The 101350-nt window shown below is 44.7% G+C and overlaps 1 protein-coding gene across 1 annotated transcript; it reads right to left on the bottom strand.

Moving 5' to 3' along the window:
* Nucleotides 1–12667: 12667 nt before the first annotated feature.
* Nucleotides 12668–66557, bottom strand: EDARADD (EDAR associated via death domain). The gene is made up of 6 exons (XM_069484709.1): nucleotides 66440–66557; nucleotides 57170–57228; nucleotides 53528–53567; nucleotides 45357–45415; nucleotides 21721–21766; nucleotides 12668–13959 (listed from the first exon to the last, which is right to left on the bottom strand). The coding sequence occupies exons 1-6, from the start codon at nucleotides 66468–66470 to the stop codon at nucleotides 13577–13579; spliced, it is 618 nt and encodes a 205-aa protein (XP_069340810.1). The 5' UTR covers nucleotides 66471–66557; the 3' UTR covers nucleotides 12668–13576.
* Nucleotides 66558–101350: the final 34793 nt, after the last annotated feature.

Raw genomic sequence — 101350 nt, 5'->3', positions numbered from 1 at the left:
TACTTGAGCCTGGGGAACCCCAGAGAGACATGTTGTTGTCTTGAAAAAAAAGAAAGAGAGAGAAAATTAGTGAGCGAAGGAAGCCTTCTTTTAAAAAAGAAAAAGTTTTAGAGTTAAAACTCTCAGGTGTAACTATGCTTGTATTAAATGCAGAGCGTATTTTATTGAATTGAAACTAAAGCTGTTCTAACTTTCTGCATCTGTGAATTCTGACTCCCAATGAACTCCAGAGTCCCTTCGAGTTCTGGAATCATGTCCTGCACACCACATGCGTACCACAGTGGCCAGCTTCTACTGGACGGCCGGAGTGTCACCAGCTCTTTGTTTATGCAAACATTGCTTTTGCGATGATGTCACTAATGGCAGTGCATGAAACGGCAGAACAATATTTTCAGTTGGTTAAAAGATTTACTTCATTCCAAGTTCGTTTCTCTTATGTTCCAGCCCAATTTCTTTTAGGGCTTTTTTTTCTGTGGATGTCTAATTTTTTCCGAGTCATAAATACAAAATCTATACAAGAGAAGTTTCCCTTTAGCCTCCATTTCACTGGAACTTCAACTGATTTGACATAAGAGTGAGGGCGAAGGGCTGAAGAGACCTTGTCCGAGTTAGCCGAGAGCTTCCTGGCAGCAGGAATGAACTTTTAAATCTGCACGAATAGGCAAGAAATCATCTTGGTTGGACAACCAAGACTCAGTAGCCCTGTGATCCATGTGTGATCTATATATCATCTCCCTTTTAATCTATAGAACAAATTTATCAACAACTATTGATACACATGGTAAGGTGTTGGTGGCCCAGGTCAGACTGTGATTTAGCTGTTGGGAAAATTGCTGTGAGACCCTTGAGGGTGGAGCTTGTAGTCAAATGAATTGTGAAGAAGTCACCCAGGTTAACACGGGTGTGGAATTTGAGACCGCCAGCTCTTCTCACTTGCAAATCTTCCTTACATGTCATCAAGTATCCAGCCAACATGTACTAACGCACCCATTTTGTAGGTGCTGGAGACAGAGGTGTGCTAAGAAATATAATCACTATGCAGAATCAGAGCCATGCAGTGTGTGAACATTGCCAAAACTTTGGTCCTGAGAACTACCCCTCCTGGTAAAGATTCCGAGATTCACCCTGGCCGTAGGTGAGCAGGGAGCCCGGCTGTTTCTGGGAACAAAGCCACTGGCTTGTTAGGATCTGGAGGAAGGTCTTAAGTCCAGTTTGACCTTCAGCACTTCAGCCAGTTAATGTGTCAGTTTTTACTCTTAATGGTCAGACAATTCAAGATTGTGTGTGTGTGTGTGTGTGTGTGTGTATGCACAAACACATACATCTATACACATACATATATATATATATATATATGCAAGAACAATTATTCAGGGAGCCAGCCCAGTTCTTCAAGGATGAACCCCAAAGATTCGGGAAATGGAAGTGTGCGTGGCTACTAGTTCAGACATTTAAAGCTGGATTCATCTAGAAACTAAATATTGTGAAAGAGGCGAAGGCAATGAACTGTGAAATCTAATAGAATCCCAAATGCCCAAATACCTTCCTGTCGATTGCTGCCACCCCTCAGTGACAAACTCTAGGAGGAAGGGACACGAAGAGTGGTTTTGTCAAACAACCCTTGAGGGTGGGGCCGACTGCCTGCCGGGGTTGGCTCCGGCCAGCAGGATGGAGGGTCCCAGCTGAAGTTCAGACACAAAGAGGACATTCATCCCCGTTCTCTGGGGCTGCGGCCAGAGCAGGGTCCTCCTGTGTGTTAGCGCAGTGGGCACTGGATTTAACGGTTCGGACATTTTCCTGGGTTACCTGTCTGAGTACCACAGAGGTGAAAAGAACTCGGGCTCCCCCAGCCACCTCCCCAGGCCCCACCCCATGAAGTCACACTCTTCTTTCTAGCACACTCCTGCCACCCTGCGGTGGAGTAACATGTTGCTTTGAAAGATAGAAGCTTAAACTCAGCTAATGCTTCAAATCTGTGCGTCATCCCAACTTCCTTGGGGAGTGCTTAGCTTTCAAGTTAAGACACATTTGTTTGCGATCTTAGCCCTTTGGAGGTGTTTAGGTAAAAATTATCATTTTGGATTTTTTTTTAAAGATACTTAATGTCCGTTTCTGCTAGAATCACAAGGCTGCACGGCTCATAAAATTAGTCAAGGGATTCATCCTCTGTAGGTAAACTAGTTGTCCCAAGCTGGTGTGTTTCTGATATCTACACATCGCTTGTTTTTGGTCTATCTTGACATGTCGGCAAGATTATACGATAAATGTGTATGTGTAGTAAAATGATCACCCAGTCCTAGAACAGGGTACTGTGGTTAAGTAGGCTTAACGACTGGGGAGGTATGCATTTAATTCTCTCTCGCAGCAGACCCGGGCTCCAGCCAATCTGTTAGAGAGGATGCCATGTCCAAATATTTCAGATCATTTCTGGCTGTTTATTTTTGTTTAGAATTCTTGGCTTTGCCAGCTGAGCACCCTGCCAAGAAATACAGCAAGCCTCGCAAAATGCCCGGCTCCACCCCACGCACGAGTATGGGCAGAAAGTTCCATGGCTTCCCTAAAAGGCCCTCGATGCCTCCTCCATTCTTATTCGTCTCTGCCAGCCTTGAAGTGTGATGTTTTATTTCATCAGAGGAAGAGTCAGCACCTGGCCTGAGGATCGGCCGGATTTACGTCTTGGTTTCTGTCTGGCTCGTGCCTCCTCCTCCTCCCTTTAATTGGGCCCCACGAGCCTGTGGCCTCTCTGTTCATGAACGTGCTGCTTGCTTACGGAATTTGGTCGCGTGCCACCGATAAAAAGACATCTCACTGCACTTGTACGTTTACTTGGAGGCACACTTCTTGTTCTGCCTGCGAGGCCTGAACGAGCCTTTAGACATTTCTAATCTGGGATAAGCTTCTTGTTTCATTTACGTAGGAAATCAATGGCTGCTTTCTATCGAAAGGGAGTTTTTGTAGTTACTGCTTTGTTTTTAATGAAATCATTTTTTGTGTGCATTTTTAATACAAAGCCAAGGCATACATTCATTATAGAAACAAAATGTAAACAGAAGAAACACTAAAGGGTATCAACAGTCCCTCTTATCCAGGGCAACCACAAAGAATGAACATCTTTATGTCAATAAAAATACTGTCCTCTTTCTGCAACATCATTTCTGACGTGTAGAATTCTATGAATGAACCCAATTTGGGCAGAGTTTTTAGAAAATCATCATCTTTTCTAATAATCTAGGTCTTGTCAATATTTAATCAGAACTTTTCGGTATGGGTGACATAGGATTAATCTAGTTTTAGAAAAATCATGTAACCATGGGAGTAGAGTATGTCAGGGTCCCTAAAAGTGTCCCGAGATATCCTCCGCAAAGATCCCGCACCCCCAGTTGGTGAAGGTCGGGGTGAAAGATATGTGATTGTTGTTTGAAATTTATGTTTCCACGGAAAATTTGTAACTGCATTGTTTAGAAACAACTCCTTTCTTCAAAACAACTGTATCAAATCAAGTAGCCATTTAAGAACTTTTAATATTCCCGACGGTGGAACAAAAGTTTCAGACTACATCCGTGGGCCATTCTAGTTTCTGAAGGTCCCTGTCATTTCAGATGTCTCCTTCCCTCCGTGACTGTTGTGTTGGCATTTTGCTGTTCTGTAAAGCAGCTGGCTAAAGTGACCCCAGGAGACAGGGATGAAAGAGTTCAAGTGTGCATCTGGGAAGTCAGGTGTCGCCTCTGGGGGGAGCCAGGGTGCACGTTCACCTCTTTTTTCCTTCCTCAAAGCCCCAAATCCTGAGCCCGTTTGCTTTGCTTTCCTAAATCTGCCATCTGTGTTGCCGCCCACGGTCCTCAGTGGCACCCCCCCACCCCAGGGCCCCTCGGGCTTTCCCGCCCACCCCACACTCCCACCCACGGCCAGGACAAACACAGGGGTGCTTGTGTCTTTTGTTTCTTCCCTCCTTCCCCCTCTGCCTCCTTTCTTCTCTCTCTCTCTTTTCCCTCCCTCCCCCCTCTTTCCTTCTGATTTTACTGAATTCACGCTATGGAAACAGACAGGGCTTTTGAAAAAATAACAAGCAGAGGTGAAATTATAGACATTCCTGAGATCTTATGATGTCCCAGTGGCCATCATTTCAGAATATGTGTTCTTCATAAACAGTCACCGGACTTCTGGGCTGCCATCCTGGCTCTGCCACCTACTAGCAGCATAATCTTAGGCAAGCAACTTAACCTTTCTGTGCCTCAGTCTTCCCACCTCTAAAGTGGGGATAAGAAGAGTACTTAGCTCATAGGCCAGTGAGGTCTAAATGATTTAACATACGGGACATATGTAAACATGTGCAGGGAAAGAGAGAGCGAGGGTTGATACTTCATGAAGTGTTCCGGGTTCAGACATGTTGACATGCGTTTTTGAGCAGCCTCTTGGTTGGATTGTGAAGGGGAAAACCTGGCCACGTAGGTGAGAAGCTGCTCGATACAGTGTTTAGGGGGAGACACGGGCCGAAGTGGGGATACAGTGCTGGCGTGGGCGGCCCAGGACGGGAGGCCACGCCGTTCTCCCAAGTGGACGCTGGGCATGCTGGGCAGGGGACAGGGCCATGTCGGACTAGTTCCCCAGGGCTCACCCTTCCCCATTATTCGTTGAATGAATGAAGCTTTTGGAAACTTCCCAGTGAATCTGCCCCACGCCGCCATCCGCCATCTTTCTAATTCAATCTGTAAGTGTTAACTTGAACCTCAACACGATCTCCATGGCTACCCGGCGTGTTAAAGCTCAGTTGTCTTTGCCAGGAACAGGTAAAACAATGTCCGTTATGTATTTTCCTGTTGTGTGGCATGTCAAAGAACTTTCTGTTCTCGTGAATGGAAGTCAAAAGAGATTCATGAACAGAATTTTGCTTCTAGCTACCGACAGTGTGTTTGACTTGGACTGAATTTTTGAACTGTTTTTAAATTGAGTTGAAAAAGTTGCAGTTAGGCTACAGTGACAATGAGGCTTCATCACCGTGACTTGAGTAAAGCCATGTATGTTTTCAGGACAGACATACATCATATCCCTGGAAAGAGTAAAAAAAAAAAAGTGTCCTTCACTTATAGGGACAGCTGTGTTACTTGGCTGGGTGGGCAGGTTGGGGAACACGGGAGGTGCGTTGCTGCCCCGATGGCTTTGGCCTCTTCAGTGTCTTGTCCCGTCCTGGGAGAGGAAAGGGCCACAGGGCGGCAGGGTGGGGGGTGGGGGGGTGGCTGGATGGCGGGTGGGGTTGCAGCCAGGCCCCAGCCCTCTGGGAGGAGCAGGATCTCCAGCCCTGGGTCAAGCCAAGAAGAGAGCAGAGGAGAGCAGGGCTCCGGAGGGCTCCGGTCACGTTAGCTGTCACTAGGGCAGCGGAGTGACCAGTGGCCTGGCTGGGCCCACGAGAGCACAGTCCTCACTGGCTGCAACACCTGCTTCTTCCTCGCCTTCCCTGCTTCCTCCTCCCCCCCCCCCCCCCCCCCCGGACCCCTCAGCCAGACTATCGTCTCTGAGCTCAGAGCAGCTGTTTCTACCTCCCTGTCCATTGTGGGGGAAGCTTTGACTTTTTTTTAAGCCTTTGATTTTTTTTAATCAATTGGGATATAATTCACATAACACGAAATTCACCATTTTTTTTTTTTTTTTTTTTTTTTTTTTTTTTTTTTTTTTTGAGACAGAGTCTCACTCTGTTGCCCGGGCTAGAGTGAGTGCCGTGGCTTCAGCCTAGCTCACAGCAACCTCAAACTCCTGGGCTCAAGCGATCCTCCTGCCTCAGCCTCCCGAGTAGCTGGGACTACAGGCATGCGCCACCATGCCCGGCTAATTTTTTGTATATATATATTTTAGTTGTCCATATAATTTCTTTCTATTTTTAGTAGAGACGGGGTCTCACTCTTGCTCAGGCTGGTCTCGAACTCCTGACCTCGAGCGATCCACCCGCCTCGGCCTCCCAGAGTGCTAGGATTACAGGCGTGAGCCACCGCGCCCGGCCGAAATTCACCATTTTAACAATTTTACGTTGTACAGTCCGGTGGCTTTTAGTGTATTCACAGTGTTGTGCAACCATCACCACTACCTGATTCCAGAACATCTTTTGCTTTGATCTCTTAAGCCCAGGAGATGAATGGAAGGGGTTGGACCCCATCAAAACAGATGCACGTTCCCCGTGCGCCAGGGGCACCCCGGTTTGCTAAGCACATCCCCTCACTTCGTAGTTTCTATTTATAACTTTTTTTTCCTCCCCAAGGACCACCACATGGTAAAGAGGTTTCGCTTTGTTGAGAGCCTTTCCCTCATGCATTCATTCATTCCACTTCATTCATTCCCGAGCCTCGGCCTCTCTCCCAGGCCGGGGCGCTGGTTGGTACTGACTCCGCAGAGGTGAATGAGCCAACAGGCCCCATCCTCTCAGCCCAGCAGGGGTGACAACCAGTAATTAAGCCAGTGCGATTGTGGCAAGCGCTGTGGGGGTAGGTCACTGGGAGACAAGGAGGTCTGGGGGTCAGGTGCAAGGTCCCCGAGGAAGTGGCATTGAGGGTGGGAAGGCTAGCTAGCTAGTGGACAACGGTGTCCACCTGTGAGTGTGGCTGGGGCCGGCGAGGGACAGAGGGAGAGAGCGGTGAGGGTCCTCCAACAACACGGAGACCAGCGGGGCACGAGGGCGGCTGCGTGGGTTGGGACGGTGGTGGCCGCGAGGCTGGACAGGAGGGAAGGGATTTAGGAGACGTCTGGGAGGTGGAATAGACAGGGAGGGAGAGGGCGGTCTTACGGAGGACCTGAGTAACTAGGCGGATGGCAAGATGGGGAACTCTGGTGAGAAAGAAGTTGGGAAGGAGAGATCACGGGTTCAGCAGGCTGAGTGTCGGGTGCCTGGGAGGTGTCCTCGTGGAGATGCCAAGTCCACGGTCACACAGGGACGTCCGGCAGCTCAGAGTCCATTGTGGGCTGAGGATCTGAGGCCGGGAGACACAGACATGACAGCGCCCGAATCCCTCTATCGGATTGTTAATTACCTGCCTTTCCTCCTGGCTCAGGGATTCTCAATTTCCTTCTGCCCATTCCTGGCCCACCTGTGCATCGCGAGCTTTGGTGACTTCTCTCATCGTCCCCCGCGGTTCTCCCTGGGCTGTAGGCTCCCTGAGGGTAGGCGTGTGCTGCTCACCTTTGCATCCCGGCACCAGGACCCGTTTTAGAAACCCACTAAGTACCCACTAAGCACGCAAATGGTGGAGGACCGCCCAACAGGACACCTGAGTCAATGGTCGTGTTGGGATCTACAGACGAGCGACAATTAGAATGATTGACATCAGTCTTTAATTTTGTAGCACCCATCATTAGAGTTAAAAATAATCTTTGCGTATTTATAAGGAAAGCAAAAAAATCACAGGCGATCAAGACGAAGGCAGCTTAAAAAGCACGGCACAAGGAAATGCAAACAGCATCGCAAAGATCGGGTAGGTCGAAAGCACCGCCTTCATCGGCTGAAGAAACGTCCTCCACGAAGCTTCGTGCCACAGAGGAACACGGTCACTGGGCTGTCGCGTGACACAGAAGAGCACCGCCCGGCTCAGGAAGTCCTGAGAAGCTATCCACAAGCACATTACGTTTCCGCAAGTGCCGAGAAACTCAGTCATTTCATTGTGATCTCTTCAGGTCACCTGTGGAGTTGATGTCACGGATCCCCAGCTGAACAGGTCACCAGACCCATGGCCCCCCGCAGCCACAGGAAGAAAGAAAACAGGTTCTTCCAGTCTAGGCGGTGAGCGCCCCCAGGTGCGGCATCCACAGCCCTGGGGCACCCGTAGGCCCAGCATGTAGCCGGGCATCTCTGCAACCTGCTCTAAACACAGAAAAAGCAAGACCCAGCCTCATCCACTTACAACCAGGTGCGCAGGGGCTGAAGGTGGAATTTGAACGCCCAGGCAGGACCTCAGAGAACAAAGCGGGAGAGCATTGATCAGTCACCACTTTGGGCGCTGTGTAGATATGTGTGTTTTGTTAGAAGGGTAGAAAAGCAGTTTTATTTTAATATTAGGCCCAACGTGTCATTAAAGATGAAAGACAATCCAACACGAACAGTAAGGCAAAAAGGAAGCCGAGGTTAGCCGGTGGCTTGGAGGGGGAGGCCACAGGCATAGGGGAAGCCTGATTTGAGAAACAGTGAATGGCCCTAAAGCAACACAGCAACAGCATGGGCCCAAGGGAGAGGAAACTCACAAAACAAGGAGGGTAGAAGTGGGAAAAAGTGTTATAAGAAGGACAGTCTTTGCTCAGAACTAAATGAAATCACTCATCTAAAAAGGAAAGGAAGTTGGGAGAAAATTTGCTAGACTTTACTTTTAATATTATACTTAACATATTTTTGGGCTGGGGCGCAGTGGCTCACACCTGTAACCCCAGCACTTTGGGAGGCCGAGGTGGGAGAATCGCTTGAGGTCAGGAGTTCGAGACCAGCTTGAGCAAGAGCAAGACCCCGTCTCTGTCAACAATAGAAAAATTAGCCGGGCATGGTGGCACATGCCTGTAGTGCCACCTACTCAGGGGGCTGAGGCAAGAGGATGGCCTGAGCCCAGGAGTTCGAGGCTGCAGTGAGCTATGATCGTGCTAGTGCACTCCAGCCTGGGCGACAGAAGGAGACTCTGTCTCTACAAAAAAAAAAAAAAAAAGAAAACCACCACCACCAACATATTTTTGTATCGTGTATTACAGAGGAAGGGCAGGGATAGTGCTCTAGGTCGATGTTCGCTATAACTAAGGGACATCAGTCCCTCTGCCGGTTAACTTTACAGCCACTGTTGGTCGGCACCGCCTCCTCCGATGTTAAACGGAAAGGGAAAGAGACCCCAAATCCACAAATGGCTAGTTAACCCTAAATCTACACGGAGGAAAAGGGAAAAGTCCTACTGAGTGTTTAAAAATAATTCCTATTCGATGCTGTGTGTGGAAACAAAATAAAAATACAAATTCCCACAGTATAGAACTGTTACGGGATCTGGGTGGTCACGCATTTGATCTGAATGATGGGGTGACAAATGACAGGGCACATCCACGGCTGGAACCCTCATCTCGAGGATGCTGGCCTCATTCTGCTTATAGTTGCCAATCTGTAAAACCACCGCAGTCTTTCCATCTTTTGACGGGGCTGCTGTAAAGATTCTAACATGCAACCAAGAATTCATAAAAAGGCTGGCAGCCCAGCCAGAGGGGCTGTGTGCACAGCTCGTGGGCTCCACCAGAGGGCGCTGCCACACAAGAATTACTATTAAGGAAAAACCAGGGCGCAGCATCCTTTTGTCTATTACCACAAATTTTCTACGCTGCTGAATAATTATTATTTAGTGCCACAAAAAGAGGTGACTTGAGTTTAATTTTCGAGGATCGGTGGGAAATCCTAGAGCGATGTAAGCCCTAACAGTGTAAAACCTTACAGTTTTAAATACCATGTGCCTTGTTCAGAGACCCCCTGCTCCTGTCTGTCTGTGTCTGTCTGTGTGGGTGCCAGCGGTTTCTAATGCAGCTTTGCCTTCGTTTCCCTGTGCGCAGGAATCTGCTTTTGGAACTGCATAAAATGCATATTACATACAGCCTCAGCAAGCGCCATCACAGATGGCAGTTTTGTTTAAGAGCGTATACCCCGTAATTTAGCTACAGGAATTTAATTATTCTAATAGCAAAAGAACCTCCTTACAAGCAGTTTAGTCTACAGCGTGGCTAACTTAACATGGATCTCTATAGACAGAATTGTGAGCCAAGCTCTTAAGTATTAATGAACTTAAATTTTAACAATTATTTGGTCAATTAGTCATCATGTAACCGTCTTCCTTTCCACTCTCGCCTATGTAAAGTATCAGCACGTTTATGCTATTGTAGTACTTATTTGCTGTAAATCAACTTTGTTTATTTATTTATTTATTTTTGGGACAGAGTCTCGCTCTGTTGCCCGGGCTAGAGTGCCGTGGCATCAGCCCAGCTCACAGCAACCTCAAACTCCTGGGCTCAAGCAATCCTCCTGCCTCAGCCTCCCGAGTAGCTGGGACTACAGGCATGCGCCACCATGCCCGGCTAATTTTTCTATTTTTAGTAGAGACAGGGTCTTGCTCTTGCTGAGGCTGGTCTCGAACTCCTGACCTCAAGTGATCCTCCTGCCTCGAACTCCCAGAGTGCTCGGATTACAGGCGTGAGCCACCATGCCCGGCAGCCCTGTGGCTCTGAGCAGAGCAGGGCTTCCCCTGAGCTGAGGTCTTGTGTGACGACCAGGAAAGGACAGGGGTGGCGGGGCGGGAGGGCAGCGTGGTGGGGGTGAGCGCTGTTTCAGTCCCCTCCTGCCCCAGCATGTCCTTCCTTCCCGCTGGGCCTCTGCCCTTGGTCAGTCTGAGGTGGAGGAGTCTCTGGAAATAAGGGAAACCGTCCCCTCTTCCCTCCACGGGGAGTGGGATGGCTGGAGGCGGGGGCGGAGGTCCCACCTGCTCTTCCTTCTTTTCTGTCTCTGTCTGGGGGAGGTGGAGGCCCAGAGGTAAGAGGAGGAAAGGAAACATTAAGGGGTGTTCCCTGCCACTCTCCTGCCCTTTCCCCTCGACTGCTGCCCCGATGGTGGTCACAGGCTGTGCTGGCTGGTGTTGGTTGAGGTGACACTTGGGTGGAGATGAGAGGAGGAAGGGGCTTTCTGGAGGCACCTGGCCAGGCAGCCGCGCACAGGACATTTGTCAGCCTGGGATCCACTGACACTCCCCGGGGGTGGCAGGACAGAAGGAGTGATGCCTGTCGCACTGCTGAAGGTCTGGTACAACACAACGCTAAATAATCACAGCTGTGTTAGTGTCATTTCCCTAACATGTCAAAAATGAATGCTAAAGTCCAGGTGCAATGGTTAGCACCTGTAATCCTAGCACTTTGGGAGGCCAAGGGGGGAGGATCGCTTGAGGCCAGGAGTTCAAGACCAGCCTGAGCAAGAGAGAGAGAGAGACACCCTGACTTTACAAAAAATAAAACAATTAGCCAGGTGTGGTGGTGCGTGTCTGTAGTCCCAGCTACTGGGGAGGCTGAGGCAGGAGGATTGTTTGAGCCCAGGAGTCTGAGGTTGCAGTGAGCTGTGATGACCACTGCACTCTACCCCTGGTGCGACGGAACAAGATCTTGTCTCAAAAAAAAAAAAAAAACAGAATGCCAAAATCCCTCTTCCATTTTCCCACAGTAAATTCCAGGTTAATAAGTGAGAATGGGCCGGGCGCGGTGGCTCACGCCTGTAATCCTAGCACTCTGGGGGGCCGAGGCAGGTGGATCGCTCAAGGTCAGGAGTTCGAGACCAGCCTGAGCAAGAGCGAGACCCCGTCTCTACTAAAAATAGAAAGAAATTATCTGGCCAACTAAAAATATATATAGAAAAAATTAGCCGGGCATGGTGGCACATGCCTGTAGTCCCAGCTACTCGGGAGGCGGAGGCAGGAGGATCGCTTGAGCCCAGGAGTTTCAGGTTGCTGTGAGCTAGGCTGACGCCACGGCACTCACTCTAGCCCGGGCAACAGAGCGAGACTCTGTCTCAAAAAATAAGTGAGAATGTGTGTCATATGTAGCTTAATGAGAATGCGCTACAACAAATCAGATTCGTAGAAGACTAGGACTCTCCCTAACAATCCCTGTACAGGGCCTGGAACCTGGCTGACAATAAATATTTAACAGTGGCCTAGCTGGACACCAGTCTGCCAAAGAATGTTTTTCCAAATCTCTGCATTTTGTCACTGGCTGTTACTTTCAATATAGCTGGCGAGAAATCGGCCAAGGCAAGAGGAGCTAGATTAGATCAGCACTGACTCAGAAGTGATGAGTGAGTCCCTGCGGTAGATTTTGCTAGTGTAGACTTTACATCCGATGAGGAAGCCGACTCCATGTGTCAGCAACCTCCTGAAAACCACCATGATTGTTAGTGGCAAAAAATGGTTGTTTTAGAAAGTAGCTTTGAGTTCACTCTAATCCTTCTGTTGTACTTAATCAGCGTTATTCATCATTTTTGCTTATTTTCATCAGGGACTTATTATACAGAATCCCCCCAGATTGAACAAAGTGCCTTAATTTTCTAAGCCCGTAGTCAAAATCAAACAGAACTTGTACAGAAATTATCAACTAAGCCAAGGCTTTGCCTTTTATCTCTTTTTTTCCCTAAAAGACCTTTCCAATAACAAACCCTCCCGTCTCCCCTATGTTCCCTTCCCCCATACCATCAAATGAAAACATTAGATAGTCTTTGACACAGATTTTTCATTTGGTTTAAAATTCTTTAAAATTTGGATTTGGGCCGGGCGCGGTGGCTCACGCCTGTAATCCTAGCACTCTGGGAGGCCGAGGTGGGCGGATCGTTTGAGCTCAGGAGTTCGAGACCAGCCTGAGCAAGAGCGAGACCCCGTCTCTACTAAAAATAGAAAGAAATTATATGGACAGCTAAAAATATATAGAGAAAAAATTAGCCGGGCATGGTGGCACATGCCTGTAGTCCCAGCTACTCGGGAGGCTGAGGCAGGAGGATCGCTTGAGCTCAGGAGTTTGAGGTTGCTGTGAGCTAGGCTGATGCCACGGCACTCACTCTAGCCTGGGCAACAGAGTGAGACTCTGTCTCAAAAAAAAACAAAAAAACAATAAAATTTGGATTTGACCCTCTCAGCAACAACAGAACGATTCTTCCTTCTTGGCTAAACTGCTGCGTAGTGTCAAAAAGTTCTGTCGGAAGCTGGGACAGTAGGTGCCGGAGCTGGTACATTTCACCAATGGGCCATGGGATTTGTATTGATTTCTTAACTGAGTTTGATCTCAGGAGTGAAGCACTCTGTACTAAATTGATTTTTTAAAAAGTCCTGGGTAACAAAAGGGCGTTTTGAGTAATTCTCTTGGTCAAACACCACTCCCATGGCCATTATCACCCCACTAGTTCCTGACTCTGTCCTCCCCATAGCCATCCATTTTTGTATTTCTTTTCAAAATACTCGAGCAAATGACATTGTGGGTAGTCCACAGATTATAACAAGGATTTGAATAAAAAAGGCAGCACGTATGTTCTGGAAGGTATTGTCACGTAATACCAGCATCTTATTAATTCACCGAAGCACTTTATCACAAAAAAAGTAACAAACCGACAAAACAGGGTAATTTCTCCTTGTTGTTTCCTTCTACGCCATGGGAATGCCACTGATCACGAAGGATGTGACATAGGACGATGCATGTGTGTCCGGGGCCATGAATGGTCCCAGGTCCGACCGACATCCTCAGCAGGATTCAAGGGAGAGGATAATTTTATTTTGATCATGGCACGAATCTATTCTGATTATAGGCCTCGGCCCCTCTGTGAGCCTACAAAATATTTTTTTTGCCAACTCCAGATTCAAATATTAAATTAAAACAGATGTGCAAAAATAAACAAGTATCCGCCACCAAAACAAACCCGACCCCTCCACAAAACCATCAGCTTTGGGGAAAACCAGTGTCCACCGTTCCACGTCCTCACCCTAAACTCTTAGCACAGATCCCCATTCCTCCTCGACCTGCGGTGGTTTCGATGTCCAGGGAGGCTACAGAAGGAAGGAGCGGAGCTCTAGAAGTGCCTGGGGTGGTCTCCACGCCCCCTCTTGGGCCACTCCTCGTCCACCCACCTGCGCAGAACCTTCTCCACGTCGGCCCTGTGGTACAGCCTGCAGAGCTCCACCAGCTGGCCCACTGTCCGCTGGCTGTTCCGCAGCAGGAACTCCAAGGTGGGGCTCTGCGGCCTCTGCTCCAGGAAACACAGCTCGTCGTAGGCCATGCCCCACTTGCTTGCAAAATTCCTCCAGTTCTTCACCGTGGGGTGACACGGATCCAGCTTTATCCTGATCACATCTAGTAAGTCCTGATCATTGAGCAAGTCACTTATGGTGGGAGCCCGGAGCGAGCAGGAGGAACAGGTGCAGTTTTCTTTGCAAGACTTGTCCTTGCTGACGTCTACAGGAAGAAACAATACGGTGCACACGTCAACGAGAGGCTTAACACACGTGTTCATTTCTCACATCCTTTATTTTCCTGCTGAATTGTCAACGGCGTTCGGTCTGAGTGTAACATAGCCTCTCCTACAGAGGACTTTTTCAGAATCCTCATTTCTAATAACGTGTTATTCTTTACAGCCAAGGACGGGTTGCTTTGCCAGAAGCACTCGCCAGATTTTATAAAGCCAGTTTCCCTTTTTCTGCGAGATTCCCTGTGGCTTACAGTGTGCATTTGGGACACTGCTGGCCAGAATGGGGACCAGAGCTCTGTCTGTGAGCAGATCGCCGGTCCAGCAGGGGTCACAGTCCCCCGTGCACGCGAGTCACCCGCCTACACTTGCAGCACGCACTTTGCAAGTCACCAGTCAGCCCTGACAGCTTCCTAACGCCACACACAGCGTGGCAGGGTGTCAGGGACTGCACAGTGCTTTCAAAGGTCTTTTTAAAACACACACACGCAAAAATGAAAACTGGAATATCCACTCCGTATACATATCTGAACAGGACTGATCCTTGAGAGTGCCAGAAAACGTACTGCTGAAATTTATGGCCACCTTATCATTCCTGGGTGCCTTTATCTGTGCTTTCTTCACCCCCGGGGCTCCCTTTGAAGTGGAGCCAGCACCCTGGGGTGTGTGCCGTGACAGAGAAACATGCAGGGAATGGCAGGCAGGCGTTTCAGCCTGGCCTCCTGGAGAAGAGCACGCTCCCAGCCCAGCCATCCCTCTTGCTGAGTCTTACAGATCCAGGCGTCTTAAGCCTCATTTGCTTACTAGGAGGATGAAGTCAGTAGGGAAGAGGTGTTGGCAAGTCACTTAAAGTATTAAGCGACAACTACACAACACGGCAAATTAAACGGCTTAAATTCTGCAACAACACCGAGTCTCATGAGTCCTCTGAATTTGGATTTTAACAGCCAAAGGCTACTCTAGAGATCACCGGCTTGGAAAATTCTGGGGGAAGTGACGATGACTTTTAGTACCTTGTGATATTACATTGAGTTGTGGCCTTCTCAATTTAGGAAAGGATTTGGACAGAGGGAGTCACTTTGGTGTTCATAAAGTTGAGAACCAGCAAGTTCAAATTAAAAGGTCACAAAACAAGAGCCACGAGAATTATCCTCCTACTCTTTTACCTACTAATGTGACTTCTGGGAATCCGCCTAAGGAGATAATCCAAAAAAAAAAAAAAATATATATATATATATATATATATGAGAATATTTTTATTACAGTGTTTATTTACATTATCAGTTTTTTTTTACAGATAGGGTCTTGCTATATTGCCCAGGCTGGTCTCAAACTTCTATCCTCAAGCAATCCTCCTGTCTCAGCTTCCAAAAGAGCTAGAAGTGCAAGCATGAGCTAGCATGCCAGGTTTCCAGTATCTGTTTTTTAAAAACAAATGCCTAAAGTTAGGGGGACAAGTGAAATAAATTATTATACTACTTGCTGGAATATTATTTAAGTAATTATGAAGACTGCATAGCAACCTAGAAAATGCAATGTTAAGTGAAAAATGCAAGATAGAAAGAATGTATGTATTCTACGATTAGAACCATGTGAAAATGCAAGTTAGTATTACTATGGGGGGAAACAGACAAATAGTAATAGCTACTTATCAATGAAGCATCCTTCCTCTTTTCCAAGTTGTGATTATACTTCTGAGTCTACCCTTTCCTCTCTTCTCCGTGGTGTGTTTCATCAAGTGGCTCCTTTCTTTCCTCTCACCTTCAGCCGCCCATCTGTACTGCTTCCCTCTCCTTTATCTACAAATAGGTATAGGTATCCTCTGTCCTAAAAAATAAGAACCTCAAACTACCCCCTTCTGGTTTTATAACTCACTTGCTGAAGCTACTTTCTCTTTTTCCTCTCTAATTCACCATTCAACTTCTAGAATGAGAATTCAAACCCTGCCGCCTCCATGCCTCACCATGCTCTTCATCTTCATCTTCCTTGGCTTCCAGCAGCATATCTGACCCAGCCCAGTTCCCACCCAACTTTGAGGAGACTGGACCCGGTTCTCTGTACCCCAGCCGCTGGCTGGAGTCCAGTTCTGATTGGGCAGAAAAAGTCCCTCTCCCGGGAGCCCTCTCTCCGATCGCCACATGGCTGGCTTCTTTGCATTGTTCAGGTCTCGGTGCCCCTCTTAGCTAGAGTGGCACCTCCCCCCTGCCAGCCCCAGCCCCAGGCCCCTTGCCTGCTATCCTCGAGGCACCTACCGCCCTATGAAAGTACTTGTTTTGTGTGTATTGTCTGTCTTTCCCAACTGGAATAGAAGCTCCAAGAGGAAAATGACTTTAATCTCTGATGTCACCGCTGTATGCCGGAGACACAACTGGTACTCAAGAAATATCTGTTGAATAAATCAAATGAATGAAGACTGTGATATAAACAAATAGTCAAATTAGAAACCTCTGGGCAGCCCATGAAAAGCTATCTAGAAATTTTCAAACCAACTGACACTTTTTGTTTTTTTGTTTTTTTTTTTTATGAGAGAGGATCTCACTCTGTCACCCAGGCTGGAGTGTGGTGGCGTCATCATAGCTCCCTGCAGCCTTGAACTGCTGGGTGCAAGCGATTCTCCCAACTCAGTCTCTCGAGTAGCTGGGACTTACAGGCATGAGTCACCAAGCTGGGCTAAATTTAAAAATTTTTTAAGAGACGGGGTCTCATACCCCCGGCCTCAAGAGATCCTCGCGCCTCAGCCTCCCAAAGCGCTGGGATTACAGCATGAGCCACCGCACCTGGCCCCAACTGACACTTTTTGTTCAGTGCCAACAGAGCATATACACACAGGGGTGATGAAAGATTCCTGGTTGCTATGGAGAAGGAGTGCGCTGTGTACCGTGGAGATTAACAGCACGAGCTTTCGAGGCGGCCAACCCCTTGCAGATGTGTGACTTGGACAGGTTACTGAGCTTGCTAAGCCCGCATCTCACTCTCCGAACGGGGATAATGACACCTCTCTCACAGAGTGGCTGTGAGGATTAAATGAGATAATCCCTCAGAGCTCCCTCCTAGCACATGGTAAGCAGGCAGCAACGAATGGAATGGCCATGGGTGAGTGTTAATAACCAACAGCCTTTTGAAAAGCAGCAGTTCTCAACCTGGGCAGCCGGATGTAAACCCATCCCCACCTGGGGAGAAATTTGCAAAACCCCGATATCTGGTCCCACCCTCGGAGATCCTTATTATTATTATTATTATTATTTTTGGAGATCCTTATTTAATTAGTCTGGGGTGCAGGCAGGACATGGGGATTTTTTAAAAGCTCCTCCGGGACTTCTAATGTGCAGCCAGGATTGAGAACCACTGCCTGCCTTAAAGACATTCGACGGAATAAGTACTAAGTACTTAGTCGGGACGGCCTGCCAAAGTCAGAGTTTGGAATTACAACCACTTCTCTTTGGGAGACATTGTCTCTGTTGGGTGATTAAGAATTCTCGGATACACCATGTTTCCCTACACTCACAAGCAGATGAGTGGGTTTTGCTACGGGGCATTTTCTCTCCCTCTCTGCTTCCTCTTCATCCTTTCTCACAGATACATTTTTGCGGGGGTAGAGACAGGATCTCACTATGTTGCCCAGGCTGGTCTCGAACTCCTGGCCTCAAGCGATCCTCCGGCCTTGGGTTCCCAAAGTGCTGGGATTACAGGCATGAGCCACAGTACATGGCCAACACCATACATTATAACTGTAAAGAAGAGTTCAGCAATCAAGCATGCTCATTGATGTCATTTCAAACGATTGCAGGCCAGGCGTGGTGGCCCATGCCTGTAATGCTAGCACTTTGGGGAGGCTGAGGTGGGATGATTGCTTGTGGCCAGGAGTTTGAGACCAGCCTGAGTAACATAGCGAGACCCCATCTCTACAAAAAATAGAAAACTTAGCTGGGCGTGGTGGTGCCTGACTATAGTCCCAGCTACCTGAAAGGGTGAGGCAGGAGGATCGCTTGAGCCCAAGCGTTTGAGGTTGCAGTGAGCTTGGATGATGCCACTGCACTCTAGCTACCCCAGGCAACAGAGTCAGACCCTGTCTCAAAGGAAAAAAAAGTAAGAGAGGGCTAATGTCCAGTGGTGCCATGTCTAGCTCTTAAGTATGGGGCTGGCAGGTTATAAAATACCGGTCAATTAACAGTTAATTGTGAACTGGAACAAGATTCAGAATTCACAAAGGTCATGATTAGTTGAGCCTAGAAATGGCTCCAGCCAGGATGTTGGCAGTGGATCACAGGTTGACTTAATGTGTCTCCCTGCAGGGGAGGTGTCCTTTCATCTCGCGCACTCTGGCTTTGGGGGAGCTATTACCATCGGAGTGTTTCCTTCCAGTGTGTTCCAGGACCACAGTTAGCTCTCAGATCATTTACCAGTGTTCCCCCGGATAACGAGGTCTTGAGTTAATTCAAAACAATTAGGGAGTAAACATTTTATATTGGCATCTTTTGAGACAGCACAGTATTGTGGTTCTGAAACAAAATAACATGATGCCAGGTGTCTATACGTTATTAGATTTGAAGCTTGCAAAATACCAACAGGTGTCAAAGTAGAGTCCCATCATGAGTTGTGCTTATTATGGGGATAACTTCATGCTTTTTCTTTTTTTCTGTGTGTGGTTTGCAATGTGGTTGGAAAAAAACATATTGAAAATGTCAGTTACTGGCTTTGATAAACCATTGCCTTGCGACGCACACATGCTCCAGTATTCATCAGAGGTAAGTTAGACGCTAGGAGCTGGAAAGGGATGAAGAATTATTTTTATCTACTAAGAAATTGACCCAAGGGCTTTTGGTGGGCGTTTGATCTCTTAGCCAAAGGGAAAACCAACACGATTTCGTTCTCTCTCTCTGAAACACCCTTTTAAGGAGGAGACATCAAGTTGGCAGCAGCTCTGGGAGTCTAACTGACAAACTGGGTGGGTCCCGGCAAGGAAATCACACTCTGCGCCTCAACGTTGTCATGGAACAAGATTGGAGTGTAGGAGACACATAAATAAAGCAGCAAATGCTCCCATAGGAAAGGACCCAGGTTAAAATTCAGCAAAGGATTTTATGCGAATTTGAATCATGTGGTTCTAAAATGATGTCACCCAAACATATTAACCAAGTGTCACTTCATGGACCTAATCTGAAAAGAGAGAAAATCCTATCTCACTTTCACGTCTATGGGAAAGTTAGATTATTAGGCAAGTGCTGAATTGTGCAACGTCACCAGAAAATCATCCCAGAAACACTTGCAACGGGCTTGACAGTGTCAGGGGACATGTCATACCACTGCCACCAGAAAGGAGTACCGGAACCAGGGTTTTTCTTCAATTCCTTCTTCAGCTTTTAAATATAAGAGTGATGCTTCAGTTTATTGGGCACAGTGGGGAAATAAAAATCTTCCAATTTGGGGAATCTTTTAAAATATATACGTATGTTACTGAGTCTTATTCCTTTAATGCCCAAATGTTTTCATTTTGAAAATTGGTATAAAAACATAGTCAAACTTTAATGTCTCCTTTAACAGGGTAAACTGGGCCAAATCTGTTGTTGTTTTAACCCAGTGACAAAGTCTTTGACTTTCTTGTGCTCTGCCCGGGCACTGACGGATCTATGTTCAGTGACGCCCAGCGGGACCACATTCTGGATTGTGATCTTTCCCTTTCCTTGGTTACAAACTGTCAGCTGTCCTTCCCCACTCCTGTCCAGCGTCCTGTCTCGGCAGTGCCCTCCAGCTTCCCCGTGTGGCTTATTTTAACCAGCCGCAGACTGGATCTCAGCGAAGGTTTCCCAGTGATAAGAATTAAATACAAGCTGGGCTCTGTGTGACCGAGCGCTGTGTCGCCACGTCTCTGTGGTGAAGAGAGAACAGGGCCATCCTGAGCTTTCCATCTGCCCCGTGTTTAGAGAGTGCCTGGTACCTGGTCTGTGCCACATTAGTGTTTTTAAAGGAAACAGAATACAAAAATAGAAAAATTAGCCGGGCGTGGTGGCGTACGCTTATAGTCCCAGCAACTTGGGAGGCTGAGGCAGGAGGATCGCTTGAGCCCAGGAGTTGGAGGCTGCAGTGAGCTATGATGACGCCACTGCACTCCAGCCTGGGCAACAGAGCAAGACCCTGTCTCAAAAAAAAAAAAAAAGGGAAAAGAAAAGAAAAAACTATGTGCTTGTCACAGAGCAAATCTAAAAATTCAGATGAGTACATGGGAAAAAAAAATTCGTGCTCCCACTACCCAGGACCCATCACAATTAACCTTTCAGAAATTTCCTTGCTTATTTCACCACGCATGGTGTGTATCTGCCTACGTCTGATCATTTGTTATATATCCATTGGTATACACAGATCAGATGGGGGAGGGGTTCTGATACCAGGTCATGTTAGAAAATTTAGAGATATAGGATAGTGGAAAGAGAATTAAGATCGTCTCCGTTTGCATGCAAAGACACGTTCCTCTTCCCCACGTCATTCAAGCAGGGACTTCTCCTTTGAGCCTGTGGCCACTGAAGCACGTGTAGAAGAGGGATTCCCGTCAGTCAGGCCCGGCCTCTGGCAGGGGCAGGGTGTGGTCTAAAGAAGTCAAGTCCCCATGGCGTGTCCAGATGGGACCCTGGACATCGCACCTGTCCTGTGAAACCCGGTGGTAAGGTTCCACCTGAAGCTCACCTGGCCCAGTGTCCCCCTTGACTTCTCATATCGCAGCCACGTGGTGGCCAAACTGGAACCAGAACCCCAACTTCTGTCCCCCCCAGGGCTACCCTTTTGCCACAGGGCCTCCTCAGAGAGCCTAGCACACAGTGGGCCCTTAATAAATAAAAGTCTGTTGAATTGAAAAAATTATCACCTAGAATCTCACCCCCAGAGATAACTGCTGCTAACATGTTGGTATATTTTCTAATATCGTGTTTCTAAGAAAAAAAAAACGTTGAGCCCATACTGCATGTTCTGATCTTCCTGACTGATTACGTGGGCTGATTATCATGCCCCGGAGGGTTTCATGGGTCCCTCAACCCCCTTAAGAAAGAAAGAAACAAACAAAACTCTGACAACTCAGATCATTCAATATGTCTTTTAAACGATGTAGAAAATGTTGGTGGGGTTCTGGAGTTTTTACAAATTATTCTTTTGCTAACTTGTCGTAATGCTTCCCTGTGATTAATAAGAAATCTAAACACCGTCAAGGTTTCTGTCTTGTAATAAAAAAAAAAAAAATGGGGAGGGAGGAGAAATAAACTTTAGCGTTTCTTTGGTTAAACACACTCACCAAAAGGAGTGGAGAACACGTGACCGAATGTCAGGCAGGTCCCTTTGGCTTGCAAGCCCCCAAGGGCTTGCAAGGGAGATGGCCCAGCTGACCTTGGCCTGCCTGAGGTCCCAGGGCGGCCCCTCTCTCCCACCAGGCAAGAAACAGCAATGACAAGCTCACCAGGAGAGGAAGGGGCTGCTCAGTCCCGACTGTGGCTCTGGCCTAAAACTGCCCAGTTCGGACCCTTCCGTGCCCCGCACAAGCAAAGGAGGGTGAGCTCGGAGAAAACATTAAATATTCCTTGAAGGCTTCTGTGAAATTTTATAAGCTATAACTTCCCTTGCGGTTTGCCCTGGCGTGAAGTGTGCAAAGTTGCTCTCGTCTGCAATACAGATTTTCAGAGTTAACGATAAACACAGCCTGGAATATTCTCTGTGACGTAGCCACACTAGCTGTCCCTGCAGCCCAGGTATCCTTAGAGTCGATCATTTACCTGAACGGGGATCTCCAGTGCTGTCTGCAAAGCCATTCTCTTCTCCCTAAAAACCAAAAAAGCAACCGTCATTAAAGTTATACCCCAAAATGAATGGAGATAACGATCAACATTCCAACCTAGTTAAATTTCCACCGAAACCCTGGGCGGAGGGTGGATCATAAGGATTGTATTTTAATGGGTGGCGACAGGTGGCTCCTTCTATAATACAAGCCCCCCGAGGGCAGGAGCTTTGTTTACCTGCTCCCCGTGCTGTGTCCCAGTGCCCAGACCTGTGCCTGCCACCCCGCAGACACTCAAGAAATATTTGTGAAATGCACCGGAGTTGCTATTTTAAACAGTGGATCAATGCACGCAGCAATGCACCAGCGTTTTATTTTTATGTTACACTCTGAGTTAGTTTCCTTATTTTATTTCTTACCTGCTCTTCGTTGGGCTTGTTTGTCAGTCTAAGGTACAATTCTTTCTCTTATCTATTATACTTATTTAAGTACATATTGCAAAGCAGCTAAAACTGTGAACAAGTGGTGTCCAAATCTCTGGAGAGATAATCTTGTTTCTGCCCCTCTGACGGGAGTTCTGGTTTTACAACCAAGGCTGTGCTGTGGTATGTGGTGAGAGGGATTCACTCTGATCTTCTTGGAGGGGTGTGTGGGTGTGTGAGAGAGAGAGAGAGACAGTTTTCCATGAAGTCAGCAGAGGACAGCAGTCCCCATACACCTTTGTTTATGTTAAACCCTCTCTTTATACAACTAAAATCTCTCTCATCAGCTAATGTCAGCCCTTCCATCCACGGAGCTGCAGAAGAAACACAAGAGTTGAGTCAAGAGCCTCAGGTCTCGTACCCTCGGGCCCTCCCCGTCCCAGTCTGGCCTGGGGTGGCTCGTTTGTGTTCCCAGAAGGCTGCTGGCCTAGCCTGGCTCAGAGCCCTGTGCTCTCAGATCTCTGAGAGTGTCACCCCTAAAGACATGCTAACTCCACGCTGTTTAGTGCTTTCAGCATTTTCTACCGTCTTTCTCTCTTAACCTTCCAAGAAGCCTTTCTCCTCACCCCAAGCTCTCCAATCCCCAGTCTCAGCAGCGTATATACATTTGCCTAATCCCAAGTCTAACTTTTGTTTCCACACAGGAGCATTGCCATGTGTTCCCGCCTAGATTTTCCCACTAAGTAATCGAAATATGCCTTGCTTCTGGTCGGGTCGCCTTCCTCGCCTCTGTCTTTTTTTTGTTTGAGACAGAGTCTCACCCTGTTGCCTGGGCTAGAGTGAGTGCCATGGCGTCAGCCTAGCTCACAGCAACCTCAAACTCCTGGGCTCAAGCGATCCTCCTGCCTCGGCCTCCCGAGTAGCTGGGACTACAGGCATGTGCCACCATGCCCGGCTAATTTTTTCTATATATTTTTAGCTGTCCATATAATTTCTTTCTATTTTTAGTAGAGACGGGGTCTTGCTCTTGCTCAGGCTGGTCTCGAACTCCTGACCTTGAGCGATCCTCCCACCTCGGCCTCCCAGAGTGCTGGGGTTACAGGCGTGAGCCACCGCACCCGGCCTATGCCACTGTCTTTACTGGAACAAAAATGCAAGCTGCTTACCATGGTTCATATGATTTTTTTTTCATGAAGTTGTACTTTCTTCTCACATTCCCCTAATTCAGTGAGGAGTGTGTATGTACGTGTGTGTGTCAGAGAGAGAGAGAGAGCGTGTATGAGAGTTATAGGAGGTCTCCGAAGGCACAGAAGTCTCTCTCCAGGCAGAGTTTTACTTTCATGAGGCGAAACCCGACGCCCAGGACAGCAGGGCCACCACACGCTGCCGCATGGGTCGTGCGGGGACCTGTCTCTCCGCGCCTGCACAGCCCGGCAGGACCGGGCAGGTGCGCACTTCTTTATCAACACAGTCACGGTTCTGCTCTCCGAGTGGAAACCTGCGCTGAGGCAGCAGAAACAGGAACTTCCAGTAGTGTCGAGATGCACAGATGTTAGAACTTGACGGATGTTTTTTTTTGTGGTATTTGAGGTCCCTGCTGAAACCCAAACTTTTCTGTAAGTAGAAACTCGTGGCATAGCTGACTCGAGTTCTCATACTCTGGAGAAAATGTTACCAAGGTACAAGGTCTGGCCAAAATTATCCTGCAGCAGGGACCATGACTCAGAATCACCTTAAAGGCTGACAAGGACAGAATTTAGAGACATACCTACCATCTGTGTTCTTGGCTCTGATTGGTAGGTTGTGCTACTTTGTACGTTAGTTTTCTAAGAGTGAAATCAGAAAAGACTTATTTTTGTATGTTTTCTGGTCGTACAGAAACCACCCTCGTGCCTTTGCTCAACTCCTGTTTATTGAGCAGTTACTATGTACAAGCCCCCTTATTGGGGCCTGTGTACAAAGATAAAAGGACCTGAGCCCTTGACCTCAAGGTGCTATGCTGGGGACAGGGAGAGCACCCAGATAAGCAAAATGGGAGGCAGAAGAGGGTCAGGTTCAGGTGAAGTCAGAGAGGAGAGGTTTCTTTCGACAAAAAAAGTGAGAGGTGGTTTCTTGGAGACAGAGATGTTTGAGATGGGCCCTGCTGAGTGGGGACTTGGAAGAAAGAGACATTTGGTTTCAAGCAAAGGCAACGAGAGGGACAAGAGAGAGATGGGAAGGGAACAGACTGAGGCTTGTCCCGGGAGCTGGATGTCATTTCACAGACAACAAGGAGTCACCGAGGGACCCTCATCAGAAGCAGGACATCCTCAGGGGTGTCTAGGATCAGGCTGCAGGGTGTGGGACACATGGGGATAAGGGACAGTGTGGAGGCCAGGTGACAGGGACAGGGGAGGCAAGGATTAATGAGACCCCCACGCACTCCGGGGGAGGAGGGGGATGAAGCAAGAGCCATGCAGAGGTGCAATCACTAAGGGTAGAGCAAAAGGAGGTGAAATGAAGAGCAAGTTTTGAAGACGTGATGGCTAAGACAGTGCGGCCAGGCTCCCTCACAGTGACCTTGACATGCCCGTGGGAGTTGAGTTCCCCGGGAGAGACCAGGGCAGGAGATGGAATCATGGATGTGAAAGTGATTCTGGAAGGAATGACCGGCAGTGGAGGCCGAGCTGTGAGGTCGCAGCCAGACCCTGAACGCCCACATTTCGGAGGCGCAGAATGGACAGCAGAGACAGGGGAAGAAAAGCAGGAGGAGGCGACAGCATGAGAAGCTGCGGGAACGTCACGGGCTCTGAGGGCAGAGGCAAGACACGATGTGCTAGGCGGAGAGCAGTTCCGGTGGAGCGGTGGAAGAGACGCCAGCCGCGAGACCCTGGAAATGGCCGGAAAACCTGCATGGGTGCATCGGCCTGCAAGGCCACCCTCCTCGGCCTTTCCTCGGCTTCGTGTCCCTTCTCTGCGAGGCCTCAGCTCAGACATCGCTTCCTCTGGGATGCTCTCTCCAAAGCCCCCCTCCGGGTTCTGTGCCCTGGGTGCCCTCCCGTGCCAGCCCGCTGGGTGCTTGTCCCACGGGTCTGGAATCTCTCTCTGCCGCTCTAGACTGCAGACTGGATGCCAAGGACCTTGTCTACGCCACACCCTGGGGATCAGGACGTGGGAGACAGAGTTAACAGCACATATCTGTGGGAGGAAGGAAGGAAGGAGGGAAGGAAGTAAGTGGGAAGGAAAGAGGACTCGAATCCAGACCAGGGCACGGGCTGCGTTCTTCATGACGTTCTCCGCACCCTGCCATCCTACCCCAAACCCCCTCCTGGCCTCTCCTGGACTCCTGCCTGCTTAGCCTTTGCTAAGTGCCTGGGTGCCCGATTCATCCACCAGCTAGGCCCAGGGCAACCCTTAGTTCTGCATGAACCCCACTCCACGGGGGGTTCCTGGGCCTTGAGGCATGTCCAAGTCTCCCCTGTTCTAAGCCCCCACCCTGCCCCCTCCTCACCCCCCCATTCCCTCCGGGCATCTCAGTGACCGACAGCTGGGCACACACGCCACGTGCCAGGCACGTGGTCCCCGACGGGGTTAGTTCCCCTCATCCTCCAGATGCCGAGGGGCTGAGGACCACCAGGGCACCAATGATGACCCGCTGGAGATTTGTGTTCGGACACCTTGTTTTCATTCAGAGGGAAGTTCCAGCATGAAGTGCTGGTTTTGTAAAAGGGAACAGTTTCTGAGCGAGGTTGGAGAGGTTTGGCCGAAGACAAAGGTATATAAGAAATCAGTTTATAAAAACCGTGCATGCTAAGTGAGTAAAGGAATTAAAAGTTTGGTTTATACAAACTCTTGCAAAACAGAAGGGTGGGAAACTTGGAGCAACTTTTTTTCCCCTAGAGATGGGGTCTCACTATGTTGCTCAGGCCGGTCTCAAACTCCTGGCCTCAAGTGATCCTCCTGCTTCAGCCTCCCAAAGTGCTGGGATTACCAGCATGAGCCACCATGCCTGGACCCATGGAGCAACTTCTAAAGTGGCTTAAAATCCTTCAGTTTAAGAGGGGAAAAGGAACCATGGCATTTTAAGCATGATAATCAGCAGCATCAAGCTGCTATTTTACTATCCTTTCTTTCCTTTTTAAACTTCTACTCCAATTACCATATTTGCCTGAATATAAGTTAGGAAATTTAAAAACTTATCCTTGAGGAAAGAGGCAATTTCCTTAAAATCCAAGTTCTTTTAAATTGTCTCCCTTCATGGGGAACACTTGGATATATCGTTACTTTGAACAACGGAGTTACTGTTTGTGGAAAACACATGTGAACTTTACTAAACTGGAGGAAAAACGAGGCAAAACAACTTAACACAGATTTAGCAATTTTTCCGGGGGGGGTGTGACTTCAAAATAGCAATACAATAAAGTGGTTACCCTGTGGAAATTACAAATACATTCCCCCGGGATAAATTTTTAAAACAAAAGCAAAGCATAATGCTATATAAATGGCTTGGGATAGAATTTCTGGAGACAGCATCACCTGCTGGTTCCAAAGTGCTCTGCTCACGTGCACCATAATGCCTATCAAAAACCAAAACCAAAAGCCAACAAAACCCCAGCAAATAAAATGTGTGGGTGAGGACGTGAAGAAATTGGAAGATGCTGATGGGAATGTAAAATGGTACAGCGACCAACAGATGGTGGTTCCTCAAAATACTAAAAATGGAATTGCCCTATCACCTAACAATTCCACTTCTGAGTATATGCCCAGAAGAATTCAAAGCAGGGTCTTGAAAAGATATTTGCATACCCGTGTTTGCGGCAGCATCATTCACAAAAACTAAAGGGTGGAAACAAGCCCAGTGTCCATCAATGGATGAATGGATTAAAAAAATGTGATATGTACATAAAATGGAATCTTATACAGCCTTGAAGAGAACATGCTACAGCATGAATGAATCTAGAGGACATTATGCTAAGTGACATAAGGCAGGCCCAGGACACATGTTGTTGCCTCCACTCACATGCGGAGCTTAGAGGAGTCAGATTCATAGAAACATGAAGTAGGACGGTGGTTGCCAGGGATTGGGGGAGGGGGAATAGGGAGTTACTGATTGCTCCTTGGATACGGAATTCCAGTTAGGGAAGATGACAAAGTTCTGAAGATGTATATGATGGTGACAGGTGTACAACAATGTCAATGTACTTAATGCCAACGAACTGTATAATTAAAAATTGTTAAAATGGTAATTTTTATGTTATGTGTACTTTACCACGATAAGAAAAAAAGTGCTCTCCCTCTCAAACAACGTGGGCAGTAGGGAAGAGCTCTCCGGAGCTGTGTGCCTGGGTGAAATGATGCCAGCAGTATGCCAGGGACATCAGAAAATGACACTTAGGAAATGGGAGAGGAGAAAAATTCATCATCTGTGATTTGAAATATGTGTGTAAATTAATTTAATAACTTAAATCATATAGGTATGCATTTGGATGGTTTATCTACCTCCCTAAAACCTGATGTTAATATTTCTCAACCCTTGCTGGGAAGAGGTTCTCATTTAATTGGTATGGTGTGGTGCATAGACAGGGTTGATTTTAAATATCTCCCTAGGGAATGTTAAGGTCCCCCGGGGTCGAACACCAATATAAAATTCAAGTAGGCCAAAAAAAAAAAAAAAAAAAAACCCTCATTTTGTAAAATCTCACTATGAATACAAGGGAATTACCTTATATTTGGGGAAAATGTGTTAGCTGCTGCCAAGAATTCTTTGAGCAGAGAGAAAGTTGGCTAAATTACATGAGTTTTGCACTTCGGTTAGTTTGTCCCTGAGAGGTCCCATTTCTGCTCAGGTTGCTGCAAGCTCTGGGTACCAAGGAACAGTCTCCTCTGAAGACCTACACCTGGGACTTCACGCCAGGCTCCAAGCAGGAGAAACCCCAGGGCCCAGAGCACACCCTGGGGAAAGCTCTCAACTCAAGAGCTGAGTGTGTCGTCCACGTGGGGCTGGGCTGATGTGGCCAGGGACGTTGACAGATTGATGGGGAAGTCCTGTCAAATAAAAATCATGGGTGGCCATTGGTTTGGACTGAGCTTCTGCCTGGGCCCAACAGACCAGACCAACATGGAGTCACTCGTGCTAAAGTTCCACTTCACCAATTTGAAACCTAAGCTGTTTACTTATAAGACGTTTTTGACTTACACATTTGAGGTACCAGTTGCTAAGAACTACCAAGACGGATTCAGTATCTGTGCATCTCTTCTGAATACATTTATCAATGATGCACATCTAAATATTAGCACTAGACTATGACTCTCCTGTTGGGTTTTCCTAAAAAGCCAATCTTAGGCCAGGCATGGTGGCTCACACCTGTGATCCTAGTGCTTTGGGAGGCCAAGGAGGGAGGATCACTTGAGGCCAGGAGTTGGAGACCAGCCTGGACAACATAGCAAGACCCTATCTCTGCAAAAAATAAAAAATTAGCTGGGCGTGGTGGTGCACGCCTGCAGTCCTAGCTACTTAGGAGACTGAAGAAAGAGGATCACTTGAGCCCAGGAATTTGAGGTTACAGTGAGCTATTACTGTGCCTCTGCACTCTTTCCAGCTTGGGTGACAGAGAGAGACCAGTTCTCAAAGAAAAAAAAAAGAAAAAGAAAAAGACAAAAGAAAAACCAACCTATGTTCTGCATAATTACTATTACTGTATAACAATTTGCACTTATTTTTACTTTTTATTTGAGTATAATAGTCTTATAGAAAACTGGACATATATCTATTTATTTGAAAGTATACTCTAGGCTGGGCGCGGTGGCTCATGCCTGTAATCCTAGCACTCTGGGAAGCCAAGGCGGGTGGATCATTTGGGCTCAGAAGTTCGAGACCAGCCTGAGCAAGAGCGAGACCCGCATCTCTACTAAAAGAAAAATAGAAAGAAATTATATGAACAACTAAAAATATATAGAGAAAAAATTAGCCGGGCATGGTGGTGCATGCCTGTAGTCCCAGCTACTTGGGAGGCTGAGGCAGGAGGATCGCTTGAGCCCAGGAGTTTGAGGTTGCTGTAAGCTAGGCTGACACCATGGCACTCTAGCCTGGGCAACAGAGCGAGACTCTGTCTCAAAAAAAAAAAAAAAAAAAAAAAAGAAAGTATACTCTACAAACTGGCCTTTAGAAATGTGTTTAGTTCAGGATACATTTATTGACTGCCTCGTCGGTGTAAGAGTCCATTCTAGGCCCTAGAATACAGAAACATAAACCTGTATATATAAACCTCAAGATTATAATCCAGTAATGGAACAAAGACCTGTGTATAAATATTGAAATCACAAGGACGTGCGTGTTAAAAAGGCACAGACGGAATGCCAAGAAAGCACAAAGGTGGGCGAGAATTCGAGTGAGACCCCAGGGGACAGGGAACATTCCATGGAGGATGAAAGAACTCAGTGAGGAAGAGTGAAAACTAGAAATAACGCTACGGGGCTTTGCCAGGATGCAAGCGAACCTGTGGCTTTGCGTACATCTAGGGCTTTCTTCTCTTCAGTGAGTTTTCTATCCAATTATAAAAAAGACCCGCTACTTCTGGGGTTGAAGCGGGGGTCAAAGACGGCAGCAACTGCTCTGTGACTTGGAGGCAGGGCAAGCGCAGGTGTGATTTCAGACCTTGGCTGTGGTTTGGAAGATGAAAGGGAAGGGGTTTCCCCTTTGGGCATGACGCATGGTGCGTTACTGTTGAGAATATCCCAGCATTTCACAGGAGATTATGGTCTGTGCGTGCAAACACAAGCAGACCACGGCGATGGGGATGTTACGGAGAGGCAGGGAGGTTTCGCTGCTGTCAGTTTCATTCACAAATCCCAGGCTGTGCGACACAAGGGACGCGGCAGCGCAGGGTGATCGAAGGCTGCGTGACGAGGAGCCGCATTCCCGAAGGGCTCAGGTCAGCCCACGACGTCCCCGTGGTGGGTAACTGAACCCCAGCTGCAGACAGACGGTTCGGTTTCCAAGTGTTAGTCCACGAAACGCTTCCCGCGCCTAAATACTACCTACAGTTTTGGGTTATTTATTCCAGTAATTCTTTCTTTAATTTGAAAGAATACCCAAAACATACAAAAAGTAAAGATTACTCAAAATCATGCTTTAAAAAAAGAAAAAGCAAAAAGAGATGTGAAAACCATTTTCTCTCGATCCATTATCCCATCTCTCAATCCTGTCTTGCTCCCCCCAAATTGCTAATTATAATCTGGGCACATCCTTCCCCATTTCTTGGTCATGGCCACACCCATAACCTATATATAGAGAGAGTTTTTTAGCCCCAAGTGGGTCTACAACTTGCTTTATCTGTTTAACAATATATCATGGATATTTTTGCAGTGGTCTCTCTTCTTTTTAATAGTTCAATAATATTACACAGTGTCAATGGACCATAATTTTTTTTTTTTTTTTTTTTTTTTTTTTTTTTGAGACAGAGTCTCACTCTGTTGCCCAGGCTAGAGTGAGTGCCGTGGCGTCAGCCTAGCTCACAGCAACCTCAAACTCCTGAGCTCAAGCGATCCTCCTGTCTCAGCCTCCCGAGTAGCTGGGACTACAGGCACGCACCACCATGCCCGGCTAATAATGGACCATAATTTATTTAACTAGTTCCTACAAAGGGGCGTGGTAGTCACCTGCAACATTGCTCTATTTCAAATGCCACACTGTGCATCTCGCCCTCTGTTATGATTTCTGAAGGATCTAGTCCTTACAGCAAGATTGCCAGATCGATGAGTCGTTGATGCCACCAAATAATTTTCCATAAAGTCGTATCAACTTACGCTCTCAGCTGCGTGTGAGGACGGCTGCACCCTGACATCCACACCCGCCAAAAGTGACATTCTAACCCACTTGTGAAATTACAGTCAGCAGAGCACAGAATGGTAACGAGAAGAGAAGCCATTAAGTCAAACAGTTAGAGCTGATGAAATAACTGTCCCGTGGAATTATTAATAAGCAAACTTCTCTTACAGTGAGATTTCCAGATCGATGAGTCGTTGATGCCACCAAATAATTTTCCATAAAGTTGTATCAACTTACACTCTCAACTGTGTGTGAGGACAGCTGTATCCTGACAGCCATACCTGCCAAAAGTGAAATTCTAATCCACTTGTGAAATTACAGTGCTAGAAAATGCTAGAAAGTGCTAGAAAGCAGGCATTTTTCCCCTTTGGCTTACTGCAAGTATTTTATTCTGACCCGGTCTCAAAGCAGAAATAAGTCAATGCCATGGGCATTAATAGATCACATCAAATCAGAACACTACAATTTTTTTCTTTCAAAATTTCATCTCTGGGATACTTCATTATAGAAAAAAAGTACTTGAGGCCCTGAAATGATGACTGAGGCTGGGCAGCATGAATCTGTAGTGGGAACAACAGGAATAACCGTTTACACGTCAGAATTTTCTCTGGCAGTCAAAAACAGAAAATGCACGGCTAGGCGTGGTGCTCACACCTGTAATCCCAGCTCTTTGGGAGGCTGAGTTGGGAAGATCACTTGAGGCCAGGAGTTCAAGACCAGCCTGAGCAACAGAGTGAGACCCAGTCTCTAAAAAAAAAAAAACAGAAAAATTAGCCGGGCGCAGTGGTGCACTCCTGTGGTCCCAGCTACTTGGGAGGCTGAGGCAGGAGGATCACTTGAGCCCAGGAGTTGGAGGTTGCAGTGAGCTATGATGATGCCACGGCACTCTAGCCCGGGCAACAGAGTGAGACCCTGCTCTCTAAAAAAAAAAAGAAAGAAAGAAAGAAAAATTCCTTCTTCCTTCTCTAACTGCCTGGACAGCTGTGTGTCAAGAACACTTCTGTGGGCCATTTCCCGAGGGTGCCACCTGTGTGGACGGGTAGACGGTAGCTGGAAGGTTGAGCTGAATCCATTTCATCACAGTTAAAAATACCAAGTATGTGCTCTAGGGAGAGTTTTACGGTCTTACCCAGTAGCACTGGTTCCTATCGAGGATGAAATAAGGAATTACTAAGCAAACCAGAACTATCTGATCTTCCCTTAGAGAAAAAAGCTAAAGGATTCCCCAGTCTGTTACACAGATCGTGTTGGAGCTCGAAAGCGCGGCTGGCTGCGTAGCCAGAGGGGCAGGCAGGGGCCTGCCAGGCTGACTCCATCTCCAGCGAGCAAGAGCTGCTGGGCCCCTTCCCTGTTGCTACAATGCGCGTAATGACTCGGGTTTGCAGACAGTCCGGAGGGCCAAGGGGATGCGGCTGTCGGATGGGATTGTGCCCACAGCCTCTCAATCTGATTTAAAGAGGGGGGCAGCCCCTTCATCTACCAGTTTTGTTCTAGTAGCTTCTCCCTGTGCTAGTGTGCCAGACCAGTATCATTGAACCGTGGGGTGGGAGGGAGAAAGTAAAATCTCCCTAGATTTAGACAAGGCAAGAGGCCTCGCAGCAAGTGGTAATGCCAGCTGCTACCAATGCACAAATGCTGGGCCTCCGGGCGGCGGGGTGGGGTTGGCAGCAGACCAGGCTCAGGGTCCAGCTCTGCCACTCGTCACCTGCCCCAGGCTCCCTCTTCTGTAAAGCCAGGGGGCTGGACAAACGTGACTTCTAAGGTTTCCTACAGCTTTAAGACACGAAATTGCCAAACCGGACATCTGGACCCCAGGCTCATTTTTTAAATTGTCGAGATTAGTGCCACCGAGTCCAGCCCCTGCTTTAGGACTGCGTGGCACCGAGCTTAGGAGATAAGGCACAACAGACGGGGCTCTGGCCTCTGAGTGGCCGGGCACGCGTGGGAGCTGGGAGGAAGAACAAATCTAAAATAGCCCAAACTTTTTACTCAGGAAATACATTACACCAACATATCCAGACATGGGTTCCTTGGCCTAAGAGACAGAGAAAGGGTTTGGGGGCTCAAAGAGTATTCTCTCTCGTTCTTCCCCAGCAGCTGGGGCTGTCCTCTCTGGCTTGCTCTGACTCAGTGGTGGGGATGGACCCCAGGATCAGGCCCACCCAGGCTGCCCAATTCCACTTCAGCTCAGAGGGCCACACCTGGTAGCAGGTGGGCAAAGCCCGTGTACACGCCAAATGCAGGGTTAACGCACTGAGCGTGCCTGCATTCCTCTACCCAGTGGGTGCTCAGTCTAACCCAGCCTTCCTCGCTCTGGCTGCGCTGGAAAATCCCTGGGACATTTAAGAAATGTCAGTGCTTGCAGCCTGCCCAAGACCACTTCAGCCAGAATCTCTGGGGCCTGGGGCCCAGGCACTGGCATTTTGTAAAAGTTCTCCAAGTGACCCCAACATGCAGGCAGGGTCCAGAGCCACGGGTTTGAGCAGATCGTAGATGGGTACTCATAAGTTTTAGAAAGAAAATTCAGATCTGTTTTCTCTGGGCCACTAATAGCTCCTTCCCATGATTTTTCAAATCTGTCCTTAAGGATTCTCATTCCTGCCTATAATGCTAGTCACAGGGTGGCCACTGAGGCATGCTGGACCCCACCTGTCACTTGGGGCAAACGTCTGAAGCGCTTTCTGTGTGCAGAGGGATGTACCAGGCTTGTGGATTATCCGAAAATGGCTGGGGAGGGGAGAGTGGCGAGATGATATGCAAATGAAGCTAAGGGGTACCTTTGTGACTAATCTCGCCATCACTGCACCTGTACCTTTACGTTAACATACACTGAAGTCATGCACCTATCGACCCTGCAGTGGAATAGGTGAATTTCACCCATGGCCAGACATTTATCTATCCTGCTCAGTGATTTTATTTTGGGGAAGGGAGTGGGGCACGTCAAGGACTTGCCCATCCTGCAAGCACTCTGGGCGTTGGAGCGCTCAACCATCCATCCCAACGTGGGTGGAGCTGCTGAGAGACGGGACAGGCGCAAGGTCGCTGAGCAGGGAGCCTGGAGACAGAGGACCTGGGGTCCCATCTTGGCTCTCCTAGAATATGCACAGATAGCTTAACTCTTCAACTCTTTCTTCCTCTATAAAGTGGAGGTAATACTTTACCGCCCAAGATTGTTGGAGGCATCAAAAATGAGCACCACATTTATGTGACTTATAAATGTATTAAAAACCTTATTAATCACCAGTTGGCCTTTTTCCTACCCCATCTCCACCTCCCTGTGACCTTTTACCAATGGCAAAGATCACTGCAATAGTCTGCTCCTGCTTGCTGCCTACCTCATCCTCAGAGGCAGAAGACAGTCAGTAAAGAATTGCTTATGTGAGTGCGATGCGCTGTCTAGGGGATGGACAGGTTTGAAGCTCTGACTCGGGGGGTGGGAGGGGCGAGGGCAATATACGTAACCTAAACTTTTGTACCCCCACAATATGCTGAAATAATAATAATAATGATAAAGAATTGTTTATGGGCTGACTAATGTAATAACACAAGAAAAAGAATCAAAAGGTGTATCGAAGAAAGAAAGAAAACTGTCATTGCTCACCGATGAGATGATCGTGTATGCAGAAAATCTGAAAAATTCGACAAAAAACTCTTGGAGCTAATAAGGGATTATGGCAGGGCTGCAGGATACAAGATTAATACAAAAAATACAATTGCTTTCCTCTAGACCAGCAATGAGCAAGTAGAATTTGAAATTTAAAACATAATGCCGCTTATATTAACCTCTCCCAAAATGAAATACTTAGGTTGAAATCTAAGAAAATTTGTGCACAATCTATATGAGAAAAACTATAAAACTCTGATGAAAGAAATCCAAGAACTAAATACAAGCACACTTCAGAAATATTGCCAGTTTGGTTCCAGACCACCGTAATAAAGCAAATATCACAACAAAGTATGTCACATGGATTTTTTGGTTTCCCAGTGCATATAGAAGTTATGTTTACACTATGCTGTAGTCTAGTAAGTGCGCAATGGCACTGCGTCTAAAAAAAACCAATGCATATACTTTAATTAAAAAATACTTTATTGCTAAAAAACACTAACAATCATCTGAGCCTTCAGTGAGTTGTAATCTTTTTGCTACAGAAGGGTCTTTTCTTGGTGTTGACGGCTGCTGACTGAGCAAGGTGGTGATTGCTGAAGGCTGGGGTGGTTGTGAAAATTTCTTAAGATAACAGTGAAATTTGCTGCACTGATTGGCTCTTCCTTTCCTAAAGGATTTCTCTGTAGCATACGATGCTGTCTGATAGCGTCTGACCCACAGTAGAACCTCTTTCAAAACCAGAGTCACTCCTCTCAAATCCTTCCACTGCTTTATCGACATCAACTAAGTTCACGTCATATTCTAAATCCTTTGCTCTCATTTCAACAATGTTCACAGCATCTTCACCAGGAGAAGGTTCCACTTTCTTTGCTCATCCACAGTGATGAGCAGCTCGTCACCTGTTCTAGTTTCACCATGAGATTGCAGCAACTCAGACGCATCTCTAGCCTCCACTTCTCACTCTGGTTCTCTTGCTATTTTCCGCATCTCTGCAGCTACTTCTTCCACTGAAGCCTTGAACTCCTTAGGGTCATCCAGGAGGGTTGGACTCTACTTCTTCCAAACTCCTGTTAATGTTGACATTTTGACCTTCCACGAATCACGAATGCTCCTAATGGCATCCGGAATGGTGAATCCTTTCCAGGTTTTCAATTCACTTTGCCCAGATCCATCAGAGGAACCACTACCCACGGCAGCTCTGGCCTCATGAAACATATCTCTTAAACAGCAAGACTTGACAGTCAAAATTATTCCTTGGCCCATGGGCTGCTGTATTAGTCTGTTTTCTGTTTCTTGTAACGGAATACATGAAACTGGGTAATTTATAAAGAAAAGGAATTTATTTCTTACAGTTCTGGAGGCAAAGACGTCCAAGGTCAAGGGGCTGCATCTGGTGAGAGCCTTCTTGCTGGTGGGGACTCCACAGAGTCCCGAGGTGGCGCAGGACATCACGTGGCAAGGGAGGCCGAGCATATTAACATACTAGTTCAGGTCTCTTTCCTGCCTTTTTTTTTTTTATTTTTAAATGTTATTGTTTATTCTTTTCTTCTTGGTACTCACTGGTTATAGCAACTTCCTCTTCTTATAAAGTCACCAGTTCCCTTTCCATGCTAACCCATTAATACATTCATCCATTTAAGAGACAGGGTCTTGCTATGTCACCCAGGCTGGACTGCAGTGGCATGATCACAGGTCACTGAAACCTTGAACTCCTGGGCTCATGTAATCCTCCTGCCTCAGCCTCCCAAGTGGCTAGGACTACAGGTGTGCACCACTATGCCAGGCTAAATTTTTTTTTTCATTTTTCATAGAGATAGGGTATTACTATGTTACCCAGACTGGTCTCAAATTCTTGACCCCAAGTGGTCCTCCTGCCTCAGCCTTCCAAAGCGCTGGAATTACAGGCATGAGCCACCAAGCCCCGATCACCTCGTAAATGCCCCACCTCTTAGTTCTGCCCCATTAGGGATTAAATTTCAACATGAGTTTTGGAAGGGACAAATATTCAAACCATAGCAGCTGCAGAATGGATGTCGTGTTAGCAGGCATGAAAACAACATTAGTCTTCTTGTATCTCTCCGTCAGAGCTCTTGGGTGACCAGGTGCCTTGTCAATGAGCAGTAATATTTTGAAAAATATTGAAAGCTTAAAATATTCAGTAAACCATGCTATAAACAGAGGTGCTGTCATCCAGGCTTTGTTGTTCCATTTACAGAGCGCAGGTAGATACAGCATAATTCTTTAGAGCTCTAGGATTTTCAGAATGGTGAATGAACGCTGGCTTCAGGTTAAAGTCACCAGCTACACTGGCCCCTAACAAGAGAGTGAGTCTGTCCTTTGAAGCTAGGCATTGACTTCTCCTCTCCATCTAGGAAAGTTCTAGATGGCATCTTCTTCCAATAGAGAGCTGTTTCAACTACATTAAAAATCTGTTGTTTAGTGTAGGCACCTTCATCAGTGATTTTAGCTAGATTTGGGTAACTTGCTGTAGCTTCTATATCGGCACTTGCTGCTTCCTTGCACTTTATGTTATGAAGATGACTTCTTTCCTTAAACCTCACGAACCAACCTCTACTAGCTTCAAACTTTTCTTCTGCAGCTTCCTTACCTCTCTCAGCCTCCATAAAATTAAAGAGGGTTAGGGCCTAGCTCTGGATTAGGCTTTGGCTTAAGGAATGTTGCGGCTGGTTTGATCTTCTATCCAGACCAATAAAACTTTCACCAAGTCAGCAATAAGATATGATAAGAATCAGATAAGAGTAATTGCTTTCTTATCATCCACATGTTCCCTGGAGTAGCACTTTTAATTTCCTTCAAGAACTTTTCCTTTGCATTCACAACTTGGCTAACTGGTGCAAGAGACCTGGTTTTCAGCCTATCTTGGCTTTGAACATGCCTTCCTCATTAAGCTTAATTATTTCTGGCTTTTGATTTAAAGTGAGAAACATGTGACTCTTCCTTTCACTTGACTACTTAGAGGCCACCATAGGGTTATTAATGGCCTAATTTCAATATTGTTGCATTGCAGGGCTGGGGAGGCCTGAGGACAGGGAGAGAGACGGGGAGGGGACAGTGCCTGTCGGTGGAGCCAGTCAGAGCACAAACATTTATCAAGTTCCCATCTTATGTGGGTGCGGTTCGCGGCGCCTCAAAACAATTACAATAGTAACATCAAAGATCACTGATCACAGATCACCATAAACAGATATAATAATAATGGGAGAAGTTTGAAATATTGGGAGAATGACCAAAAATGTAACACAGAGACAAAGTAAGCACATGCTGTTGGAAAAATGGCACCAACAGACTTTCTGGATACAAGATTGCCAAAACCTTCAATTTGTAAAAAAAAATGCGTATCTTCAGAGCACAAGAAAGTGACACACAGTAAAATAAGGCATGTCTGCAAATGGACAGACATTCCTTGATCATGGGTAGGAAGGTTCAATGTTGCCAAGATGTCATTTTTTCCCAACTGATCTACAGATGTAAGGCAATCCCAATCAACATCTCAGCAAGTTATTTTGTGGATTTCAACAAACTGAGTCTAAAGTTTATATGGAGAGGCAGAAGACACAGCATTGAAGGAAAAGAACAAAGTCAGAAGACTGATACTACCCAACCTCAAGGCTTACTATAAAGCCATAGTAATCAGAACAGCATGATGTTGGCAAGGAACAAATAGATGAATAAAACAGAGGAGAGAACCCAGAAATAGAACCACATAAATGTAGTCAATTGATTTTTGACAAAGGAACAAAGGCAATTCAGTGGAGAAAAGGTCGTTTTTTTCAACAAATGGTGGTAGAACAATACCACAAAATGAGTCTAGACACACCGCTTATACTCTTCACAAAAATTAACTCAAAATGGATCACAGATGTAAAAGTAAACTGCAAAACCATAAAATTCCTAGACAATAACAAAGGAGAAAATCTAGATGACCTTGGGTTTGGTGATGACTTTTTTGATACAACCCCAAAGTAACCATTCATGAAGGAAAGAATTGACAAGCTGTGCTTCATTAAAATTACATGTTTCTGCTACGTGAAAGACACTGTCAAAAGCATGAAAAGACAAGCCACAGAGTGGGAGACAATATTTGCAAGACATACAGCAGATATATTATCTGCTGTATATTTTACTATATTTTAGACTGTTATCTAAAATATACCAAAAAAACCTCTTAAAACTCAACAATAAGAATACAAACAACTTGATTAAAAAATGGCCAAAGATGTTAAGAAACAACTCACCAAAGATGATACACAAATGGCAAATAAGCTATGAAAAGACATCAGACATCATCAGGGAAATGCAAATTGAAACAACAGTCAGACGCCACTCCCTATCAATTAGCATGGCTAAAATCCAGAACACTGACACCACCAAATGCTGGCGAGGATGCAAAGCAGCAGGAAATCTCGTTCATTGCCCATGGGAATGTAAAATGATACAGCCACTTTGCAAGAGAGTTTGGCGGTTTCTTAGAAACCTAAACATCCTCTTGCCATACAATCCAGCAATTGTGCTCTCTGGGATTTATCCAAAGGAGCTGAAAACTTACAGCCACGCAAAAACCTGCACATGGATGTTTATAGCAGCATTGCTCATAATTGCCAAAACCTGCAAGCAACCAAGGTGTCCTTCAGTGGAGGAATGGATAAATAAACTATGGTATATCCAGACAATGGAACATTATTATTTTCAAAATTTTCATAAAATAATACTTCCTTCAAAAAATTGAGACGGACTCAATTTTTTATTCTATTTTTTCTTATTTGATTTTTTTTCTCCAGCTTTATTAGCCGGAAGGTATGACTGACAAATAAAAATTGCATATATATAGGGTATACAACATGATGTTTTGGTATATGTGTACATTGTGAAATCATATCCCACCACCTCCACAGTTACCATTTTTTTTTTTGTGGTGAAAACCTTTGAGATCTATTCACTTAGCAAATTTCAAATATGCAATACATTTTTTAAAAATTATTATGGGTATATAATAGTTGTATAGATTTTTAGGGTACACGTCATGTTTTGATACAGATGTACAATGTGTATGAATCAAAGCAGGGTAATTGGGGTATCTAACACCTCAGGCATTTATCATTTCTTTGTGTTAGGAATGTTTCAACTCCACTCTTTCAGTTGTTTTAAAGTATACCCTAACTTCTTGTTGATTATAGTCACTTTCTGATGCTATCAAATATTGTTCATTCTATCTAACTACCTAACTATATTTTTGCACCTATTAACCATCTTCATTTTACACCCCACCCCCCACCACCCTTCCCAGTCTCTGGTAACCAACATTCTACTCTGTCTCCATGAGATCAATTGTTTTAATATTTAGCTTCCACATATGAGTAAAAACATGCAAGATTTGTCTTTCTGTTCTTGGCTTATTTCACTTAACATAATGTTCTCCAGTTTTATCCATGTCATTGCAAATGGCAGGATTTTGTTCTTTCTTATGGCTATATAATATTCCGACAATGGAATATTATGAAGCACTAAAAAGAAATGAGTTATTAAACCACGAAAAGACATGCAGAAAACTTAAATGCATATTACTAACTGGAAGAAGCCAATATGAAAGGCTTATGTATTATATAGTATATGATTCCAAATCTGTGACATTCTGGAAAAGGCAAAACGATGAGGAGAGCAAAAGGATCAGTGGTTGCCTGGGGTTGGGGGAGGGAGAGATGAACACACGGAGCACAGAGACTCTGCAAGGCAGTGAAACTAGTCTGTTAGACACTATAAAGGTGGATATATGTGTCATTATACGTTTGTCCTAACCTACAGAATGCACAACACCATGCATATATCTTATCTTCCCTGCCAGGTTGCAAATTTCTTGAGGGAAATCCATGTGCTGTGTGTTCTCCACAAAATTCCTAACTATGTTATTAAGAAATATTTGCTGAGAAAATTAACCCCACCTTCTATAGAGAAAACAAATCCCATTAATTATCCCTTTTCTATGAATCTATCTACTCTTGTAGATTCCTTATCTTTGTATTAGTAAATTCCTTATGTTTCCCTTCCTAAAAAAAAAAGGAAGCTTTTTCTGTACTTTTTAACACCCGCAAATAACAGCTTAATATATCTCTGCAACCTTATGAATGTCTTGAGAGAGCAGCATAAACGTTCTCATACCCTTAACTCTCGCAAGTGGATTTGTGTTCACATGACGGATTCCCTTCCTGAAGGGTCCCAGTGACATATGAATGGACAGATCCAACGGTGTCTCTGTAGTCCTCACCCCAACCACACCGCACCTCCTGAGGGTGGTGACCATTCCTTCCCCGGCACCTCAGGCAATGTCCTCCCTGGCTTTTTTCTCTCTTTATTCATTACATATTTATTGAGACCTACTATGTACCAGTCATTATGAGCAATGACACTATGTACTATGTACCAGACATCATGAGCAAAAAGACACAGGAGTCCCTGCCTTCGGGGGCACAGTCTAACCAGTGGAAGGGACAATGGGACAATGGGACAATCAGCAAACATATAATTAGGAATGAGCACAAGTGCCACGAAGTGTCTTGACCACAGTTGGCTTTCTTCTCCGGCTATCCCTCTGGCTACTTCTGAGCTCTTGTCTTCCTCTGGCCTGCAAAATTAGGTGTTCTTCAAGGTTCCATCTTGGTCCTCCTCTTTGCTTTCCCACAAGGACTGTCTTCCTTGCCAATCTTATCCACTCCTAGGACTTCACCTATAACCTCTTCTCAATGCATGAATCCTAAGCCAATACCTAGTGCTGTGTTTTCTACCACCTACGGGGCATGTCCACAAGCTGTCTCACTGGTACAACAAATCTCACATACCCCAAACTCCACAACCCTTAATCTCCTCTTTCTTAACCAACCAACCAACCAACCAACAAAACTCAATCCTAACAATACACAAATCTGATCATCTTCCTGAATTCTCTACTGATATTGTTAATAGCAACCATCTTCCAGGGACAGGCTTAACACCTAGTCTCATCTTCCTTCTAGTCCCCTTAGGGTACCAGATATGGTCATGGGGCCATCACTTCAGTCCCCCCATTATCTTCTACCAACCCGTGTCTGACATTCAAGGCTCTGGGGTTCTGACCCCAACTTACCTTCCCACCTCAACACCTAAGATCTCCCAGTAAAGTTCACTCTGTCGCAGACTCTGTCTATACCATTCCGTCTATTGGGGGGGCTTTCACCTCGGCCCTCAAACTCACATCCCAGAATCTGATACTGGCTGCACCTGGAATCCCAAGGTTGACGTGAACACCTCGGTTCTCGCCTTCTCGAGATCGACGAATGAAAGTGAGCAACAAAGAATATGTCGCAAGCAGAGAGGGCGTTTGTGGAAGCAAAAGCGCATTCTTGAGGGTTAAGAGGGGGCACATGTCCCAGCGGATCAGGGCCCCAGGGTTTCTGTGTCATCCATCCCTTTTCCTCCTCTCTGGCCTCTCCTCCTTTGTGACATTGTCCTTTCTCCCCTTTTTAAACCAACGGGCAGGCGAGTTTTTCATCTTATATGGATGGTTAGGCCTGGATGTGTCATGGTACCCAAAGCCCACTTTGGCAGAGGGGGCAAGTGGTAATGTCGTATGATGTGCCTTGTGTTGTTCCTGTTGTGTTTCTTGTGACACTTACGGTTATCTTGTTACTGTTACGGTACGTTTCTTACTCAGCATTGTTCACGCTGCCCATTGCATACTCTCTCTGCTCACTTCTTACTACCTACGCCAACAGAATCTACTTCTGTATCAGAGATGCTCATGTCGTGTTGCCCTTGACCGTGACAGCAGCGACCATGGAGCAGACTGTGTAAAACGTTTCTGGGAAGTTAAATAACAAAAGTGGGATATAAAATAATTTGCAGTTTTTACAATTACATGTATGAAAATGTATAAAAGAATGCATCAAAGTGACAAAAACAGTTGCATTAGGGTGGTAGAATTGTGGATGAGTGTTTTCACTGATCTAGAATCGAAATTCTATTTAGTGTGCTTTTTCAAGCAAACTTTTTATTTTAGAATAGTTTTAGATATATAGAAAATTTGAGAAGATAGCATAAAGAATTCCTATATGCCATGCACCCAGTTTCTCTTATTATTATTTTATTTATTTATTTATTTATTTATTTTTGAGACAGAGTCTCACTCTGTTGCCCGGACTAGAGTGCCGTGGCATCAGCCTGGCTCACAGCAACCTCAAACTCTTGGGCTCAAGCAATCCTCCTGCCTCAGCCTCCCGAGTAGCTGGGACTACAGGCACGTGCCACCATGCCCAGCTAATTTTTTCTACATATTTTTAGTTGTTCAGCTAATTTCTTAGTATTTTTAATAGAGACGGAGTCATGCTCTTGCTGAGGCTGGTCTCGAACTCCTGACCTCGAGCAATCCTCCCACCTCGGCCTCCCAGAGTGCTAGGATTACAGGCATGAGCCACCGCGCCGGGCCCCAGTTTCTCTTATTATTAACATACTACATTAGTGTGATAGTTTTGTCACAACTAAATGAGCCAATACTTAATGTAGTTTCTAAAACTTAAAAAAAAAAATGTTGTTTTGTAAAACCAAATAAACAACATAGAGGAAAAATGTCATTCTTTCCATTACCTCTAACTCCAACTTAGCATCCTAGTATTCATTATTTTCCTTATTTTTATTTTATGACTTCAGACTCCTTTTGGAATGGATTCTTGGCTACAAACTGGAACATATTTCTGCTTTATCATCATTTTCCATACGCTTGATATACAGGTAAAGTGGCTAAGACTTTATTGATTGATAAAGGTCTCAGGAAATGTTTATGGTTTAAATATCTGAGCTTTACTCCCATACTGGGATCTGTGTGTGCACTTGCCTCTCCAACATGTCTGTAAGCTCTGCCCACGGTTTTCTCTCTCTCCTCCTCCTCCTGCCTTTTTATAATGTCCAAGAATTCCCAGTCCGTATCTGTTCTCAGAGTATATGCTCAATAAATACCAGTCATAATTTGTTGTAGGAGTAGAACAGTTCTAGTGGATGGAGTATGGATTTTAAATGACTAGAAGTAAAGGGTTAGTAGAAGTGGATTTTTAGTTCTTAAAGTATAAAAATCACTACAAGGGCAGTTAATAAATATTCTAAAGACCCTATTTCCACCTTGCTCTTAACGTTTGAACTATAGAAAATGGAGTGTGGGTTTTTTTTCTTCTAAACAATTCTTCCCTAGTGAGTTTTCTTTGTTCTAACTGCCAAGTTGGTTTCAAAGAATCTTTCTGAGTATTAGCAGTTAAAACAAATCCTATAGATTATACAAAGAACAAAACCAACTGAAGTAGCTAGCTTATAGTCCTACTTTTTATAGGAATAGAAGACATTTTGTTTTAAAATGGAACTTAAAAAATCTTAACTAGATCTTCCCCACCCTTTTTTGGTTGATAAATATATTTTCATCTTTTAGGATAGTCTTTACTTAATAGAGCCAGAATTCTAACAACAAAATTAGGAAAAATGCCGAACAGTGTGCTAATGTGTATTCTGTACCTAATCTTAAGTGGTTTTGGAAAATCCCTAAGAGTAAACTCAATGAACAGTGCAGCATTTTTTTATCTTCAAGCGAGTCTACATGTTGCAAAAACTGTGAGGAGCAAAATGTTGTTAAAGAAATCAGAATTACAAGAAAAGAAAAATGTATGCTTTCAGTTTACTAAAACGGTTCAAATTCAGTCAGTGCAGAAGCCAACCATTAGACTATAATTCCAAGGAAAAAGAGTTAAGGGTTTGATATTCACAGTCCATGATTCAAGATTCCCCCAAATAAATTTAAAATAGCACCACTGACAATTTTCAAGAGTTGTGTGTCATAATTAAAATTGCTTATTTTATCAACTATTGGGTTACTTTGCTTTGTTACAGAGGTGATTGACAACCCAGAGGTATTATGTTAAAGTTTTATTACAGATTGATGTTTTTAAAGCAAGATTAAACAAAACTTTGTTAAAAATTAACTTGGTGTTATAGAAGGAGGAGAACCGAACCAGCCTTTCTTGAGGCAAGACATGTTTTTTGAGACATTTAACATGTTGAATAGAGTTTAGCACACGCGAGGTGTTGTGCAGTTTTGCTAATGAGCTTTGAGTGAGTGAACAGAGGTGGACTGGTCAGTACAAGAAGCAACTGAAGCACATGGTGACCCAGGGAAACCTCTGGAAGGATGTCCATCAAAAGGTGAACAGTGGAATGGCAGGCAATTCTCAATATATTTTTTGCACTTTTTTTGCATAATCTGAACTTTAAAATAATAAACATTCTTTTGTGACCATAACACAATAAACATATCTGCTTTTTAAAAAAAGACAATAGAAATAATATGTCAAAGTTTGATGTGCGTTATACAAAAAAAGAATATAAAGGCTTCAAAAACCATTGCAAAAATGTTATTAGAGTATCCAGTTTTGTTGTGTCTTAAAAAATTTTTTTAACCATCCACAGCATACCAACTGCAAGGGAAAGAAAGCAACTCTCCTTTCTAACTCACTAGCATTGGCCTTCTAGTCTTTAACATGTAGGTAAATATTTATTTCAAAGAATGCACCAAAGATACCATGGTTATTAGAAATAACAAAAGTTCTACAGATATGCTACCTTACTGGGATGCTTAGAGATCATTTTCAGACTTCTTATCTGGAAATCTTGTTCTTCATGCTTTATTTTTAAAGCTCTATGAGATAACTTCCTGCAAAATTCTAGGTGGATTATCACGTGCCTAAGGGTAAAAATATAGTTGAAATTATTCTTACCTGATGTTGCATATCAGAATTTGGTGGGCAGGTCAAAGTAATTGTATCACACTCCTCAGCTAGGGGGGAAAAAAAAGACACAAAGCTTGATAAAGAGATCACACCCCACTGCAGTGTAAGACCTAAAATTAAGGCGCCCTATCAGGTGTTGCTTTGATTATCTAGCAAAATCAGGAGAGCCTAAACTGCAAGTTTCTCCACCACCTGTGCTCCCAAGGATAAAGTTCCTCGCTAAACAATGCTCCTTGTCCAGGGATTAGGCACAATTCCTGCTTGCCTTAGAGTAGCGGGTTTCAGCTTCCTGCCGGCCATAGAATCATTCAAACAGGCCAATCACGTCCTCCAGTGGGAACAGGGGGCACCCCACCCTTTTGGTACTACAATGCTCGCCTCACCTGGCCCAGGGCTGTTCACTCCGTTCCCAAGTACAACACCCGTGTGGCCCTGCGTGGCATGCAGTGTCCTCCTCCCCCAAGCTGTGAGTACATATGTGTGACTCAGAAACTGCTACCGATCTCAGCCACCCGGCGTGGGACGGATGTGTGTGTCTGGCTGTCTCCGTAATCCTAGCACAGGACCCCTCCCTTACCAGCGGGGTGAGGAGGAGGTGATCAAAACCGGCGTCGTGAACTGGGTGACCCCACCACGATCGGAGACATTGGGCACATTTACTTAACTGCTCCTGGCTAATCGATTTCACGGATGACGGCGTAGGCCGCCTGGGATGGAGCCGCCAACGGCCGGGGGACTTGACTTGCGCTTCGGCCTGGGCCGTGCTGGGTTGTCTCTGTGGGGCGTTTGCTATCCCTTCCCACCCCTCAGCCCAAGATGAAAACCGTTGTGACTTGTAACCATGACTCGAGCATTATAAAAGTGATCCATGTGACCTAGAATAGTTGTGCCCCAGTAATACTTAGAAATTAAAAATTAAAAAAAAAAAAAAAAAGTGTTGTGAGCCCGCGAGACCCCAGCGTGGTGTGCGGTCGCGTCCGGCCTGTGCTGGGCGGAGGCGCCCCCCGCTGGCAGGGCGGTGGTAGCGCAGCGCCTAACTGGCCGCGGCTTAAGTCCCGCGTATGGAGGCTCAGGCGAGAGCGCCCTGAGCACTGCATCTAGCCTGGTGACATCACTGGCCACAGGGGGCAGACATACAGACATTTTGGGGGAGTGTGCACCCCCAGGACAGGCGTGGGGACGGCCCTCTGTGAAATCTGCAGAAGGGAAGGAGATCACCACCCCGGGGTGGGGTGGGGGTGGGATTCCGCCCTGGTTGCCAGTGTTCAGGCAAGGGCGGTGACCCTGCCTGTCCCCTAAGCCGCTGCTTCGCTTTCCCGCTGCCCATGTGTTCTGACCCCCCAGGGCGGGAGGTGCGGAGCCGTGGCAGGTGGCGGCCCAGGCTCTGACAAAGCAAGAAAAGGGGCAGAGGCGTTCGGTGCACCCGGACTTTGCTGCTCTCCCGCAGGGCAAAGGGCCCATCTCATCGCTGTGGGGCTCAGTGGCCGCCCCCACCCCCAGGCTACAGGCAAAACCACCTGACTGGCTGTGGACCCCGACCCCGGGGAGGCCGATCGATCGTCACTCCCTCGAGGAAGCAGCAGCGACCTAAGACGTGAGCCACGGGGACCCCAAGCCTTTCCCGGTAACCACCCAGAAGGTCCCCGTCGGGGATGAGCAGATGGGACAAAAACTGAAAGCCACAACTTTATGTGGCCAAAAAGCCAAAAGATCTGGAGAGAATTTGTACAGGAATGGTCAAAATCCATAAGATAATTATTGATTTTTTAAAAACCCATGTGGCAGAAAAGACAGGGCCATGGCGGTGCTTGGTTTCAGTCCATGGGCCTCTGGGTGGGCCCAGCACTCCGCCGCAACGCCCAGGCTGCAACAAAGACCCGGATCCGGAGTTACAGGGAAAGTTCCAGAGCCCTGGGGCACAGTAAAGGGCTTAATGTGAACGCGATGGAAGCCCAGGTCCTTAACCCCACGAGAGCATGTGAGCTACCATAGGGAAGGGTCCCGACCCCAGCGGTCCTGATCCAAGGCTCTCTGGAGAAGGAATGTACAAATATGAGCACAGGAGAGAAGACTGCCTCTCCTTTCCCATATATATCCAGGGACAAAAAAAATAGGGAATGAAAATAAGAGAGAAAGAAAACTGGACACAAGAGAGGAGATAAAAGAAGAAAAAAAAAAAACTGAAACAGAGCTCCACAATGTGAGCCATTTGGAAATCTAAAATTCACTAAAATAACTTAAATAGCAAAAAGATACAAGACTGCAGATTGGCTTCGTGTCCTATAACATAGGTTTTGAATTCACTTCAGCAACTGCTAAAATGCACCAACTGACAAGCCTTCATGGACTCAATCAGTACAGCGGCTTGAATTACAGTCACATCTGGAGATGTCACTAAATGTAAACATGGTACCCCCTATAAGCTTAGGGGAGGTATTGGATATAAAATAGAGGACAAATAGATATGTCTCACCCTAACCATCAGAACTATTGTTTTTCCTATATTTCCCATGGTCATAGCACCCATTGTCCTAAAATATCTTATCGTGGGCCTGACCTCATTAAATTAAATTTTTGGCAATCACAAGTTGGCTTAACTAAATGAGACCCTATAGATCCCCAAGTTAAAATAATTGATACGGATGGCCTAATGTAAATTAAAACAGGGCCTTCAAAGATCAAAAGGTATTCTGTAAGACCTAATTAGCAGGCCCAGAGTGGTGGTTCACGCCTGTCATCCTAGCACTTTGGGAGGCTGCGGCAGGAGGATTGTTGAGGCCAGGAGTTTGAAACCAGCCCAAGCAAGGGTGAGACCCCATCTCTACAAAAAAATAAAAAAATTAGTCTTGTGTGATGGCATGCAACTGTAGTCCCAGCTACTTGGGAGGCTGAGGTAGGAGGATCACTTAAGCCCAGGAGTTTGAGGCTGCTGTGAGCTGTGATGATGCTACTGCACTCTCACCTGGGCAACAGAGTGAGACCCTGTCTCAAAAAAAAAAAAAAAAAAAAATGCCCTAATGAGCGAAGGGGTGGTTATCTCAGCTGCTTCTCCATATAGCAGCCTAATTGGGCCTATTCTTAAACTTGGAAAAAAAAATGAATGGTGCGTCATGGTGCATTGCTGCGACCTTACTGCTGTGGTCCCATCCTGGAAGGCTCCCATACCCAATGCCCAATACGACTGAAATTATTGACTGCGTCCAATCAGCAACTACTAACTATTTTGCTATTATAGACTTGGTTGATCTGTTCTGTTCAGTGCCTATTTCAGCAGCCTCTCAATAGAAGTCCTCCTTCATCTCCAAAGGGACACAATGCATCTTTACAAGGCTGGGACACTTCAACAGCCTAGTCATCACACACAAGCTCTGCAGGCAAGATCTAACTGCATCCGACATTCTCAGGACCATGGGATGACATCACACGGATGATATCCTCCTCTGAAGACATTCATTCAACACACTCATCCAGGCCATGCAAATACAGTCCTCACAAAAACGCTCATGGAGCCTTGCTACTGCAAACGCTCTTGCTACTACAAAGCCTTCCTGGCACAGTCCCTGGGTGTTTGCTCTGTTCCCAAGTGCAAGCCCATGTGGCCCTCCGTGGTGTGGTATGCAGTATCCTCCTCCTCTGGGCTGTGGATGTACGTGACTCATAAGCTGCCTCCATCTCATCTACCCTGTGTCGAGTGTCGTGTGTTTGGCCATCCCCATAACCCTAAGATGGGATCCCTTCCCTACTAATGGAGCGAAGAGAACGCAATCAAAACACATTCTCCCGTGATTAACAGTACATCAAATGCCGCTGTGTTCATTCATTGGTCTGATATGGTACGAAGCCTTTCAGACAGCAGAGTGGGATTATGTTTGTCCTGATAGCTCACCCCGCCTAAAGGTCAAACCCAAACCATTTCGGTTCTATTGTTCAAGTTCAGGTTTACCAAGGTTTAAACTTTTGTCAGTGAAAAGCAAAGGAACTTGAAATGCATGTTAAACGTTGAACATCTTTCAAAACAAACTGTTCGGACAGAATTCCATTCTTGGGTGGTTTTACACATGTATTAACTTCACAGTTTCCCCATTCGTGGTACAGATTGTACAAAATGTGCTAAAAACTCATTTTGTTCCATCAGATTCTAATCTTTAGTCACAGAATTCAAGGCCATTCTCGAAACTTGAAAGTTGATAAACATACAGTATGTTTTAAAAGAGATTTTTAGCATCATGTAAATTTTTAGAGTTATAAAGCTTTACATAGAGAACCGTTTAACTCTGGGTTCAAAAGCTAGGGTGAAGTGAGGGATTGAATGATTCATTTATTTATTTTTTACATCCATTAATATTCATTTGCTTATTAATGTGCTGGGCTACTAGATTTGTTCAAATAAGGGACTATGTATATTCATTGTCTCACGCAATTCTGGAGGAAAGGACTTTTTTTTCTTAATACTATTATCTAAGATACTGAAGCTAAAAGCACCGTCTTTTACTGAGGTTCTGTATGGTATCTTTTTAAAGCTAGAGTGGTGGTCACCTGGCCTAAGCTTGTGTTTCTCCCAATACAGCCCCCAGCTCTTCTGCATCCAAACCACGTGAGCTGCTGGTCAGCAATGCAGATCACCGGGCCCCATCCCAGAACCCCTAGACTGGAATTTCAGGGGGCCCAGCCATCTGCATTGTTAACATGCACCCCACATAATTCTTGTGTTTGGAAACAGGGATCTCACTACATTGCTCAGGCTGGGTTCGAACATGCAATCCTCCCGGGTAGGTGGGACTACAGGTGCACTCCATAATTCTGATACACACTAAAGTATGAGTCTTCACAGCAAAAAGTGATAGGCATGTGATTTCAGCCAAACCATTTCTCACAATGTCATCATTGTTAACCCAGTTTTTTTTTAAGCGTTTTTTTTTTTTTTTACTCCCAATACAAGAACTTGAATTTACTAGCCATTTTGCTTATATGGTACTCCAAATGCTCCTGTGGTCCTATCCCTCTCTCTCTCCTTTGCCCTCCTATCCATAAAGGAAAAAAAATGTTTTGGAGAATAGTCACTTTTATACTCTTGTCATAATTCAGGGGAGGGGCGGTGATGTTTGGTTTATTGTAACAGAAGATTCCCAAGAGGGTCTCTGTCAAGAGGTTGGAAGTGTATTTATGGAACAAACAGGATGAGGACATGCAGTGCGACTAATGCAGGTGGGAGGAATGGTTAATTTCTTGCTAGAACAGGGACACTTTTTAACAAGACATCACTGGCAATCTGCCAGGTGGGAAATCACATAAAATACAACGTTTTGGCTCGCTAGTTCTAGGGGAGACACTTTTACTTTTGAATTATTTAGTGATTTCCTTAGTACTTGCTTATTTTCCCTCCACATGTTCAAACTGAACTACTACTTCTAACATGTAATTAACAAATTGTTCTAAAAGGCCCCCGAAATAGTATCTATGCTTAAGTTCCAATTCCTCAAGATTCTTAACAGTAGCATCAGTCTACTTTATTTCTCTTTAACTTTTAAATTCGCTACACCATTGTTTTGAACAATAAAAGAAAAGAGCAGGAACGTTAGAGAAAATGAAGATCCTCAAATCTTGATTGATCGGTGTGAGTACTTATCTATGTGCACTTTTCTCCCACTATGAACAGTGGCTCAAAAATCAAAATTCTTTTCCTAAACACATTTTCCTGTTAAAACGGGAAGAGTCACATTCCCTTAAGAATACTCACGCAAGCAGCTTCTATGACATATAGGGAATTATGTGACGTAAAACACACCCCAGTCTCATATTAGTCCTGACTCTAATATCTGCAGACCCAGAACAGCTATCAGAAAAGAGGCCCCACTAATGAACCCCCTGAACTCTCTAAATTCGGGGGTGGCTGACTCAGATGGAAGCTATGCATTTGTCCCCGATGAGAAAACAGGGATAACATTAACACACTGTACCTCAAAAACAGATGCTTATCACTGAAAATGACACTACAGTTCCTCAGCTGATTATTAAAACCACATTATTCAAAACCACTCGAGTTTGGCCCATGTTAAAAAGTATAGCTTTATACGCTCCATGAACAAAGTAAGAATATAGCAGCTGTATAAAAAAGATTTTGTAAAATATACTTAATCTGCTTAAGAAAATACATTTTTGAGGACTTTTTAACCATACAGAAATTAACATTAATTACAAATGATTCCTCTATTAAATAAAGCTGACCCCCCTAAAACTCACTTAAATGTTGGGGTCCTAAGTTTGTATTTAGTCTCTTCGCTAATTCATGTGGATTTTCTTTCCCCCAAAAAATAACTTTAATGAGAAAATTACCATAAATGTCTATTGATGGTACTGGCCCTATTAGTGATGTTAAAGAAAAATGCTAGCAGACATTAAATTGCTATATTATTAAATGCAAATGTTGCAGTAAGTTTTTAAACTTCGAGCCATGGTTCATTTACACATAAAATGATATATTTATTCAGAGGTAGGAAATTATGCACTTAATAATACCGTTCAGTCCAGCCTGTCCCTTGATCTAAGGAAAAAAAATACTGTTCACCATGACTAAGGACAAAGGAATGGTCTAGGGTACGGTTTTCACAGTCAGGTGACTTGCAAACTCGTAACAGTTTTAATTAAGGTTTTGTAGAACTCAAAATTCTAGGGGGAAACTTGAACTGTAAGTTACTCTACTATCAGATTGCTAAGCAACAATCTTTTTCGTTCAAAACAGGAAATCATATTCAAGGGTGATTAAAAAAGGAAAATCTCGAGCCAGATTGCACCATGATTTTTCCCAATTCTTTGGCCAGATTTCCCTCCACCCCCGTCTGGGGCTCATGTGTGCCAGGCAACATTCTAGACTTCATTTCAGCAAGTTCTCACGAGCACCCTGGGAGGGAGATGCTCACCTTGTCCCCCCACTGTGCTGATGAGAAAAGTGAGACCCTGACACCGGAAGTCACTTGCTGAGGCCACTCAAAGCCAGGCAGTTGAGCTGCTCTTGCCTTGAAGCTCCTTAGGCAGGTTCTCAAAGTGGGGTCCGCCACCCAGCCACACAGGGGTGAGTTAAAAGGCAGAGTCTTGGGCCTAATCCCAGATCAACCAAATCATGATCTGGGGAGGCAGTGGGGCCCAGGATCTGCATTTTAAACATGTTCCCCATGATGATGCTTCTTCACACTGAAGTTAAGGACCACTGCCCAAGACTGCCTCTGATCTGTCCCTGTGACCCTCTGCTCTCCTGCTGAAATGGGGAGTCCCAGAGTGGCATATGCAGAAGACTTAAAGGTCATTCGTGGCGAGGGCAAAGGGAAGGGAGCTTGCCAGAAGCCTCCCCTAGTACAGCCAGGATTTGGACTCAAACCAGCCTCTTTTTCCTACACAACTACCACTCCAGGGACAGGCACAGGACAGAAAAGGAACGACTCTGTAATAGTGTCATTTCAGAGAGCAGGGAGAAGACTCCAGGGTAGGGAGGAAGGAGGAGGAGAGCTTTGGTTAAACCCTGGACTTAACCGCAGGTGGGCCCTGGCGGGGAGCTCCCTGCGATTACCCGCTACCACAGAAACCACTGGGGAAACATGTGTCGGCGTGTGCTGGGCAGGCCTACCTGTGACAGTGACCAGGAAGCCGGAAGCCCCTGCCATCTCTGATGCTGGTCAGATCAGACTGTTGTCTCCACCCTCACCCCACCCCCACCCCGCATCTCTGGGCTGTCACTAGAATACAAGGTAGACGCCCCCACTGCGACAACCAGCAGCTTGGCCTTCACAACGGAACACAGCCTTGCACCACCACACCAGGCTAATTTTTCTATTTTTTTGTAGAGACGCGGTCTCGTTCTTGCTCAGGCAAGTCTTGAACTCCTGACCTCAAGCGATCCTCCTGCCTCGGCCTCTCAGAGTGCTAGGATTACAGGAGTGAGCCACTGCACCCGGCCCCTGTTAGGAACTTAATGTATGATTTGTCATGAAATAATTTGCAGATTTTACTAAGAAAGTTCATTGCTAAGATAGTCATGTAACAAATCATGAGTTAAATTATCGGCGTGTTTCTGTTTTACAATTTTAATGAAAAATTACTTTGGCTAGTGCTTTGTTCAAGTTACCAAAATAATCACAAGTTCAAGTAGTTATATTACCTGTACGTACCTTTAGGGAGTCCCGTATCTTGAATGGGATATTTGTCTGACTGTTGAAAGCAACAAAAGAGAAGAGTTATTTTTAAATGCCGTAGTCAATTCTAAGATCAAAGTGAAAAGAAAGCTTTGTCTTGGGAAAGTCATGATTTCAATGAAAAACCCTGGAAATATTCAGCCTCAAACTTATCCAGTTGGCATGATCCATTGATTGTTTTTATTCTCAACTGATAATCATGAAATCAAGGTCTACAGGAAGCTAATGCTAGAAGATGAAATAGAATAAGACTTCCAGATTTCCTCAGCTCTAACCACTAAACCACACTTCCGCTCTTTTCTGCAGTGCTGGTCTCCTGCAGATTAAAATTGAGAAGAATTGGTTTTCTAAAATTATAAAGATAGACTCATTTCTTCTCATCATTTCTGTGACAGTCCTTTGGGTCAATAAGCAGGTGTTCTGGTCAATACTTGCTAATACAGAGCTCTGTCCTGAGTTGACTAGGATAGCACTCAAAAGATAACTGTCTTGTTGATTGCACACAGATCCAAAAATCAGTTAGCAATTCTGCACAGTTATGAACAGTTCCTCAATGCATTAGCTGAGGGTAACACTGTCACAGGAAATTCAAATTAACAAATGCTCTTACAATCACACATATTTTAATTTTTTCTTATATGTGGGTTTCTAATCTTCTGGAAGCTTATTTCAGGGTAAACAATGTAGCCATTCTCTGAAGACATTGATGCGAGGCGTGAGAATGTGCCCAGTTTCCCAAGCCTGTCCCCTAAGTCCTGCTTGGCTCCGACTCCACACTCGGCCCCTGCCCTCCAGCCTGAACAAAGTCATATCTTGCATATTTCCAGTAGGTTTCACCCATGTCTTCCTTTGACAGATGAGAAAAATAAACAAATGCAGACGGTTTTGTATTAAATGCCTTTTCCTTGGTGTTTCTTTGGAGCAGGGCGGTAAAGTTTCAGAAACTCTAAAAGCCTCCAACCACTTCCCAGTGAAAATAAATAAGTAAATAAAAATCAGTCAACACAGAAAACTTCATAGTCAAGCAGTTCTATCCCAGACTAAATTAGTTCTTCTCATCGCTCTACTCCCAAGAGCAGGGAACACATACCTGTACTATAACACTTATCGGTCTGTTTTTAAAAGTACTTGTCTATTTCCTCAGCTATCCTGTGAGTTTTTCCAGAGATGAGACCGTGATCTTTGCATCTCTGGATTTTGATGCAGTGTTAAATAAACGTCCATCGGAAGTCTGCCTGGGCTCCTAGAGCAACTTATGCTTGAGCTAAGCCCAGAGGATGCCCTGGATTTGGAAGAACCAAGAGGAAGGAGCGAGCTGGTTGCAGATGGCGGACACGGCAGCAGCAGGGGAGGCCAGGTGACTGGAGGAGCTGCAGGTATAAAACACCCATCAGCCTGAAGCAGAGATGTCCGTTGGAAGAGGACGGAGGAAGGCTGGTTTGGATGATAAGAAATGACAGAAGCAGTTTCCAAGAAAGACCATGAAAGTTGGCAAAGGGATTTAGGTGGGATGCCGTTCTAGGTTCTGGGGAAGCTTGGTTCATCAAGCATCTGCTGCTACCTGCCTTGTGCCCAGCTCTGCACATGGGAAGACGGCCAGCACAGTCTCGTGGGAAGTCGGACAAGCAGACGATTACAATTCAGTGCGATGACAAACTGGGATTTGGCTATGAAGAAGGGACCAGCTGAAGGTCCCAAGGCAAAGAAGGCTTCACAGATCAGGGGACACTCGAGCTGAAATGGGAGGATGCATAGAGGCTCACCAGGTGAGGAAGCAGGGAGACTGTCCTCGATGGCGCAACAGCACTACTGCTATCCTGGGAAGGTGAGAGGACACGAAGTGTTTAAGCAGCAGCAAATAGCTACACGACTGGGTCATCAGGTGAGCGGAAGATGCTGAGATAACGTCATGGAGGGCCTCATCTGCCATGTCAAGGAGTAGGTACTTGCACGTGGCAGGAATGCTAGGGGTTGAATTCAGGCTCCCAAAAAAGACATGTTGGAGTCCTAACCCCCAATGCTTCAGAATGTGACCGTACTTGGAAATAGGATCTTACAGATGTAGTGATGAATAGTTCAGTTACGATGACGTCATGCTGGAGTCAGGGAGGCCCTTAACCCGACATGACTTAGAAGAAGGGGAGAGACACGGACGCCCAGGGTGAAGATGGCCACGTGTCGATGAAGGGAGGGACTGGAGGGACGCAGCTACAAGCCAAGGGACGCTCAGGACTGCCGGCAACCACCAGGAGCGATAAGAGACAAGGACAGGGATTCCCTACGGAGGAAGCACAGCCCTGTCAACACCTTGACTTCTCCAGAAGCTTCCCACTTCCAGAAGAACCGGGAGAGAGTACATTTCTGTCGCTTAAGCCACAAAAACTGGGGTATTTGTTACGACAGCCCTAAGAAGCTAATAACAGGGAAGCTTTGGAAAGATCGCTTTGTCCCCAGAGTGGAGGCGTGATTAGAGGTAGCCCAGACCCAAGGTGAGCAGTAAGGAGAATGGCCCCGAGGGAGGGAGAGGATGCTACCGGGAGACCTGGATAGTCACCGTGGGGACAGTGGGAAGGGAAAAGAAAGGGCCACCTGAGTACCACTTTATGGAAACCAAAGAAAGGCTTCAGTAACAGACCACCCCTGAGCAACCACGAGCCACGGCCACAGGGCTGTTCATTCCATTTGGCTGAGAGCTAAGAGGCAGAGAATGTTTTGATATTAATTCCCTCTGTGCGTCAACGCTTGGTCCCCTAAGCCGTCCATACTTACCGGACTGCCCAGTGGTAATTAAAGGACAGGAAAACGAACACGGCAGGTCCTCAAGACACTCCAGATTTAAAGACATTTAATTTAATTATATGAAATGCATTTTATGTCACTTTAAATTAGTTAACCAGAACTTTCCACGACTCCGTAGAGCCTGTCCTCCAAACATGTGGAACCAAAGGGATGTGCCTTACGCTCTCTGCATGGTGACCCACACAGGGCTGTCCAGGGCACTGCTGTGGTCCCCTGCAGGAAGCAGGGCTGTGCAGGAAGGCAGCTAGTCCGTCCCCTCTAGGGGCCTGTGGGCACATCTGTGAACGGCCATTTCCTCCCCAGTAGAAGAGGGAGAAAAACACCTGCCTCACTATCTCACAGGATCTCTGGAGGTTGAAAAGCAGCCTATGTGAAATCTTTGGTAACCCTTAAAGCAGAGGACACATCACAGAGTGGTTATGGGTGGGGTAGGGCCGGGACTCAGAAGCCAGCTTCTAGGGTTAACTGCAATCACAGAGTAATCAAGTCCTGTGTGTCCCTCGGGCAGAGAGGCCACTCAGTGAGGATAGACCACCGGTGTTAAAAGTTGGCAAGTAGACAAAGATCTCACATCATCTAAGATCACTTCCGGGGTGTGCAAAAAAAGAACGGAATCTAAGACCATTTTTAACCCGGAGAAACCTAGAGTTTATTATCATCACAGAGAATGCCAAGATAAAGCAGTTTATCCCAGAAGAATCTTACTTTGGGGTTTCTGATCCTCATGTAAATACTGAGTAATAAAAACGTAAAGAAATAACAAAGGAAAAGAAAAGGAAAACGGGAGTCATCACCGTTAGCGTCAAATTTGTAACCTACCATGTTAAGGGATAAAGTGCTAGGGTCTGTGTCTTCCACTGGCTCCTTTGCCATGTGATCTGTAAAAAAAACAAAACAAAAACCCAAATGGAGAGTATCTGCTTTAATTTGAAAGCACAAATGAGTCCTCATATAGACACAAGCCACTTTAGTAAGGTTGGAGAAAACCTTACTTGCAATTATTAGTGGAGACAAAAATGAGGAGCATGTTCAGATTACATCAAGAAAGAGATTAAGAAAAAGACACTTTGTGAAAACAAAACCACCACGTTTTAGAAGGGGTTGCCTATAAATTTCTACAAATAGAGAGTGGCAAATAACCACAACTCGCGCAGGCATGAACTAACCAAGCTTTTGCATAATGAATTTGATACAACTTTGAGCAGGAATCATTTAATTCCGAATCTGCTTCTTTCCTGATTTCCGAACTCTTCTGCAACTCATTTTTATTAACCTTCTAGACGTAGCTCACGTGGATTAATAAGGTCAACAGCATCGCACAGCATTTTTTTTTTTTTTTTTTTTTTGAGACAGAGTCTTGCTCTGTTGCCCTGGCTAGAGTACCGTGGCATCAGCCTAGCTCACAGCAATCTCAAACTCCTGGGTTTAAGCAATCCTTCTGTCTCAGCCTCCTGAATAGCTGGGACTACAGGCATGCACCACCATGCCTGGCTAATTTTTTTCTGTATATATTTTTAGCTGTCCAAATCATTTCTTTCTATTTTTAGTAGAGATGGGGTCTCGCTCTTGCTCAGGCTGGCCTCGAACTCCTGACCTCGAGCGATCCACCTGCCTCGGCCTCCCAGAGTGCTAGGATTACAGGCGTGAGCCACCATGCCCGGCCCGCACAGCATTTTTATCAAGCAAAAAGTGATCTGGATTTCCCAATATTTTGTTTCTCATGCTTTACTACTTGTTGCATGCAAGGAATTTAATGAGGAAATACAGAAACGGTACAAGCCTCGGGGAAGGCCTAGATCACATGAATTTGTACAAATTAGAAAAAAGCTCTCCCTCTCCAAGATGGTTTACAAGACATCTACCAGAAAGCTGTCTCAGTAAATAATCAAATCTGTTTGAGTGGGATCCTCTAGATTTGTGCAGTGCACAACCTGCAAAACCCCAAGTGGCAGCCACGAGCCAAACTAAGATTCAACATTTACTTTTTATCCACATCCTCATCAAGTACATGCTACATACTGTGGACCAGGCTCTAGGTCCTGGGAATGCCTCTGAGGCTCCAAAGAAGCATGGCAGGACAACTCATTAGGATAATAATTTGTGTTTGTTCTCCCTGCTGAGTGTGTCCAGGATTTCCATATTTCTCTGTTCCACGGGTGTTGACAATGCCCAAAGGAGAAGCTGCTTGAAGACAACACCTCATTGTGTTAGGACAGGCTACAGTCACTGAAGAGAAGTGGGGACAAATGGAGTCCCCCCATTGCCAGTGTCCTCCCAGGAGCAGGGGATAGACATCTGTAGCTCCCAGGAGCAGGGACTGTGCCCCAGTCCCTGGCAGAGCACAGACCACACTGGAGACAGCATGGAACGGGCTAACCCCTGGGAACCCGGATCCAACCCCAGCAAAGATATCTGTGCTTTGTGTCTGGCACAGAAACGGACACAGACGGCTGCTGGGTCTCAAAGGACTTCTCAGGCTTGGACAATGAGACGTCATCGCCCTACCTGATGCACTAAAATTTCAAGATGGTTTCCTCGTATTCCCAACACCACGTAAGCCTCTCAGATTCCTGTGTGCCCCTAAAGAGGCAGGGAGGGGTCCAATCTGATGGAAATGGAATTTCCAGCCAACCCAGTGGAATACAGACTCAGATCTGGATATGAATTGATGGAAAGAAAACAAACAAGACAAGTTGTGTTGCGAACACCACCCTGAGCTACAGGTAGTTACATGCAGAGCCCTCAGTGTCAAGGCCGTGGAAGTGCAGAATGACACGGAAACAGAGGAAGAGCACATACCCAGCCTGGGGTGCGCTCTGGGGAGGGGAGCAGGGGCTGCAGAAGCGCCCGCAGAAGAATTAATATCTGAGTCTGGAGGATCAGTTGAAGACAGCCAGGAGGAGGGGTCGGGGAGGGAAAAGCATTCTAAGCAGAGGGAACAGCATAGACAAAGTCCTCAAGATGCCAGAAAACACGATGCATTAATGTACAGCCCTACAATACACCATGTATACAACAGTGGCCCCATAAGACCATAATACTCTACTTTCACTGTACCTTTTCTATGTTTAGATATGTTTGGACGTTAGTGATGCACGACCATGCTTCATAGCCAGACACACCCGCATTCGGTGCTCTAGTTTTCCTTTCTGTCCTTGCATTCTGGCTCTTGCTTGGGGAGGGGGCAGTAGAAGCCACCACAAAATAGTCTCAAGTCTCTTCTTCCCTCCTACCACAGCCTGGTCTCAAATATTTCACTGAAGTGGACCTGGATGACAACACTTGAAAATGTTATCCCATCAGGGGTGCGGCATGGGAACAGGTATCCACACGTGGAATTTCAGGCAAATGGGCTGCCAGAGGTTTGGAGCGCTGGGCTGGGCTGGGGTAGGGTGAGGCTGGCGGTCTCTAAATGTCCCTGACAGCAGCCGGTGTGGACCCCGCCCGCTGTGCCTATGACCGGTTCATCCTGCTTCCCCCAGAAAAATTAGTATGAGAGGAAGGAAAAAGAAAAAGACCTACAAGAGGAGGGAATTGCAGGAGAGAGCTGAGAAAGGCAGAATCACACCAAAAGCAGCAGCGAGGACGCAAACAGGGCAGTGAAAAGGAACACAGCACTCCGAGCTGGCAGCCTGACCTTGAACGAGTCTAGTGCTGTGACCTTGGAGGAGGCAAGGAAGCTTTCCAAGCCTCAGGCTATGCTCTGCAGAAGGCGGCCTCCCGGGTCCCTGGTTCCCTAAGCGCCTGGGTGGCTGGATGCATTTCTACCGCCCTCATAACCGGCACGTCCCGGGGGCTATGAGGCTAACAGGAAGATCCAGGCAGAAGACAAAGGCCTGGAGGCACCAAGTCTCGCTTTGGTCTGACATCTCTGAGAATAAATGGAATTTAAGAAGGGAAGAATGTAGAATTCAGGGTTTTGTTTGTTTGTTTCCTGAAGCACAACAATGAGGTGAGAGCGTTTAGAACTAGTAGTAGAGGCATTTTCAGGTCTTTTATTATTTTCATGCTAATGGTTCCGGTGGCGGCCTTTGCCTTGTATCAAGCTGCGGATCAAGTTCATTGCCAAGTGAGCTCAGAGACCCAGGCACACCGTGGCGCCCCCGTCCGCTGGATCTGCTACTGCGCCGTAGCCCCGGCATTTGTTTCAGATCGTGCCAAACTGCTTTTGTTCTCACAGGCCCAGATTTTCGTGTGCCAAGGAAGTTATGTGCAGGAGCGCTGCTCCTGGTTATTTGAGACTGATCGAGAAGTAGAAAGTTGTCCTGCAGTCTCTCTCAGGGCCCTTGGAGTTGCATGTTTACAATCCTATTAAGTATAAAATCAAACAGTTTATTTAGAAGCTTTAAAATGTTTGTTTTCACAAGTCCCAGGGAACAGCAGGCCGAGCCCCAGGCAAGGCTCTGGTATCTGATGGGAGGAGGGGGCACAAAGGAGCCCCAAACAGAAGGGGAGGCCGTGTGAGCCCAGAGGAGCAGGCCCAGCGGCTCCTCCAGGGCAGGTGGGGGCCCTGCCCCTGCTCCTGGCCGCCACCCTAGTGTCCCGGGCTGTGCTTTTCTCCCAAAGCTGCCTGGACTCCCCCAGATGGGGGACTGTACCCCAGATTAGCTGGAAACTGACTAATAGGCATCTCCCTGATGGCAGTGAGAATGATATTTAATTCCTAGGAGCATCTTCTGGAGGGTTCCACAAAAGGCATGAGAGATGATACAGCAGGGACCCTGGCCAGGGCAACCGGCCTGGCTCTCAAAGTCCTCAGGTGAAAGTTCCGTCACTTTGTTTCAGTGGGCCCTGCGTCCCCAACCTGTAATATTAGGGGGTGAACAGAGAGCCTCTATGTCCCCTTCCTGCTTTAGAAGTCCATGAGTGGTGGGCAGCAGTAGCCATACAAGTCAAAGAGCATCTCCAGGCTGAAAGTTCACGGCACTTTGACCTTAACACATTGACAGTCACACTAGGAAAAAAAAAAAAATTTCCCTGGGGCCAAGGTGTTTTATTAAAACAAAATGATCCTTTCTAATTGGTTATTTTTTATTGTTTTCTGTGCCTGAGTTATATGCAACCCAATCCACATTTCTAGAATTAAATTGTCAATATTAATTGTAACAGTAAGAACATCCACAAGATTTTCATGAACCGACTGCAGGGTTTTGCTTCACGAGGCCCCGGGCTCAAAACTAGCCTGAGTTAAATACCACTCCCATGGCAGTGAGCGTGTTGAATAACAGCTCGACCTCCCGCTTTCCTGGGGTCTGCTCTGTGCTGTATGGTTAAGACGCAGTCTTGGTTAAGACGCAGTCTTGGTTAAGCCTGACACTAACCCTGAGAAAGTTACTAAGTACCCCTCTTTATTGAGTGCTCAAGCTCACAGGGTTAAGTGAAAAGGCCAGAATTTGTATGTGGAAATTTCTGGCTCCAGAATCTGTTTTCCAGACCATCAAGTTCTAGAAGTGGCTCATGCACTGACCACCTGACAAACTCTCTTTGGGGGTATCTCTGTGTCCAAATTTTCCCCTTTTTATTTGGACACCAGCCTCTGGATTAGCACCTATTCATTGTACTAATTGATTTATTTTGACTCAATTATCTCTGTAAAGACACTATCTCCAAATCAGGTCAGGGGTTAGGACTCCAACATCTCTATTTGGGAGGACACAAATCAACCCATAACGGTCCCCTCTCCGGCCCCCCCAAAATTCATGTCCTTCCCACGTGCAGAATCCATTTGCCCCAGAAGCCTTCATCATTCCAGCATCCACTCTAAATCCAAAATCTCATCTACTTGTCCTGAACTCAAAGCCCCAAATCTCATCATTTACCGAATCAGAACCTCTTCAGGAGCAGCAGGGAACCAGGTACTGCCTCCAGCAGCTTCTCCAGAAGGAATCTTCTGGATTGCAGATCTTTATGGCACAGTGCCAGAAACAGACACTGGTAGGTGTCCAAGGACTGCATGTCACGTTCTGACAGCTCCCTTTATTAGTCACATCAGACAGAGGTCAATAGTTTCTAGAGACAGTCTCTCAGAGGAAGTTCAAACATCTTCTCTAAAGATGTCCTTTCCGAGAAGACAAAGAAGGAAGTGTGGCAGGGTTTTTTGGGCTTTCCCAACCTTTGTGCTTGCTAGTGGCGAACCGAAGACAGTTCTTTGAACGTGGGATGGCAGAGTTAATTTATTTGTCATTTGTCATTTGTTGCTGTCGTGGTGGCACAGCTTTTCTTTTGACCCCCCGCCGCTGTCATTGCTGGTTAGAAGGAAGTCCTGGCGTCCCAGCCACACTCAGGGTTACAACAGGCTCAGAGCCGCAGGAATGCGGGGAGGTGGTGCTGACACGCTGTTTCCTTTGGCTCCCTCTCTGTCTTTCGCAGCAGCCCACTCTGCCACCCTCAGACCTGGCAGCAGGGGCTGAACAAGCTGGGAGATGGGCAGGGACCAAGGAAGTACATTCCTACAGCAATTTCTCTGCAGGGCGGCGGAGCATGAAGCCAGCCCACCAACCCGGAGCACAAGAGGAGGGATTATAAGGAAGGCAGAGAAATGAAGTGAGCATTGGAAAAACCCACAGGGAGGGGAAGGCGAGAAGAAAGGAGGAAGGGAGAAGGGAAAGCCTCAGTTCCCACCCCTCTCTTTGGTCACTTGCAGAAAGAACTGGCTGGCACAGCTTTGCAGACACCGCTGCTCCTGGAAGTGGTTCACCCTGTCGTCCTGGGTACTGCCCCCGGTGCCACTGCAGGGCAGGTTGCCACCTTGGACCCATCTACGCCCACAGGAGGGGCAGGAGAGGGTGAGATGCCACCACAGAGGGCATCCGAGCAAGTGACCACCACTCCCAGGAAACAGCCCTGCTGTGTGGTGCCAACAAGATCCCAGAACAAAGGAAGAGCGTGCACTGCTATGCTCTGTGGCCACAGGGGCTCAGCTCATTGCTACGAAGCAACCAATGGCACCACCTTTAACCCTGACCTTCAACGCCTCTTTGTTTCTGTCTTTGTTATCTTTACGAACACAAATTTGATTCTGGCTCATTCAGTGCTAGATTGCTTCTTAGTGGGAGAGCTAGAGCATGCTAACTACACTGTAATCAGTGTGACTATTTTCCTTCCACGTGACCTCAACAGTCTTGTGAATTTTCTCATTGTCAAAAGTTGCTTTTTAAATTAACCTCATGATATAATAGCATATATACCGTTGTTATATGCATGTGGATATGCTAACTTTTTTTAAACTTTATAAGGTAGACTTAATTTATGCACCTAACTTGATGACTAAGTTCCTAAGATGCCTAAATGGGAAGAGCTCTTTTCCTCCCGCTCCCCAGTTTGAAGCACATGTGGTTACATTTTATATCCTTCATTCATTCACTGAAGTGGTAAGTATTTATCCAGGGCTACTTGTGTGCCGAGTACCGTGCTAGGTGTTAGAGACAAACTGCTGTGCAAAACAGACATGGCCTCTACCGAGGAGCTTTACCCTCTAATGGGGAGGAGGTGACACTGGCCAAATAATCACAACTAGAAACTGTGAAATGTACCAGAAAGGAAAGGTACAGGGTGTACTGAGAGTGTATAACATGGGGCTGGATCTGAGTCATCTTTGAGCTGAAATCTGAGGACAAGTAGGAGGTAACAGGGTGGGCAGGAGATGGGCTTGGGGGCAGAGTGGAGGGACCTTCCAGGTAGCAGAAACAGCCTGTGGAAACGCCACGAGGTGCAAGGGCTTTCAAGGAGCCCAGAGGAGGCAGAGTGGCTGGAAAGCTGAGAGCAGGGGCCAGACCAGGCACCACGGTGAGGTGGTTGAAGGAACAGGTAGGGACTGGTCACACGCAGTGTGGAAACCACGTGAGGACTGAGGACTGCTGGGAAGTGCTGCAAAGCCAGCACAGGGTTCAAAGCAGAGGAGTGACAGGATCTGATTGATTCTTAAAAGATCACCCTGGCCACCTTTTGGAGAAGAGGTTGCCAGAAGGCAAGAGTGGGTGTGAAAACACCAGTTGGGAGGTGAGTGTAGGAGATCAGGCGAGAGAATATGGTAACTTGTCTGCGGTGAAGTGAACATTCCGTTTAAGAAGTTCCAGATATTGGCACCATCTGCGCTTTCGTTACAGAAACGGAAGGAATAGGTGGGTGTGTGCTATGAGTTGAGAAAATGAAATGAAATGTTAGAAAAGGGTAAATTGGGGTGTGTGAGTGTGTATGTGTTTAAATGGAGGAATCCTCATTTTATTGATAGAATCCTGAGCAGGAATGGACACTTGGACCATCTTTCAGATGCCTGAGTTCTTCAGCATCCTCTGTCAAGTGGCAGGAAGCTCTCGGCCTCCCTCCTCTCTGTGGGAAGCCCAAATCCATCTTCCTCTAAAGATCGCACCTACAGGTTTGGGTTCTACCTCTTACAGTCCGAGAGAGACGGATTCTTTCCATATCACACCCTCTTGTCATCAAATCCTCCGTCCTCTCCTCATTCCACACTCGCTGGGATGTCGAAGTGCCTTTGTTTCAGGTTGCCCATTCATTGCAGGTTGTGCACCTCCGTTTTGGCTGGGCCAAGCCGAGTGAGAGTACTGTCACTGGGATTCTGGAACCTACACTGCTATTGCTGTCACCTAAGAGCATAGCAGCCCCCCTGGTGGCCTCGTCACACCGTTGACTCACGGAGGCTTCTTAGACACTGATGTCACGGCTAAACTGTGTTTCCCAGCCCCCACCTTCTCTGCTGCTATTGATTGCAGAGGGCCCAAGCAGATTTTACATTTGTCCCCAGTGTATCCCTCCCCCCCCCCAACTATCATCATGTAATGAGACCTGAGGCCACTGTTAGTGAAATCTAGCCTGAAACACCTCTTGGCACCCTGTTAATCAGGTTCTCCGAAAAGGAGGTGCAGGGGAGTGGGGGGTGGGAAGGGGAAGTAGGGTTTCTCCCTTTATTTCCTTCTCTGTTTTTCCAAACCGTAGGTCTAGGGGGAGGGGAAGGATATCCAGACAATTTATTCTCCATCTCCAACTGATACAAAATTTGTCATCCCCCCCCACGTAAAGAAGAACTTAGATCTTTCTTTGAAGTCTCCAGGAAACTGCCCCAAACCCAGCACATCACAATGCCAGCTTGGTTGAGGGGTCTTCTGACCACCTCCAGACACGCTGTCTGCGTCTAACCGCTCAAGCCACAGATTAAGGATGGCACATTCTAGATCTCTCCCTGCCCAGCTCCAGAAATGAAATCGGAAACACGTTTATCTAAGCAATTATGTCAGATTCTGTATGACCGTGTTCAGCGTTTCCAACCTCGGCAACACCAAATAAAGCCCCCGTGTACTCTGGGGCAATATCTCATTGGTTCATTTCGTTCACGAAACACCCACTGAGGTCAAGGCCTCGGTTATGGGAGAGCAGAGAAAGAGAATTCCTTGGAAAGCGGATTCTGAGGACTTTAAATTAAGATGAGAGAATACAGAAAAATCTAGAAGCCGGCCGCGGGTACAAACATTTTAAAGTAAGGGCAGAACTGGAGGCCATGCTAATGAGAGGCAGGGTCCCACCGGCGGGCTCGGCCTCGCGGTTCCGAGGACACAAGCTGATGAACTAGCTCGGGCCTCTATTTATTAAAGCAGAACCACGCGGTCGCAGGGAAAGGAGAGCGAGGAGGAGGAGGAATGAGAGGCGTGTGAGCAGGAGAAAGGCCGGGCCCAGGAGGAGACAACGAATCCACCCCCTGCGCCCTTTCCTGCCAGAAGTTTGCGGGACTTGTCTCAACCTGGCATCGCGGGTCCAGAACAAAAGCGCCGGGGCCGCAGCGTGGGAGGAGGGACGGCGCGTCCCGGGCACGCGTGGGGGCGACAGGGGCAGGGGCAGGGGGACCTCGGGAGGCGAGCGCGCCGAGCCGTGACCAGCAGCCGCCCGCGGGGGTGGAGCTGGGGGCCCCGCGCGGCCCGGGGTCTGGCGCTGGGGTCCGGGGTGGTCCCCCGGGCGCCCCTCGGGCGTCTCCGAGGCTCGGCCCCGACAGCCCCGCCGCAGTCACGGGCACCCCCAGAAGTCCTCGCCCGCGCGCGGTCCCCGCTCCAGGTGCGGGCGCGCGGCGCGGTGTCGCCTTACCTGCGCCCAGAGGGTCATCTGGTGAAGCCATGGGGGCGGGGTGGGAGCAGACCAGCGCCAGAGCACGGCGGGGCGGCCTCCGGGACCGGGGAGGACAGGGGGACCGCTGGGACCAGAAGTCCTGCCGTTCCGACGCGCCCCTGCTCCTCCTCCTCCTCCCCCTCCTCCTGGTCTCCGGCGCTGCTCCTCGTGCTCACTTCCTGCTTTGGCAATGAGCAAAGCCCCTTCGCCGCGCGTCCCTGCGTCCCTCCCTCCAGAGGCGCGAGGCGGGCCGAGGTGCTGCGGCCCCGGGCTGGGGCGCTGGGGGGGCCGAGTGTCCCGGCGTCGCCAGCACCCGGAGCGCGCGTGCCCCCCGAGCCCACGTCCCACCGCGGGGTTCTCGCGACTGCAGCCCGGGACGGACAGCCAGGGAACCACTGGCCTTTACAGACAGCTGCAGCCGCGGGTCGCCTCCCCGGCTCCCCGATCGCGCCCTCAGCTGGGACACCAGAACTCTGCGCACACAGGTCTGGGCTGAGATGCCTGCCGGCGACCTGATACGCAAACAATCTCCTGATCTGTAAGCAGACCGCGCCGCTGCATGATGGCACACGCACACGCTCTCTATTTTGCTTTTCCTTTGGCATTCGTTATTGCATGACCTCAAGGGCGAGGGCTACACCGAGGGAGTGAAAGAAGACACTCACGCAGCCTCTCCCGAAAAAACAGCTTCGGGTTCTCCCCGAAAGGCCGAATCGGTCCTTTAAAAGATTCAGGTTTAACTTAAGCTTTTTATACCAGTTATTTAAGTGAGCACAGATTGGAATCGGTTAAGAATATACGTAAGGTGACTGTCCCTATCATTAATCACAGGTGTATTATAGGAAGGTTGCAGGCAATTTAAATTGATTTATTTTTTATTTTTTTTAGAGATGGGGTCTCACTCTGTTGCCCAGGCTGGAGTGCAATGGCACAATCATAGCTCACTGTAACCTTGAACTCCTGACCTCATGCAGTCCTCTGGCCTTAGCCTCCCAAAGTGCTGGGATTACAGGTATGAGCCACCCGGCCAGGCCCAATTTAAATGTAATAGGAATCTCTGAAGAGTTTTAAATAATCTATATCTGCCTTCACACATAAGAACAGAAAGGTAAAAATTGGATTGAAAGAGACTATAATATTTAGTGTACAATATATCAGCAAATTATCATAAGCAATCTCTTGGTAAAAGCTCAGCTCTGAGCAATGCATGGCAAACGCAAATGTCTACATACCCACTTGGTGACCAGGAGGTTGCTGTGTGCCTCTCCCTATGTGTTTGGTCGTCCTGAGGCCCACAGCAATCTTGACCTTGGCATTTATTCTCTGGAATATGCCACGGAAGAAATAAGAGGTTCAGAGAAGAGGGCTCTTTGTGTGTCTAACCAGAGTGAAACCCTCTATATGAAAGGTCTGTGGGAAATTTGTGGGTGGGAGGACAAACTTCCTGTTGGTCTGCCTTTCCATAGGAAGGGAAATTTTTTAAAGGGTGTTTTCTCTTGAGAGTCCGTTCTGAGGTTTGGTTTGTGGTTCTTTCTGTACTTCGCATGCAGGTGGAATTATCTGTGACGTGCGCTGTCAGGAACCACATAGCAAGTTAGGCTATCCTGTTATTAGCCCAACCTCAAGCATTGCCCTACAGTTGGTTTGCTTTTCAAAACTCTGAACTGTAATTCATCTTTTTATCACCATTCTTCATCACATCAAATAGGAGCTGGGTGGTAGAAACACATTTTAAGATTAATTTCTTTAAAGGAAGATGAACTAGGTATTATACATAGGTTATTATTTTATTTTCTCATTTCATTTCTTTGTGCCCCCTTCCCTATAAATTTCATCCACCCCCATCATTATCTTTATTTTTCCCGTGTGCTCTGTGAACTCTAAAGTAAGATCCAAATGGGACTTTTTTGTTTTTTCTTTTTCTTGCAATTTACAAAAAAAGTAATTTAAGAATGATTCTCATTCATCAGAGTTCCCAAAGGGTTCCTGTACAATTAATTTGCTGTCACATTATGTCCTTTGGTTTTACTCTGTTGCTGCCCAAAGAGTGTTTCAAACCACTCTTGACATATTTTCTATGAGTATATAGTGCCCATATACTCATGAATCTCCGAGTTACGTGTAAAATTTCCCATTTCCGTTGTTTCACTGCTCTTTGAGTGATCTTCAATTTTTGCTTTTCCCATACATGAGGATAGTGGACTTGGTAATCACGGAGTCACACATGCTGGATTTGACTCATTCTGTCACCTTGAGGTTGTGTTACTGAAAGCAAGAAACCAAAACCGAGTCTGTGTTTGCGGGATTGTGAAAATGAACTGAAATCATGTATATATAAAAAATACCTAAACCAATGCTTGTCACATAGTAGGTACAAATAAGCCCACTACCCTCAGGCTATCTTCAGGCCTTCATTCTTTCCCTGGAATTTAGTCTATTGAGAGAAGCTCCTATTGCCTTTGTTACAAGAAATGAACCAATATTTATTATAGTGTTTGTACACGGCATGGAACAATGGATTGATTTGTAGCATTCAATAATGCAATTTTGTAACTCGCCTCCTCTCCATATACCAAACAAAGTGCCAAACCCTGGGGAAAACAAAACGAGCAGTCCCTGACTCCTAGAAGTTTATGATCAAGAGGGTGTTGCAAACATTGTTTTGCTGTAGAACTAGAGAAGTGAAAAAGTTTAAACCAGGAAGGGGGTGTGTGTGGAAGGCACTGAACAGGTATGGAAGCAAAGTGGCTTTATGGTGACTATCTCTGCCAGCCACAGAAGTGTCAGGCAAATTCTGAGACTTTGATTAATGGCTTCAAGGCTGTGACCTTAAGTGTGGGAAAAACTGTTGGTCTCATGTCTTCCCAAACAGGTAATGGTCAGAAAGATGATCTTCAGATGGAAAAAAACAGCAACTCAAAATTATTTGATCCATCATAGAATATGTTGCTATTGTTCATTTTACATCATTTGGGGTGTTACAGTAAAGATTTTGTAATTTGAGATAAAAGTTATATTATCGAACCGCATACTTTCTTATTTCCAGGGGTATGTATGTACATTGTGTACAGATAAAACTAGCAACCTGGACTGCCTGACAGGGTCTGATCTGTACCAAAGTGCCTAGGACTGCAGCGGTAGGACATGGTTTTGGGAACATAGGAGACTCCGTGTGCCTCAGAATGGACAGTCCCTGCAGCTAAACTTGCTTGCTGTCCCCTTATGGAATCGTATGTGATGGAAGACACCCCAGGAAGAGTTACTCACTTCGTGTGTCTACACATTTTTGGAACAGATATTTGTTAAATCACGTCCAGAGTGCTTTAAGGAAGTTGTAGTGGATCTCTGCTGTTTTGCCATCTAACTTCTCATAATAGTGGCCCAGTTTCCTTCTGGAGAATCATGGTTTCCACTAGTCCATGTGATTAGGTGATAGCAACGTCACCCCTGACTCCTGACTCCAGCAGGTGGTGTATGACTCAGCAACAGCCCTTCAGGGCATTGCTACCGTGAGCCAATGGGTGGAGGAGATGCATGGAACCTCTACTGTGATTGGAAGGGCATTGCTACCGTGAGCCAATGGGTGGAGGAGATGCATGGACCCTCTACTGCGATTGGAGAGTGGGTCTTTAAATAAGTAGCCCAAGGGCACACAGCTGGTAGGCGGTAGAAGAAAAGAAGGGGAGTGAGACATTTAGGAGGGTCTACAGTATACAGAGTCTTGAGTGCCAGACAAAAGCATTTCAAACTAGTTTTAGATAACAGGAAGCCAGGAAGCTAGTTTTTGAAAAGTGGCAGGAGAAAATTGGTGTTTTTGGAGGATTAGGCTGGCAGCTGTGTGTAGGATGGAACAGAGCAAGGAGAGAATGCAGGCAGCAAGACCGTTAATCTTCACAATACACTGTAATTTATTAGAGTTGAGTTTACGTCCTCATCCAAATGTGAGAGAAACTCATATCAGAAATGTTTCGGCCGGGCGCGGTGGCTCACGTCTGTAATCCTAGCACTCTGGGAGGCCGAGGTGGGCGGATCGTTTGAGCTCAGGAGTTCGAGACCAGCCTGAGCAAGAGCGAGACCCCACCTCTACTAAAAATAGAAAGAAATTATATGGACAGCTAAAAATATATGTAGAAAAAATTAGCCGGGCATGGTGGCGCATGCCTGTAGTCCCAGCTACTCGGGAGGCTGAGGCAGGAGGATCGCTTGAGCTCAGGAGTTTGAGGTTGCTGTGAGCTAGGCTGACGCCACGGCACTCACTCTAGCCTGGGCAACAGAGTGAGACTCTGTCTCAAAAAAAAAAAAAAAAAAAAAGAAATGTTTCAAATGTTCTTTTGTTGCTTTCAACATTCATTATTATACAAGAGTCGATTGCCATGTCGATTTGCATATATGCATAAAATGATCTGGAAAGATATAGTCCAAAATGTTAACAGAGGGACTAAAAGCTTAAATAAGTAAAGTACTGCCTTTTTTTCTGTTTTGATTCCTGTGTTTCAGAGGTGCAATATTCCAGTGCATATATTTAAGCATGAATAATTCTTAAAGGATCTTCTCCTCGAGTATCCAATGCTCTTGCCTGTACAAGAGATTAAATCTCTCTTGCCTAATCATATTTTACTTTGAATTGTTTACCCATTAGAAGCATGAGCTATGTGTGGTTTCCCACAGAGAATGGCAAAGTGTGGGTGTCCTTAGTATGTTGCGTTGTACTTAGAATGCCCTGGGTGGGGAGTGGGAGGTGCGGGGAGGAGAGGAGGGGCAGGAGAGGCAGGAGGGGCTGAAAAAGTATCTGTGTGGCTGTGCAGGGAGCACTTTTATCCTCCTACAGCCTCAGGAGCCTCACTCACCACCTTGCAGGTGTTCCTGGGTACCTTGATCACTGCCAGCTTTCTTAGTGAGTGCCTTCATATACAGCAATTTATTTCTTGCTCCTAATTTTGAGAGAAAATCTGTTAAAAGAAATGAACTTTATACATTAATACCTGAAACCCAATTAACTAAAGTCAGGTATCAGCAACCATAGTTGACACATAAGAGCTCAGTTTCCCGTACTTTGTACTCCCAGAATGTAGATCACAGGCTTGGGTTGATGACTCAGGAATCTATAAAACCATCAATCATTAAAAAAATTCATATAATAAATTGTCATTTAGAACTTATTCTGAGTTAAGACAAAAAGGAGGACTTGCATCTAAGTGAGTCAGCTGAGAAACTATTAGAACAAATAAGTGAATATACATTGGTGGGGAGATTCAAACGCCAATAGCTTTCTTACATACCAACAATACCCAACTGGGGGGTGGGGGAAGGTCCCATTTACAGCAGCAAATAAACCTATAAAGGAACTAGGAATAAATTCAATAAAACTGAATAAGAGCATTATTGCAAAAACTACAAAGCTTTGCTGAAAAACACAGAAAGAAATCTGACTACATAGTGAGCTATACGATGTTAATAGACAAAAAGCCTCAATATTGTAAAGATAGTCATGACTCCTTAATTAATCTATAGATTCAATGCAAGTGCAACAAAACTAATAAGATTTTTGGGGACATAAAACTGATTGCAAAATTCATATGGAGGAGTAAATTCAAGATAATTTTGAAAAAGAATAACAAAGAGAATGGATTTGCCCTGTATACAAGATAGTAAGATATTATTATATAAAACAATAGTAATTAAAACACTGAGAATTGGTACAAGAAAAGTGAAAAAAAGATTAATGGAACAGATCAAAACTTTAAGACACAGACTGATGTATCTTTTTGGAATTTGATAAATGATAAAGACATTTAAGTGGTAAAAAGGTAGATAGCTCAAAAAATGGTATTGGGACATTTTTCTATGTCTATAAACAATGCAGTTCATATCTCTGCCTCACCCTGCTTCCTTGAAAAAAATTAAAGTAATAGTTGATTTTTTCCCCTCATTTTATAAAGTTGTGGTTAGCATATTTGGAGTGATTTGAGACTTTTCCTATCTGAGCTTACACCTTTACCATTTCATTTCTTTGTGTCACACTATGTTAATTCTTTAAAAAATGTAAATAGTCTTATGCTATTATCAATAATTTTAATCTGAACAGGTTTTCCCTAGGGAACATGGGAGCATTATGGAGGAAGGAAATGATGACAAGAACAAGGAGATGGAGGCACACCGAGAGGGAGGGTAGGAGCACCAAAGGCAAACGATAGTCAGGGGACCTGCGCATGAACAACCTCAAACCAGCACGGCTGTTGTGTTACCAATATCTGTAACGTAGCAGTTTTCATGGAGGAAGCTCATACTTTTCTTTTATAATCAAGTTACACTTGGCACCTTTAGCATAGAGAGAAATTTAGTCCAGTTGAAACAGAGGGGAAGTATGAGTTGCACAATTGTAGAATATAATGTCTCATAGGGGCCGGGCGCGGTGGCTCACGCCTGTAATCCTAGCACTCTGGGAGGCCGAGGTGGGTGGACCGCTCGAGGTCAGGAGTTCGAGACCAACCTGAGCAAGAGCGAGACCCCGTCTCTACTAAAAATAGAAAGAAATCATATGGACAGCTAAAAATATATATAGAAAAATTAGCCGGGCATGGTGGCGCATGCCTATAGTCCCAGCTACTTGGGAGGGTGAGGCAGGAGGATTGCTTGAACCCAGGAGTTTGAGGTTGCTGTGAGCTAGGCTGACGCCACAGCACTCTAGCCCAGGCAACAGAGTGAGACTCTGTCTCAAAAATAATAATAATAATAATAATGTCTCATAGGTTAACAGAAATCAATTGATCTTTCTCTTGCGATCATTAAGAATTTGCATCTAAGAAATACCCATCACCAGTATTTCAATAGAAGCTCTCTTAGTTTCAAGATTTGGATCGAGAGAGGATTGTGACTTTAGTTGTTTAAACAGGAAACTTCCAATAATGCTGAGTTTTACTCAGAAATTTTCCATTTCAATCAGTTTCAAAGACTAATAGCTGTGGAAAAAATCCCTATCCCTTTCCTCCTACCTGCCTCTCCCCATCTAGTGAGCCAGTCAATTATGAATATTATAGTATTTCTGTTTTGATAGAGCTTAGGATTGAGGATTATAGATCTGAATTTTAAATATAAAAAGGAAGTACTCCAAAAGAGAATAGTTTTAAGGCACAAAGATGATCATTTCAGCAGAATTATAAATACAAAATAAATAAGGAAAAAGTGTTAGTATCTGAAAGTCCAGTCATAATAGAGTGAACTATGGCACAATAATGATGATCACAAAAGTATATCCATACAGGCCGGGCGCGGTGGCTCACGCCTGTAATCCTAGCACTCTGGGAGGCCGAGGTGGGCGGATCGTTTGAGCTCAGGAGTTCGAGACCAGCCTGAGCAAGAGCGAGACCCCATCTCTACTAAAAATAGAAAGAAATTATATGGACAGCTAAAAATATATATAGAAAAAATTAGCCGGGCATGGTGGCACATGCCTGTAGTCCCAGCTACTCGGGAGGCTGAGACAGGAGGATCCCTTGAGCTCAGGAGTTTGAGGTTGCTGTGAGCTAGGCTGACGCCACGGCACTCACTCTAGCCTGGGCAACAGAGTGAGACTCTGTCTCAAAAAAAAAAAAAAAAAAAGTATATCCATACAATAAAATATTTATTTTGCTCTCAACCACTTAAAACTTTATACTGGCCGGCACGTAGGGAGCTTAGAATTCATCACACTGTCCTAACAACAAGCAAAAACTCAAAAAACTGAAAAAACAATAGGTCTTCTTGGATTCATCAGAGAAGTATGGGCACAAGGCAAAACGCTGCCCCCAGAATTGGAGACACAAATAGGCGCATATAGAGAATCACAACTTACAGGAGAGAAACCTGGGAATTACGGGAGAGAAACCTGGGAACCAGTTCTGGGGTAGGAAAACCTGACCTGTAATTGAAGAATTGCTGAATTGCCAGAGGCTCAGTGTGGGCAAGTCTGATTAATAAAAACTTCATGGGCTCCCCCTATAGTTTTGTGAGTTGTACCTCCAGAAACTCAACCAGGCTCACACAGTGAATATTGGAGAAAAATCCCCTTGTGCTTCTAGCAGATGGAGGGGGATAGGAACCATTTTGAAATATACCAGAGCGTTCTGTTCTTCTTAGCAAGGCCTGTCCTTAAAGGAAACTATTTTACAACAGCCTAAACTGTTGGGGTTTTTGCCTAAGCCTAACTGATCTGGAGGAAGGAAAAAAGAAAAACAAAAAACAACCAACTCCAGCCAGCTCTAGCCTTCACGTGGGAGAAGGGAAATACCCACCTCTAAGCCACTGTAGCCATCCTGTCCCACCTAAACACGAGTGGGTGGAACCCGAGAAACACTTGTGATATTCACAAAAATACTAAGACCTAATCCTAGGACTATAGAAAGGGTCCCTCCCCCCACATTTTAACACCCCGTTACTAAATGCCTATTTATATCAGTTCCTTTTACCCAGTATCCAGCTATTTAAGAAAAAATTACAAGGCATACTAAAAGGTAAAAAAGCATACTTTGAAGAGACAGAGCAAGCATCAGAATCAGAATCAGATATGGCAGGTATGTTGGAATTATCAGACTGGGAATTTAAACAACTATGATTAATATGCTAATGGCTCTAATGGATAGAGTAGACAGCAGGCAAGAACTGATTGGAAGTGTAAGCAGAGAGAAGGAAATTCTAAGGAGGAATAAAAAAGAAATGCTAGTGATAAAAAATACTGTAACAGAAATGAAGAATGCCTTTCATGGTTTCGTTAGTAGACTGGACATGGCTGAGAAAAGACTCTATGAGGTTGAGGATATGTCAATAGAAACTTCCAAAATGGAAAAGCAAAGAGAAGAAAGGCTGAAGAAAGCTAGACTAAATATCCAAGAACTGTGGAACTACAAAAGGTTTAATGTACACACGTCGAGAATACCAGAAAGAGAAGAAAGAGAAAAAGGAACAGAAGACATGTCTGAGGTACTAATGACTGAGAATTTCCCCAAATTAATGTCAGAAACCAAACCACAGAGCCAGGAAGCTCAGAATACGCCGAACAGGATAAATGCCACAAAATTACACTTAGACTGATCATATTCAAACTGTAGGAAATCAAAGAAAAATCTTAAAGAAAAAACACAATACAAAGGTAAGAATTACATCCAACTTCTCTTCAGAAACCATGCAAGCAAGAAGAGAGTGGAGTGGAATATTTTTTAAGTATTGAGAGAGAGAGAAAATAAAAATCCCACCAAGCTAGAATTCTATACCCTGTGAAATTAGCCTTCAAAAGTGAAAGATAAGTAAAGATTTTCTCAGATAAACAAAAATTGCGGGAATTTTTCATCAATAAACATGCTTGGAAGACATCTTAAAAGAAATTCTTCAGAGAAAAGGAAAATTGTACAGGCCATGAACTCCGATCTGTATAAAGAAAGGAAGAGCATTGGAGAAGAAATAAGTAAAGGTAAAAGAAAATTTATTTTCCTTATTCTTAATTGATCTAACAGATAACAATTTGTTCAAAATAATAGCAAGAATGTACTTGGTTATGTGTGATTATATACATCTATATATATATCTCTGTATGCTTCTGTATTAGTGAAATGAATGATAACAATGATACAAGAAATAAGAGGGAGGAATTAGGATTATTTTGTTATTTTAGATACCTGCACTACCCATGTAGTGGTATAGTGTTATTTTAAAGTAAAGTTGTATTAGTTGTAAATGTATATTGCAAACTCTAGGACAACTACTTTAAAAAAGTAAAATAAAAAAAAAGTAGTATAACTGTAACTGATATGCTAAGAAAGGAGAAAAAATTGAATCATATAAAATACTTAATTAAACCCACAAAAAGCAGAAAATTAGTGGAAGGCAAAAACAAGAACAAAGGCATTGAATAGAAAACAAATAAAGTAAATAAAAGTTCAGTTATATCAATAATCACTTTAAATACCAGTGGTCTAATACACCAATTAAAAGAGATTGTCAGAGTGGATAAAAAAATAAGACCCAACTATATGCTGTCTATAAGAAACCCACTTTAAATATAAAAACACATATACATTAAATGTAAAGGGATGGAGAGATATATGCCATGCTAACAATAATCAAAGGAAAGTGAAAATAGCTATATTAATTTCTGAATGAGCAGACTTCAGAGCAAGAATATTTATCAGCTCAAAAGAAGGGCATTACATAATGATAGAGGTGTCAATTCTCCAAGAAGATACAATAATCCTTAATGTGAATGCGCCTCACAGCAGAGCATCAAAATGTGTGAAGCAAAAATTGACAGAACTGCAAGGAGAAATAAAGGCATCCATTATTATAGGTGGATACTTCGACACCCTTTGATCAGAAATGGACAAATTCAGCAGGCAAAAAATGAGTAAGGATATTGCTGAATACAATAGCACATCAATCAACTGGATATAATTGACATCTATTGACTACTTTATCCAGCAACTGCAGAATATACATTCTTTTCAAGCTCACATGAATATTCACCAAGATAGACAACATTCTGTGTCATAAAACACATCATAACAGATTTAAAAGAATAGAAATCATACAATGTCTTCTCTCAAGCCACAGTGGAATTAAACTAGAAATCAATAACAAAAAGATAACTGGAAAATCTCCAAATACCTCGAGACCAAACAACATATTTCTAAATAACACATGGGTACAAGGAGAAATTTCAAGAGAAATTTTAAAAAATATTTTGAGTTAAATGGCAATGAAAAACAACTTATCAAAATTTGTGGGATAGAGTAAAGGCAATGCTTAGAGGAAAATTTGTAGCATTGAATGTACATATTAGAAAAGAATAGGCCGGGCGCGGTGGCTCACGCCTGTAATCCTAGCACTCTGGGAGGCCGAGGTGGGCGGATCGTTTGAGCTCAGGAGTTCGAGACCAGCCTGAGCAAGAGCGAGACCCCACCTCTACTAAAAATAGAAAGAAATTATATGGACAGCTAAAAATATATATAGAAAAAATTAGCCGGGCATGGTGGCGCATGCCTGTAGTCCCAGCTACTCGGGAGGCTGAGACAGGAGGATCGCTTGAGCTCAGGAGTTTGAGGTTGCTGTGAGCTAGGCTGACGCCATGGCACTCACTCTAGCCTGGGCAACAGAGTGAGACTCTGTCTCAAAAAAAAAAAAAAAAAGAAAAGAAAAGAATAAAGATTTAAAATCAATAATCTAAGCTTCCACCTTAGGAAGCTAGAAAAAGAAGAGCAAATTAAATTCAAAGAAAGCAGAAGAAAAATAATAAAAATTAGAGCTAAAAACAATGAAATTGAAAACAGGAAATCAATAGGGAAAATTAACAAAATCAAAAGCCAATTCTTTGAAAATATCAGTAACAACAATAAACTTCTAGACAGGCTAACCAAGAAAAAGAAAGAAGACACAAATTACTAAAATCAAAAATTAAAGTGGGGACATCATTTCTGATTCCAAGGACATTGAAAGGACAAGAAAAAAGGATATTATGAACAACACTATGCCCATAAATTTGATAACCTAGATGAACTGGACCAATTCCTTTAAACATATACTATGCCAAAACTCACGCAAGAAGAAATAGACCATCTGAATAAACCTATATCTATTAAAAAAATTGAAGCAATAATTAATAACCTTGCAAAACAGAAAACACCAGGCCCAGATAGGTTCACTGATGAGTTTTACCAAACATTTAAGGAAGGAAATTATACCAGTTCTCTATAATCTCTTCCAGAAGATAACAGCAGAGGGAATATTCCTAACTCATTCTATGAGGCCACCATTAGCCTACTACCAAAACCAGACAAAGGTATTACAAGAAGAGAAAATTACTAAAATTTTGTTGAGTATTTTTGAATCTAAAATGTTAAATTTAAAATGTCAACAAAATGTTAGCAACTTCAACAATATATAAAAAAAATTATACACCATGACCAAGTGGCATTTATTCCAGGTATGTAAAGTTTATTCAACATTCAAAAATCAATTAATGCAATCCATTATATCATCAAGTTAAAGATGAAATATCCCTAATCATATCAATAGATTCAGAAAAAGCATTTGACAAAATCCAACACCCATTCATGTAAAAAAAAAAAAAAAAACCTATCAGCAAAGTAGGAATAGAGCAAAACCTTCCTTAACTTGGTAAAGAACATCTGCATAAAACCTACAACTAACATGATACTTAACTGTGAGAAACTAGAAGCTTCCTGATAAGATCAGTAACAAATCAAGGGTGTCCTCTCTCACTACTCTTTTCAACACCATAATGGGAATCCTAGCTAATGTGATAAGACAGGAAGAGGAAATAAAAAGTATATTGATTGAGAAGGAAGAAATTAAACTGTCATTGCAGATGACATAATTGGCTACATAGGAAATCTAAAATATTCAACCACCACAACAAAAAACAACTCCTGAAACTAATAAATGATTATAGTAAGGTTACAGGATACAATATTAATATACAAAAGTCAATCACTTTCCCAAATACCAGCAATGAACAAGTGGCATTTGAAATTAAAAACAGAATACCATTCATATTATCACCTCCAAAAATGAAATACTGGCTGGGCATGGTGGCTCACGCCTGTAATCCTAGCACTCTGGGAGGCAGAGGCAGCAGGATCGCTCAAGGTCAGGAGTTCAAGACCAGCCTGAGCAAGAGCGTGACCCGTCTCTACTAAAAATAGAAAGAAATTATCTGGACAACTAAAAATATATATAGAAAAAATTAGCTGGGCATGGTGGCGCATGCCTGTAGTCCCAGCTACTTGGGAGGCTGAGGCAGAAGGATTGCTTGAGCCCAGGAGTTGGAGGTTGCAGTAAGCTATGATGATGCCACTGCACTCAAGCTGGGGCAACACAGCTAGACCCTGCCTCAAAAAAAAAAAAGACAAAAATGAAATACTTAGGTATAAATTTAACAAAATATGTACAAGATATATATGAGGAAAACTATAAGAGAAAAGATGAAAGAAATCAATGAACTAAATAAATGGGGAGATATTCCATGCTCATGAATAGGAAGACTCAATATTGTTAAGATGACAGTTCTTCCCAATTTGGTCTATAGATTCAAAAAAATTTCAATCAAAACCCTGGCAAGTTATTTTGTGGTTATTGACAAATTGATTTTGAAGTTTATGTCGAGAGTCAAAAGACCTAGAAGAGCCATCTCAATATTGAAGAACAAAGTTGGAGGACTGACACTACAAGACTTCAAGACTTCCTATAAAGCTAACTGTAGTTTACTATAAAGCTACAGTAAATAAGATAGTGTGGTATTGGCAAACACAAATTGACCAATGCAATATAATAAAGAGCCCAAAAATAGAATCACATGAATATAGTCAAATGATCTTTGACAAAGGAGCCAAAGCACTACAATGGAGAAAAGATAACTTTTCAACAAGTGGTGCTAGGACAAATGGACATCTACATGCACAAAAATGAATCTAGACACGGACGTTACACACTTCACAATAATTAACTCAAAATGGTTTGCAAACCTAAATGTAAATGTATCATAGGAGAAAATATAGATGAGTTTGGGTATGGCAATGACTGTTTAGATACAACACAAAAAGCATGATCCATGAAAGAAATAATTGATAAGTTGGATTTTATTAAAAGTAAAAACTTCTCTGCAAAAGTCACTGTCAAGAGAGTGAGAAGACACAGACTGGCAGAAAATATTTGCAAAAGACATATCTGATAAAAGTAGCGGTTATTCAAAATACCCAAAGAACTCTTAAAACTGAACAATAAGAAAGCAAACAACCTAATTTAAAAAATGGGCAAAAGAACATAACAGACACCACATTCAAAAAGATATACAGAGGCCAAATAAGCATATCAAAAGATGCTCCACACTATGTGCTTTCAGAAAAATGCCAATTAAAACAACAATGAGATACCACTACACACCTAATTATTAGAGTGGCCAAAATTCAAAGCACTGGCAGTGTCCAATGCTGGTGATGATGGGGAGCAAAAGGAACTCTCATTCCTTGCTGGTGGGATTGGAAAATGGAATAGCCACTTTGGAAGACAGTTTGATGGTTTCTTACAAAAGTAAACACACTCACCAGGTGATCCAACATTCACACGGGTTGGTATTTACCCAAGTGAATTAAAAACATATGTCCACACAAACCTGCACAAGGATGTTTATAGCAGCTTTATTCATAATTGCCAAACGTTGGAAGCAATCGGATGTCCTTCAGTAGCTGAATGGGTAAGCAAACGGTGGTACGCCCAGACAATAAAACATTATTCAGCACTAAAAAGAAATGAGCTACCAAGCCTTGAATAGATATGTAAGAACCTAAGCCAATCTGAAAAGGCTATATACTGTAAGACTCCAACTAGCTGACATGCTGGGAAAGGCAAAACTATGGAGACAGTAAAAGGATCAGTGGTCCCCAGGGTTTAGGAGGGAGGGAGACCTGAGGGGGTGGGGAACCTGCGGCCTTTTGATTTCAAGATCGTTCTTTTTTAAGCACCAAAGGAAGCAAGAAAAGCTTCATCTTTCTCTGCTGCACCCCTTTTAATAAAAGGATTTGTTCTGTAAAATTTGGATTCCATCAAAAGGCCACACTCAAGGATTCAGAAGGCCACATGTGGCCCCAAGGCCACAGGCTCCCCACCCCTAGGTGGGAAATTGTGGGCCAGGGATAAATGGGAAATTGGTGTGCCTTCCTCTCAATTTTGCTGTGAACCTAAAACTGCTATAAAAATAAAGTTTACTTTAAAAAAAAACTTTACAGTGTAAGACAATAAAAAACAAGAATACATATCAAGAGAGAATTAATGTTACAAATAAATAGGGACAAAAAGCTCAAGTAAGGTATATCTAGGGATTTGGAGTTGTACATTTATAGAAAGTTCACACTGTCATTAGCAATTGTTTATCTGTTCAAAGCAAGTGCACAGATAAATAAATGATGAGGAAAATTCAAAAATATAGCATCTAAAATGAAAATACTGCTGAGCATGGTGGCACATGCCTGTAGTCCCAGCTACTTTAGGAGGATCGCTTGAGGCCGGGAGTTCGAGAACAACCTGGGCAAGAAGCAAGATCCCATCTCTGAAAAGAAAAAAGAAAGAAAATGAAAATGTCATCTATGGGCTCTTAAGAAATGGAACAAGAATTGTTTTTCATCCAATGCTTTTGGTTTTGGAAAGACTGTGTGGAATGAAGGGACAGGATTTATTTATTTTATTTATTTATTTATTTATTTTTTGAGACAGAGTCTCACTCTGTTGCCCAGGCTAGAGTGCCGTGGCGTCAGCCTAGCTCACAGCAGCCTCAAACTCCTGGGCTCAAGCGATCCTCCTGCCTCAGCCTCCTGAGTAGCTGGGACTACAGGCATGCGCCACCATGCCTGGCTAATTTTTTCTATATATATTTTAGTTGTCCAGATAATTTCTTTCTATTTTTAGTAGAGACGGGGTCTCACTCTTGCTCAGGCTGGTCTCGAACTCCTGACCTTGAGTGATCCACCCGCCTCGGCCTCCCAGAGTGCTGGGATTACAGGCGTGAACCACCACGCCCAGCCAGGGACAGGATTTAAATTCAGCTTTATGATCTTTCAAAAGGTCACAAAATATGTGCTTTTACAAAGAAGTTGTCCCTGAGTAATGAAGAAATGTGTATGGTGGTAGAAGATGGAAAATGCTACTTGTGCCCTCAGCTCATCCTTTCTGAAGCCCTGGTGCTTTGCACTTAGCAGAGACCCAGTAACTATCGAAGAGTGGCAAGTGGTACTCTTGTAGATTCCTGGGATTTTTCAGTAAGGAGTCTTGATATTCTAATAACAGATGAAGTTTGTGAATTGATTATCTTAGTAGTGAAAGATGTTTACACTGCAAATATATGCAAATAACCACTTCAAGGATTTTTTTTTTTGAGACAGGATCTTGCTGTGCTGTCCAGGCTGCTGGAGTGCAGTGGCCTGATCATAGCTCACTGTAACCTCGAACTCCTGGGCTCAAGCAATCCCCCTGCCTCCGCCTCCTGAGTAGCTAGGACAATAGGCGTGCACCACTGGACTTGAAGCTTTTGGGAAAAAAAAAAATTTTTTTTTTTAATTTATTTCAAAGTATTAAGGGGGTACAAATGTTTCTGGTTACATGGATTGCTTTTGTAATGCTTGAGTCAGGGTGAAAAGTGTGTCCGTCACCCAGACAGTGTTCATTGTACCCATTAGGTAGATTTTCGCCCATCCCCTCCTCCTCCCTCCCCCCTGCTTGATTTCCTTGGAGATCAGCAGAGAGTGTCAAATTGACAAAGTTTCAGGATTGGAGCAACTTCATGTGTGACTCTATAGGATTTTTAAAATGCTTTAATCCCTTTAAAAGGTAGTTGACTGTTTAAACAAAAATGAGAATTCACTCAGAGAAGCACAGCATCCTTTATTTAGGTGGAAGGTGCGTGGGAGCCCATTCTGCAGATGAGGAAATGGGAGTCACTGAAAGATCCCATGCCTTGCTCAGCGAGTGGCTACAGGCCAGGCGTGAAGATGACGTCTCCTCCTCAACACCAGACCCTTCCCTGGAATAAAGAAAACGACTTTGTTGTGATTTCCCAAATGTAACTTAGCTCATGCTACGCTGCTTTCTCGCTGGCCAGGAAGCGTCTGGCTGGTTAAGAGCACACTAACAATGAGGTATGTAAATCCCTGAAACTTGTAATAACTATCAGTGTCTTAAAACACCTTGTAAATTGCCTTTTTTGATGACCCTCAATTCCACCCTGCAGTCAGAGAAATTGATTATTTAAACACCTCTACCGAATGTCTCGTTGCTGTTGCAAACTTAACCATAGTGGGGAGAAGTCATCCAGGTGTCCAGAAGGGGGCACCACTGACAGCAGTGAGAGTTCCTGGACCCAGAGGGGAGCTGCGGTAGAAACAGATGAAAGCAGTCAGGTAAGACAGAGTCAAGTGCCGGAGGGATTTTTAAAGCGAAAGGTTTTAAAAAGTGATCAAGAATTTCAGTTTGCTATTGAAGCTATGCCATGGTTCTAAGAAAAGGAAGGGATTGACATGATCAAAGCTATATTCGAAGAAGATGGAACTATTGGATGCAGGAAATCCATATAGACTAGGAATTACTAGGTATAGACTACATAGGGGATATTTTCCTACGTTTTCTTCTAGAATGTTTATGGTTTCATGCCTTACATTTAAGTCTTTCGTCCATCTTGAATTAATTTTTGCATATGGCAAGAGAGAGGAGTCCTGTTTCATTCTTCTGTATGTGGCTATCCAATTTTCCCAGCACCATTTACTGAATAGGGTGTCCTTTCCCCAGTGTATGCTTTTGTCTGTTTTGTCAAAGATCAGACATTGGCCTAGGCAAAGAATTTATGATCAAGACCCCAAAGGCAAATATAGCAACAACAAAAATAAATAAATGAGACTTAATTAAATTAAAAAGCTTCTGCACAGCAAAGGAAATAATTAACAGACAACCTACAGAATGAGAGAAAATATTTGTAAACTATACACCCAACAAAGGACTAATATCCAGAGTCTATAAAGAATTCAAACAAATTAGCAAGAAAAAAACAGCCTCATCAAAAAGTGGACAAAAGACATGAACAGAATTTTGTCAAAAGGAGATAGACAAATGGCCAACAAACATATCAAAAAATGTTCAACATCACTAATTATCAGGGAAATGCAAATTAAAACCACAGTGAGAGACTACCTATCCCTGACAGAATGGCCATTATCAAAAAGTCAAAAAACAATAGGTGCTGGCGTGGATGCAGAGAAAAAGGAATGCTTATACACTGCTGGTGGGACTGCAAATTAGGACAACCTCTCTGGAAAACAGTATGGAGATTCTCCAAAGAAATAAAAGTAGACCTACCTCTGATCCAGCAATCCCACTATGGGGTATCTACCCAAAGGAAAGGAAGTCGTTTTATCAAAAAGACACCTGGATATGAATGTTTATTGCAGCACAATTCACAATTGTGAAGATATGGAATCAGCCTAAGTTCCCATCACATCATCAGTGGATAAAGAAAATATGGTAGCTAAAGAGTGAGGGGGAGATGACATTAGAAAAGCAATCCATGTGTGTGTGTGTGTGTGTGTGTGTGTGTGTATTGGAGTACTACTCGGAGTCTACTCAGCCAGAAAAAGGAATGAAATAATGTCTCTTGCAGTAACTTGCATGGAACTGGAAACCATTATCCTAAGTGAAGTATCTCAGGAATGGAAAAACAAATACATGTTCTCATTAATAAATAGAAGCTAAACAATGGGTACATGTGGGCACGAAGAGATGGAAAGGTCATTGGAATCCAAGAAGGGAGTAGGGGGATAAAACCTTACCTGTCAGGTACAATGAACACTATTCTAGAGATGGGCACATCAAAAGTTCTGCCTTCAGCATTGTAAGGTGTATCCATGTAACAAAAACATTTATACTCCCTTTTTTTTAATTTCAGCTTATTATGGGGGTACAAAAGTTCAGGTTATATATATTGCCCTTGCCCTCCCCATCCCCCCGAGTCTGAGCTTCAAGCATGTCCATTCCCCAGACAGTGCGCATCACACTCATCATGTATACTCCCTTAATATTTTAAAATAAGAAAAAGAATATATAGAGGATCCAGGAAGGAAAGCGTTTCACCATCTGATCAGAAAGTGGTTGAGGCTTAGATTAAAGTAATATAGAAAAAGGAGCAATCTGGGAAATACATGTGGAAAAATCCCTAGCATTTAGCAACACCAACAATAATAGTTACTATGTATCAATCCAGATCCTGTGCTGAGTCAACTTATTAATAAACTGCCTGTCATGGGCAAAGGAAAAGAGCAGCCATGGAGCTGGGGGATAACTAGTAAATTCATTCAAGATCTAGTATTCAAAATTTGCTGGGAACCCAGCATAGGGCTCAGCCCTGGAGCTAAAAATGTGTCTGGGCCTGCAGGCCTTCAGACATCATGGGGGAAGACAAAATATGTCCACAGCGCAGTGGAACAGACTCTATAATGGAGAAATCCGTCTGTATTTGGGGGAAGATGTTAGTGGTTGTCTTAGTCCATTTGTGCTGCTGTAACAAAATACTACAGACTGGGAAATTTATAAAGAATAGAAATTTATTTCTTGTAATTCTAGAGACTGGGCAGTCCAAGATGAAAGTGCGGGCACGTTCGACTGTCCAGTGAGGATCCAGTCTCTGCTTCCCAGATGGCGCCTTAAACACTGTGTCCTAGATGGCAGAGAGTGAAAGGCAAAAATGGATCAAGCCCTTTTATAATGACATTGATCTGCTGATTAGATTAATGAATATTCTATTCATTAGAATTATGCATCATAATGGCTCTGCCCTCATGACCTAAACACCTCCCAAAAGGTCCCAACTCCTAGCACTGGTGCATTGGGGATTACTTTTGCAACACATGCATTTTGGGGACATACTCACACCCTAGCGTGGTTAAATAAAACAATGTGTAGCCAGTAGGCAACTAAGTAGCTAGAGAGTGAGGGTGAGATGACATTAGGAAAGAAATTCTAGTAGGATGGAAAGGTTCCAAAGAGGCAGTGGTGAATTTGAAGATCAAGTTTGCCTTCTTCACAACAGTGCTCAGAATCATGTATTTATTCATTTAAAAATATAAAAATATACATTCCTAGCACGTTGTCAAAAGACAAAATGACAGTAAACTTAGTTTAAAGATCTCAGTTGGCGTTATCGCAATTCTAGAATTGGGCAGTGCTCCATTCCGTAAAATAGAGTAAGTGTTCCAATGGATTGAGCAGAAGGGGTTGGTTTTATAAACAGAAAGGGCTGAAGAGAGCAGAAGCAAAGAACAGAAAGCAGATTGGTCATTTCAAAGTTACTTTCCTTGTAAGGTGGGGACAGGGAGACAGAACAATAGAAAGATAACTAATTGGTTAGCATCAGGTTACTGCAGGTTAAGAACTGTGGAATTATAATAAAATCCTAAGGCCCCAACTAACTGAATAGACCCCCTGAGCCAAGAAAACTAAGTTTTCCAGCCATGACAAGACAAGAGATTGGTCACACCTTAGTACGCCACCTTCCTCACTAACTGATACCAGATTTTTCCTAAGAGTTAAACAGAAATCAGCCCTGGAAAAATAAAGACTGGAAGGCTCACTTATTCATTGACTTCAACCAGCCACCTAGTAGGGTGCCCAGAGTCCCCTCTCTTTTTGTGGCTTCAACATGACAGCTGACCAGTTTTACAATGTACTCTTTTCTTTTTTTTTTTTTTTAGACAGAGTCTCACTCTGTTGCCCAGGCTAGAGTGAGTGCCGTGGCGTCAGCCTAGCTCACAGCAACCTCAAACTCCTGGGCTCAAGCGATCCTCCTGTCTCAGCCTCCCGAGTAGCTGGGACTACAGGCATGCGCCACCATGCCCGGCTAATTTTTTCTATATATATTTTTAGCTGTCCATATAATTTCTTTCTATTTTTAGTAGAGATGGGGTCTCGCTCTTGCTCAGGCTGGTCTCGAACTCCTGAGCTCAAACGATCCGCCCACCTCGGCCTCCCAGAGTGCTAGGATTACAGGCGTGAGCCACCGCGCCCGGCCTACAATGTACTCTTTTCTAATAAATGATCACTGACCACGGACTGGTTCTGGCTGGTTTACGGAGGCTGTGCACAAAGTGCCTTTGTGTCCTGCTCCACCTTTTGACATAAAGGGCCTAATTTTCCTGCATTTTAATGTTAAATATCCTCCTTGGAGTGAACAGGAGATGGATGTAACCTGTGTGTTTGCTTCCCACGCATGCGCATGACCGCCCCCCATGAATATTCCTAGCTCCTCCTATAATCTGTTCAGTAACTAGCCAACCTGCTTGGCATAAATTCCTGTTACATCCTTCCTTCCTCACAGGGCCTGCTTTCAGTCTCAGCCAGAGGTTCTGCTTCTCAGCCTGCAGGTTGCAATCCATTGTAAGAAATACAGCTCTCCTTTCCAAACTTACTGATCTCATGATTTTTAAGTTGACAGGATTAAAATAGAGGGAACATCATTCTCATGCCATTGAAGATTGAAACTGGCCTGTTTGGGAGATTGACTATTAACTCTCTCCTCTGATTTCTTGGAAGGTCAGATAAAAACTTAGTTTTGGTTTGGTGGAACTTTAGCATGAGTGACTCCATTTTGAAATTTAGTCTGGTGTGTTGGGACCTAAGTGCCAAAACATTGTCCAAAACAATGGCCTCCTATAATTTTAATTTAACAATGTTAACATAAAAAATATACTTTATGAAAAACAACCACTTTTTCCAAAACAAAAGGAGTAATAAGTGTAGCATACACACGTGCTTATTAAATATATAGCACAAATACGTGGTGTAGCATTTTTTTACATTCTTGCAAATCTCTTTGTGCACAGTTGAAGAGAAGACAGCTGGACTTTCATATCTGCCTCTGCATTTAATCTGTTGTGATATGTTGTTTTGTGGTATATGAAGAAAAGCTTATGTAGGTATATGGTAGGAAAAGGGGTGGCTATTTTAATAACTTTTTCAAACAGTTGTAAATATTGTTCTTGATAAGTTGTGGTTTCTTAAAGATTAGTTATGCTGTGAAATCTGAAACCAAATCAATAAACCTTTTGTGCTATGCTACATTAAAATCCATTAGTCTGTGTTGCATTTTGAAACAATTTTACCCAAGCATGACTTTGTAACATTGTGCACTGATCATTTAGAAAATATTGGATTGCTGACTTATGCAGATCTTCCAAATATTGATACATTTCATTAATACAATATCAAAACCTTCACATTTGTTAATATCACTACCAATCTCATTAGAAAAGTCTTTTTGAGGGTTGGGAAACCGTCAGGCTCACAGAGGCAGATACAAGTTCTTCCAAGATTCTAATTTTTGCTCGTAAGCTCCAATTTTATCATTAGTTACAAGTATTTTCAGTGGTTTTCCCTGAAACAATAGGTTTACTTTATTCCTTTTTGAGAAAATGTCTGCTGAATACCCAAGCCTGAGTAACTTTAGCTTGTGTGCCAGTTGTTCTTTGAAGTTAATTTGTTATTTTACAGAAAAGCCTGTTAATTCAGCTCACAACCAAATCAGGCAAGTGTTTTTTTTCATTGAGATACCCAGACATGCAGCAGAAGTGCTTTATGTGTACTTCTTATTCTATGACACAGAATATCAGAAAGATATGTATTCAGGGACTAAGATTTAATAAAATCAATCCAGAGGAGGTGGTGTGCAACTGTAGTCCGAGCTACTAGGGAGACTGAGGTGAGAGGATCACTTGAAGCCAGGAGTTCAAGGCTGCAGTGTGTGACGATTGCATCTGTGAATAGCCACTGCACTCCGGCCTGGGCAGCATAGTGAGACCCTGTATCTAATAAAAGAAGCTTTAATAAAATCAATCCTTTTTAAAATATATTACCACCTTGGGTAGAAATCAATCATTTTTATTGTTCCATCAAGAATATTCTTAAGCAAAACTGGCATGTTTTTAAAGGGACTGTACATGGTAGTGGAAAACGTGAATGCTTGTGTCATTTGAAGCCACCATCTTCATTCTTGCCATAGCTCACCATTTTACCCATCAGTTTTACCCATCATCACTTTTTACACCATAGTGCAAATGTCAACACTGTTAAAAAGACAAATAATATCTTGGTATATCATGAAAATAGTTTCAACTTCACAGACCCCCTGAAGAGAAGGCTGAGTACCCCTCAGGTGTCCACAGATCCCAGTTTGAGAATCATTGCTCTCAGGGCTAGGCCAGAGTGCCCAGTAAACATAATTGCTCCAGGCAATGGCATAAATGGCTCTCTTGTTCTTATCACTGTACCTTCTCTGGGAGGCAGCTACTTTGATTGCTCTACTGTTTCCAAGAATATTCACCTCCATCCCTACCCACACAATCTTCATCCAGAATTCCCATGTCAGAGTCTGAGTTGAAAAGATTAGGGAGAGGCTACTACTGGTATCCTGACATGAGGTGGCTAAGCTCTCAAAAGCCATAAAACAACAGCTAAGTTTTTTTCTCCTTCCCCTCTTCTCTTTGCTGGTCTGTCAAGTGATCTTCCCAAACGTTGGAAGATCTGAAAGCCAGGCTCAGAAGTCTGATGAGATGCTTGTAGGCACAATGAGTCTTTTATCAGCATAAAACAAACCCTGTTGTTTATAAGAGTTTGGCATCACAAAAGTCCATGGACGGGAGCCTTAGAACTTTTCATTGGATTTGGTGTGATGAAGGCAGGAACAATATGCTTATGAGGTCAAGAAGAAGATAAGTGAATGGGAAATATAAGAATAAGTGCAGAGAACGCACTGGATGCATTGGCCAAACATCTAAGAAGAGAGATTGGAGAGGGCTAACATAGTCTAACACATGAATACATATTTTTGAAGCTAGTGATGTCTGAGCATGTCTTAATCTAGACTAAAAGAGTGGCAGAAAGGAAAAGTGTTGAACCTAAGAAATACTGATTTATAGAAATGCCCCCTGTATTTTTAGAGACAGATAGGATTTCAGAAGTCAAGCAAGGCTTTGCCTTAAAGGAAAATGTAAATGTGTTAGTTCGCATATCAAAAGCTGCCTCCCTCGGGAGGGCATCTCAATGGTCAGTAGCAGCTGCTTTCCAAGGCCACACTGCAATCTGGTTTATGGCTCTCACCTGTTTTGAAAGACAAAGCAGGTCTTGCCTAGAGCCATAGGTTGCCAGAGCTGATCAACAAAGACAGGCCGCCAGAGATGAGAGCTGATCAAATAGATATGCTAAGAGCTGATCAAACAGATATGCCGGGCCTAGTTGGAACCATGCAGTTAAAGTAATTAGCATAAAGCACAGCTCATGTTGACTTCTAAAATCTCTGTTCTATACACAATGACCAGAGCCAAGATGTCTCTGTTTTTGCTAAAGTAATAGCCTTATGATAAAACTTAGAAGTTTGCCCAAAGAAGATTTTGTAACTCATTGTTCACCTAGATAGAGTTAGTTGAAGGATCTGTGGTAGCCTTTTAGAAGACTTTGACCCTAAACCAAACTACCTATTATTATGTAAATCCCATTACCCTTGGCAACCAAGAACCTGTATCTGCCCTATAAGTACCTGTGTAAAAGTTCAGTCTTGGTTGCATCTCTGCGGGAAGGGATGTAAAGCTTCCGGGCACCCTCCTTTGTCTATCTTCATAAATCTTTACTTTATAAATTGTATCTTTGGCTCTGTGTATTATTTTTTATTTCTCTTTCCTACTATTTTTTCATCCTTTGAGACAACCCCTGCCTGAGAGACCTGACAACCCCTTGCGGGGAGCGTAGCTAACTCCCCGCAGAAAAGAAGTGATAGAATGTGTGAAAGTGCTTTGAAAAATATACAAGTTGATGACAACAATAGTGATAAAGTAATAATAATGGTAATAACAGCTACTTAGCAGTAATTATGGGCCATCTACTTCACTAACTTCAGATACACTAAATGTATTAATATATCATATTGTATTGTTTCTCACTTAGTCCTTACAATAAATCTATGATATATGTCATCCAGAAGACCACGAGGATGGCTAAATAGTAGAAAAGAGAGCTTTATTGGTGATAATCAATTTGCAAATTGGGAAGAGACAGTCTTTGGTGTGTACCAACGCTGCTCACTCTCCAAAGGACAGGAGAGGTTGGTTTGTATGCCTCACAGGGTCTGCATTGCACAACAGAGTCTTACATATTTAGCAGGGTTAGGAGGAAGCTCTGCATATGCATGAAAGGGGTCAACTGCATGCGCAGTGAGTAAACATGTATGGAACATACATCCCATGTTCACTTGTGGCAGGGGTTTAGCACTGAAATGAGGTGGAATTTGGCTCTTTACATCAAAGGTGAACTATAGGGCACAAAGACAGTTTCTGTACAGTCTCTATAAGCTGGTTGAAACTGGCTTGGGATCTGCAGTTGCTTATCAGGAAAGAACGTTTGTAAGGCCAGTCCTCTGTCCAATCAGAGTTGTAGTGACCTGGCTTGTAAATCAGAGTAAGTTTAATGGTCTGACAATTTGCCTGATAGCTCCTATTGTTACGGAGTTTGGCAAGAGTGTGTTTTTTTCTTATAGCTGTGGGAATTTAGCTGATCCTGGAACCTTTAACATGTAGGTGACTTTGGTTTCCTTCACCTTGGGGTCCCCCCATCTTAGTTGGTAAAGGGGCATCTATTTTGGTCTCTTAGATTGCAGATATTATTATCATTTTATAAATGGGGAAACTGTGGCTCAGAGAGGTTAATTAATTTGTCCAAGGTCACACAGCCTAAAAGTGAAGATGTTGGGATTTGAACCCATGTGTATCTGACCTCCTATATTCTAGCCTTTTCCCTCATTATGATGTTTTCTCTTAAAAACTCCTGGGTTTATCCTGGCACTTTAATGTGTACGAGCCATTTGTGCAGAATCCAGGGTTTGTTTCCTGGGTAAGTGCTGTAATACCTACTTAGTACTTGAGGTCAGTACATTATAGGAATAAATTGTACTGTGTCTAGGCTTTTAAGTATCTAAATGATTGAGAGTTAGTCTTCAAAGGGGAAAATAACGGCCTTATAAAACAGGATTAAAAAGACAAAAGTTAGTGTCTTAGAATCTCTAAGACTCACAACCCAGAAAAAAAGAAGAGAAAAAAATGTCTCCAGCTACAAGAGAACTAAGGATTTTTAAAGGAAAGAGCAGGAGTCACATTTTCCTGTGAACTCCCACACATACATGAATACAAATCTATCTTTTCTCTTGCAAAAAAAAATTTTTTTTTAAACATAAAGGAAAGAGACTGTGATTTTGCTAAGCAACACCAAAAGCTGACTATCTGGCGCCAGCTTGGGGTAAAAGGCAGAAAAGCCAAATGATAAAAAGATGCTACCTCATTTAACAAACAACTAAAATATTAACACAGAGTTAAGTAACTTTACCAAGTAGGATCCATTTTAAACATCCACGTTAGTCCAATGTATTAATCTAACAACTCTTTGCGTGAGCAAGTGTCATACAACAAGTGCTCAGCAGTCCTACAACCTCAGAGCCAGAATGGCTTTTACCAGCACTTAGCATAGCTGTGTGCAGATACAGATAAGGGACGCCAGGAGACAACACGAGCTTGCCCCAAGGGCGCACAGCTCTCTTCTGCAGAGCTGAAACAAATCCTAGGTCTGTGGGGAGACAGAGGCCGGGGGTGTGTAAGAGGTAACGACTCTGGCCTCTGAGGTTAGACTGCCTCCGTTCAAAGCTGGACTCTAACATTTTGTAACCATGTCACGAGGCTGAGCATAATTGATCACTTCCGTTTCATAGGATTATTGCCAACAGTCCTGTGACAATCCAAATAAAGAAAAGGCCATGAGGCACCTGGTGTGATCGCCCCAAATTGGCTGCTCTTAGGACCGTGATTACTGTTGGATAACATTTAGGAGAGGCCGCTGGTTTGGACTGAGCTCCTGCACTTGGTCCCACAGCCCAAACCAAAATGGAGTCACTCGTGCTGAAGTTCCACGTGACCAAGCCACAAATTAAGTTGTTTACCTCACCTTCCAAGCAATCAGGAGAGGCTTAATAGCCAAATTCCCAAAAAGGCCAGTTTTAGCCGGCATAATAAGGAAGCCCCCTCTCCTTTAGCCTTTCCAAGGAAAGTGACTTTGAAAGGACCAGCGCGCGTTTGTTCTGTTTCTGCTTTCCGCAGCCCCTTCCTGTCCCTCAGCCACCTCCTCTGCTCAGCTCACTGGAACACTCGTCCTGTTTTACAAGAACGAGATGTTGCCTGATTCCCAAATGAAGGCCAGACAGACCTTTAAACCGAATTTGTAACTTTGTCTTTTGACATTGCTGACCACATTCTCTGTGCCTCTCTACCACAGCGGCCCGCCGCTCTTTCACGGATGTCTAAGGATAATTAACTCTTTACTGGGCTGACACAGGACCGATTTCTGGGCCCTGTTTGCAGACACCAGCCCACATCAGCAGAAAGCCACAGGCAACCGGCACTTGGGATTGGAATATTTTACCACAACTTAAATTTGAAATGGGTTCCTCCAGGGATTCTTCATTTTGATAAGGCATGACTCAAGGGAAGGACTGGAGAGAAGGGGGCGCCTTCCTCAGGGGGTCACGTGTTACAGCTTCACGGGCCGGACGCGGGAACCAGGTGACAGTAGGCAGGTAGGGCTTGGTGTTTGGGTTTGCAACCGCGGAACACGCCCCGCACCTCCCGGTGTTTTGGAGGCCCGCGTGGTCGCGCCTCATTGGCCGCCGTGGAGCCCGAGGCCCCGCCCCGGGGAGGCGGAGCCGCCTCCTCAGTTGTAGTTCCGGGGATGGCTCGGCCGCCAGTTCCGCCTTCCGGCCGCGGCGCTCAGGCGGCCGCCCGGGACCACAACTCCCACAAGGCCCCGCGCTCGGGGGCGGGGCTTTGATAGGTGGGCGGGGCCTCCATGCAAATGAGGTCTTAGAGCCCAGTGTCTCCCCGCGCACGCCGACCCTCGCTCGCCGTGCGTCACTTCACTCATCGTCCGGGAACGTTCCCTCAGACGGGTGATCTATGAGCTCCGTGTGCCGAAATGTTGGCGGGGGAGGCGCAGGGCTGGGGACGGGGTTGCACTGAGGCTGCGGGTGGTCCTGGGCTTCCCGGGCGGCCTGCGTGAGGCCCGGAAGTTGCGGTGCTGGCAGGGGCACCCTCGGGGGAGTCCCGGGCCCGAACCAGCACCTGCGAGCTCCAGACCGGCGCTGCCAGGCGGAAGCCGCTGTAGCTCTGGGAAAACGCCCACCAATGAAGGCGCTTCGATTTTCGACAGCCAAATCAATGGGATGTCTGCGGGCTCTGCGGGAACGTTTGAATCTGCCCTCCATAATTCTTGACCTGTCTTCCTTCACTTTTATATTTTTAGCCCTTAGGGTACCTTCTGGGAGAATTCCTTGGCTTGATATTCCAGCTGTATGGTTCGCTTTTCGGCAGTGCCCATTCTGCTGTTCAGCCCATCTTTGAAAGTTTCTTTTTATGTCAGTTGCTGTTTGTGTTTTCAAGATCTCTGGTTAATTCTTCTCATAACTGCCTGCTCTTGTTTCATGGTGTCATATTCTTGCTTATTTCTATGAGTATTGTAATTTTACTGATTTTAATGTCCTGATAACTTTTTTTTTTTAAGAGATGGGGTCTGGCTATGCTGCCCAGGCTGAGCTGGGAACTCCTGGACTCAAGTGATCCTCCCACCTGAGCCTCCTAAGTAGCTGGGACTACAGGCAGGCACCACCACACCCTGCTAATTTTTTCTATTTTTAGTAGAGACGGGGTCTCGCTCTTGCTCAGGCTGGTCTCCAACTCCTGAGCTCAAGGGATCCTCCCGCTTGGGCCTCCCAGAGTGCTAGGATTACAGGAATTGAGCCACCATGCCCAGCCCCTGTGGTGGTTCTGAATATCTATCAGAGCCTTAAGTACTGCATAGAATCAAGAATTTGAGGTTAGAAAAGTGCTGCTCCCAAAGCCTGAGAAGTTTGTGGCTGTAATGTAAATTACAGAGTACCGTCCTAGAAATTAGGAAACCTGGGGTCTCTTTTTTGTCGTACTGCTAACCAGATGTTAGACCTCGGACAATTCCTGAACCACCTAAATTCTACCATCATGTGATGGTGGGATGTGTCCCAACAGTGAGTTCGTTTTATCCATAACTAGACCCAGGTCCTTTGATTTCCAGTCTGTTAACTGGGCTGATCATCACAATATGTAAGGTTGCAAGATAGATACTTTTCATTTCCCCTTGAGAAGAGTGGAAAAGCTCTAAGAGAGGCCAGACAAGTAAGGGAAGCCCAGCAAGCCCCTGGGACGGGATGGCTGGGGCAGGGTGTGCTGATAGGAGACTTGCAGGGAGAGAGCAGAAGGTGCCTCCACTGGTTCTGCCTCAGTTACACAGGTGGTCGGGGGTGGAGGTAGGGAGCAGTGTGGAGATGGAGCAGCAACAGGCATAGAGCATGACTTTGTGCAGCGATCGGAATGGGAAATGCTTGATTATTGCTTTTAATTTTGCAAGTATGTGCACGTGAGAGAGAGAGGGAGGGAGAATGCACTCAATTTTTAAATAAGGGAAATAAGCATTATTTGCTTTTTTTCTGATGAGACTTTTTTTTTTCTGTGATGCTAATATATTCAATGTGAATCTAAAGGGCCCATGCTGGACTCCCGACATAGGTCCAAAGATTTGGAGAGGGAGAGCTGACGAGCTATCCTCTTAAGAGAGGTAAACACCTAGCCATTGGCAAGATCACAAATCCTGCAGTGCAATATGGCTGATGTACTGTGGGACCTGTTCAACTTGTCTCACTGTCTCTAACGGAACGAGTCTTCATTGCATTAAGTCCAACGGGCCTTGCTGCAGCGTGGTGTGAGGAAGTCGGGACAGCCGCGCACGTTGGGTCCTTTGTGCAAGGTCACCTCCTGGCCTCCACCTCAGGCCCTTTCGTGCCTATAGCAGTCCAAATAGCAACGGTTATCAGTTATGGTGCTTACTAGACTCTGTTCCAGGCACTGTGCCATGACCTGGGTTTATAGTGATGAGATAAAAATAGAAAAGTAGAAATAAAAAGAGATGTGGGCTCTGTTCCCATGAAACTGAAACGCGTCTGTTCTCTTTTTCCATCCCACTCCCATTCTGTGTTCTCCAGGCACTGTGCAACCCCCCGAGTGCCTACAGGGTTGAAAGTGTCCGATTCTGTAAAGTGACCACAGTGTCCTCAGTGGGCTCCTAAGGTTGGCTTTACCTTGAATGGTGGAAGAAGAGACAGAGCATTTCTTTTTTTCCATTCGCTGGCTACTTTGTTATCTGGTAGTGATTTCTGGTTGCTGAAGGTTGATATAATTATCTGCAATGGCCAAGGTGGTGTTTGTGCGAGAAGATGGAGGATCACAGAAGAAGAAGTCCTCAGCGATCCCTCTCCCTCTTGGGGGACAAGCAGATTCCAAGAATATGGCTAGTTCCAGAAGGATGGTAGGCATGACCTGTGGAGTGGTTTGGAGTTATTAATAAAAACAGAGCCTGTTCTGTTAACTGACTTTCGGACACTCTGCCATTCTGTGAAGGGTCTCGTGCGGAAGATGTTGTGTGGAACAAAGGGGCAGAGTGATGGAACAAGGTTTACCAGTCATTGAATTTATTGCACTTTCCATCCCAAGCACAGCAATCCTTAATCTCTAGCCCAGTCAATATGTTGGTTATATTTTATTTATTTTTTATTTATTTATTTTTTTGAGACAGAGTCTCACTCTGTTGCCTGGGCTAGAGTGAGTGCCGTGGCGTCAGCTTAGCTCACAGCAACCTCAAACTCCTGGGCTCAAGGGATCCTCTTGCCTCAGCCTCCCGAGTAGCTGGGACTACAGGCATGCGCCACCGTGCCTGGCTAATATTTTCTATATATATTTTTTAGTTGTCCATATAATTTCTTTCTTTCTTTCTTTCTTTCTTTTTTTTTTTAGTAGAGACAGGGTCTCGCTCTTGCTCAGGCTGGTCTCAAACTCTTGAACCCAAACGATCCACCCGCCTCGGCCTCCCAGAGTGCTAGGATTACAGGCGTGAGCCACCGTGCCCGGCCCAATATGTTGGTTATAAAAATGAGCTTTCTTCAAATGACAGTTCTCATTCTGTAGCCTCTTCTAGAAATGCAAATCATTCTAACTTTGTCTCAAACTTATCTAATCCTGTCTAGCAAAGAAAACTTGAAAGTTTTATAGCTCTATAAATATTTAAGTCAAACAATGGACTCATACTGGTTACTTTTTATCCTGTGTACTTGCCGAAGAAAGGAGAAAGTAAATAGCAGAAATCTTATCACCAAGTACAAATTGCAATTTATGCCTAAGTCAAGATGTAATTCAGTACATAAATCATCAACCTCTTCGGAAGCCTTACTCCTTGTAATATGTCTGTTACACCATCTAAATAAAAGCTGGTACCAAACCCCAACTGGTTCATTAGTTACAATTCAGCTTACTCCTGAAAGTACAGATAAATTGTTTGTTACATTTTTATACCATTACCTTGACACTAATATAGAATTAGCTTAATTCATGAGCTGATTCCTAAATCAGGAACCCGCAAAATTTTAATAGCAACGATATCCTTGATTGTATCGTGGAAATGGAAGTGCCCAGAGCAATTTTCTTAATGTGTGCAATTGCTTAACCATTACAGTGAAAGAATCAAGGCCATTGTCAAGCCTCTGTCAAGGAGAGTCATTAACTAGAGGAATTTCCCATTGCTTTTCAGAATGATAACCCCTGAGCTGACGGGTTCCCATTAGTTGGCTACACACGTCTGGCAGCCTCGTGGACTTTTTGACAGCTGAACTGGCAGACCTGTGCTAAAGCATTGTAATCCTTTTTCTTGATGCAAGAACGCCAGTTTTGTCACCTTTCATGTTGTTGCCCTTTTCAGGAAAGTTCCAGTCTCAGCCCTTCAAGGACAGTAAGCCCACTAACCTATGTGCTGCACGAGAGTGAGCTCTTTTGCCTGTTTCATTCACTGCTGAGTCGCCAGCACCTACAACAGCACCCGGCACACTGTAGCCACTGGAAATCAAGTAGTTTTGAACGAATCCCTTTGGCCTTTGATAGTGAGGTAGTTAGCTTGTGATCCTCCAGTGAGGGGTGAGATTCGTGTTGGGTTTTGAGGATGGGAGTAGCCAAACAGCACGATTGAGAGGCTAAGCCATGAAAGGACACACTTTGAGGGACTGGGGTAGGTCCTGGCTTGGCATTTAAAAAAGCATTCCCTAATATTAAGATACCTTAGTACACTTAGTACCCACTACTGATTGCCCCTTTTGTCAAGAGCTCATTAAAGCAGAATTGTCCTGTGGAGAACTGGCATCTGAAATCTGCACGGTCGGAAATCAGCACCTGGAAGGTTTTTCTTGGCTATGCATCATGATTAGAAGGTGGCAAAACAGGCTTTAGAAAGGCGGGTTACCCCTTCATGCGCCAGTCTATCAGGAACTTTCTAAGAGGTGTTAAAGACTTATCTTCCACAGACCGCCAGGGACAAGCCTGTTAAAATCAGATTTATTAACTCAGTGTAGTGAAAGAGACATTCCGTAGAATGCTCTTCAGCATGAGGGAGAACAAAAGCATCTTTTGCAAGGTTTGGGCTCCCATTGAAGGAGTCGGAGGCAGGGCTAAGGGAAGCAGAGATCAGTTCTGGATCGATTGCTGTGTCTGAGGTGGGGTTCGTAGGAGCAGGGATGAATCAGGACTTGGGGGCTGTGACAAGGACAGGGCGCCTTGCCAGTTGAGTATTCCCAGAAATAGACAAGATCAGCAAAGCAGATCTGGGGTGACATTGGTGAGAAAACAGTCGTCACTCAAAGAGAGGGTTCTCGTGGCATTCAAACTGCAGTATGACCCTAGAGAAACCATGATTCCTGTGACTTTTGCAGCTGACTTTCTCTGGGCCTGTCCTCCCAGCCTGAATCACAACAGGGCTGCCTTTTTTCTTTTCCAGTTCACACTGATTTCCACTCTTTTAGTCCTGACAGATTGTTACTCTTTCAGAGTTAGTATGTTGTCCACCAGAATTTGGCCTGTTTGTTTGCACCATTTTGGAAACTGCCAAAGGTCAAGGTTTGCAGATCTCTGACCCCAGCCTCTGTTGGTATTCACAAGTTAGGGAGGGAACTCCGGTCTTGTTCACACCCTGGGCTGCTGCCAAAGGGTTCCTGTACTTTGGCTTGTTGTTTATTTTTAAAACTTTATTTTTTGAGACTAGGTCTTGCTCTGTTGCCCCGGCTGGAATGCAGTGGCATCATCATAGCTCACTGCAACCTCCAACTCCTGGGCTCAAGCAATCCTCCTGCCTCAGCCTCTCCAGTAACTGGCACGCACCAGGTTGCCCAGCTAATTTTTGTATTTTTGGTAGAGACAGGGTCTTGCTCTTGCTCAGGCTGGTCTTGAACTCCTGGCCTCAAGTGATCCTCCCACCTCGGCCTCCCAGAGTGCTGGGATTATAAGTATGAGCCACCGCGCCTGGCTGTGTTCATACTTCTTGAGTAGAACTTCTCAGCATTTTTCAGGTAGATAGCCAAGGGCACACAGAATTCTCCAGAGCACAAATTTAGTCTTATGGAAAAGTGTGATGTGAAGATGGTATATAAAACTTGAACTAACAGAATTAGAATCTTATATTCCTATTTTATATTACTGAACTTCAGATGAATTAATGTTTTCTTTTATAATATCCCCAGGATTGTAGTGTCAAGGAGAGCCTATGACAGGATCAGACCTCACCAAGATTTTAAAACATAATATTTTCCTTTTTCAGAAGTCCCATTTTCCTCTTTTCTTCCAACAAGACGAAATTCTGTAAAACTAGACAAAATATATGAAGCAATGGTTTCCAGGCACAGGACAAAAACAACATAGATTGAAGTCCCCAAGAGAGGGAAACTCAGGGGATGACCCCCACTATTAATTGCCCAGCACTCTGTCTAGCAACGATTTCCTGACCGCAGTGCGGGAACCTGGAACCCAAGCATAGCGAGGTGGTCCCATAGAGCTGGGGAGGAAGATGCTAGAGTTTGGGGCACTGTGGTGGCTGAATTCTGCAATGAAGGACACCAGAGAGGAGGGGACTGCATAGACAGCAAAGGCAGAATTGCGTGGGGGAGTTTCCTGAAAATCTGTGGCAGGCAGAAATCTGAATGGGGTTTTCTGCAAGTCCTGGGCAGAGAGATGAGCTCTATATACTCATCAAGGATTATCAGAGAGTGGCTGCTACGGGGCTGATAATGGAACAGAGATATTAGAGGTTAAGCATTGCTGGAAGATGAAGTTCTGGCCCCATTAGTTAGTGACTTTTTATTTTTATTTTTTAGAGACAGGGTCTTGAAATGTCACCCAGGCTGGGGTGCATTGGCATGATCATGCCCCCTAAGCCTGCACAGGAAGTACTGGTCTCTTCATGGGAGCAGCCCCTGGAGGGTCTAGCCTTTGAAGAAGAAGATCCTCCAACTTCAGTTCCTCCAAGGACCTGACCCTTGGAGAATAAGCAGCCCAAAGCAAAAGGGAGCAACCAGATGGAATCAATAAATGTGCTTTTGCATGGGCCAAGGGAAAAGGCATTGAACTTGAGGAGTTCCAGGCTAGTGCAGAAATCCAATTTTATGAGGTTCTCAGTGACTTGGGTACAGGCTGTCAGGAGGGAAGAACTCAATGCCAAACACAGCCACTTCCACAAGGTCTCTGTCTGCACAACCTTGTCCCCTGTTACTCTCCGTAGTGTTCATTTCTCACTGACTAAACATTAGTGGTGGTAGTCCTCACCGTGATTATCCCAGGATCCTGGCCAGTGGACTAGAGTAGGAAGGTTGCTAGGGGCCAAGGAAGGGTTAATAATATACTAATATGCTAATTGTGTTCCATTCCTCTCTGATTTCTTTTACTCTTACTAAGATTTGCATTATAGAAGATAATGTGTAAAGAAATAAGGCAGAATTAGGTTGTGGATTTTACACACATGTATATGTGCATGTGTGTATATATATTTATGTTTTAGAGACAGGGTCTCACTATGTTGCCCAGGCTGGACTTAAACTCATGGGCCCAAGCGATCCTCCTGGCTCAGTCCCCAAGTAGCTAGAACTACAGGCTTACCCATTTTTTGAATATTAGAGTCTGCTAAACATGTCTCTAGCCTAGCACACTATGTTGGTTATTTTAAAAAGATCTTTCTCAGCTGGGCGGGATGGTTCATGCCTGTAATCCTAAACTCTGGGAGGCCGAGGGGGGAGGATCCTTTGAGTTTAGGGGTTTGAGACCAGCCTGAGACCCCATCTGTACTAAAAATAGAAAAAGTTAGCTGGGCATGGTGGCATGAGTCTGTAGTCCCAAGGCTGCA

This window comes from Eulemur rufifrons, chromosome 11, assembly GCF_041146395.1.
Source record: "Eulemur rufifrons isolate Redbay chromosome 11, OSU_ERuf_1, whole genome shotgun sequence".
NCBI lineage: Eukaryota > Metazoa > Chordata > Mammalia > Primates > Lemuridae > Eulemur > Eulemur rufifrons.
Note: the sequence above shows the minus strand (reverse complement) of the source record. Positions and strands in the feature narration are given on the sequence as shown.

Bases quoted from the DNA above. Each gene is read 5' to 3' on its own strand.
- EDARADD (XM_069484709.1), bottom strand. From the start codon at position 66,470: ATGGCTTCACCAGATGACCCTCTGGGCGCAG. The intron at 53,568-57,169 runs GTAGGTTACAAA...TGCTTTCAACAG, and splicing joins GCACTTTATCCCTTAACATG to TCAGACAAATATCCCATTCA. The intron at 13,960-21,720 runs GTAAATGATCGA...TTCTTCCTGTAG, and splicing joins CACTGGAGATCCCCGTTCAG to ACGTCAGCAAGGACAAGTCT.